Source organism: Larus michahellis, chromosome 1, assembly GCF_964199755.1.
Source record: "Larus michahellis chromosome 1, bLarMic1.1, whole genome shotgun sequence".
Lineage (NCBI taxonomy): Eukaryota > Metazoa > Chordata > Aves > Charadriiformes > Laridae > Larus > Larus michahellis.
The window spans coordinates 106,558,696-106,702,874 of NC_133896.1; the positions used below are offsets into that span (position 1 = coordinate 106,558,696).

General features: G+C 40.3%; 1 protein-coding gene across 10 annotated transcripts; it reads right to left on the bottom strand.

Annotated features, from left to right (window-relative positions):
• Positions 1-8,906: 8,906 nt before the first annotated feature.
• Positions 8,907-119,192, bottom strand: POU2F1 (POU class 2 homeobox 1). Of its 10 annotated transcripts, none has more exons than XM_074598175.1 (16): positions 119,028-119,192; positions 51,942-52,007; positions 46,383-46,483; positions 43,381-43,434; positions 41,598-41,717; positions 39,685-39,864; positions 33,695-33,812; positions 25,072-25,166; positions 22,764-22,937; positions 18,864-19,005; positions 16,548-16,693; positions 15,493-15,672; positions 12,776-12,881; positions 12,000-12,345; positions 11,068-11,156; positions 8,907-9,857 (listed from the first exon to the last, which is right to left on the bottom strand). In XM_074598175.1, exons 1-16 carry the CDS (start codon positions 119,089-119,091, stop codon positions 9,547-9,549), a joined length of 2,292 nt encoding a protein of 763 aa, XP_074454276.1. In that variant the 5' UTR covers positions 119,092-119,192; the 3' UTR covers positions 8,907-9,546. The 10 variants fall into 10 exon arrangements, with proteins under 10 accessions (XP_074454276.1, XP_074454268.1, XP_074454257.1 ...); XM_074598167.1 differs by having other exon boundaries at positions 33,695-33,821; positions 119,028-119,187; XM_074598156.1 differs by having other exon boundaries at positions 41,508-41,717; positions 119,028-119,184.
• Positions 119,193-144,179: the final 24,987 nt, after the last annotated feature.

The window sequence follows — 144,179 nt, forward strand, 5'->3', positions numbered from 1 at the left end:
TCGCTCGGGTGCAGGGAGCACCAGGGTCACAGAGGCCGACACATGGAGAGTGAATGGGGGAAGAACTAAAGGTTTTGTCTCAACTGCCTTGTTCTCAGGACACTGTCACGGGTGCTCTTGCTCCTAAATTGTTTCTCAAGGGGGTTGTGCGATCTCCACGATTTGCCCCTTTCGCATGCCATTTCCAATGACTTAGGAATCCTCCTGTTTAAGAATTTCAGATTTCTATAGCACCGCGACATGCCAGCCAGCTTCATCCGCACACAACGTTATCGCATTCGGGGAATAGGGCTTAAGTAGCTGCTGCTACAAAATTCAGCAAAGGCAGTGTGAATCCTGAAGTGGGGCCTACAACAGATAAGAGAATTTTAGGAGGAAAGGGGAAGCTACCTTGATAAATTAAGTATCTTACGGTTTTATGTAAAGCTCTGCAGGATAATATTCACCGGCAGACCGACACAGTTTTAAGACAGATCAGCATTTTGGTCTGAGCTACTTGACAATGTCCTGTTTGGTAGAGAGATGAAATAAGGCAGAGGGGGTATGTTCCAGTTCTGGGGCTGAGCCTCAGCAGCACTAAGGAACGCCAAAGGGTATCATCTTCCCTCGCCTCCCACAAGCTGTTTCATTTCCTTCCTCAGATTTGTTTTCCTTAAAGCACACCTTGTTTTCCACTTCTTTTGTTCCAAGTGCTCTTTTCTTTGAGAAGTCATTTCTTCAATATCCCTATTACCTATCTATAAATCTAACTAGCTCTTTGAAAAGTCACACAATATTAATACCACTTTTACATAATGTCAGAACAACAATTCTATTAGTAAAGCTTTCAGTGAAGTTCTGCAACCCGATTGGTGTCCGGAGGAAGAGTAGCTGGACAACCCACCTCTCCCCCTTCCCCCCTCCCTTTCTTCACAAGAGCTCACCAAGTTCACGGATAAAACAACTCAGCCCAATAGCACGATACATGAACATGTACAAGGCTACTTTGGGGAGCAAAGAAGGGAGTCTTCGAGGTCCCTCCCCTAAGAGAAAGACCACACGCAAAAGCTGTTGAACAGACTCTGACCTTGGACTACACTGCTTCCACATTCAAAGGAAAGAAACAGTTTTCCCTGACTGTATCCCAACATCAGCCTAAGACCTGCAGCACTGGGCAAGCCCCACACGCCGTTTGTCTTCACAGAGCCAAAGCAACTCTATGCAGAAAAGGTGGGAGTACCCACAAGAGATGAGGTCCTTTCAGAAAGGGACACTGACCCAAAGCTCAACAAAAGCCCACCCAGCTTTTCCTCTTACCCGCTCTGAGAACAGCAGAGCCGACAACTTATCAGTGCCTTTGGTTCCCTACGAGGCCACTGGGAATTCTCCCGCCCCAGTGGAGTCGAGCTCCTTTAGAAACCCACCTCCCTCCACCACCGCACGCAGCCAGGCGCACACACGCACTCACACACACACCCACGCACAGCCCTCCCCTCCTCCCCGACTCCATCGGCCTTGAAGGGAAATGAGAAGGGAGCCTTGGGGTCCAGATGGAGGGGGCACAACACCCTCCCAAGGCAATAACCACTCGCTCTTCTGCTACTCCCACTGCAACACCAAGACATATGCCAGGAGAACGACCCACTCCCTCGCCAACAACCCCTCGAGGCTCCTCTCCCACGACTGTCTCGCAATATTTCCGCCCTTTCCGGCATACCAGCCAGGTGTTAGGAGTAGGTTAGCTTTCACTTCTCAGTTTGGTTTTTTCTTTCATAGTTTTTGGTCTAGACAGGATTAGCATTGCTATTAGAAAAGGAAGTGTTTAAAAAGTTTTCCACCTATTATCAAGCACTACAAGCCCTACATTCAGTAACAAGACAAGGGGGATAAAAGGAACCTGTTTCACTTTTGCTCTCCCAGATAGATTAAGATGCGACAACCATTCTTCTCCCTCCCCGAAGTTAAAACACAACGGACCCAGTTCAGCTCTGGAGCAGCTCAACTAACCGAAACGGATTTACACCACCTAGGTTGATTCTAACCCAGTACGGCCATCTTCTTTCCCCTAAGCCCCCCAGGTACGCGTTGCCTCATCTTTAGATCCCAGCGAGGGGCAAGGAAAGGCCAAGAGGGAGGGAAGTGTGCGCACACTCGAAAGGACCCTGAACAGCAACCCAATCAGTAACCTGCATGCCACCACGTGCTGTGCTGCAGATTAGACCACAGATAAACCAACCAAACAACAATCCCAAACCCAGGAGCGACAAAATGTTTCCTTTGGCAAGACAGATACAAGGAAAAAAATTCATGAGCAAACATTTTCCTTCTAACACAGTCAACCCCCTTCTCTGCCCCCAACATCCACCCACCCCCACCCGACCCTATAAAGTTGTAACCTATAAACAGGATCTCAAATACATACAGCATAATCATGTTTATCAGTCATAATAAACATCAGTTCAGCTAAACTCTACAGCTAGAATTATCTCCACTATTTATAAAGTTTGCTTTTCTCTTCTGATTTTTTCAGTTTAAAACCAGTTCTGCGACAATGCTAAGCTATGCTGAGGTATTTTATGAAGGTGCCAGAAGCCAGCTGCTACCCACAAGTATTGTTCTCAGAGCTGTATGGTGCTACCTTTCGCTGTGGGAAGATGGGGGAAGGAACAGGGAGGGAGAAGGGAGGAGGGAGGGGGCCCAGATTATTCCAGTTACGGACTGTTCTTAGCAGGGTTATCGCAGGCGAAGCTAAAAGCAGCCCCAAGACAAAGACCAGAAGTTGCTTCGGTCTTAGGAATTTGCTCAGAAAAGAAGTACCTGGTATGTTCTACATCCTGACCTTATTTGTCTACTCAACTAAAAGGTGTCTCTTCTCTTCTCCCACAGTTAAACTACTTGTAATTCCAGTGCAATCTTCCTAACACCCTTCTAACAGCATCCCACGGGGGTAAAAGCTCAGAGCAGGTACTCACTAAGAGCGTCCTGGGAGAAGTGGCAGACAGATCCAATGAAAACAGATAAGCCGAAAAAAGATCAAGTTCATTTTCATGTGTTACTCTGTATGTTTGTCCGTGAAGATATGCAAGTACAGGAATTGCCTCTTTCCATCACCTCAAAAGCACTGAGACTACTTGAGCTGACATAGAGGGAACTAGATACCGTTTAGAACACGGAGCGAAAGATGTGAACTTGTTAAGAAATTGCAAACTTTAAAAAATTGAGTCAATAACTTTATGGCAAAGCCTCCTCTGTCAAAAATCTTTAAAGTATTTTAGGGCTCTCCCCGCTGGAGAGAAGACAAAGACTCACTGACAGCAACAGGAGTGAGATTTAACGACTGCAAAGAGCAGAACCTCTGCAAGGTATGTATCTTGAATTCTGTATTGCTATAGTATTATGGAAAGGGAGGAAGAAGTAAAAAGACGTATTGGTTGCAAAAATATAAAGGAATTTGAGTTGGTTATGTGAGGACTGACAACCATAAACCCAGTGGGGGCAGCGGGTTAGCTGACTCCTTTGGTAACACTCCACCCTAGGCACCAGTCAGGCGTACATCCAACAGGCGTACCCATACCCTGTGGATAAACATCATTTAACTGTTCAGGCAGAACAGGAATAGTGACTTTTAATGAAGTTAACGTGGCAATAAATTGATCTACATTTTGAACTTCTGGTTAAAACAAAGTATCATTGAAAGTTTGGACCAGACACACCATTTCTGTCCCAAAACACTCTAATGACCACGAGAAGCTACTTCTCTCTCTAAGATGATTTTGTAAACTAAATTTTTATCTAAGAAAATATCGATTTGTAAGGTAAATCAGTTGTTGTTTTAGTTTAGTATCTGTGGTATGGTTCCAGCTGTACTGGGTATTCTACTCCATCTGTAACAAAGAAAGAGGGAATTTCTGTTTTAAAGAGCGCTGCTCTGCAGGGATGTGCACGGAGTTAAGAAATTAATACTGCCATCTCCTTCAGTAACTCAACTGCAGAAACGTGTGCTGAGCCAAAGCATACTGCAAGGCTTACAGAGATGACATTTAAACATTAGAACGAACCAAAACATCAGGTTACAGTTCCAAGAGAAGTAAATAAAAAGAAATTTTTTATTACTCTCATAATCAGTGGCATGGATGCACACAGAGAATTTTCTCTAATGTATTTTGGTAACAGCCATGCTCTCACTGCCCCCCGAACAAAACTGGTTATTTCTATGTTTGGTTTTGTTGTTTGTTTTTTGTTTTGTTTTGTTTTTAAAGGAATTAATTATCCTAACAGATTATGGCAAGATACCAAAAGGTCAGAAGTATAAAATTTTTCTCTACATTTAATGCTCCCTGTAAAGTATGTAAAATTAAAATAAGAAAAGGGGTAAAAATAGAGACAGAGCTCTTGCTCAAATGAAACGCTATCATACTGTGAGAGAACATTTGTTGTGTGTTAAGATCAGCAGATAGCTTCTTCGCTCAGTTGTTGGCATCCCCACGATTAACCTAAAAGGTGCAACAAATCATAAGCTGTAACTCCAAACACATCAGCAGCTATACTGTTTTCACCGAAAATCTCTTTGTCAGTGTGTTCATTTAAAGATAAAATTCAAACCTGAAGCTTCTGACGTCCTAAAAGGTCTATAATTCAAGCCATCAGAATATATGTCTTCCTTTTAATGTTCTGGCATTTTAGTTTTCTCTTACAATATAACCTCACTAGCACTCAAACGAAGTTACCGAGCAACAGCAGCAGCACATTCCTACATGAAGATCCAACTAACTTTCAAGCATGTTCTCCTTGCTGGTTCAGCTAAGCACAGATTTCCCATTCATGGTAATATGACTTTTTCAATCCAATTTAACTTGCGCTTTGACAACTATTTATTGGATCAGAGGATCTTAATAAGTAGCAGAACAATGATGTGTCATCAAAAGTTACCCAAAGAAAAACAAAAAACCTGAAGTAACACTAGCGTAATGTCTGGGGTGGGGGGGGAAATCTCTTAAAAATCAGGTGCTTGTGCATGTAACAAGCATGGTGTCTCCCCCAAAATTTTTTGAGTGCATGCACATACACACCATCTCAGAGTAACATGATAAAAGGTACTTAGACTAACATATACTGCACACTATCTCAGAAACAAAATAAATCCTCTTAAGAAGATTTAAACGGACAGATGTGACTCTTGTAAGCAGCCATATCCTCACGTACTTTCTATGAGCTGTTCACAAATCATTCTACAGTGAGTACAGAGAGTGACTTCCGAGGGGATCAGGTGTGCCAAAGCCAAACTGGAATACATTTTCCTAACATCAGAAAAAATTTCATCACTAGCCTACACCACCTCATCCTGAAGCCATTTTCTAAATTGTTCTTCTAGACCTTCAGGGCATACCTGTATTTGTGTCTCTGTAAATCTCTTGCTTTTTGAGCTAACTGTCCTTGGCTATAATGAGAGAGTTTTTCACCTTCTCTTCTCCTGCATATGTCCTTTGGCATGCTTGCAACTATGAAAAGCAACCCACACATCTTTAAATACAGAGACATGGAGCTCTGAAAAAGAGATGCTATTATCCTTTTCTAACACGCTACGAAATTCCTTCTGGTCCTGGCTGACAAATCAATGCAGGAGCAAATGTACCCGCATACAGCTAGAAGACTGTCTAGAAATGAACAGAAAATCTTCTCCTAGCAAGGACTTAAGACTGTGAGTGCGTAACAGAAGATCACCTCTGTTCAACATATGAACCCACTGATGCTGGAATCAGAGATGTAATTATGTGTCGTTGGAGGAAAAAATCAAATTTGTTTGCTAAATAAATGTCCTGGGTCCATCAGCAAGTTTGTGACAATGCAAGTCCCGGTGTCTATGGGGACAATAATTCTCCATTTTCAACACTCACGAACTCAGACCATGATCGTATTTACTAGGTCTGTATACAAATCTTACTGTCTCTTTTCAGATGCATCAATTTCTGCTGTCAGTATGATTATGATTTAAAAAAGAAACTCCTGCTAAATTGTAGTACGTGATCTCATGTTCCTTTCATGCTCTGAAGGAGCCTATGCACTCTAACTAGGCAGATGTATACCCGCTGCCAGTCTGATTTCTGTCTTTCACCTAAACACTGGAGGTAGCCAGCATCCATGAGACAAAACACTTCTTGGGATGAAAAGCAGGCTCCAGGAGTGACGATCAGTCATTGGGATGATCCTAAAAGGACAATGAATCAGTCCACACTGGTGATGGATGCCATGGGATATGTGCTGTTTGGGTATTATGTCAGCTTCTGCAAGGAAAACCAAGCCCTTTCTGGATATGTGGCTACTCTGAGTTTCCAGTTTCTCAGAAAAAGACTTGCTAAGAAATTCCCTGGAATCTGGGCCCCAGAGAGGGTGATGGGGTAGAGAGGAGGAGGGTAAGGGGGTATAAGGTGCTCACACCAAAGCCATGTGACCAATGCAAAGGTAGTCAGGAAAAAAAGCAGATTTTTATAATAAATAAACCATCCAAGCTGCATTAGTGTTCCAGATATGTACTCAACAAGACCCTCTCCCAACCACAAACCAGCAAGAATGGGACATGAAAACTCATTCAGACAGCTAATGGCACAGTCTCTTTGAACTGTGGAGAGAGGATTTTCCGCTGATTTAAGGCCCACCTTTCTTTGTGTTTCCTAGATATATGCAAGGACCATGCCACCCCACCCTGCCACAAAACCCTTAGGGAGTAGAGGATACACCGGAGAAAAGACCGGTAGTATCCCCCCTTTAACAAAAAAGCTTCCTGATAAATCGTATTTTTGCACAGGCATGAAATTAAGCGGCAACTTTCAGAGTCAGGAATGAATGTTACAGCTGCAGTTTTCCCCATCCTCTTACTTCACTGAACGCAAGTCCCAGGGACTTGCATTCCTTTGGTAGAAACTGTAGTCTGTGCTATGGCCTCCAGACCAACATAGCGGGTACCAGCATCTTCTCCTCCTCTTCTTCCCTACCTCCCTGAAGCTCACCCAGCTATACCTTTTACTGCTCTGAAGCTACTACTGTGGGCCATTTCCATTTCTACAGTATTATTCATAGCCCTAAAAGTCTCCTGCACAGCCTGAAGTCATAGAGACACATCAAAAATACTTAGATTTATCCATTCTGGTGGGATGAGGGTGGGACCTGGTGGATTAACAATCCCCTGACATTGCCATTCTATTTACACATCAAACAAAAGAAAACAAATTAAAATCAAGTTAAGAGTCTGCCCCAAGGATAACACAAATTACCAACCAAAAAAAAAAAAAAGATTAAAAACAAGCAGCAACTTTTATATAAAATTAATAAAAACAAAAGACAAATGAAAAAGAAATTGTCAGTAGCATCTATCGCCTCTCTGCATCTGAACTGCACTTATACAAACTAGTCCATTAGTACAGCAGCTTGCTAGAAATTGACTTTGGTTCAAGCTTAGTTTTAAAAAAATAAAACATAAAAAAATCAAAACACATTAGAAACGGTGGACGGACATTTGTTAGTTTCCCTGCTTGCAGTTCACTAGTTTTGAAGTTTTAGGGATAATTGGTTTAAATATTCAGTAAAACAGGAAGGTGGAGAGTTAGAGATGAACAGAGCAAAAACACGGCGGTGGGGGGAAGATAAGGGGTTCTGCCACTTGAGTGCAAACACAAATCCCACATGCTTAGGTCACAAACCAAAGCATATGTAGAGTTTAAAGTTGCTGCCTTCTGGATCTTGGATGAGAAGCTCCAGGATCCCCCTGAATCATCAACAAAATGAACATAGCTGCATCAGCTCATTATTTTAGGACACTCTAATGACAAAAGAAAAGGGGGTGGGGGGAAAGGGACTCTTCTAATACCCTTGCTAGCTACAAGTAATTTAGTTTTATACACATGGCAGAAACCTTTAAATCCATCAGGAATGGAAAGTTCAAAGTGAACTGCATTGCAGTGATCCAGTCTTCTCTTTTTAAAAATCTTTTTTTTTTTGGTTCAGATACTAGATTGTATATTTAAGAATATACAGATCTAACTTCTGTACAGTTCGTTACTCTTCCTCATCCACGTAAATATCCTCTGCTACATGGATCAGAATCAACCTTGAAAAGATCGTTCCAGTGGCAGGCAAGCCCTGACACTCTGGTCAGAGATGCTTATTGCCATTTTTCCATAGCTAGCAGCATCACAGCTCAGAGACTACATGAGATCACCCAGGTATGTGCAAAGCCCCAGCGTCAGCTCTACTGTGTTGGCATAAACGATGGGAACTTCTGTTCTCATATTGTTGACTCCTGTGATTTGCAGTCAGAAGCACTTTTTTACTAGAAGGTTCTTCTAAATACAATGTTGGAAGCATTAGAATTAACAGAAAAGAATACTGCTATGAACAGGGAGAATCTGATCTTTTGAAACCCTGTCCCAATTCACCTGGCAAGAATCTAGGACTGCAAATGCTGCTTTACTTACTGCCAATTAACTTGGATAACAACATTTTTTAAATATTTGTGTATGCTCTTAACAGCAAAATCAAATCAATAGAACAGAAGAGCCATCGGTATGTCACGCAATCTAGACTCAGGAGGTCAAATCCCACTCTCTGAAGTAAAAAGGAACCAAGCACACAAAGTTAAGAGCAGAATTTGGCTGTTTTGTCTAAATAATTGATACAAGGAGAACTGCAGTTTGGAACTATTTCCTACCTCTGCTTAAAAAGCATAGACCAGCCTGGAAGTTTGCACACAATGATCTCTGCTGCTACACTGAGCTTCCTGCGCAAATGATGAACATAAATTCTTCTGACCCCTACGAGTAACCATTAGACAAATTCAAGGATGAGGAAACTGTTCAGAACATTCCCAGAAGATTAGGACAGAAAGTCTATTTGTGCTCCATTCTTCCTCTCCACCCTCCCGCCCTCCCCCCGTGGTGTGGGAGCTCGCTGAAAATAATCCAGGAGCAAAGGACAAACGCGTCCAAACTATATATATAAAAATAATAATAATAATAATCATAATAATAATAATAGAGATACACCAGTAATACAGGCCTGCCTAAATTGTACCAGTTAAGAAAGGAACCCCCAACACGATTGATACGATTATAAACACCTTGTATGACATAATGGCCTGTACAACAGACCTATAAAATGATAATTAAAAAAGAAAGATATTTAGACCAAAAGAAAGAAGAAATCCCCTTCCTGTGTTTGAGTTGATAACCCACCTTAACTTGTCATTGTGACTGCTGGAAATGATAAGTAGTCCTTTCACTTTTTTTGTGGTTTTTTGTTTTTTTGTTTTTTGTTTTTTTTACATTTTTGGTTAGAAAGTTCTCCGATCCATGAAGCGATCCTGAAAAGACAGTGTTTATTATAAAATTAGGCAAATGTCTGTCCCAGCTTTAAATCCTTCCTGTTTTGCTTTTGTTTTTTATATTTTTCCTTCTCTCCCTTGTCCCCAGCAACACGGCGAGAGGATGCCCATCACATTTTCAGTTTATAAACCCCGCTGGCAGCCAATCCCACCGCACAGTGAAACAGGCTGCTGGCAGCACAGCTCAGCCCGGCTCACTGTGCCTTGGAGGCAGTAGTGGTGGTGGACGTGGCCCCGCTCGCAGAGGCCACCGTGAGGAGAGAGTTCTGGATGGACTCGGCTGAGGTGGAGGTGGCGTGAAGGCTGGCGACTGGTCCGGAGGCCCCTGCGGAGGCTGCAGCTGCAGAGACCAAGCTAACCGGGTTGCTGGTGAGCAGAGAAAGGTTCTGAGGGTTCAGGAACAGAGGGGCAGTTACGATGTTAGGAGTACCTCCGGCATTGGCAAACACCAAGTTTCCAGTTGCATCCAGTGATGTTATTGGAAGAGAGCCACCAGATGCAAGAGCTAAAAAAGGGAAGATTGCGCAGGGAGGAGATAACATTAGCAGTAAGCAATAGTGCAAGTTGTGCCTAAAAGCAACTGGTCGCTGCATCGTCCTTTCTCTGATATGTGTGCTCTCTACACCACTAACGACAGTCGTCTCATCATAGGTTGTTTTTTGAAAGAACGACTGTTTATGAAGAGTGGACAAGCCTTGCGGATATTAAAATGCTCCTGAGTCCTCTGCTCCCGAACTAATTCCATCATGCCTTTCTTCAGATCTTTAAGTGCAATATTGGTCTGTGTCTCCTGCCACAGAAAACCTGTACATTCAGGCAATCTGTACTGGAAACGGTTGAGATGAGTGTTCATATGAAATGACAGCTATCACAAGATAAAGAAGGTCATGTAACCTTGAGCGTAACATTTTAGATGTTGACATACAACTAGTGCTACAACTTATTCTCACCGGTCTACAGGGTTCAGTCTGCCTTAGATTATGATCTCCTAAATTTATCTGCGATGCTTTACAAAATGGTTCTTTCTTTTACCCTGGAAGTAAGATTTGTTAAGCTAGTTTAGAGGATATTTGAATATATAGGTTAGCTAGCTCTTTAGACACTTGCACTATCTAGTTTTTACACATGACAAACTATGAACTGAGAACAACTATTGCTAAAGTCAACAGAAACTTCTGGCTGCTTCACACTTCCAAAATATATCTTTACTCCTCTGGATAAGGATTTATGGATTTAAAGTTCTACATAAGGACCTTAGGATGTAGGTTGTTGTAGGTTCTTTTTAAATACATATGAGGACAAGAATTCAGGATCATGTTTTGCTCGGAACTCCCCTCCTAACAAACCTCAAAACAGCGCAACTCTGCTCAAGCTTATGCTGGAAGAGCTATAAAAAGCAAACCTCTAACCTGCTGGAGATACATGCTGATGGGGGGAGGATAACAAAATAAATTCCAGATCACATTCAATATCTTAAATACCTCCTGTAAATCACTACAAGATCACACACAGTTCTAATCCCCTTTCTGAAGTTGTACCTGCTCTTATCTCTGTGATACATAAAATGCATTCGCGCATTTACCTTTTGTAAAACCTTTACTTGTATAACATTTATGTCCAGGGCTGAGGAGCCACTGTTCCTTTTTGGTAGAGAAAAACAAAGCACGTAAACTGAAGTGATATGACAGAGACGCATTAAAAGGAACACTACTGACCTTGTATAGTTGCCAGTGTACTGTTGCTCATCAGGGCCGGGCTGAGAGCACCACCTAATGTCCCTGGATTGAGACTGAGTAAGGCACCTCTGCAGGAAGCAAAATTGTGGAAGAACAAAGACAAAGGGAAGGAGTGTTACTTTTAAGAAAAGGTTGTCACTGTTCAGAAGTACACCATCATATTTTTAAAAAGGGGAGGGGTGTGGGGAGGGAGGAAAGACCAGAGATTAAGGGCTAATTTTAGTTTATTTTAGTTTTTCCTTCATGATGCCTTGAGTAAACATTGCCTTTCAGTTGTGTGGTTAGTGACATGCCTGATGTACAGGCACTGTAAATATATGACTTGTATTGACTGTTGCTGTAAAATATTCTTGTAAAGTATTTTGGGGAAATTGCCACTCGTTAAGAGAGCTATCATCATCTCCCAAATTCAGATAAGAAAGAAGTAAATCAAGAGGAACTGAAGGAACAGAGTCATCTCTCAGAGCAACATTTTTTAAAACTAAAACTTCAACAATACATCATCATGTATCTTTTACAGCTTCTTGCTCATGATAGAGAAACGAATAGAGAGGTGTGAAGTGGGTCTAGGCTAGCTCTCTGTTTTACAACTAGAAGAACAGATTCTATGAGTTACTGGTAAGTTGCAGCTCTTAAGTCAAGCTCTGCAGTGGGATGTACGACTTAGCAAATAACAACATTGCCACAACACTTTTTGCCATTTTATCCGTAAAATGAAAACAACATTTGTGTACATTGATGGGAATGGCCAATTACCATCTGTAAGTAAACCTTCAGAATTTGAGATAGATGACACCAGAATCACTAAGTGAGCTACCAGAAAACAGCAATACATAAAAGCAATTTATCCAAGAATTCTCCTTCCCTCTTCTGTCATCTGACCTAAAAGCATGTGAAAAATTCATCCTTACCCAGCTGCAAACTGCGAGGATGCCATCAAGCCTGGGTTTAGTCCTGCTGCGGCAGCCATGGCAGCAAGACTTGCATTTGCAGGCAACTGTGCAGCTCCTTGTAACGCGGCTGCTGCCGCTGTTTGCAACCCTGATGCCGTTACCATCACCTGGCTGGTCCCGAGAGGGGAGGACAAGGGAGTGGAGGTTGTCTGTGTTGTGCTGGTCTCACTGGCACTGGATGCCTCTGAATTGGAGGCTGAGGCAGAAGGGGAAGGACTCAGGGAGGGTGATGTCACTGCTGAAGAAGCTGGAGGTGCTGTTGAAATCACTGTTGCCGTGTTGTTGGAGGTGGTTTCTGTTGTGCCTAGAAGAGTGATTCTGGTGAGGTCAGTACGAAACACAGATAGGACTGCACAGAATCCCACTGCCCACCTGAACTGAACTACACATCCAACTGAAAGGGAGACAAACACACACTTCTGTAGGACCAAGAAGCACCAAGAGTCCAAATAAGCAGCTCAGACTACAATGAAATGACACTCCCCAACAGGAGGCTGAGGAGCTCTAGAAGCTAGCAGTGGAATATAGCATATTTCATTTCAGCATCACCTGTGATTTTACCCCCAGAAAAGTCAACTGAATGGTCACAAAGGGTGAAGTTTCCTAGCGGAGTAACAAGGAACAATGACAAGAATGTCCTGGGACACCAGTGACCAATACTGAACGACCTTTTGAAGAGTTTAAAAGGCAAAAATGGTGGAGGTTAATGTGGGGGCAAAAGAAATCAGCCTTACCTGTGACTGACAGACTAGTTACAGCAGGACTGGTCAGAGGGAGCACAGGATTGACAGTCAGGGTTGTAGCTGCGCTGCTAGTCACAAGGCTTGGTGTGGTTGCCACCTGGAGGTCAAAAAAAGAATACAACTGCTCAACTGTTAAAAGACAAAAAAAGAGTTAGCTACTGGACTTCCGACTTCTTTCTTCCCATCCTCAGCTGAGGAAGTTAGCAGGGAAAACACTGCATATAAACTAACTTTTTTGTAATTCCATTACTTTAGTATTCAGTGGAGCAACCACAGTACCTTCTCTAATTACAAGCAATACCTTTATTCTTAATCATTCAGTATTTGAAGGGAGATATATCCATTATACCCACACTGTCCCGGGACTCCAAGTTAGCCCTCCCTCTCTGCCTCCCCCCAAAGATAGCACCTTGTTTTAATAGAATCAGTCTTATAGAAAGAGTTATGAAATATATCATTTCTGCATTGGTTTTTTCTTGTTTAAACATCTTTTGAGCTCCAAATTTCTTTGTCTGATAGAATTATTTGAATGCCCCAGAATTACCAAAGGTATTTAGGGTAATGTGTTTACATGGATAAACAGAATAACATTTCACTTTTACTCAACCAAACTATAAGCTCTACTTTGATAAGTTTCCTCGTGCCAGAGGAAGGACCTCTGAATTTTAAAATGTTCAAATGATATTAGCTAATTTTACTTGTGGACAGCTTATTACAAGAAAGCTACAATAAACTGAAGACATTACAGATAAAAATCACCAAAGATTTAAGGCTGAAGGAACTAGCTTATGAGGAAAAATGACATATAAGGAGAAAAAGGACTTTTTATGGACAAGAAATGGTGTCCAACAGTAATATTTGAAGGCTGTTATACATCAATGAGAGAAATGAATCCTTTAGAATTGCCCAAGAGAACATAGCCAAGGATACAGGCTAAAACATTCCTCCTTTCCTGTCTCTTACCTTAAGTTCATTATCAGAGAAATGTCTCTCATGCTGCATATCCTCTTATATGAAGTTAAATGCTTCACGCATTTTAAAACAAGACTGGGGCAACTGGGACAGATCTAAAAGCTTTCTGCCCATCTCAAATAGCGTATGAAATAAAGAAGAGCTAGATACACAGTACACTTCCCACTAACGCAGCCCAGACATTGTATCTATATCTGTTAAGGCCAAGGTCATAATCCACGTTTCAGAGCAGTGAATGACCTAGAATTAATACAGCTGACCCCGCAGTTATAATGGCTGACTTCAGCCAATGCAAAAGTAGGCTGCCATCAAAAGGAGCATTTCCCTCCAATCCTGCTTCAGAGCCCTAGCACTCGTGCAGCCGGGCTACAAGTCAGATTGGTTACCTAGCCAGACTGAAAATTCACCGTTGTTCTTCACATGGTTAATCTGCAGTCAAAATAGTAAACTAAGCCCGATCATCCTATGGACACATAATCTCCAGAACTGACACAAGGAATGAACAAAGCACATGGCGGGGGCAGCAGGGCTGGACCATCCGTTTGAGTGGTAGCACAGTCAGTCTTAGGTTAAGCTTACAATGAGTGAAAATGCTCAGTGAAACATCACTGAAAAAATGGAGACTGTGGTTAACACCTCAATTTCTTACATATAATGGCAGTTTATAATAAAAGGGAAATTTATGTAGGAAAATTCTCTTAAGTTGCAGTCTGAGTAAACTTGCATCGTGACTAAAACACACCATCATAAATCTCACTACGTTCTGCTTTGGTAGCAAGGCATGCAACCTTGCTTTCCAACTGGGGGAAAAAAAAAAAAAAGACTAAATACATTTAACACATCTCTTCCCTGAAACAAAAGGCTGCATGCACACATCCTGAGACACAGATAAGGGGGTAGAATGACACATCACCAAAATTAATGGTTTAATGAAGTACTGGAAAATATTAGCTACTACAGTGATGAGGGTGGAATAAATACTACAAAAGGACAGCTACAGGCTACATAAATTCCACCACATTCCTATTAGCATAGCTACTATGAAATCTAATAGCTACTGTTTCTATTTATGAAAACAGACCTCCATGGACATTGGTAGCAAAGGAGCTGAAGGAACCTTGATGCATGTGTTTTGTTACTCTTATTTTCATGAAGTTTGTGTTTACCTGAGGCAAATACAAGTGTGGGAAATTAATGACATGAGTATTAGCTAAATTGTTTCTTTGTTCCACGTCTTTTTTTATATAAATTATTCCTAACTAGAAGTGACAACAGTATCATTGGATTTGTGTGACTTAAGTCTCCAAATGATACGTTTTACTGCTGCTCATCTACTTATCAGAGCAGCCAAAATAGGAGGGGAGGAGTAAAGCTGTTAAGCATTTTTTTATTACTATTATTTTTACAAAAAGAGTTTGGGCAAGAGAGAAAGTCCAGTAGAGTTACTGTCTGGAATACGTTCAAAGCAGTAACTCCAACTGCAAATTTGCTAGTCAGAATATCTACTCATGAACTGACCAAATAAAACACCCAAACCGAAGGCCCAACTAGTGCCTGATTTGTAAACATTACCTCTCTTAGATAGCATGCAAGTAGGATATTTAAAATGCCAGTAAAATATAAATTTGTGAGAACAAGTCTGCTGTACAAAGAAGGTGTAGCATGTGCTACTTCAACAGTGAGTACAGAACTATCTCTTCCAGTGATTTCTGTGAACACAGTTTCTTGATTCTTACCAGTGAGGTTGGGCAAGGGAAAATTGCTTTGATGGGCGAGCTGCTGGTTCCACCACTGCTGGGTGGGTTGATCCTTTTCTCCTTCTGGCGCCGGTTACAGAACCAAACGCGGATCACCTCCTTCTCCATGTTTAGCTGGTCAGCTATCATGGTGATCTCATCCGAGGTAGGCTTTTGGTTCTGAGAAGAGGAAACGGCACTTGAAAAGCTGTGAAATTACCTTCTGAAGTTTTACATTAAAGCTTCTTCTTCACTAGGCAGGAATCCGGATAGGCCATTTATAGCCAGAATCTGGTCAGTGGTACAGTAGAGAGAGCCCTCCATCTTCCTAGTTACAGGAACATTTCTACCAACAGCAAGCTGTGCTCCTCAGAGACAGGTGATGAAGACTAAGCTCACACACTTCTTTTTTAGAGAAGGGATCTGAGTTGTGAGTTAATCCTTCAAGAAATTCTAGACTTTGATAAGGAAATCTTTCTTTCAGCATCTCTCAAAAAGGAACAGGAGAGATTAGGAGAGATTAACTACAGCAACAGCCAAATGAACCCCAAGTTGTCTAGACCTATAATGAAAGACAGGCAGATTGAACAGGCTACTTACAGAGGCTATCTGCCCATACAGCTGCACAAAGTACCTAATGGGAGTAACATAAGGCCAGCTAAAAACCTCACATTGTGTATGTTTAGACTGTCACCCCATTTATCCATCCTCAGAAAGGATAATCTTTTTTTCTTCTCTTTGATGTGCAGAATATCAAGCTTAGATCCATGGCTCAGTATCTTGGAACGCAAAATCACAAAATCAGTGAACCGCAAGAACCAATGAGGTTTTTTAAGGGGTTTTGTGAGTTTATTTGTTTGTTTGTTTGTTTGTTGTTGTTTTTTAAAGTGAAGTAGACATTGATGCGTGCTTCTTTGCACAGCCTTTGTATTCACCTTGTTTGGTACAAGCACGTTCCTAAATAGCACAGTAATGGGTTCACTCTAACAGATATGATTGTAAGGCTAAGTTTCTTCATTTCTTTATAGGCTGAGCAGAGCAACAGGATCACTGACCTCCAGGAAACTCTTCTCTAAGGCCACACGTATGTTGGTCTCTATGCTGGTGCGTTTCTTCCTCCTACGGTTCAAGCCTTCAATCCCTTGCCCTTGAGAATTCAGGGCACTTGGGCTGGAGAGAGTTGAATCAGATGAGAGGTTTTCTGAAAAAATAAGGTAACATAAATCAGGAGATTTTATTTGAATGCATTGCAGTCTAATGCAAGTGTTCTTTACCTGTGCGAGGTATGTCAAAACCCACTCTGTATCTATTCCAGATACATACAGATTTCTGAAGATCATGTGCATTAATCCTTGTACTTGTAAATTACAACATATATTTGAAACTTAAAAGCTACAAGTAAATCCAGAGGGCGCGCTCTGCTCCTGTATGCTACCACAGTATCCCTTTTATAATACCTATACAAAGTTGGTCTCCCCTTACCTCATTCCACCCCACACTCATTCACTGCAAGTCACAATTTAAAGAAAAAAAAGCAGTAACTGCAATCCATGAGCCACTGCTGTAAATCACAGGCAATTATGAAAAAATATGAGCAGCCTGAAATTTCTTTTACCCACTCTGCAATACACTAGAGGAAGAGGAAGTTCATAGTCAGTCTCACAGCATTCAACCTCTTCTCTGGAGATCTCGGCAGATACTCAGTGCTATGCAGTTCTACCTAACAGCCTACACAGTTAGCAGCTCCCCTTCCTCAGCTTCGCTAGGTCACTAGCTATCAACCCCTAATCCTGAGCAAAGAGAGAACACACTTGACCCCACTTTGTAGCAGAAAGTGCAAAATAACCAACTGGCAAGGAATTTCAACAAAACAATTAATTATGGCTGGAGGTCCCTCACTGCACAGAAGTTTGTGGGTAATAAGCTAGTGTCAAAGTTCACAATGCCTAAAATCATTCTGGTAGACTCACATGGGCAAGTACATTCAGTTCATGATTTTCTAGATATTTTAATATTTTTTTTTTTCAGTAATGGCACCCATAAATGTGATGAAACCCCTCTCCATCCTGAAAACCCCACAGAACAAGCTGAGTTCTGCAACAATAAATTCTCTAACACTCCAATGTACCATAATGGAAGGGATCATTGGTATGCTTCTCCTGCCCGCTTTTACCTAAAATTAGCCTTTAAAGTCATCTGAATCTTTCTTCCAAAGATTTTCATGAAAGTGAATCAGAGCCGAAGACAATTGCTCCCAAGTTCCAGGCTGTGAAGGATCCTGACACTGTTTACAGTCCTTAACTTAACTTTACAGATCCAAGTATTTCTTCAGGCTAGCAGGAAAAGCAAATTATGACGTTCCTTGCAGCACTGGACCAATTCAGTGTTGCTGGAAGGTTTGGGAACCGCTGGCCTGAGGACTAGAGCACTGTGAAGATCCTTATGTTTTCTATCACAGATCTAAATTACCTAAAGATAACCCCTGTCAGCACAACAGAATGACACTTCCTTGTTTCAATGCAGGACAAATTTTCAACACGGCATCCAATTTCTTTCAAAATTTCAGAGAATACTGCAGGCACCAGCATAAAGCTCTCTTCATTTTGGTAAAAATAGGAAGGCACACACCATCCCTGCCATCTGTTTAGCAGATCCATCAGTTTTATACTATGTATAATTGTATACTTGGAAGAAAAAACTGGCTGACAGCACTCTTAAACACTTTCTATCCTAACACCTAGCACCACCATCCAAGCTCCTTTTGCTGGTGGGGGAAAAAAAATAAAAAAAAATTAAAAAGAAAAACAAAAAAGAACACTACCAACATTGGCATCATGAATAACTTCCATCCAGGAAAAACGAATTCTGGAAGGAAAAAGCAAAGCCTAACCCACAAAAAACTCTTCCTATGGGGAGAAAGAGAGTGTTTATACAGACCCTTGGAGAGCGATGAAAAGAACACACATAGGGGTGTGGGAGAAGATGAATGCAATGAGCTCTGCCTACTGAAACAACAAACCATGCAACCCTCCCTCTACTACACATCTGAAAAAGAAAGCTAGAAGAGGATTAGAAGTTATATGCATTAACATACATGAAGAAGGAAAACCATGACACATATTATACCCCACCCCATGCAATTATTCATCTGTCTGCAGAACACAATTCTGAAAGTTCATATCGAAACAATTTCAGATGTATATAGGTACACGAAGAGGGAAGTATGGACGCTTATTCCTACACCCTTATTTTTCCCACGGACAGTTACAAAGATTGGTGGCTTCATAAAACCGTAAGGGCACAAATGAAGCAGTTTTTCAGAATCCTACTGATTTTGGTAGGCTGGTGAAGAAATACACAGACTCATTCACCTGCATCATTGAGCCACTTTTCCAGAAGTGGCTTTAACTTGCACATGTTCTTAAAGCTGAGGTTCAAGGCTTCAAAGCGAGAGATGGTAGTTTGGCTGAAGTCATTTCCATAGAGTTTGCCCATAGCGAGCCCAACATCACCCTGGACAAAGAAAGAGAAAAAAGGGATTCACTAACATAGGCACTTCCAAAGCAAGGAATCCTGTCACGTTCTTGTGTTCTCTTAGTGACTCCACTGCTGCATGGGATTTCATTTTCACAGAAACTTGCTCAGCACTACCAAGATTCGTGCTAAAGCAAATAATCATAAAGAAATGTCAAACCTCAGTCAGCTTAACCATGTAACTCTTTACAGGAAATCCCTGAATGCTTTGTCGTCTTAGCATTATCACTGAGCAGAACATTTCACTGAATATTGACTTGTAATTTTTTTCTTAGTTCTTTAAAATAAGTAAAGGTCAAGCTCTCTTTATGAGCAGATTTAAGTATCTGCATATTTCATGCCAAAGAAGAAAAGTTCAAACAAGCAGAAATGGAGTAAATTCATATTCTCAACACTCTTGAAAAAACTCTCTTGAAGTCCCTTGAAAACACTCTTGAAAAGATGTCTGCAAACACACATCACATTTCAATAGATGCAAAAATATTCTTGTCTGAATTTTCAGTATCTTTTGAGGTTCAAACCAAGCTTCTCCCCACAAATACACATTTCAAAGCAGACAAGAAGTTGAACCATTTCAAATAGTGATTAACTGCAGTCTTCGCTGTCATTACCCATCTGCCAAAAAGCCATCCAGGAGATTTACAGACAGATGATCATTTCTTTACATCTGCTATTGCCTTTCAAAACAGTTTTAGCTAGCTCTCAGACATTTTGCTTATTCTAATATATATATATACACACGCACATATATACATCTATGTTGTTTATACTTGAAAAGTCTTGTTAAAAAAAACAACACACCAATCCACTCTTGATTATGGCCATTAAAAAAATCATAATGCTTTCTTGTTTTGCTTTAAAGCTGGAAGATCCTCCCCTTTGAAAAAGTTTAATTATTTTTTAAGTATACTATTTGGTCTAAAGTAGTTTAATTTAGATTTTTATTTTTTAACACAAAAAAGTATGAGAAGTCTAGAAGAAGAAACTGAAAAGCTTGAGCATAGTTAGTGGAGTTTAATTGCAAGTGGGTTAGTTGGATTGCGCATAAAGCTTGCTTGCTTTCCTTTTAGGTCAGATCCACAACCACAGCTTGATACAAGTATATTAATAGCATGCAGAGTGGCCACATCTAAGCAAGGAAGAAAACAACCTTTGGTAAGCATAGTAAATTGTGCAGGTTGCGTAAAGAAAACAATTTCCTTCCTAGAAGGGGACCAGAACAATTGGTTTGTACGCCCTTCAATCAGAGGAAACACGGGGGAACTCACATTTATACCTCTACCCATATGCCAGGATTCTGCGCATTTTAAAACTCATAAATCATTCCAAAAGAAGTAACATGGATGCTCTACTGGGTTTATGAAGAAGAAAACCTGGCTATGTAAACCATTTTGGATATAAGTTGATTTATGTCTTGGCAGGAAAGAGTTATGAAATTTGCTCCAGTACTCCAGCTAAATTTAATTCTGGTATTTATGCTGTTCTTACTAACATTTGCCATCTGATTTAAAATGAATAGTTAACCATTTCTTTGTCAATAGTTTTCAATGCCAAAAGGTGGCAGCATTTCAGCTGTAGGCAGAGGAACTTACATACTGGGATGAGAATTTCATATACTGGAACGGGCCACCAAAAGGATGGATGGAACAGAGATAAAGGCACTGTATACACATCTGATCTACCCTGTAGCTCTGGTACTGAACTGAAACTGATTATAAGGTACATCATTGTTGTGTTTACTGGTCTGTTCAGAAACACAGACAGACTAGCAGAGGTAATACCTTTTATAGAATAAAAATAACATTGTCTGAAATGTCCGCTCACATAGCTTACATCTGTACCAACCAATTGGCCACATACCTGCAATAATGCTAAGATGCAGTATGCTCATTGTGTCTCTGTATGTCAAACACAGAGATATTTTTAAGGAAAACAATTAAACAAAGGATTTTAATCCATCACCCACTTTTCAGGGTGGCAGAAGAGACACAACTGCTGAAATTCAAAACCTGTTATATTGTTCACAAGACAGAATGTAGTAAGAGATTAGTTTGCAATGCAAACTAAATCTTACAATTATTTTTGAAAGGCGGAGGTGGCGTGAGTCTGAAAAAGCTTACAGTACCACTGGAAATAAATTTCTTTTCTCCTCTGAAAGGCTATTTATCCAACTATAGGAAACCAAAGTAATAGGGGTTTCTAATTATCATCCATTTATGCAATTAGGTAGAAGTTATTAGAACTGTGTAATTATACACATACAAACTTAAAGTAGGATGGGAATGATCAAATTCAATTTTATCACTTTCTCAAGATTCCGTTTTTTTAAGGTCAGAAGCAAATACTGAAATCTAAGCCTGAGCAGTTGTGTTCATTTTTCCTTACCACAAAAATTCCCAACAGGGTCAATAAAGAAGGGTTAACCCATAACTTAAAAAGTCTAGTTGAGCCTTTATAATCATCTCACAGCAGGGCAGATTAAACATAATAACTAAAGATCTACATGAACCTCCTCAGTCAGGCTATGGGGAAGCTATTGTATTTTACTCTATTTTGTTCTGCTCTGTTCTAGCTTTTGTGTGTGTCCATCGCTTGTATTTCTGTGCCTCCCTCTAGTGGAAAGAAGGGAGGGAAGGAGGCACACATGCCAGCAAAACGCACTTGATTTTACTAAGAACATTCTGTTCTTGAGTTATAATTAAGATGCTGCCAGGAACTTTCATTATGAACCCTGATTTTTCAAACATTTAGGACTTTGCCAGAAAAATAAATCTGACTTCAGCACATACTTTCAGCTAGATAGATTTACTTAGTCAGGGGCGGGGGGGGGGACAAATCACATATGTTGGATTGACTGCTCTGAGCTCAGACTTTTAAATACCTACTTTGATTTTTGCATGCTATTTCTTCTAGAAAAAACACACCTATGCTTACCACAAACTCCTGACAAAATTAATTGTTTACCTGGACACATATTTTAATTTTTCAGGGGAAAAAAAAAAACATTTTGATATTAATAAGAAAGGACTCTTGGATCCAAGCAGCCTTTCCCTTCAACAGAACAACAGAACATATAAATGCACTTTGTACTTTTAAATGTACTCCTCATTCAACCATTTTCACTATGTTCAAGATTACTTTTCTTCTGCGCTATGGGTGTTTCTGAGCTTTTAAGCAAACCAAAACAAACCACAACTCCAGTTCACCTCTGTAAGGAGAGAACTTCAAAGGTGACAGTCCTTTCAGGTTTTGTTTAGGAACCTTAGCAAAAGCATTAAATACAGAAATCATTGATGTTTAATAGGAAAATATACTTGAGATATAAAAACCCTTTGACATCCAAAGCAATTCCGCAGTTGCGATATACTTTTTAAAAACACCAAGCAGTTAATTGTGCTGTGTGATTTTTGGAACTTTGTACTTCTGAAGGCAGCTTTAAAGTGCTTTGTCCCATTCATTTGACATCCTACAGCATGAATAGTGCACACGCAATGACATCTGGAGCCGGTAAATGCACGTACCTGCTGGGAAAATGGCTACGCTTTAAAACCAACAGGGAAGTAAGATGGATGTACGGCTTTTTCTGTTATTTCTTAGAAATCCCCTACATAAAGGCCAGAGCATAACCCTATTTAAGAAGGTTCTCCTAGGAAAAGGTGGAATTGTAGTCTCCCTCCAGACTTGAAAGATGAGACCTCAGATTCCACACTGGCAGGCACTAAGGTACGCAGTCTCACCTGAGTGAATCCAAGTTTGATCCGTCTTTGTTTGAAAGTCTTGGCAAACTGCTCAAGCTCCTCAAGGTCACTGGGCTCCTCCAAGCTGGGAGTGTCGATTCGCTTTGGTGTTGACTGGCTCTGTGGAAGTGGCTGAATGGGGGTCGCTGCTATTGTGCGTGTTGGGGTTGCTGGCTATTAAGATAGCAAGGAAAAGATGAAAATCAGACTTAAAAGAATAATCAGCAAAAATTAAATTCAAAAAAAGGTATGTGGGGTTTCTGTGAGAAAGATCAATGAATTTGACATCTCCAGCAATCTGAAAGTTCCTCCGATTTATTTACATTCCTCTCAAGAATGAGCAATCACAATTCGGAAAACTGTATTAGTATGACAGCCTTTTAAAGGTTCTGTCAGAACCAATTAAAGAAAAGTAAGAGATGTTCAATGCAGCAGATAACCAACAACTTTCGCTTGCTACAGAAGCTGCTCAAAGAAAGGCTGAACGCTCTTACTTGATATAGTTCTATCATTTATAGACAGCTTGGCATTCATCCCCTTTTAATCATTTTAAAATTGAATTTACTGCTTGTGTGAGGTGGCAGATTGTCATCAGCCCAGAAGATTCAAGTCTCCTATTTAATCTTGGAACAGTGAGCACATACAGGTGCAGCAAACATGGCACGTTTCCTCTAATACCATCTCTTGTGACTGACTCAACTCTTCCAGTAAGAAAAAAATAGATCTACATCTACTGGCATACTAGACTATTTTGCTGAAAAACCTGAGCATCATGGAAAATATTCCCAGGTGAACAAAATATACTAAGATCTGGTACTGCACAGTTCAAGCTTTATGTGCAACAGGAACATTGGAAACATGTTTTGAGTGCCTAACTCTACTTTCTTACATGCCATAGATTAACTGAGATGCAGAGACAAATCATGTTAAATTCTATTTAGCTCAGCTGAGGCAGTTAAGTAAAGGTGACTTCATGCTTTTATGTCCTATGCCCAGTTCTGAAACTACAGACTCCTTCAGGGCAAATACGAACAGCCTCAAGTCTATGCAAAACTACAGTACTATGCAAAATCTATGCAAAGGTCCAGAAACGGCTGTTCTAAAAGAAATGGCCTACATATAGCTGAGTCTTTACGTAGCTCCTTATGTTGTTTTTCTCCTGGGTTAGTGCAGGATTTTGCAGTGCACAGCAGATGGTAGAGGGAGGTCAGGATCTATAATTCCATTATTTGAGAAATAATGTGATCATATATGGTCTTTCTAGGATTGCAGATAGGCGTGTCATACTATAAAGGTTTTTAATATTTTTTAATTTACATTAAACATAGTGGGTAATTACTGCAGTATGTCTTTACCGACTTCACCCCCTTTATATAATTTATCTTCTCTTTGCAGTTTTGGTACTTTTTTTAATCCAAGTATAATCTTTAGCAGGGAGTCCTGCTGCTAACTGAGGTATGAACTACAGAGGTGAGACAAATTCCATTTTCCACATGGTGCATGAAAAATACTATAGGTGGTATAATACAAAATGTAGTTTTCTAAGACTCTGATAGACTCAGGGATCTTATTACAGACTAAAAAATTCTTGTATGTAACCAAGTTGGCAGGAAGATACCATATATTACATGGTATTTGAGAAACAGCAGGCAGTCATGTAACTAAACTGCACAGTAAAACCCAGAGTGAAGCAGAATTAAATTTGCAGGCACGCACAACCTTAAAATTGCATTTCTTACTGTCTGAAAGCTTAATCATAGAGCTTTAATATTTTAACATATATCTAACAGAATATTTTAATGCATTTCTAACAACCTCTTCACTTTCACAGAAGGTAACTAAGAAGACTGGCAATGACTTAGCAATAACAGCAAAACAACTAGGCTACAATAAAGATAGATTACCACTGCAATCTTTAGAAAAAAAAGACACTTGTAAGTAATCCTCTTTCTGAGCTTTTTAGGTAGCTCACACCTTGCTCCTCTGAATTTCAAAAATTTGGACATTGTCCAAGAAAGCCTTACAAGAAATCAAATTATGCTCTATCATCATTAACTCAAGATATCAGTCATGAAAATTTTCAGCTAAAAATAAAAATTTAGAAAGTTAAATGCATGAAAAGACACACATTAGGGTAAAAACTGCAAAACTTAAGTTACTGATACTTCATCTTTACACTGCATCTATCTAGAAAGACAAACTATTATAGCTACAATATCTACTCCGGTAACTAATACAAAGGGTCCATTCACTTGCAATTGTTTAAATCCCCTCAAAACAACTCATGAATTGTTGAAAGAAGCCTGACCTGCGAGGCAAGGGTGATGCTTGGCTGAGACTGCAGGAGGTTGGCTTGGCTTTGCTGAGGTAGTTGCGTTAAGAGATTCTGCGCTTGCAGGAGACCTGGAGAGAGAAAAGGTTTGTCATTTAAAAAGACTAAAACATGAAGTGAGGTGAACAAGGCTCTTGACAAATAATGAAAGTTACAAAAAATCTGAGATGCAGGCCTTCATTTCATCCCTGCATAGATATCTTCAGACTTCGGACTTTTCAGTCCAAAATCCCCCTATCATTTTCCTGAAGTATATCTGGTGACATACCTATAGGTATATGGGTAAAAGACAGGAGTCTGTACTAGTCTCCTCTGCAGAGTTTGTAAAGATCTAGTTATCCCGGTTATGTATGCAGAAATCATTTATTGCCCTTTTTAGCCTGCAGATTTTGCGTAAACCTCTTCCTGTAACCAACAGCTGACCAAGAATTAGGGAGTCATATAAAAATAAACAACTGAAGACTAATCAGATCAAATACAACTGAATACTAATCAAAACCACAAATTTGGCTCCTTGATCACCCTTCTTCCTCTCTGTACCACCCCATGACAGCTGCGTAACAAGGAAGCAACTTTCTCTGGCAAACTTAGGCAGACCACACCAGAAGACAAAGCAAGCTCAGATAACCTCTTCCTGGCTGAAATAAAGGAGGAACATTTTGGAAAAGTAATCAGAACTTAAAGCTTAGGTAAGATACTGAACACTGCTTAAACTGCACAAATAGAATAAACATTACACTGTACATATGAAAATCCTTGCTATTATTAAAGGGTGACAACACTAAAGAACAGTTGGGACTGATGCAACCAATATACACAATACACTGTCATTCTAAACTTAAATTCTCTTACAGTCCACTATTTGTATGGTTTATTATATGTCTCAGGAAAATAAGACATACGCTTGCATCTACAGATTTTAAAGAGAAGCTATCTGATTAGTAATATTTTTTCGCACTTCTCATATTAAAATGTTATGTATTTTTAAGGGGTAGGAATCTTAACAAAAACATAGCTACAGTTAGTCAAGCCCCTCAATTTTATTGTGAAAAATATTGGTGTTATTCTTTAGGTAACTCCTGGCTACCACTACCAATTTCCCCTATAATAATTTAAAAACCTGGCTAATTGAACCTATACTTAATAGGCATCTTCAATACACCAAGTTCCTAGAACCAGGGGGGAGACGATGGCACGACAACAACAGATGGACTCTACGGCCACTCAGAGGACAGAACACCCATAAGTACCACTTAAATTCTGTAATTTGAGTTCGATGTGGTCTGTTCTGGCTCATCAGCTGGCTGATCAATCATAGCGCACCACTCATGAGCAGCTACCTCTTAACAGAATACAGGTACAGGACACAGGAATTTAGGACTTGATAAATACTGAGTGAGAAACTGAATGGTTTATGCAAGGTTAAGGCCATAGGAGACATGAAAAGAGGGACTACCATGGGTAGGAAGGAAAAAATGTATCCTCAATGAGGGGTACCAACTACAGGAGAATTTTTCTTCTGACTGTAATATTATTCTTACTTTTTCTTTTTTAACAAAGTGTTGAATATGTATTTTGAATAGAATGTGCCGCTATCAAAATGCTCGAGACCTACAGAATAAAGCCAGCTGCTTATGCAACATAATAGCACAGCATAGACAACTATGTAAATTTGCTTTGCACCACATAATCAACATGTTCCAGCTGTGTTTTTAAAAAGCCACAGCAAGGGAATGGATCAGCTTAAGGAACTTCCAAGACAGCTACCCACTACAGTTACACAGCGCATTTTACAATGCAAATATTTGTTCACTTGAAAGATGATTTCAGCTGCCCAAATTTAAATATTAATTAGCAAACAGTCACCTCTAAGTGAAGAGGTTTTGACCTTCATTTAGTGACAGTGAATTTTAACTGACAACCTGAAATAGAAAGGGACAAAACATCGCACTGACACTATAGAGCGGCTGACTAACAATGAAACAAAAAATAGGCAGCTGACAGTGACCACATTCGACCTCCAGTTCACTGGTAACACCATCAATCACAAGTTACTGACTCATCTTATGACTGTAATCAGAGTAATTAGGACTGTCCTTTTGTGATTTTTTTTGTCCTCAAGGAAATCCCAGAGGATGTTTTTCTGGCAATAAAACTTTTGCTGAAGAGCACAAGATGACCACACTCTTCCTCATTTTATTCTCACTTGCATGTTCTGAAGTAATTATCACTGAAGGACAGTAGAAAGTATTGTGAACATGTTTAATCTAGTCATTTTTTACATCATTTTATCCTATTTAAGAAATACTGATACAAGGCTTCTCAGGCAGAAACTAGAGAAAGAACAAGTTAGTTAAACCTGACGCTGACTGAAGTAATGATCAGGGTATGGGGAAAGCAGCTGAACTGTTTTGGCAAAGTACGCATCTCTTCCACTGACTTAGTCTTTTCAGACAATTGCTGTGCACACACTTTGGACTCTTGTTGGCTTCCATGGGTGTGCAACTGTAGTTTTGCTCTTTTCAGACATGACTTGTACTAGTCTAAGCTTCACCTTCACTCTTTTTCTGAGAAGAAACTACCGGTCCCCACTCAGGTCCAAGATAACTTCAATGACTTAACTTACAGGACACATAGCACAGCCTGTTAAATACAGTTTAAGTTCAAAGCTGCACCTTTTAGGCAACTGCTGAAATGTTGGTGTTTCAAACTCTGCTGTTTTCTTAGGGACTCGTACTGGCATCAATACTGTTTAACATCTTTATTACCAATAAGGTTGATGGGACGAAACCTATTCTCAGCAAGTTTGTGGACAATACCAGATACAGGGAGAGTGGTCAATAGGCCAGAAGTCAAGGCCTAGACAGGCTGGACAAAGCGAACTTCATGAAGATCAATGCAGGAAAATGCACCATCCTGTGTGGGGACTGGAATAACCCTGTGCAGCAATACAGGGTGGGCACTGGCTGGCTAGAAAGCAGTTTTGCAGAAAAGACCTGGGGGGTCTTGGGGGACAATAAGATGAACATGAGCCAGCAGCGCGCCCTTACAATAGATAGCCAGCCACATCCTGGGCTGTATTCACAAGAGTGCAGCCAGCAGGTCAAAAGCTGTGATTCTTCCCCTCCATTTGGCACTTGTGAGATCACATCTAGAGTACTGTGTTCAGTCTTGGGTTTCCCAGTACAAGACACAATGACATCCTGGATTTTATACACTCAAGGCCCACCAGGGTGGCTAATAGGCTAGAACACCCATATGAGGAATGGGTAAATGAGCTGGTTTTTTCAGCCCTATAAGAAGACTAAGGTGAGGTACTATTGCTGTCTTCAAAGCAGAAACAGTGTCTTCTTGAGGGTGCACATTAATGAGATGCAACAGGCCTAAGCTGGAACATGGAAAACTCCAACTAGATATAAGGAAACAATTATTTATTTATTTTTTTACCATGAGAGTGGTCAACTATTGGGGCAGTTATTCAAAGAGGTTGCAGAATCTCCATCCTTGGAGATGTTCAAACTCAACCGCCAGAGATGCTGATCACCCTGCTGTAATTGGACCTGCTTTGAGTGATATTACATGGCCTCTAGAGGTCCCTTTCAACCTATATGCTTTTTTCAACCTATAAAAACTTAACTTCATATACTTAACTTTACAGCGGTAGTATTTCTAAGCATCTGCTTTGAGTTCCAAGAGCCCAGTGGTATTATTGCCTTAAATATGGCATACAAATCACCTATGTGCCACTCCAGAAGTATGACTGCATGGAGGTAGATAAGGATTTTTGCAGAAGTATGATGCTTTAGAGGTATTTAATTTTTTTTTAATAAAGTAAATGCATCTACCATCATCCAGGACTTTTCCTGTAATGTCTATGAGTAGCATGAATAATGGCCCAAGACAAAAAACTTTTCCCACCAGCCATCAGTCACCAAGGACTGATCTGTGGTTCAGTTCTTACTGTCTAAAAAGAAACAAAAGATAAAACAAACATTCAAGTGCAGATTTTTTCAGAGTAATTTTTAAAAGTTGGCTCAGAAGCAAAACACATAATTCAACCCTAAATGATCTCCCAAAAGTGTGAATTTTTTCATCTAAGAAGAACTTGACTGCTTTCTCTCTGCCAAACCTGTTCATCTTCTGACAGACATATCCTGGAAGTTAGCTTGCAAGACAAAGCCATTACAATGTCATAATTTGATTAACGGGAAACAACTGAAAGGGAATAAGGAAGGGTGTCATACCACATATTACATACAGTGCTATTTGATCAACTTTGTTGATCACTGTTGATGAGAAGAAACTTTTGGGCACTTTGGTGTACCTCATTTTATCAAATACAGATCTTCCACAATGGGGACTCATAGTTGGGAGTTATATTGGGATCCAACACAGGAGAGAAAGTACTAAGCTATGCATTCCTACAAATCTGTTCCACTAAGATTTTAAGCTGCTGCATGCTGCTGCACCTTTTGCAGTATCCAGGTACCCTTTAAGATCAGTTCAAGACCATGACGCTAATGCGCTGAAGTTGGTGAACTGCGGTTTTGAAGAGTACCGATTCAACAATCCATGCAAAGGTGCTGCCACGCTACTTCAATGAAATTCAGCATTTTTCCTCATTGATGCTGTTCGGATGGTTAGAAGCAAAGACTTGATTTCAAAGAGGACAGTAAATATCAAGCATTTAATTCATATCTTAGTAATGGGTATTTGCAGAACAGGGGAAGAAAGCCACCATTTAAATAACTTCTTCCAAGTTCTTCCTCATTCCACTTCAATCTTTCCCCTCCTATTTGGGGAATGAGTTTGAGTCAGCTACACTTTATTCAACTGACGTCTCAGCAAATATGCTGTCATATGCTGTCAAATATGCTGTCATTGTCTCTTGATGATGAAGAGTTGGGTCTCCTCATCTGCATATTTTAGGGACTGAAGCACTTTCACCTAGTTCACATAGCGTATTATTAACAAAATGGAGTCCTGAAAGGGCAGTGCAGGTGCACCATCTCAGATGAGATGAACACTTGTACGTTACAAATTTGATGTATCTGAGAAGAAACACAGGCAACTTCAGGCATCTTCCTCCATCCTCACACTGGGTGAAGGAGCTGCACTGATTCATGGTACCAGAGGCTAGCAGGGTAGATACCAAGGTTTAACATTCAATATCCCATTTTTAAAATATGCAGTGTTTTGGGTTGGGGTGGGGGTTTTTTTGTTTGGTTTTTTTTTTTGTTAAGTGATACAAGTAAAGACTCAAAGTCTGTAGGCCAAGTGTACAAGAAGAGAACAGGACTGGATTTGGTGTTTTTACAATTAAAAAATGAAATCATAAACAACGTCTTTAATAATAAACAGCAATAACTTGAGAACAGGTAGACCCAGTTTCAATATTTAAAGCTAATTAGTAGCTCGTCTTCCACACTTGCCTTTCTGGATACTTTCTTTGTAAGTACTGTTTCTAAACCTTGACAACCTTGACAAACCTTGACAGTCTTTTCTCAGATTTTAACAACCTCTGTTTGTAAGATTAATTTAGAAGAAATGCAGCACCATTTCCCCTCTCCATTCAGATTTTTACTGATATGATTTTTATTGGCCATATCTTCTGAGTAGAAAGGCGAATGGTTATCTGATGAGGGTAATATTTTTAAGAAGCAGCTATAATTGCAGTAAAGGATGTTGAATTGATTATTCTAGAGACAGATCTATTAGACACAAGAACAGATACAAGAGGTATAAAGACTGTACAAGGTGCTACTTTCCTGCCTGGGACTTCAACAATAATATGGGGACAATAATTGCTCCAAAAAAGAAATCACTATAAATTTATATTTCCATTCAATCTTCTGTATATCTGCTGAGGCCTGAAACAATTCCTTCAGTTCTGATGTTACCTATTACAAGCCATGAAAAACAGGAACTTTACAATTTGTTTCACACAAGCCACTGAATAATCAGAAATCATGTGGAAAAGGAAGATGACTACATTAGACACATGGCAGTGGATTTACAGGGAGAATTTCACATCTGCTGCTGTGATCTATAATGTGTGTTGAAGAAAGATAGAAGAAAAACATCATGATTGTTGATTAATATTTTAGGTATCGAATTTTCTAAAATTTTTCAGAAGTTGGATCAAAGCCATGACTTTCAACCCCTTCCAAGAATCTAAATATGATTGCGCTACTCTGCATCTCATCACCTCTTCTTCTACGATCTTGCTTAGAGATGCTATTCTTCACTTATTTCCCTCAAAACTATTCTCTTATATTAAAAACAATGTTTCTCATTTACATGACTACATGGCATGTACAAAATATGTAGTGTAGTCTGTAAAGCAATAGATTTCTTCCAGAATAGATAATCTATAAATAAATACGAATTTTCATTTTAGTTATTGAATGCATACATATATATATACACACACACACATAAAGCTGCGTGCAATACCAATGAGGCATCCAAAAAAATTTGAACGTCGTTGGTTTCAAAGAAAGCTCTATGCTAGTTTCTTCAGAATATTTATTATTTTATGAAGTTGACTAATGGAGCAATAGGACAAGAACAACATGGAAGTCAGCTGCAACAGCAAATAACAAAATGAAAATACACATTTTCTCAATCTTTCTCATAAATAATAACATACCATTTGAGATCTTCTAACAATAACCATGAAATACTGCAAAAAGCCATACCAAAAAGCGAGATAAGGGGTATTATAACATGCATGTTGCTTTATCATTGAATGCTCATAAAGACGACTAAATCTACTCAAGCATTTCAGTTGGAAGGTTGTCACACACTAATGGCCTATGGTCAGAACACTGAATATAAATCTTCTTACATTTTTGAGCTATTCAATTGTCCACGTTGTACATTAACAGTAAAACATGGTGTTTCTATACACACTGCGTCACTGATGACAGCAATATGCAGGTCTTAAATTGCAGTGAAGAAATCATTTTCAGAGATGGCTCCCAGTAAAGGTACCATGAAAACCTCTTCTGGTAGTTATTCTACTTCAGAGGATTTTAAACAAACAAACAAAAAGCCTTCCTTCCTTTCTATAATGCAAACAATTCATTTTGAGAGAGGAATATAATTTGCTTTTGTTAGTTTCCTTTTTTGTGAAGCATCTTCAGAGATATTTTAGAAAACCAGCAGAAGTCAGCTGAAAAATGTAGGCAGACATTAATGCTAGGGAGTTTTTCAAAACAATGCTTTTGTGCTTGCTGTTTCTTTAAAAGAATTTATTATTAAAAAAAACCCCACAACCTATTTTAAAAGAATCCTTGAACTAAATTTTGGTAACATTTGATTTCTTCTAGAAGAATATAAGCTTATAGAAGAATTTAAGAAGAATTTAAGCTTATAAATTCAGCTTCTTTTTAAGAAACTAATACATCACTAAATGTCTCCATGAATAGCCTTTTAGCCATTTTCTACCAGTGCTGGTATAAAAGCTCTCCTAAATCAAGTCCTATTAAAAGAAAGTTAATTTTGACTAACCCTTTATTCAAATGTGAGAGCATTCAAACAGTGAGAGAGCTTCAGCATAATGGAAAGGCAGTTCCATCCAAGTCACAGTATATAAGAAGGAATGATGCATGAAAAAATTGAAAGGAACAGAGGAAAATAAGGTGCAAAGAACTGCTTTATAGGACAGCCAGGCTCTGGAGGCCTCTTCAAGCATAACAGGATTTGCCTTCTGAGCAAGAATCTTTGGATTACCAGACCTGAACAACTGAGAAGAGTTCATGTAGAACAGAAAGAGGGAAAAAGACCATTGGAGTATATCAGCATAAGAGGCCATGGCTAAATGCAGTTTTCTGTGGGCATCAACAAATGGGCTACAATCAGTACTGTGAAGTATTTCAACTTGAATGCATTAGTTCTCAGAGCAAAGTTCCTGTACAACATCTTCACTGGTCTGGCACACTACCACCTACCACTTGGTTTGCCTTTAGCACATAAGCCATACCCAGTGTATCGCCAAAACATTATTTCCAAGAGTTGTTATACAAAATCAAACATTCTAGCTCTTCTCCCAAAGTGTAAGTATTATTCCAGTTTATGACAAAATTCACTGTACCCTCTTTAGGCTTAAGGACTTTTCTAGTCTCCCATAAGGACTCTTAATTTTGTAATCTTTTTCCAGTCTCAGAATTTTGTAGCCCTTTTAGCACTGACCTAATCCAGACAGCCCACACACCCTCCAGGCCTCCTCCTAGGACTCTGCCTTTGAGTTCTGGTAAGTTGTTTTCACCAAGTTCTCTTCCCAGTAGGCTTTCTTCCTGAGAGCCTGACCCAGAAATTCAGATGCTGCAGCATTTCCCAAGAGGACTTGCTGTTAAAAATGTTCCCATGACACGATCTCTGGATTGATCCTCCTTGAGAAGCGAGCTACACACACTTTGACAAGGCTGAGGTCTAACAACCGGAAAGGGACAACCTGTTAAGAGCCTCCTAATTGCAATACTGTTATTTCTCCTAGGGAATATCAACAGTTAGTGAAGGTGTATGAACCACCTCAGTTTCACCTTCTCCTCTAAAAAGCTATGTATGATTTTCTTTTCTGGCAAGGAGCACTTACCCTGCTGCCCCTGCGGTGTTTGTGAGATGATGAACTGTGCTGGCTGCAAGTTGGTTGTTGGATGCACCAACACAAACTGTTGCAGGTTGAGATTCTGCTGCTGAAGCTGCTGCAAGTGCTGCAAATCCTTAAGGAAACAGGGGAAGGGGAAAAAAAAATAAAGAAAGAAAAAAAAAAGAAAAAAGGGGAAAAAAACGAAAAAAGAAATAAGGGGGGAAAAAAAAAAGAAAAAAGATAAAGGAAAAGAAAGAGCTGTGTGTTAGACATTTAAGTCAGCCATGACTCCCAATGCAACCAGATTTCCTATCAACCAGTTATCTTTTTGACATTTAGAGATAAAAGTGGATATTAAACAGTACCAGTCCTGCTACTGAATATCCTTTAGGCTGGCAACTTGAATTTAACTGTCCTTCATAAAACCAAACAAAAATTGTTTACCAAAATAACCCAGCAAAATATTTCCAGCACTGTTCTGCTTTTTAGGAGAAAGAAAAAAAAAAAAAAAAAAATCTATCTCCCTCCCCTCAAATGCAGTTTTCAAATACACCCTAGACTTATCAGCACCTGGATTTCTCAGACTTATTTTTTGAGGATGCAACTCTGCTACAAAATTAATTTTTGACAAATCAAGCGCATTAGCTAGGAGCTATTTTTGTTTATAACAACAACAATCTGCAATTACCATTCTAATCAGCAACACAAAAGCAAAAATTTACAGATTCCTAGTTTCCACTCTGGTTGTTCAGGTCAAATTTCAGTAAATAGCTAACTCAAATAGTAAATAAATGTATTTGATTAGTTCTGAAACAAATTACAATAAGCTTAATAAACATGGCTATAATTAAGGTTAAAAGGAATAACCCAAAACACTGCACTATTGTAGAACCCTATTTTTATGTATTTAAACCATTCATAACTATTAATTTTCTATAATTAAATGATTGGTCTCAATGTAGATGCTAATTTCTGAGAAACTGAATCATCAGGAAAAACGCTTCAAGTTGCTGTTTAGCTGGAGACTGAAAACATAGAGAACTGCTTAAAAATATTCACCCAAAACTAGCCTTTTTCTTTTCATCTTCTCCAAACAGGACAATAATAAGAGTAACTGAAATCTGAAAATTGAAGCACAATGTGAAGCCAGTCAACATAACAGAGGTAATCTATGAAAACTATCTACGCACGTGTAGAAACTTTCCATCTTCCTTGAGAAGAAGCTTTTTCAAAATACCCGCCAAGCAGATGGACAAAAGCCTGAAATATTTCCCACACTTAACAACCTCCTATTAAACAAACCAAACCAACCAACCAAAAAAACCTTCCAAAACTCTATTTCAGATAAGTTCCTCAGACACTGGGGTACTCGTTTGCAGACTTTTGGGTCCAGCTGTGTCAGAAGGCGTTAACAATGCCAGTTCACTCCTAAACAGTGCTCAATCTGGCTGCTTGAATGGAGCTGCTCATTTTAATGTACTTCCTAACACACTTGAGTTAAAGTGAGCCAGACTAACAAAGACCTGCTTCTTAAGGACAGTAAAGTAGCCCCCACGCATTTTGACTGATGCAGGTTACTGAGCACTCACACCAGCTGCTCAGCAACAGATATGAAAGGCCATTAACTGCCAGCAATGGAGATGGCGATGGAAAGTCAAGACAGACTGACAAGGCTAACTTTATTTACACAATACAACCATTTGCAGAATATAGTTATCTGCATATGAACTTACATTGTTTTAAAACTGTTAAACTAAGACTTAAAAGTTGGAACAATCTCCTTCTGGGGAATAGGGGTGGTGAGTGTTAGTGGGTGGAAAGCAAGGGTAGAGAGAAAAAAAAAATAGAGTCTCCGTTGATTTATGGGACCATAGACATGCATTATAAGAGAATGACTACTTAACCTGCATTACAAAGACAGCGGCCATCAATCACTTAGGCAACTTGGCCATGTTAAGTCAAAAGCATGCAGTGTAATAACATGGTAGACAGACACCAGATGGATTGACCAAGCAATGCTCTTTATGAAATGGAAACTTACATAAGAGAATGGTAAAATTTTAAAAAGTGCCCCCCAGCGCAACAGAGTTTTTTTAAAGTTAATAGTATTGTTTGCTTTCAGAAAATTTGAGAAGTACTGCAACCATTCCTACGAAATTGAGGCCAATTTCCGTCCTAAAGAAGAGAGATATAACTGCCCCAGTTTTCCAAGGAACTCCATGTTTCTTCTGACTTTGTATCTTAAAGTTACATTGGTCAGAACTGCTACTAAAAACTCTCACTTCTTGAGCCCAATGTGACATGGACCTCCCCTCATTTATTCATTGATTTTCAGTGGTTACCTTTGCAGATCAAGCAGACCCTCCAGCACAGAGGGGCTCATACAGAATTGGATGTGAGGACTAGATGCACAGGAAGAAACAGAAATAGAAAGAGTAGGGCAAGCTGACTAAGGCTGTGAATGCTGGGTGGAAGAAAAAGAAATGAAGAGAGGCTGAAGGATGAAAATAGAGGGGGATAAGAGAAAGAGTAGAAACACAAAAGGAAGAGTTGAGAAGAAATCTCTGAAGGAAGAAGTATGGACAAAAAAACAGATAGGTTGAGGACCTGCCCCATCAAAAGCAAATGAATAAAACCTCCCCAAATGACCAAGTAGATCTCAGATGATTTGAAGAAGCATCACAGGAGATAGGAGTTGCATACAAGAAAGAATACAAAGAAACAGTGGCAGTGTATTTGCAAGATCAAAAGAGGAGACCTTTTTGTTTAAGACTATAGTCTTCATAACACAGGGTACCCAGCTAAGACATGACAGCTCTTATCATCAGGCTCTTACACTTTAATATGAGAAAACTGTTTTTAAATTAAGGCCTCAGGGATAACTGGTATAAGCAATCTTATTCTGTGCATCTGCCTTGGTAAATGGTATCTTGGCTGAGTCTTGTTTAAATACAGAAATATAATTCTGTAACACAGAATGGAAACGATACCTCCAAGGCTAATCACTCTTAAATAGCCCTACCAGCCCCTCAAATTCATTTGAAATCCAACGTTATTTCTATCTTGGGAAAGTTTTATTATTTAGTTAATTGTAGCATTACAATAAATCTCCCAACAGCAACCATGCGAACAACCCTAACACTGTTTTCCTATACTGATTTTCTTTTTTTCCTCAATGGCAAAATCTGTATACTAGCACAAGCACATACAAAGAGATAGAAAGATTTTTGCGGAAACATGCATGTCTTCTGGAGCTGCCTAACAATTTAAAAAGATCACAACAATCCAACTCCTATCTTGGCTACATCTTGACATGAGGAAGCTTTTTTTGTTTTTAAAAAAAGGCATCTAAAGTTCCAAATTTGATGCCATTATCTCTAGTCACAAACTTAAGCATCTCTGTCATTTTGAGGTCTACATCATATAAACACTGATCATGGATCCTGAAAACAAGTAAAGTTTACAAAGAACTCCAAAACTGTTTAGTGACAATTTAGCATCAACCCAGCAGCAGTACTAACATCTTAACAGACTCCTGCAGCAGATACCTTACATTAACTCCAGTGCACATTAAAGAAGTCATGCTTGTGCAATTAGTTAATTAAAATAAATACGGTAATCCCCCTGCTGCAGAGACCTGCCAGTTAATCAATTATTCAAAAATCATCAATTAAAACAAACATTTAGCTATTTGTGTAATCAGCTATATGTTTACAATAGCAATGCAAACAAAGCTGAGCACTGTTTATAAATCATCAAGATGGATCAAAAAAACAGTGTCATCCACCTACAAACCTAGATGGTAGAAATTTTCCATAAAGCATCTCAAATTATATCCAACGCCTGCACAAATGATGCCCTCCACTTTCATCATAAGAAGCCACTACCAAGATTCAACCAAGCTGCATTTATATATCAAAATAGCCTGTCCTAAAAGAAATTAATTGTAATGTCAAACATTTAAGTAATTAGGAATGCCAGAAAACAAGTGAAACATTATTTCCCCTTGTGCTACAAATACACATTTTATGGTGGCAACTATATGATCAGATGCTATTTTCCATAGAGCCTTTAGCTCATTCACGCACACAAACCAGACAATGGTTGCTTCAGAAGCTCCTATTTGACGGCACATGCCTGATCTTTTCAACTCTGCTCAAACACTTCTCTGAAGATTTTGTAAATTCCAGAGAAAAATCCGGTACTAAATTAATAATCATAAATGCATCACAGATTTTCATAGCTTTCTACTGAGGTGGAAGAGCGGGATAGGCAGCATCTTGCACACGCACAATGCCTACAAAAGTATCCACTAATTTGGTAGCATATTTGACAAAAGTAAAGCCAGAAAGTTCAAGGTACAAATGTTTACAGACCTCGCTATCTTGAGCTGCACACCTGGAAGACAAGAGGCATACACCTGTGGATCACTTATATTTAGGTTAAAAGACATGCATAATATCATATGGCAACTCTGTGACAGATGCATGGAGAGATATTAGAAGGTAACCATCAACTTCCTTGACAAGGACACTTCCCATTCTTTTCTTGAAACCTGTCTGTGTTATTGGCTACAGACAAAGGCCTAACAAAATTGAGAGATAGTCTTGGGAGTTATGAGTTTCCTTGAATGCTACATCCTTGAGTCATCTCTGAATAATGACAGTGAAGTGGGATCCTTTGCTAAAATAAGTATTAATATCTGGTCACATGACTTGTCACCGCGCACCAAGATGCCCAGTGTGAGGGGTCTGTGGGCACCATCAGTACTGGCCTTTTAAATGTGGGATGGCATCAGTCTGGCTTCTGTAAGGACAGACAGAGAGGTCAGAACTTTTAGACCAACACCACAGAAGTTTGCCACTTCAGTTAATAAAAAACTGATAGCACAACCAGGCTGTTACTCAGCTAGTGGACTAGGCTAGCACAATAAAGGAATAGCACATTTCACCAATAGACTTCACAGATAACTGCGACACTTCTATTCTCTTACTTAATCATCCCTCATCTTCACTTTTTAGACACTTCATCCCAGTTGAATGCAAGCGAAAACAGTCTGAACAGAAAGAGTCAGACCGTCTTAAAGAACCTGCTCACTGTAAGAAGCAGCAACTTTGGAGATTACATACCCAACACACTTTGCACAGCTAGACTAATCAAACTGAAATATTACATACTGAGAACCTTAATCTATGGAAAGATGGACCTCAGTGTCAGCAACAAAATCACCTACTAGTAGTATCTGAGATGCCTACGCTGTACATTAAGAAGTCTCAGGAGTTTCCACACTACATATGCTAAGCATAGAGGCAGTGGTGCTGCATTCTCCATGCTGAATTAAGCCAACGCTGAAATACCCAGGAGGATCTTTGCTGCTCCTAGTAAGCAGAACTTCTTGGCAAGCAGTTCTTCAGAATTAAGAATTAATGGGTCTTTACCAGCAGACCATAAAACTGTACAGATTCTGACACCAGACTCATTCTGGCAAGTTTTTCTCTAGACAGACAGGAGTGCCCATTCTTTGTCACTGAACTCCGAGCATTAAGCACCAAGCCAAAATAGCACACAAATGTGTCAAGTCAAACTGCCTTTCTCCAGCTCTATCATTTTGCTGTTTGGATCTAGCAAGCATCCTTTGTGATACATAGGTATCCCTTCCCATCCATACAGGTCTCAACAAGTGTGATTTCTATGGGCATCTTTCTATACCTCTTTTTCTCCTTTCTCAAGCTAACTACAAGGAGGAAAATTCAGAAAATACAGCATCTGGTCAGATTCTGGAATAAACTCAGAAGCCTAATGGAACTGATGAGCGGCTGGTACACCCTCTTTGCTAAAACTATCAACTTCAACCTCATCAGCTAAGGATGCACGAGGAAAGACTAACAGTATTCAAGGACTCTAGAAACTCACTGAATAAGGAATAAAAATATTATTTGAATGATGCAATTAGTCAAACCTCTTTATTTTCCACCCTCTCAAGCCTCAAGGCTCACCTGTGCAATCTGTATTGGCTGAGATAGAGGGATCTGCGTCATCGGCGTTGCAGCAGAGGCCGAGATGGTGGCACCAGCAGCGCTGTGCTGCTGACTGGCTGAATGCTGCACTGCAGCCGCCAGCAACTGTGCCTGCGCCTGTTGTAGCAATAACTGTTGCTGGGCTGGCGTCAACGTGAGCTATAAATAATTAGAAAACACAGCCATTAATAATGGAAAGAGCCACTTCAGCTACAAAGTCATTAGCTAGCTCATTACTAGTTATATTAACCAAACATTCCTCGAACTATCACCACAGTTCAGCCACTAACTAGCCCGCAACTCTGGCCTTAAGTAAGGACAGCTGGCTACTCAATACAGCATAGGAACCAACCTACCACAGACCTGACATAAACCAAACCGCACAAACACAAACATTTGCACTTACTGGAACCTACAGAACCTAACTTTCCTCCTAAGTTTTCCTCACAACTCTACCAGGAGGTTCAGGAAAAAGGTAATTAAGTAGCAAGCAGAAGAAAAGAATCAGTATTGCCAGGATTTGAAAGGAAATTTACACCCAGCAGAACGGCAAGTGATTAGCCAGATGAATGAGAAGCAGGAATGCTGGCTATGGCTACTGAACAAACTGATAACACCCCAGCTGCTTCACATTAGCATGAAGCCCTGCCATATTCCATCATTTCCATTATGCCCTAAGATATAAGTAAAGAACATGAGCTCCGTTTGTTTCTCTCCAAGTCTCCCCATCTGCCTTTTTTTTTTTTAAATAGAATAGAGTTGGCAAGTTTACATCCCTTCCCTTTCCCAAACACGCATTATCTCTGTGAAACAGGTGGCAGCAGTCTCTCCTTTACATGTAAATGAATCTTGATGCCCATATTTACTACAATCCATATCTGCTTAGGCCTGGAGTTTTGAATGGTTCACTACTGCAGACAATCATAAATTAAAACAAACCAATGTTTTTTGAGAATGAGAAAAATAATAAAATATGCTGGGTTTCAACAACGTATTAAAACAGTCTCACTTTTAAAACTTTCAAATATAATGAATCAAAAAATAAATAGGATGTTTATGTACACACTAGTATACGAGAAGATTTAACAATTGAACATGAAATTAAGACATCGTTTCATTCAAGTGAATGACATAACCTAATACTTCAAATCATAAATACATTGTTGGAGCAACTGCCCTAAATTCCTTATTAACAGGCGAACTCTTAAAACTGCAAAGCTGATTATGTGGAAGAAAACTCTTTAACCAAACCAGCCCATTCACAAAACTTGCTCTTTTTAAAAAATGACTGAAAGCATTTACAACAATTCAGAAACACCAGTAATCCTAAACAACAAATTACTCCCAGAGCCTCACCATTAAAAAAAACAAAATTGGTGGGTTAAAACAGAAGGGTTTGAATATGCTTAAGGCAAGCACTTATATAGTTACTTAAAAAGAAATATGTTTAAGAGGAAGAATTAGTGTCAGCAGTTTCCATCGGTTTTGTTCTTCACCCACCTATCTGATAAGATTTAGTCTCATGCTCCCATGCCTCATTTTAATCTTGCAAAAACCCAAAAATTCCTGTTTATGACATCAGTGGCTTTTTTATTTGTACACACACCAAGTTTTAATTTTATTGCAGAGTCAAGATGGATACTGAGAACAGAGAGAACGAATTTTATTTTTTTTAAATTTTTTTAGGAAGCAAATACTTTGCCACAAAAAATAAAGATTAAACTCCACTTTTTTATAGGAAGATATTTTCTATCCCCTCTTTCACTCAAGTTTCTTCCTATGTTAAAGGAAATGACAATAACCTTCGCTGACAGTTCTATGGGGACTGCCGTAGATACTGCCATCATTTGCTGGACAGGAGGCTTACTGCAGCGTACTTGGGTAAATCTTACCCCAGTGATCTGTCCTCCGGCCAGCATGAGCTGGGTCTGGGGTATGGCCGCCTGCACTGAAGGCTGCTGGGAAGGCTGGCTTGGCTGCTGAGAGTCCCCAGATTCTTCATTAGATTTAGACTAGTTGAAAAAAAAAACGAAACAACCAACTCTTTATAGTGTAAAACAGATGTTAATATATAACACTGCTATCTCAACACCGCACAATAAAAATCTTTCATCTGCATACAAAAAGCCCTTGGGTTTATTTTAAGAGTGTGTTTAAGCAATGGCTCTATATGCCCACCATCTCAGCTACAGTTACTCAAACATGTCTGTAGGTAACACAGTTTAAACAAAACAAAGAGACTCTCAGGTCTTTTGTAACTCTTTGACATAATTTCAGGTCTCATTTCACTTTATGCAATGCAACTGAAGCTGACACTACCTTTCACCATGAAGAAAGAAAAGGTTGTTAAAATTGTTTATTGCCTAAAATCCTGAACAATGGAACAAGGGAAAGGAGATTGTGTTTCCATTTTCTATATCTGCATCTTGCACCTCTAAGTCATCATACTGTTGGCTTATATGGAACCAGTTTGAGAAATCCTCAGAGGTTTACCTACCTACAGCAAAATACATAATATATACAGTGCTTTTAAATAATCAAAGTTTAGCATTTATTTATTTGAATCCTGCTTTATTTTAAAAGATTTGGGGCGTTGGGGTTTTTTTGTGGTTTTGGTTTTTGTTGGTTCTTTTTTTCCACAGAAGAAATTGTGAAGACATGAGGGAGGAAATGCAAGTGCATGAAGAGGGGGAGAGAGTTTTATGATAATTAAAACTGGTTATGCAGAACATTAAAATTCTGCATAGATTTGCATATTTTCCACCACCTGTTTTGGGGACTGCAGAGCAGGCTAATTAACATAAAGGCTCTGATTAATTCTGCCAGTCATTGAGCGATAATTACAGCGCAGGACTGTAAACATTCTGCACTGGAGATACAGCCTGTTTGCCAACATCTCTCTCAGGGATGGAAGTTTACCATGGCAACCAAGGCAATTTTCTGCCTCCTTCCTCTTAGAAAGGAAGGTCACTATACCTCCTCTTCTTTCCAAATTGTTATTATGTATAAGTGGGTCCACATTTTATTGCATTTCATGTAATGCACTACCTACATTCTTTAATAACAAGCAATACTGAAACCAGTTTTCAATAAAACTGCATCCCATGCCCCTTAATATAGTACTGAGAGGAAGTGGCACGTTAACCGATACACTGAAGTGTTCAGCATCATTAAAAAGTTTCAAAGCTCTGTTGTCTCATGTACATTATTAAATAACAATTACTCTGACTTCTACTTAAAATCACTACGTGTTACTTACACAAGCAATCTACACTAGCCACATTAAACAGTTAATGGTATGTTATACTCCTATATTCAGCTACCAGAAGTAAGGACAAATTGCAAAGTAATACTTGCTATGTTTAAAATAAGTGAATAAATAGAAGAACTTGAATATTACTGGAGTTTTATAGTTTTCATGATACAAAACCTGACTGAAATTCAGTATAAAATTATGATCCCTACATGTTTTAAACGACTCCAGTTTCTGAATGCTTACAATTCTGAACCTGATTTACAGTTGTAAAACTATTATTTGTTCATACCTATCACTTGCAAGACCAGTCAGAATGAAAAAATAGAGTAACATATCATAGGTTAAAAACTCTCTCTAATAGGACCATAATGCTGTTTGGAATGAGAGAGGGACAAACAGCAGAAGGAAACTGTCTTTACCTGTACATTTAAGGACTGAGCAGCAGCCTGTAAACTTGTTCCAGCGAGCTGGACCTACAATACAGTGTAAAAATGGAAATGAAATAATGTAGAATCCACAGAAAACTTTAACGATGTAAACAAAGAACCACCACCCCACCCGCACCCCAACAAAAACTGCCCCAAGAACAATGCATGCCCCTCTAAGACCTGAATCAGTGAAATAGGGGTTGTGCTCCAGGATGAAAAAAAAACAAAAATAAAAAACATCTGTAAGACTCTTCCACAGTGTTATTTGTCTACCTCTTGCTGAAAGTATTCCTGCCTAGGGATCTAGATACTATCATGAAATGGAGTTGAAACAGAGCATTTTCAGGTGGATAGGCCAACTATTCCTCTTCCTGTTAAAAAAATCCAGGCTTCAGGGGAGGACGCTGAGTTGTACTCATCGTCATCCTTCTAATATTTCACAATGGGTCTTACCCCAAATATGTACACTGCATTCACCTGCTTCCTTAAACGACAGAGGAGCAATCACCTGCATAGCACAAAACCCACAGCATAAACACTCTTCCTCAAATCAACCCGTTCAAGTATTTGCAGTCCTCAGCCACTGAAAAGAAGATCTCAATATAGAGGACTGGAGACACTTTACAAAGGCTGTATTGATTCAGGTATACTCAAAACTTGAATTCAATGTTTGCGATTAACAGGTCTAAAGAAGTTCTTGTGGGTTGGCAATAATGAAAAACCGATGCATCAGAAAGTGGGAATTTTTAAGAGTTTTATTTTATCTCTAATAAGGATTTTCTCTGTACAACAAATGCTAAATTTTCATTTACTGAAGACCATTTAAATCAGTCTCGCCTTGTTTCTACGACCACTCCTACTACAAAGAAGGAATGCTATGCAATTAATTACCAACGCTTTCAAAGGTCAGAGTTACAGCCTGTACTGAATTCCATCTCTGGCCACGTTTGAAAACCACTGCTCATTTGAAAACCAAGCAACACATAAGGATACAATAAAGCAAAACAAAATGTAGCACTCCTGCCTCTATAAAAAGATGTCCCCACATAATATAAAAGAGAGTCCATATATCTGCAAGCATAGGAAAGAGAGTTTAAATTTAAATTGCAGTACATGAAATTAATAACTGAATATTCAAGCAGGCAACCCTTAAGAGTCACCTTGGAAACATTTCCTACCACTCTAGATAAGGTACTAAACTTACTAAGCATGTTCTACATCTAAGCAAACACTCCCAGAAAAGGTCCTTCTCATCACAAGCAAAATACAGTTTGACACAGCTAATGTAATCTGAGCTTTTAACATGAATTAACAGCAGAGAATAATCTAAATAATAACAGCCTGCCATCCAAAAAACATACTCAGAAATAATACTTTAAAAATTACATAATAATAAAAAAACCACATAAAAGACTACAAATGTATCTCACTCAGGTATAGCCAGCGTACTCCTGAAAATCTCTTTGAATGCAATTTGGACACCGCTTCCACCACACAACAAACATTTTCTAATTAGAAATTAAACTGTTCCTGAATGTTGCCTACAAGCTAATATTTTGTATTAGTCTGGAGGAAACCACTGTGTGTTAAGGTTGAATAACACCCCACTAACAGCAGCCACACTAAAAGAGGACAGTTTGACAATACATTCCCACACACCTGCAGGTGCATAAAAGAATAGCTGAGATTTTCCTTTGAACTAGAGTCTCAAGAAATGAATCACACTTTATCAAACATGAAGTTATAAAGATCCTGACAACTGCTTAAATAAATACATTTCCAAAGCAAGATAAAGCACTGCGCTAAATACAATTACTGTCCTGGATCAATCTATATAACAAAACGAAGACTAAAACAAACACACAAAATTCCGCGAACAGCTGTATCTGTCTCTGTGTTAAACACATACTGACAACCCATGAAAACTAGTCAGCAGCTTCTCTCCATAAAGGCAGCCTATAACATCCTATTGGTTCAGCGAATTCAAACACTGGCACTCCCTAGGTCCTATATAACCAATCTACTAGGAAAATTGTAATTACGTGACAAGATGTGTGGAATGTTCCATACAATAAAATGGCAGTTCAGAGCTCTTAAAAGAGGGCATAAAAGCTTCAGTACATCAATTATACCACAATAACTGTGCAACCTCAGACCTCAAACATTCAAGGTCAGCCAATTAGGTACAGTATTTTAAAGTTTAAACTTGGTGCTGAGGAAGGAAAAGAAATTAGGACATTTGTTTTCATATATCAAGTGTGAACAGATTAAAAAAACTACAAAAAAATGCCGCTTATACTTCCCTTCACCTAGGGATGCCCCATTTTGCTTCATTCTACATCTGAAGTTCAGCTTTGATACCCTAAACACTGCAGCAGCAGAACAGAGCGACAGTAGTAGAAGCCTGAACATCATCCGACAAACATGTCCTTGAAATAACTTTAAAAAAAATAATTAAAAAACTCACAAACCATATATGCTTAGTAAGTACGATCACTTTATATTTCTAGTTCATGTGTAAGAGTTTGAAAGACTGAAGCATAATGCTGATGCCACTTCTGGTTTCTTAACTAGGTAGTGACAGTTTCAGAACTTTGGCAGCTGTTGGGCCAATACAATCCTTTACCAAAAAGATTAAATTTTACCTTGCCTTTCAATTTGGTATCTCCCTGAAGGTGTTTTTTTTTAAAAACAAACAAAACCAAAAAAATAAAAACCAAAAGCTTCAGGTATTCTCAAGTCCCCAAAACGGGTTTTCTAGTTGCCTCAAATAGGTCTCACCCTATCTTGATGTATTCTGCAGCCTAATGCAATGGAGTGAGAGCCACAATAAGAACTTTTTCCCATCCAAACTATTTAAGCATGTGGTCTACCCATATGTTTCTTTATATGACTACCCATCACTCACAGGAAGAGAGAACAGAGAACACACAAGAGCAGCTGCGTTTGTACTTGCCCAAGTCTCCCCTACTTTGAAATGGATCTTCTCTTACCTGATGAAGGTGCCCAAGGAAGGCCTGGGCCTGGGCTGTAGAGATCGCTCCTCCGACAGGCACAGGCTGCTTTTGAAAGTCCAGGCCATTTGTTTGCGTGCCTGGAGAAAGAGAGATATTAAGAACTATGAGTTATTACTTTTATGAATTGGAATAGGAATTAGTATTCCTAAATCTCCTGCTATTCTCTCAATTCTATGTAGTAGAAAAATACTCTGAGAATAACAAGAATTTAAGTTTTTTAGTGAAAGGGGGGGAAGCAGTATCTCTTCCAGATTTTGGTAATACAGCATTTGTCAGCTGAACAAAATCAACACCCTATTTTCTTTAGCTTCTATTATCTTATCTACTCTATGTACACTATTAGCCCATCATTCTCTACCACGGTTTGAGAACCAAATGGGCGCATGCTGCTAAGGTTAAACTGTGTTTCCATTCTCCATGCACTGTCTATCCAGCAGCTGAAGACTATTCTTCAAGTCAGAAAGTGGCAAGAACAAGGTTCATATAAAGCTACCTTTCATTAAAGACAGGTAAAAAAATTCTTGACGAAAACAGAAGTACCGTATATACACAGCAGTTACAGGCCACAGTTTTAAGATACCTCCACATTTCCATGAATATTTGTGCTCTCATTACATAATCTAAACTCCCCGGGCTTGCTTTTGCTCTTACCCACTTTCATATAACTAAAAACTGATTATTTCCCTACATTTTTGTTGTCTTCTTCCTAAGCAGCTCGGAAAACATGAAAACCCCAAATAATCTGGTTGTGAGAAGGGGCGGGGGGACACAACATTTTTTCTATAAGAAACTACCACAGAATTACAGAATTTTCTTCTGCCAAGAGGAGCTATAATTACAAACTTTTAAGAATCATTCTGTGGGAAGGTGATAAAATCAACATTAGGGATTATCAATAACTGTTTTTGTATGTTGGGTATTACTGCCTACAGTGGCTAACAACAAGAAGGGAGACTCTGAGTGTATCAGGCTGCGTGGAATATCTAGAACGGATGATGCAATCTTAAAAATTGTGTGACTGAAATGAAGTAAAACCAGCTTTAGACTTGCATGTTTACTCTTCATGACAATCAGATTTTATTCAGTGCCTACGGACATGTTTTCAACTAACTCCTACTTCAGAATTCTTTCCATCATCTACATTTTCTGTCATAAAAATCTAGGTTATCTAAAAAAGACAGTTGTTAATCAACAACAGGGGCTTGCTTTTCCTTAGAAACACCTGCAAAAGCAAGTAGACGTAAAATTTTATTAGTAAAATACACTATCCAATATTTCACATTGCTACTTTGACCTACAAACAGCTTACACTGGTAAAATTTCCAAAGATGGAATCACTGTTCAATTAAATATAGATACAATGTAGATAGTCAAGCTTTCTAGCACTCACATAAGGTACACCTAAGGTGGCCCTTTGATGTATCTTTGGTGAAGGTGCTGTGGAGAAGAGTTGGTCTGCTCTCAAGTTTTTAGTTCTGTGCTTTGGGCCAGGGTTTACAGACTTAGGAGACATACGTGCAGCCAAAGAGCCACATACACGTTAAAAATATTAAATTTTAAACTACATAAAATAATTTTGCTTAATGAGTCTAAAATTCCAATCCAAAGTGAATGGAAGGACTACCACTCGTCTGAATTGATCTTGAATAAATGACACTTGGTTGCATTTCTCCAAACAAAGGTAGATAAGAAGGTCTGCTGGAAAGAGCTAGAAGAATCTCACCTATTTTCATTCTTTCCAGTAAACTGCAGAATTCTCTCAATGCAGAAGGCCAAAGGGAGTGGGAAGATGATTGGGTAAATACATAAAAATAATTCCTGACAAACAGCTACTGTAATTCAATGGAAAAAAATCTACCACCTCCTTATTTAAGCAGATGCTTTGAATCAGTTTTCAACCTATGGTCAGGGACCTCCATGTAGGAAAAAAAATACAGATAAGAAAACCTACTGTAAGGCAGATATTCCTCATTCCAATTGGAAAATTGCAGGGGTCAAAAGAATTACCAATTTCTGAAAGGACTAGCTGGAAGCCTCACCTTAAATAAATAGGTGAAGCTGTTCTAGTTAACTATCTTCCAAAAAGAGCCTCAAATCATGATAACATATTAAAAGAGCACTGCTGTGCATGCGTGCAGAAGAAATGTTCCAGTTAGCGCTTCTACTGAATCTCAATACGGAAATTTGAAACTAGCCTCCTAGGGTTGATAGTTTTGAACAAAGCAAGTTCCAAGACTGAGCTTAAAATCTCCATGGGTCCCAAAAAACAGTTTAGACAGGTACTGAGAGAAAACAACATTTTCTTTAAATTCAACCTTGAAGGACTCCAACTCCCTCTTCCCACACCTCCCAAAACCAAACTCAGAGCAAAAAAACCCAAACCACACCTGTTCACTCTCTGTTCTACTTGCATCTTAAGCTTTCTTTGGTATTTGGAAGTACAGTGTCCCTTCCCCTTCGGATGCAGCCTTAGTTTTGGAAGGAATGCTACCCAGGTTGCTTGCATTTATCACAGGATGCCTAGGTCTTTTGAAGAACAGCAGGGAAAATGAACTTTGAGTCCAGTATATGAGAGGCCTTGCTCTTAAGGTGCTCATAAGGATGTGACACCACTCCTGTGGAATCCAAGAAATCTGATCAGGAGACCGGAAAATGGAGCTGTCAGAAGCAGAAGGTCAGGACATTGTAAGGATATGAAAGGACCAGAACGTCACTTCTGCTCAAGGTAAGAGTTAAATGCAAAAACCCGTGGTGATTAATAGACATGGCAGATGCAATCACAAGTACTGTGATTTTAACAATCCCAAAGTATTTGTCTTTTCCATCTCCATCCCAGCTCCCATAACTGCTAGAGCTGATCTAACAACTCACCAACATCAAAAAAACAGTAGTGGGAACCCTCCATCTCCCATCTCCCCTTTCTTCTTGGTTCCAACTACATTGTCCCTGTCCTGCCCCTTCTGGTAGTTCCATGGACACAGCAGCAAGCCAATTCACCTTTTTAACTGAGTAAAAAATTATTCACGTGAACTGTTCCCTTTTTCTTTTGGCCAAGTTAGTTTTCTGCCAGTTATGTGAGATGAATTAACTTACCTTAGGGCCCACCAAGCAGCAGATAATGCAAAGCAGGGGAGGTCAGAGATGTGGTAGTAGAGAAATGAGCTTCCCCTGCCCCCAGGAGGTTGTTACGACTGAATCAAGCTGTAGGATGAAATTTCACCCTTACATACCAAGTCCAATGCAACTCAAGCACATTTAAAATCTGGCATAAATTCAGTCATGTGGTTAGCTACTTCACAGAGTTCGTCTGGATGAAGACTAATACTGACTGCAAGTAATTTTCAGCCAGATCCAATCTTTGAACTATCTCACTCAGTGCCACTCCAGGGAAAGGAACCAAACACTAAGTGCCAGGATACCCTGAATGTGGATTGGTTTATGTTGTCTTGGAATTGTACCTGCAGAGAGTAAAGGCATGACAAAATGGAGCAGGCAAGGTAACACTGCACCTGCAGTCAAGGAAAAGAACATACTCTCAAAATCCGAGATCATAATTGTCAGACTTTAGTCTGAGTTTACAAACTGCCTACGAAAGGAAGAGGAGTGAGGAACTACAGGTCTGGGTAGATCTGGAGTAAGGTGCAAGAAAGGGCTCAGGAAGGGAAGACAAACAAGGAGAAGGAAGGTTTCAAAACTAACTTAAGTGGGTATCTGCACTGTGCTCTGGGAGACATCTTCCAGCACCCGCAGTACATTTCCCCATCTCTCTCTCTGCATGAATGCATTGAGAGAGAGAGATCCCCAACACTCAGAAATTGTTGATTTCTTGTCCACATTAAGAGTCAAGCTTTTGTGATAACTAACCTTAGTATTAGAGTATAAAAACCACAGAAGTTATATCCTCTTTTGTGATGAAAGCACCTACATGCAGCATCACAATCTATCAATTTCTTTATACCATGACCACCACCTTCACGCTGATGAAGTATTCGCCTAGGAAAGCCGGGCCAGGGTTCTGCTGAAGTAGATGCAATAGTTCTGTGATAATGGACTACCTTTGAATAAGTTCTCCTCTTTAACAGCTCAGTTTAGGTGAAACTGCTAGTTAAAGCTGCAGTTAAGGAAGCGCGTTGGGAATGCTCTCTTTGGAGAAAGCATACACAGGGAACTGTGGTCATACAGAGCAGGAAGTCTGAATCTTCTCAGAAGTTTAAAAATACCCTCCAACTACAAGGATTCTACAGGGAATATTTAAAACCATTGTTCTCTTGATGCTGTTTATGATTATGAAATATTTACAGCCCACATATTTTTAGAAATAATGTTTTATATCATCCTAAACCAGCATTAAATACTTAAGAAATTATTTTTGTACATAAAAAGAATTGATACCTGTCCTTTTACAAATAGAATGGAAATTATAAAAACTGAGATGCCAGTAGCAAAACACACATTAATAAGCGAGCAGAATTCCTTTTGACTGACCCCATGCATTGGCAGAAAACATCCACCCTCTCGGATCAGTATCAGGAACATTCAGTCACTCTTAGCTGAATTAAAGCCTTGCACAAAGAATGAGGAGACAGCAGCACAAAATGAAATAAATTGTTAATTTCAGCACAACTCCAGAGCTTAAAATAGAACTCTTATTATTGAACCAAGAGGAGGAAAAATAATTTTCCTCATACAAGGTAACTAGACTTCTCTCAAAGCAACAAGTCCTTTCTCATTAAAATTTTTTCTTCCCAAATGCTATTCTGAGCTCAGAGAGGATTCTGACTCAGGTTGAACTATTTACTTTCCATTCAGAATTTTCATTTCTCTTGCTTCCAAAATGAACATTAAATTACCTCCACAAAGGAATTAAAGCATGAGATAGCATGATTGAGTTATAGCGGCTTAACAAGCTTCTTCAATGGCTTAGAACTTGGCCACATTTTAAGGATGCGCCACATTGGCCCTGACACAAAGGGTCTTCCCTAGCCAAATTTCAAGGTTCTGTTCTAACACACGAAGAAATCACAGAAAAGCTTGCTAACTTTTTTTTTTTTTTTAATGTTGAGAAATGATGCTTTCTCCCTTTGCCTTGTTCTTGAGAACTGTTGTGAGAACTTGAAGGAAATCCAAGATGAAAACAAGATCACCCGGTGGCCCACATCTGCCAGCAGAAATTTCAACCCAAAAATAAATGATGAAGTTAGAGGTGCCAAAGGTATGTTCTGCCAGAAAAAATGAGACTACTTATGGAGAGCTAGTGCCACCAGACCTTCCGTAATATCAGAAACATTACAGATAGAGGAAGTGGGGAAGGGGAATCTTATATACAGTAGGTGTGAATAATGCCCTGCATACAGTAGGGCAACGTGTGCCCTACTTGCCCAATGACAAGACAAAAGTGTTCCCAAGTCTCTAAAAACAGTAGGGGGTGGAGGGTATTTTGTTTTCTTAATCCTGTAAACTGGTAAAGAAATTTTGCTTTTAATATCCATTCAATTCCACCAGAAAATATCTGTGCACTGATTCATCATTTCTTACCTGTGTTCCCGTCCCCACTATCCATTGATGGTTTACTGGTTTCTGACGGATTGTTCATTCTTGAGTCTGCATTAAAACAGAAATAAAGATAAAATAATACAGCAATAAACCCCAAAATCTATTCATGCTTTCTTGTCCAAGGGAAGTACAGAACATCTGGAATTTGATATGTACTTCACCTTAATTCAGATTATAACACAAAAAGAATGATCAGAAGCAGAACACAATACTGAATCTTCCAGATAAATACTGTTTCAAAATTTTGTATGCAATTATTCCCATACATGAAAACATTATGTTAAGGGAATAAAAGACAGCATGCTGGAAGGCAAAGATAGGTAGGAACTTAATTTTCAGTACAATGAAAGTCATAGAAGCAAAAAGGGGTGGGGGGGAGGAACAATGACTACATAAAGATTCAAAAACATTAAGTCTGACCACCATGGCCTACATTATTCTTGTGTTGTTCCCCCCCACCAAGAGAAAGGAAATTCAGTCATCATAATTAAATAGATGCCATTTTTCTAACACTGCATTTTTATTTTACAGGAACATCACTGATATTAAGTTATATTTCCTATATATTCATGCAAAACCATATAAATATAAAATAATTCCTCTTCCTTTTCCCTCTGGAAGAATCTATTGAAAAGTCTGCTCTTGGTTTCAAAGCTTGTCAGCTGAACGCAGTGCAACATAGAGGGCCTCTCCAGATGGCAGACAGAGAATATAGTTTCCTCATATAGGAATCTATACAGATGTTCTGTGTACAGCATCAGTTCTCCAACTTATTACCTCCTCATTCCTTGCTACCGACCTCAGTGTGCCACATTATCACAAACCAAAATTACAAAAAGAATCTCAAGACAGACCAGTTCATAAAATGAAGCACAAACAAATCCTTAAGCACACTCTTCCATTCCCACACCCAGTTAAATGCAAGTTCAATGAGCTCAAAATGAACCCTTTACTCCAGGATATTCTCTTGCTAGGTGCTTAAAAGGTTATCTCTGTCATGCACTTTCATCAAAGCAGTGATTTCCAAAATACCAACGGGCTGAAGAACACCACAGTAACAGCACTGACTGCTGCATCTTTCCCCCAGATACGTCCCAGAATGCCCAAACACTTCACTGCTTGGCAGCCTATAAGCGTTGGAAATGAGAAGCCAGACTTTTGCTGTGTATTATCACCGATTACTGCCCAGAGAGACAAGTGCCACCCTCAGGCTACAAGAACCAGGGGCGACAGCAGCAGAGGAACACAAGCACAAGCCAGGAGGAACAAGGCACATGGACAGGGCCTGAATGAAAACAGGAGTCATGATGAAGCCAGGCTGGGAGCGCAGGGTGGGAAGAGGAGGGAACTAGTTAGAAATGCAGCATGTGTGAGAGAAAAGATGAGAGACATCAACCTTGGAAAAACTCCAATAAGCAGTTAGGAAAAACAATTTAAGATGCATAAATATTTTTAAAACAAATGTAAATTTCCACGTAAACAACTGCTGCAGTTGAACCCAGTAGGGCCTAGAAAACCTAAAGGACTGTAACAAACAGGAATCTTCCCCCAACAAGTTAACTCAACCTCTCCAGAGCCCCAACTCTTCTCAGAAAGTTCCTATGCCTATGATTAAATCTTTCAAATGTCAGCCACATGTAAGAAAGATCTGAAATACCAATATTACTCTTAGTATACAGGCAGACGTGTTAAACCATTTTTTTGAAAGGGGGAGTGAGTGAGGAGAAACCTTCCAGCTAAGCGCTGCTGGCCTACACTTCAGCAAAAGGCTGCAAATTTTGCCCCATTTTTCACAACCTCTGCATAGCAGATTCAAGCTACAAATTCATAGTCTTGAAAGACAGAGCTCTGTTAAGGTTGCATATACAGAACCTACTGCTTCCCGGCTCCTTATTTTGTCATTTTCCGCATTTGGATAGTATGATCCACAGTCTGGAAACAGAACACAGGTTCCACTGACTGCACAGAAATGTCTGTTGTTGAGGTACCCTTCCCTGATGATAGATTGGTGTGTAAAACAAATACAAAGTATGTTTCCACCCAGAAGTTACATGTACCTTGAGTTTACTGTTGTGGCAACAGCACATGTATTTAAAGTAGTTATAGGCAACATTTATTTGATAAAGAGCATTAATTCGTTCCTTGACACACAGATGGCTACTGAAATTAATTTAGGTTCAGAGAACACTGAAAGGGAGACTTCGCTTTGGACACAAACATGAAGAGTCCTCAAGCAACAGGAAATGAGCAAAGAGGGTTTAGAAGTCCAATACATTTGTTGTGGAAACTAGGCTAATTCATGGGGCTATTGGACATAGGATGTATTTTTTAAGCCCAGAGCACAAGAATAGCCTGAATTCATGATAGCACTGACCACAGGCTGAGAAGATAGTCTCTCAATAACATGGGATCCATTCACCGAACCACTTCAGAAACCTCTTGCGAGAAAAGCGTCACAGAACCTCCTGTGCTAATTTGTTGCAGAAACTGAAGTATTAGAGCCACCAGGCAGGATACTAATGCTGGAATAAACAAACTAAACCCGGAGTGGGGGACATAACTGTCCTGTGCACAGAACTCCAAGCAACTTAGCAACTGTTCCCTCTGTACGAGGAGGCTCATGAAACAAACCTTCCTGCATGACCAGCAAGTTTGCTCAGAACAAAGTTATAACCATACAGACCTCTTTTTCATAAAGCTACCAAGATGTGTTTTTCTTTCAGGCTGTGCTGCAAAATAAATCCTTTTAAAAAAGGTTTTCAGTGTTTCCTAGTACTAGACATACACACAAAGTTTAGACATGCTTTTGGTAGTTGAGTAAATGAAGACTATTTTATTGTAAAGATTCATCCCTAACAAAGACCTCAAACATTGCAATTGCAAAAAACCAGCAATTGGATGAAGAACAATCTTTCTGGTACTGCTCAGGTTCAAACGAAGGATAGCATCCATTATTTCACCAGCTGACTATTTCTTGTTCAATCTGTGGGCCTTCTGCATGTAAAGCATCAAGAACAATGCCGCTATTTCCATTGCAAATGGTATGACATACATCTGAAGCACAAAACTGCTACCAGCCAAACAGACGTATATCCGCGGGATACTAAACCTTTGGATTCATTATACGTCAAATAAAAAGATTATTTTGTTTATACACACTCATACAATTTCTGCTTTAAAGTTAAAAGAATAAACAAATGAAGTGGGCTAAAAAAACCCCAAACCATAATGCCCTCACCTTTTCTTTTTCCTTTAGATCTTGCTCAGGTTTTAAATAAAGGCCCTGGGCTACAACTTCTGCCAACATTATCTGAAAACAAACTCCACAGAAGGAGGGATCGAAAGCAGCAGGTGTATGATTGAAATCAAACTCTCAGGAGCGAATACATTCAGTACTGCTACGCTGCTAGCAGAGCTGAGGGTGTCGCAAGGCAGTGCTGTGCCAGGCTTTCGCACACCCTTGGTAACATTTCAAAAGGTATTCCGCAGAAAGAAGCGGCGGACGCTGGACCAACCTGGAGTATTAGGGATTGTACATAGCTAGTAAAACACAAGAAATCTTAACACGGAATATATCATTAACCATTTCCTTTCGCCCATTAAAGTGAAACTGCCTAATACTCCCATCACCAAAAATGATTCATTGATGCATATGGGAAAACCAAAGTTCAATGTGAGTAAAAACATGCTGAGAATTCTCTAGAAATTATTTTTTTGAAGCCACTTGATATTCAGAAACAAATATTCAGATGTCTGCTTTAAAATTTACCATCCAAAAATATATTCTCATACTTTGACATATAAGTTCATGTAAGAACTTACATATAACGGAATCAAAAGAACAACAACAACAAAAAAATCTATATGTTGAGCTTTTGGGGAAAGAGCCTTGAAAATAAATAAAACCTATTGTAAAATTGGTATGATCCATTATTGCAAATAACTTTAAAAGACATGAAGAAGAAATTATGGCATGTCTGTTCTGCAGTCCTGATGGAATCTCAGCGCAGGAAATACATTACTCCAGTAACCTTAGGCACAGCTTGCAACGGTATCAATGGCAACCACTGTGCACTCCACCTTATTTTCTATTACGCATGAAGAACCTTGCTATTTCATTAAAAACACACAGACATAATATACATTCTGTTGGGGAATGGCTCAATACGGCTACTAAATTCTTTGAGACTGGGACTGTCTCTCATTTATTTTAATGCTTTAAAATTCATAACACACATATACGCAAGTCAAATCCAGTGTTTTTTAGAAGACAAATGCTTCTCAGATTGGAATCCTAAAAGCAAAAGGTCTGTATTAATATCATCCAAGCCTAGCAGCAAATCTCTCCAGTGCAGAGAAAACGAATTCTCCTGGAGCAAGGGAAAGAAGAAAAAGAAAAAAAACAAACCATGTATTTCCCTGGTACAGATCTCTCTATCTATCTATCTACCAGGCACCTACTTGCTGCCGAGTCACTGGTGAGCTTCAGCCTTACAAATACCTTCTCTAGCCTCTGCATATGTGATTAAGCCTCTATGCATAGTCAACCCCACAGCCTCTATTTCCATATTAAACGCTCATAAGAAAGAGCTGAGCTGGTACCCACCTAGAACGTAGTCGCTGCAGTCCAGCATTGCTGTGGTATCCTCTACAGGTTCAGATAGTCCAAGGAAAGGGAGAATGGCAATTTCTATCGAATCTACACTACTGCTCTCAACCGAACACGAAAGGGAGCGGGGAGGTGGGGGAAGAATACAACTTGAGTTACACCATAGCAATCTTCAACTGAACAGGGAAACTTCAGTTGCTCTGTGGAGTTTTAGTCTCTCCTACTAGCTGTGTCTGACATTGTCAAGGCGACTGAAGCGTGAAAAGTTCCCCTTTTTGTAATAAAATAGAAACAAAGATTGCAGCTGGCAGTTTCCATAATGAAGCTTAATCAGTATGCGCCTGATTAGGGCCTTATGCAAATCTCCCCTCGTTAGCACAGCAGCCAGCACTTTGAAGTCCATGAACAATTCATTTGCAGAGTACACTGAAAGCGCTCCCTGCATAATTTAAATCACGGTATAAATATTTATCAGCTCATTTGCATATTAATTGGCAGTGCATGAAGGGAAAAATTATCTCCCGAGTGCCAGCATAATAATTAGGGAACAAAATGAATTTTCTTCCAATAGCTTGGCTTCTCAGCCCTAACTCAAGCACAGTACCACAGGGGAGCAGGGAGGGGAAGAGACAGAGTTCTGTTCAAATGCCACTGAAATGACACGTACAAATTAGAAACAACTCTACAGACTTAAGCACCTTTAATCTTATTCCTGCTGGCAACAATAACTTCAGTAATAAAGGGGATTTGGAAAAAGCTTTCTACACAATCCAAATAATCCCACGAAAACAATTAGCAAGGTAGAAGCTGAACACAAAGCTGTCAAACCAGTGCTTGCACATCTGCGTGGAGTTTTCCACATCCGAACATGAACTGTCACAAGAAGGTCCTGGGATAGAAAGAGACTACCACCAGTGCAAGGAAGAGGCACCATTTCCTTTAAAAGGCTAAAGAGCTTGGTGATTCATTATCGGGTAATCCCTTTGCCACGGCAAACTTAACAGCAGTGGATATGTCAAGTATTGTGTAACATTTGACACCCACTAATCTATCCCAAGTGAAATCAAAACAGATTTAGTCTTTTGCTTCCCAATGACTTCCAAGAAAAAACAAAAAATCTATTACTAATCCCTTCCACAAACGTACACAATATAGCTAAACAAAGCTTACTGCAGAGCTATGGTTTTCGAAAGGGGCACTTTACTCGCAGGTTGCACCCTTTGAGCCACCCAATGACAACCAGAACACACTTGCCGCTATGACCACAAAGTACACTGAAGACTGGACACCTGGGAAAAGGCTTTGGTCTGTAGAGGAATCAATCTTCTTTTCCAGAAGTAGTCCACAGAACTAAGTGTACTGACGAACTATGAAGCTAGATTAAACCATTTAAAACAGTTTGTTTACCACTCAAATACTAATGTCCTAAACAGCACGAACATTTAGATAAAAATTCAAGTGTAATGTGGACATCACAACACTTAATGTTCAATATCCTGGTCAGGAAAAGATAATGGGATGATGCAGGTGGCAACGGGGTTGAGCCACCCACTTCCAGATGTTAATGCGAATTTAAAGAGTTGTCTTTTTCTTTCTTTTTTTCTTTAAAAAAAGCTAGCTGTACTTTTCTTCTCATTTCTGAAGTGAATTCAAGCACTGCCTCTCCAAGCAAGAGGGAGGAAGAGAAAAGGGATTTCTCAATCATGCAGTACTGACTGGAATTTATTTCCATGCTTGACCTCTTTTTCTGTTCAGGTTCATATCTCTACTTAACACAAGATGTTGCCTGCTATATATTTAACATGAGTGATCTACACTTGAAAAAGATTGCAAGAAGGGAAGGTGTTCCCAAATGCAGGGAAACAACTGCGTGTACTGAACAGGTTTTCCTAAAGCCTTGTTTCCAACTTGGTTTTCTACTCATTCACATGTCCCATTGAGACCTCTGAGGCACGTCTCTATGGATCGCAGACCTTCAGTAAACTTCACTCTTCCACACATGCTTTTGGAGTGCACTGGGAGATAATTCGTCTGTTTCATCAGAAAAGTCTGGACACAAATGGTATAATAAGCCAAGCACTTCACAAAGCAAGTGCCGGTTTAAGTAGGGGCTGAGCTGAGTCAGCCAGTAGCATAGTAAGAGGACAGCAGTGTTATCTCTGGGATCCTTTTCAAATTAGAATCTGTGTTGAGCTGGTTGAACACAGGTGCAGCATCAATAGCACACGACCGCAGGAAGTGACCGTTAAAAGCAGGCACGTGTGTAGTGATGGATGACTTGTATCAAACAATAGAACTAGCAAACACCAAATAAAGGCCAGGGAAGGATGTACCTGAAGCAGTGTTAGCAAGTGTTCTGGTGGTACCACAGTGCTACTCAGCTGCCAATGCGATGTTGATAGTATGGACAATAACAAGGACAAGGCAGAAGTTTTCTTCTTCATTCCCAACTGTGCCAACCAACCTGCCTTACAAACACCAACGCTCACATAAATGTTCATTTGAACTGTAACTTCCACTAACCTGGTGAATGAAATAAAACCTTATACATTGACTTTTCAAACTAACAATTGGGAGGGGGGAAGAAAAAAAACAATAAAGAAACAAACCCCGTTGTTCCAGTGACTACTTCATTCTTTGACAATTTTATTATCTTCCCTTTTATGTAAATTCTTAATTTTGGAGGTGGGGGGAGGGGAACAAACAAATAAAAAACCAAAACCAACAAACTATTGTTTCATTTAGGCCATGCTACTGTAACTATTTATCTGGTAGGCTTTTGAAGGAGGCCTGAAGACACAAGTAGGAAAAGGTTTGGGGAGGAACAGTGCATGCCACCCTGCCTCAAAAACAATGGCAGAATATGCTAGTTTAACTTTCTGTTTAGGTTCTGTCACATCATTGGCCATTCTTTTCTTTCTTGATTCTTAGGTTAAAAGTTACTTAACACCCCGAACCAAAGTCATACTTCTGGTACTCACATTTTAGCAAAATATCACTCTGGGCTTTGCACACAAAGTTTCATTTTTCCTCCAAAGGCACCTCTAAGAATAGAAAGTGGTGCACCTTGTAATCGTCAGTGCAAAAAATTCTCCACATCCCGCACAACTACGGACATCTCAGAAATTGTTTCTCTCCTCTTCATCCAATTCTACAATTCTTACATTGATGATTTTTCCCCACATAATTCTATTCATACTTTTCCTTAAAACCAAAGGAACCAAGGTACTAACACGGAGCCAGGTATGACAAAAGAAGATGTTCTTCTGTCAAACACTTCAGAGTCTGCAGATAAGGCTTCAGGAGACTCTTTCCACCCCATCTCTTCTTCTCTCCACTCTTTACATATCTTCCATAATTTCCCCTTTCAAATGAATGCTTTTGTTTTGCTGTTTGTCACACCAATAGGTCACTTTATTTATTCAGTTCTGATGATTATACTGATACTTCAATACCTTACTTTTTGCAAAGGGAACCTCATTTTCCCCTGCAGGTTATGCAGCTCTTGGTAAGACTTCCTCTTGCATCTTCTCTTTTATTTCTCCTCCTGTTTCTTTCCCATTTATTATCCCCAATTGATTGACTTTAAACTCCACAAAATTATTCCCCAGTGTATCATCCATTGTAAGTAAGCGTTGTAGGTAGTGAAAGTTGTTACAAACTAAGGGAAGAGGATGTTATGTTTAAACCTTTATCTTGAGATGGTTGGTTGGACTCTTTTCTTTTTTTAAATACAAATGAGGTAGAATTCAAGGGCCAAAGGGTAAAGTTAGCAACATTATTCTATTCAACACCTTTGGGCTGGGGGAAGAATCTTTATTTTTATATAGATATGTTTCCATATATTAGTAAAATGTCATTTACTACATGGTCTCAGTGACAGCTAGGAAATTTCTACCACTAGGCAGCTCTATGACAAGCATGACCTTTGTAAACTTCGCAGGCATGCTTTCTGATACAACACAGCAAGATTACCCAATAAGCCAACAGCTCATTATTTCCCATTTGAATGGTGTACTTAGAATGACACAAGGAAAAGAAATATGGTATTAATTGTAACATATTAGCATATTGCCTTCATTAGTGTATCAGTGTCTAGTATATTGCACTTTAAAGAACCACTGAAGAAGACTCGTCATCAAAGCTTTGAATATAGTGCGTGACTAAGCACAACATCAATGAACACTGGCAACACTCAGAGTAAGGCTGCTTTCTACACACCATGCCAGCCAAGACCATAGTAGATACAGCTAGCCCTAAACTGACATTACACAGAGCTACTACATTTTCATTCAAGACATTTCCAAGTCTCCGTTCCACAAGGTAACTGAAACCTAATAAAAATTTCATCAAACAGAACTCCAATGTGCTATAAAAAAAATTATAAAAATCACGCACTTCAACAAAATAAACTGTTATTAAAGTTGGCACAATCCTCTTAGAGTAATTACAGACAGACAGACAGCAGCCTGTTCATAGTTAGGGCTGCAAACTAAGCTCTAATTTTAGCCACCACCTTTGACTTTGGCTTACAAAACTGATTTTATCTGAAAATTGCTAAGTTTGCTCTGAAAGCCAAAGAGCAGTTGTTTGGAAAAGTCAAATAAAATTGGTCTGGTTTAGAATTACTGGTCATTACGCAATTGCTATGAATTGGAATTTCAGTCTACATCTAATTTTACTTCTTTCTCACAAACTCAAATCATAACTATCCTTTCAAACTTTCCACCGCACAAAACATCTTTCCAGTTTTTTCCCTCTACCTTTTTTGAAGAAAATTAAGTATGCAGACAGCTAAGCAGGAATGCTAATTCATCTTATCAGAGCAGGACAGCAGATACTCATAGGCACCTGACACATTAATATAGAGGGGTTTGTTTGTGGGTTTGTTTTTTTAAGTCTCACTTATTTTTGTCCAGAGAAGGTATCAACAATCATGGGTTAAGTCATTTTTTTATAGTAAGAAAACTGTGGTCATGACAAACTCACAGTACAGTACCACCATATGAGGAGGGGAAAAAAAAAGCAGGGGGGCGGGGGGGGGGGGGTAGAGGTGGGGGAGGACAGAAAGGAAAATAAATACCCTTATTAAAAAATTACAGCATTATAGCTTTCACAAGCAAACTGAGCCTTATTTGAAACTCATTGTTAATTCTATCATTCTGGCACATCATCTGAACAGTTCTGCCCTCCCCTTACTGCCTACAAGCCATAGCACATAAGAAAGGATCCATATTATGTTTACATCAAAGCTTTTCTTTCATTCTGTTGAGTGTTTTCTGTTCAAAAGCAAAGGATATAAATTCAGTGCAGTCAACCCTTGCTGTTCAAAACCACAACTTTGATCCATTAAACCATCATAACATTTACTCAGAAATCATGGAATATTTTGAAGAATAGCAAACATTAGGTCTTTATATCTCCCGATTTCAGCACTCATGTTTCACTCATCTTATGTTTTCAAGGTTTACATCACTATTTTATAATGGCTTGAGACCTTTATTTATTTATTTATTTACATGCACCAAACACTACATTATAAGCACTGACTCCAGGAACTTCATTCAAAAAAATAACCCAAAGTGTCAGACTTCTGAAAACAAATCTGTGGTTTTTAACTAGCATGTTGCACCTGACACAGAGCTGTTGCACAGTAGAAGTTTTTAGTATTTGCAGGAGGGCACTTGCCTCCTTTCAATTTAACTAGAAGTTAGCACAGAAAATGAGCAAATAATGCTTCGATTTCACCACACTTGAGGTATGATTCTATAACATTACATATTCGTTGCTCTAGTAAACTTGCCCATGAGAAGTAGTATCCAAAGTTAAGCAGAATTTTTTTAAAAACACACACACACACACAGAATTTTAAAATGTAAATATTTTAAGGACACACCTGTTTGAGTTGTTATCCACATATATGTGGGTCTCATCTTGCTTTAAAGTTATCGGTTTGTCAAATCTGAAATACTTCACACTGACAAGTATTGAACACCTGAAGCAGATGTATACTGTTTCATTAGTAAACACCTCTTATATTTCGTTACTTTCACAAGATTTGCATGTCTCACATTGCTTTTCAAAAAAGTACTGCAGGACACAAAACAGAGACTGAAATGAAGACTGATGTGAAGTTACATGAACAAAACACAAGGGAGGGCTGAAGAACATGATCGGTAAATCTTAAAACTTATCAGAATAAGAAAAAAAAGAAGCAATCTAACAGCACAGGTCTACGTAACAGCAGCTACTGAAACAAACAAACAAACAAAAAGCCACAAAAAAAAAAACCCCACCACTTCAAAATCTTGAAAGCTTTTATGGGATGCTGCAGCTCGGGGCGGTTGGAGAACCTGGAGCACTGCCAGGTGCCAGCCACCTTGAGTGGGGTGACCCCAAACTTCCCCTGACTAGGAATGCCAGCCCATGCTCATCCCCTGGACCTGAAGTGTGCTGGGACAACATTTATGGGAACACACATGCAGTGGCTTCTGAAATTGTGCACACATTTGAATGGAAAAGGTAAAGGCAGTTCATCCTATCAAAACTCCAAGCCATGAAGATGGCATAAATATTGCTAGTTTCAAATTGTTATTGCAACACACATCAAAAATACCAAGTATTTGAGTAAAATTTCTGTAATATATAAATCATAACACAATTGATCTGACAACATATGAAGGCTACTTATGTCAATCTCAAATATTGAATGGCAGTATTTGTTGTAGCAGTTATATGACCTATTACATTTTGGAAACATGACCGTATGTGCAACCCAAAAGTGTTATATTTCCCTCCCCATGTCCACCCACATAAGCGAGACAGGCCCTCAGAGCTTAAAAACATTATTTTTAAACTCACCTGTAAATCAAAACATAATGCCTTATGCAAACACACTGTTTCTGTGTTCTCCACTTGACCAAAGTAGTAATTACTAGTCTAGCCTGATGAATAGGGGCTCTACAAAGACTAAACTAATTCAGTACATGACTAAACCATACGATTCTGTTCAATTCAAATCCCAGATCTTCCACGCCGTTTGTCATTACATATACTACAGGTCATTCTAAGAATACATAAACCAAAGTCACAGGTTTAAGTTTGTTATGGTTTCCGCTGGAGCCAACTGGATACATCAAGACCAACAGCAGAGACAGTATTCAGCTCTAGTTAGCATTAGAGTGTTTGACAAACAAATCAATAGAAAAAAAGCACATGCAAAAACCTCTGAAGTTCATGGTATGAATTGAACTGCTGTTATCACCATCCTTTGCAGAAAGTGCTTTTGCTCTCTCTTCCTTAATAACTATCTCAAATCTGAAGGAGGATATTGCTTTAATGCCCTCAGCACACTGATCCAGACACTATTAACACCTGTAGAAACCACAAGACATGTCATGAGAATGCTTCTTTCTGAAGCTTAAATTATTTGATCTCAAAGAGGAAGAGGCCAAATTCCAGACAAGTTGCTTTGTATGTTACAAATTGAACAAAAAATTGCCAGATGCAAGATCTGAAGGAAGAAATGGCGTTATTCACACTGCAGATACCGATTCTGTCCATCAGCACACCTCTCCAAGTATCTATCATTTTGAATGGTCAGAGCTAACATAAGACTGCATTTGCTAACAGTGAGGAAAAAAAATGAAAATACAAAGTTCTTGGGCACCTGGGTCTTTAATTTATGATAATTTAGGAACAGTAAAAAGTGAAAATCACAGCGTAACTGCACATATAAAGTATTACCTACATGAGCTTTTCCAGGAAATGTTCACAAGCAGAGTTTTCCTGTTTTAGCAGCTATGCTGTGCTAAAGCAGAAGAGGCACTGATTAGCTTTTCCAGGAAATACCCACAAGAACAGGTTTACTAGCAGCAATGCCTGCCACCCATGGCTGTGTTTGCATAGGATTTGCTGCGAAGACATGCATATTTTATTTGGAAGCCCATGGACACACACCTCTGAAAACAGGAATGTCTTGTTTATTTCTCCTGCAAACCTGAGCAGAGGTAAACTTCTCCACACTGCCCCACTTTCTGAAACTTATTTTGATTGGCAGTGTTAGGCTGACAGATACAGAATCCTCTCAAAAGAAATTCATGATCTAGTTGCAAATTACAGGGTAAAAGAAGTCAACTGAAAAAATTAGGTCAAAAGGCCTAGCAAAAAAATTTAAAAAGTGATACCCAGAATACTTTTAATTCTTAGTTGCTAATCCCTCAATAAAACACAAGTTTCGTATATGCATATGTCACTGTTTTCGCAGAGAAACCAAAAATTAAAAATAGGATGCTTAATTTAGGACCCTAAATAAATGCCTGTCAGTACTATGGCCTTGAGTCACGAACACTGAGTCAGCAAAAAGCCAGCATGGTACAGTACCAGTAGCTGCAGCCCCACTCATCCCCAACTGCTGTGCTGCCTCCCCTCTGGCGCTGTCACAGACAGAACTACACAAGAAAATTGATCTGTGATACAACTACTTCAACCGCGAGGAGAAAATACTAACCCAAATCTGTTTCTTAATCCAAGGGGAGAAATGTTTACCCTGTTGAAGCACAAAGGCAGCAAGGAGGCAGGAACAAACAACTGGGCAAACTGCTTCAGCAGCTGTATTACCTTAAAACTTTTATTGTCTACTGCTTAAACCCGCTTGTATGTTACATATTCATCTTATGAACTCTACCACGCAACTTAGGTGACAAATAGGAGAAATTAAAAACTCACAACAACTATTTATTTCGGAACACTGTCAGCCCTAATGTTGACAACTTGTATCAATTAGTACACTTACATATGCCCATACTCTTCCAATTCCACTCTTGAGAATACTCTTTTCGATTTCTGGTCTTCTCACACCCACCATTCCCATGCTCAAAAAATGGAAATGGGATTCCTACACTGTAAGACTTAACTACATAATAACTTATTTTCATCAGATGTGTTGAAGAAGGCATTAGAACTACAAGGTTTTGAAAGTAAAGAAAATGGGAAGTTTTGACGAGAAACTGACAGAAGCATCAGGAGAGTAACAGTTACAATTATACCAGTAAGTGGTTTAGAGTAGACCTGGCTTAGAGTGCTGAACCCCAAATTCAAGGAATTGTTCATAGAATAATTTTAAAATAACTGCTGATAACCCTATAATATCATAGTAGACCAAACTATAACAAATAAACAAAAAGTACACCTTATAAATGTCTGACACATGTATGTAAAAAGCCCGTATGTTGGTCTATAGCATCACTTCAGGTTGAAAACCTGAATCTTCAAGGGGGACCAAGGCTCTGTTGACGTTACAATAGATCAGAACAGAAAATGTTTACAGGAAGAGAATCACTCATTAACCCTCAGAATTATTTTTTTATATATATAATAGTTACATATATATACAAACTTTATCTATGAATATATATACTTTATATATATTTACACACACTTCATGTGCTTTATATAAAAACATATATACTGTATTATATAATGTGTATACATAGTATATTATATATACTCTCTCTATATATAAATACATATAAAAAGTACAGGGGTAATCTCAGATTTCTCAAAGCTTCTAAGCCTCCTGTTCTGAAAACAGTTTACATGTTCCTGTAAGACATTCCTGCAGAAAGATACCAAGGCAGTTTGTCAACCCAGTGGAGGAAACAGCACAAAGAGCAAATCAGCATACAGTGCTGTTTTAATCACTTTTGTCCAGTCTTGGTCAAAAGGCAAGTTGATGTAGCGAGAATGAACAAGCAAAAAAGGAGCACAGCGCTTAGGTGCCAGGACACCATCATCCACAAAAATCCAGCCACAAACAGCCTGAGAACTGCCAGCTGACCACTGCTGCTGACTTGAATAAAAATTATTCCACAGCCTTCTTAGGAAGTTAGACTCATCACTGAAAAAACAGCAGCGATTTGGTACTCAGGAAAAAAAAAAAAAAAATCAACTTAAGCTCTCCAGCAATGCTCATTGACATTTTAATATTTCACTGAGTTCAACTACCATGCCACTTTAAAAGAATGACCCGTATTCCATGCTGCCTTCACAATCCCTCACCATCACAGAGAGATTACTCGTTAAAAATGCAGAGCAAGTGAACAAATTCTCTGGGATTTAACTAAGAGGCAATAATACCAAAAAAAAATCCCTTGTGACAACACATTTTCAACAAGCCTCACAGCACTGGCAAAAGGCATGAAAAAGGCCACAAAATTCAGAACCCTGCATGAGTCCGCAAGAACCATGAATACGAGCAGCTTTTCCATCCAATGTGACAGTCTCAAAATGACAAGCCCTTTTTTGCCTGCCTACCGGCTAGTCTACACTCCTCTTTTCTTCTTTTGAATTTTCCCCAACTTAAATTGAATGCAAATAAGCCAGGTGTGGTCCCCAGAGCAGTAATCTGCAGATAGTCCCCACCGAGTTCCCATAGCAACTTGCACAGCTGGCCATGAGAAAGAGGTTGTATCTGCTTCATATTGGCTACAGAGTTTAAACACTCAGCGAGTGAAACACCAATTATGGCATCTTGTAACGGAAACATCTACTAAAAAGCACATCCATTTTTCCTTGATTAATACAGGAGAACAAAATTCTGGATATGCTCCTAGTTCAGCAACTGCTCAACGCGTAAAGTGAGTATCTGTTATTTGCAGGAGGCGATGTCTGCGAAGGAAATGGCTTCTCTCTTTTGCTGCAAGGTACTGAAGTTTAAGAAACGCTACACTGTTTAGGAAATGCCTGTCGTTCTGTAAATTGCAATCGAGAATGCACGGCTGAAAGAGACAAGTCATAAACCCAAATACAAATCCTTCTGGTCAACTTATAAGTCTTCCACAAGACAGTACCTCTCTGATAAGTGCTTTGTAGTATTTCCAGTTTTAATTGTACTCTTTCTATATCTGCTTTCTAAGTCTCATTCTAAAAATCTTAAGTTACCCTGCAACTGACAAACAAAAGATAGTTCATCACATACATATCCTATCCTTTGTTCCTTACCTACAGACAGGTATCCCACCTCCTATTCATTCCACTCCTTCCTGCATCCTGCACAAGTAGCTCATGGCTTTTGCCTACATCCAAGCCCACAACTCTTCTCCTTTACGATTCACCCCAGCCTGCTCACTGTGTCCCCTTCCATAGCTGCTGGCTAAACAACAGGGAGAAGGCGCTGGGACTACGCTGGTGTACAGACTGGACATAGGCATGTACCTGTTGGTCAACTGACCAGATAAGCAATACAGATAATAAGGACTATGCTTTCTCCGCTCTTCCTTTAGCATGGCCACAAACTCCTCTTCTAAGACTGTGATTTCAAGTAGGAACAGTGCTACAGGCTTAGGGAAAAGGGTCTGTGTATCTCAGCGAATATCCTATGGCCAGCAGGGATGCAGGAACCAAAAGCTGATGCTTAGGTAAGAGTGCAGGAACACATAAGGTACATGTAAGACACTTCCCCCACAAATTGTTTTTCTCCTACAAATTACAACACAAAGACTTTTTTGGGTAGGGGATATTTAAAAGCTCTAAGCAACCCTCAATGGATTTTTCTCTCCCACACACCCATGTCAACATCCCTTTGAGCCCTGCAGCAAGGAGTCCCACAGCTTAAGCACACATTGAAGAACATTCCTTTTTTAGTTTGTTTTGAATCTATCTTCTTCTGTAGCATTATTTAATTTCCCCTAGTTCTTGCACAAAAAAGAGACCATGAACTGTGAGCCTCTATTCACCCCACCATGACACTTCACTGACTTCTGCCATATCCCCCCATAGCTCTACCTTTTCAAGGATGATAATCTCTAGCCTACACAGTTGTTCATAAAAAGTATGAATGGCTTCTGTTCAATGATTCCTAATGCTGCTTTTCTACATCTTTTTTGTGTAAGGAGAGAAGAGCTGCACAGTACAGTCCTCAGGAGAAAGAAGCACTGATGTATTGTGGCACAATGCTATTTTTTCTCACATGGCTTTGCACTCTGTTCTTTTCCTGGTATGTCCTAACATTTGATTTGCTTTTTGACTACTTGTTGAGCATGAAAATATAGTCAATATTTTCATTAAAAATCGTAACATAAAAGATCTCATATCTGGAGTGTTAAGAGTGCCTATAATACTGCACACAAAGTCAGGATCCTATCTTTAACTTGTTCACCACTTCCAGGAAAACTACAGGAGCTTAGTATCATTGAAATATCATCATTGGTTCCATTTGGTTAAAATTGGCCAGCTGTTTATGAGGGAGAGGGGAAAGGAAAAGTCAGACAGAAACAACACAAACTTCTCATCTGGCTAAACAAAAATAACAACACGATGCTTATCTATTTCAAAAGACCAGGGGGCTGATAGGAAATAGACTCAGTACCACTCAGTTACGTTTGTGCTGACTTTACAAAATGCCTGTCTTTGTATCTGGCTTAACTTTGTAAGCGATACCCATGTTTCAAGGAGGGCAAGGCAAGGAACATTCAGTTTACCCAGGAACATTCAGCTTCTAACTATGCGGGAGGCCACCATTATGCTAGCTGTCTCATATAAGACTATACATTTCTGTATGAAAGGGGAAATATAAGGAAATAGGGGTTTAATGTGCATATTGGAAGTTAGCTATAAATTTTATTCATCCCTCAACATATATAAGACATTGTACATCTGTGAGCTTTATCCATTACCCCACCTATGGTAACTATCCGTAATCCATCACTAACTTGAAAGCTGCTCATTTGCTTAAGTAGTTTTAGTTCTACTTTTCTTCTCTACCCTTTCTGCATTCCCTTCCAAATTTCTTTTCAGACTAATCAGCAGCACTTCAAAGAAACAGCTGAGCTGGTGGCATTAAAATGACCAGGGAAACACACAAAGCTTTAACAGGGTACAACCACCGAGCAAGTGAAACATGCCATTTCGTGTTAAAAATGATGACTGTAAGCCCACTCAATTGAAAAAAAATCACAATTCATTAGATGAAGGGGGGAAAAAAACGGTATCCTCCTATAGGCTTGACATAATATGCACTTTAAGAACAACACCATATTAACATTAACAGTCCATCATATGTTAACAAAAGCCAAAGCATTAAAACCCGAATGCTCCTGGTCCGTGTTACAAGCAATAGGCTTACACAATTTACAGAAAGAAATGAAATGGACATACAGATGGCAGTGTCTGGAATTTGAGAAGCTGAAAATGAAGAGATATTACATTGGAAGTGAACACGTCATTTTGAAAAAAATTCAAATGTAGTACCAGCTAATACTGCTAGAACAAAGTAATATTTAATGTCAGGCATTAAGGAGGAGACACTCCAAATGCAAATATGCATGTGCATGCACAAACACACACTCTCACTCCTATGTATCTTTTATATCAACAAGGAGGCAGGTTTTGTACATCTCAAAAATACAGAAGATTTAAGCATGTATTGATTCTGTCCCCCACAGCTCTCATCTCTGTTGTGGTTTCTATTCGTGACAGTTGATGCATGCTGAGGACAAACTTACAATGAAATTGCCCATATGTAATTAGAATGTAATTTGTCCAGATCAGCACCTACCCTACATGTGGTACTTGCTTATAAACAACTTCACTGGGGGGCGGAGGAGAAGGGAGGAGGTAACAGGGGGGACTGAAGGTTTTGACTTCTCAAGAGACTTGGAGATGAGCATAGTGTTTTTGCGACAACGGGAGAGCATTAAGCTCTCTTGTGTAACTTAGGCATCAACTTCCAGGTGATGGATTAGATTAAAAACACTGCATTCTGATTAACACACTCCAAGAGATGGAGCTCTACTATTTTCTTAGCTTTAGCTGTTAACTTGAAGTCCCTTTTTTGTAAGTATAAGGCATGGTTTAAGACTGAAATCACCTAGGATCAGTTTCCAGTAACTCGAAACTGGATCTTGTTATACACCTTCAGCTGGTTAAAGAGACGTCTTTAAACAGAAATCCCCTGATGTGCCATGAGCAAGTCACTGTTCACTCAGTCGAACTTGGTTTAACCAAAGATTCTGAATTTTAAACTCAGTTTGACAAGCTTTTCACACTCTGAATCCATCACAACTCTTCTTAGAAACATCTTTGGCTTTGTAAGCAACTCTTCTGAGGTTACAAATTTATAAGTAGCACCTAAGGTTAGTCTCAACTGTATTTATAATTCAAGTATTGTAACTGTAATCATAGGTACAGTCTAACTCCAAAAGCCATTTCCAGATTGTAATTCATCACAATTCAATTCATTTTTAGAGTCCATGTGTTTCAGAGCACAGGCTCCTCTTCGACTGTATTTGGCTAAACTAAAATACATGGTTCATTTCCCAGAAAAATTGGCAAATCTTAGGTCCCTTTGTAGTAACTGATCTGATAGTTGCAACTCCACAAATCTTTGCATCCCCTGAAAACTTTACCAATGAAGTTTCCGTATTTCTTCTTGATCACTGGCAGATAGAGTTCTTGCTGAAGAAAAAGACACAGCTAGTAGATTTTGACTTTCCATTAACAACTATACTGAGATTTTTCAGTTATCCTGCCCTTAATCCTTTTAGTATGTGTTACTATTGATTTTGTATCACTTTAATTTGGTAATCAATGAAGTAAGCCATTCTAAATCAGATACATTATAAAAGAGTGCATTTTATCAATACAATTACAAAACAAAGCTTTAATCTTAACAAGAACTGAAAAAGCTTACAGCAAATTCATTGGAAAATACTTTCTCTCCTAGTCCAGAAAATCGTATAAATTGACATTAAATTATTTTTGCTGACCAAAAATCATCTATCAGCAAATAAAATTATCTAGTCACTCAAGTAAGTGCAACCAGCCTCTAGCTTTTGAAATAAACCTGCCCCGTTTTTTCACATTATTGGCTTGCATATTTTTTCACCCCCTCTCTGCAGCTTCCTCGGTCCTGGTTCTGGCGGGGACAGGGTTAATTCTCCCCAGGCTCCGGCAGAGACACAAGTATTCCATGCCATGTAAGCCATGCCCACCCTGAGCTGCCGGGGGAGGGGGCAGGAAGTCACTGCTTGGAGGAGACTGGGGCATCCTGGGTGCAGTTGGTGAGCGGCGGTTCCACAATCGTGTTTGTATAGTCTTCTATCTGTGTTATTGTTGTTGTTTTCTTATTCCCCTTGCTGTTCCGTTAAACTGCCTTTGTCTCAACCCAAGACTTTTGCCTTTTTCTTCCGATTCTTCTTGTATCAGGAAGGCCCGAGAGAGCGGCACGTGGTTCTTCGTTGCCGTCTGAGGCCAAACCATGACCCTCGGCCACATAAAATTTACAGACATCACCAAATACATAACATCAACAAATTAGAGAGATTCCTTTCCAGTCATTGTAAATTACTAAATACAAGCTGCCTCATCCTGCAGATTTTAGAAATCCAACTTATAAAATCTCAAGCATTCCTCTCCCTCCCTGTTCCCATTTACATTGAGAATGGCACTTTCTCTCCATTTTTAGGAAACACTCAAGGCCACTCAAAAGCACGTAAGTATCCAACCAAGTTCAAAGATCACATTCTCACTTGTGACCCTGATGTTACAGAGTTAAGAACATGTATGATGACCCTCTCCTGATGAGCAAACAAGGTAGTTTTCAGTCATACCAGCTCGAGTCAGTAAGCTTGTGGTGGGCGGGGGGGCAGAAGATCTCTTAAAACAGGTTAAGAAGTGTGAAAACTTGCTAGTGATCCATGTCAGGACGTAGGCTTTCACCTGTGCATGTTTCAAAAAGTGCCTGTGGACAACAGCTCCATGGGCCGGTCAGTCAACCTGACAGCTAGCTCCCATCAAAGCACAGGGAGGTAAATCTCACCGTTTCCTCTTTCTGGGGGTTGGTGGGATTCTTCTTGACACTGCTTTATTAGGCCACAGAGGTATTTAACTAGCACAAGAACTTGCTAAGAGAGAGGCAGGGGGTGGCTGGGGAGAAGGGGGAGAGGTGCTGCTTCTTTCGACAGCAAGCTACTATGGTGATTCACTTTGCCTCGAAATCCTATCTGCATAAATAGTCATCCTTTATCATAAAATCATAATCATAGACTAAGCGTTATATGTGTTTTGCAGTGGAGGCATTTATTGACATTGCTTGAGTTTTATCAGCTTACTAAGTACCAGCAGGAAAAATAGATCGGGGCACTGTTCCAAACAATCCCTTGTGTACTTGTATTCCAATAGCTTGAGAAAGGTAGCTATTGTAAATTTCACATGACTACATCAGACAATGCTTCCCAAACCACACTACTGCCTGTACTCCTTATTTGCTAACCAGGACATTACCATCTTGAAGAGAAAATAGAGACTGCTATTTCAGAAGGAGATTACAGTGAGCAAACTGATGAAGCTGTAGCTGGGACTCCTAGTCTCCCAAGCCAGCAGAAAGCTACTGAAGACCAGACCCCCAGTTGGTGTCCTCTTTGCCACATCTGGGCAGGGAGGGGGAAACCAAGTAAAGAATTTATTGTTTATTTTTCAATAAACTTTATTTATTTATTTATTTATAGCGTCGTTTTAAATAGCAGAGTATGGGAAGTTACTTGTCTGTCAAGAAGCTTTTCTTGATGGAAAGCAGGTAGCAGAAGTATAATTTAAATAAGTCATCATGATTGAGTTTATTTATTTGCTCATTTTTACATTATTTTAAAAACATCAGCCGTCAATACATGTGCATTTTTCTGAGAGCTGTTCTCAGAGGTTACTTGGCTGCAATAGTCAACAGGTAAACTCCGAGATCAGGAAGCCCCTTCAAGCAGCGTTCCTTGCCATTCCTCTTTCAAATTTTCCTGCACTATCCAAGTTGGGAATCTTACAGCATTACTTCAGCTTACAGCTAATCTATCCTACCTGTGCAATGAATCATTAGTTTGACTACTAAATTAACAGTCAAATTAATAATTAATTTCTTCATTTTTTGTCTGCCTATTACAGAAACATACATATCATAATAAGGGCCCCTTTTATTGCTGCTGAGCTCACCTTATTTGTTTTTAATACCCATTTTTACTAATAGATTTTTATTGTATTATCACACTTGAAATCAGAGATATATTCAGTTCTAAATCATGCACCCACTATTTTAGCTCTTAAAATTCTCTAATTGGCAATGTTAATACCACTGACCTCCCTAGCACAGATTTCATGTCCCAAAAGCTCCTCCTCACTTACAATTTTCATTATACACCCCTACTGTAAATAATCGTCCTTGCTATTTCTTTGTCCAGTTTCTGGTTCCACTTTGATTGCAGTAGACCCATCCTTTCACCAAAGGCGCTCTCTGCTGGAAAGAGATCTCGTGCATAACTGAATTTAAGCTTTGATTCCCTAAAGAGCCTTTCCATCTACACATTTCTATTCAAATCAACATACAGCATCTCTTTAAGTGGTCATAAGAATTGTTGTGAAGAGATGAATCACCTAACCTAAAACTTGCCTGACTATGATTAATACTAGATACAAGAAACCTCACAGCGGACACCCATGGAATAGCCTACTTATCAGAGAAGTTTCTTCCTAATCCCTTTTGGTTAGCACTTTATTTGTTCCCTGTTATATAATGGTTTTTCAATTCTTTACAAAGGCTTTACAAAGCTTTCATTTAACCTAACATAATGTACTGTAAATGAATAATCCCTTTTCTTTCCTGATCCTGTTAATCTTTTGGCCTCAGTTACATCTTACAGCAGTGAGATGCAAATGGTAATTATGCAAGAAGTATAAGATCTGTATTTTGATTTCCATCTGTCCAATACAAGTCCAGCATAAGAGGCAGATAACTGAGTGCTTTCCTATCACCATGGGAACGTGATTGCCAGGAACATACCAAGAACAACATCCCATATTGACTCCCAGAAGCCCTAGTCAAGTACCTTCAACTCATTAGAGCCTCCTTTATCTCTTTTGTTGATTCATATTTTTCACAAACTCATGATTATTCTCGCTGTAACTCAGTCTTCCTCAGGACTGAAGAAACATTGTCTAACTCGTAACATCTCCTTGTTAGCATTATGTACATCAATTATCTCATCTACATTATTTACACGGATGTAGAAGTAGCTGAAATGTTTTATTAATGTGACAGTGACAACAACCAAAGTTGACAAAGTTGTAGGCTGACTCTCTTTTTCCCTGGCCATGCCTCCCATGCGGTGATGCCAGCATAAAACTGACCCCACAGCTGGTGAGTTTAGCGAGTTCAGAGAATTGGGCGGTAGAAAATTAACCCTTCTGGAAAACAATTTCTGCAGCTCAGCTCCCCAACTGCGATGACTATGGAGTTAGACAAGTGCAACGGAGCAAATACCACTGAAGGTGGGACTGAATAGAATCAATCTACTTTGGTTTAAATTGTTTAAACCACAGCCTCACAATACATCTCGATTTTATAACCAAACCCATCTAATCACTGTCTGCTGCTGAAATAGAAAGGTCTTATTTTATTTCCTTCCCCCAGATACAAGATGGCTCTACCTCTTCCCTCACATTGGCCCTGGTGGTCACCTAACCAGAGGGAGAAACAAGCTGACTTGGCAATCCAGAAGAAAATTAACTTGATAAAAAGCTAATAGAAAACTATTTTTCTTTCAAGTTAAATCATCTATGTGTGGAAGTCAAAGACTGAAAATAGACACAAGGACAGAGGCTGAATCATGAAGGAGTGGGAGAGAGAGGAGAAATGGTCTGTCCTTCTGGTGGCATGAAGCTTAAAAAGGTTGGTGTTATAACTTCAGCATGAGGGGGAAAGACGGGGTACAGCAACGTGATGGCTTACCACTGTTAAAAGGAGGCCACACTCCCCACTTGGATTTCCCACCTTTACTGACTGTATTGTGCTGCCTTTGTCACTAGTGAGCCCTTTTCCAGAACAGCATATAACTTGCCAGAATGGTAGAAGACTTTCCAAGGGAAGAGGAGTAAAGGCAAGATGATGGGGCTGAAGATAAGGAGTAAGGGTAGTCCCATTTCAGCTTCAGAGAGCTGTTATGTCAGCTTAGCTATGCTTGGAATTATAACGTCAAACAGCAGTGCATCGTTATACTGTTAAAGTGCCTAAAAAATAATGTTGTAATCAGATATACAAACACAGGAGTCACTTGAGTTACCATCACAGCTATTGGCAGCCGACTACTACCTTCTCCACTACACTAGACAGGTTTAGCTTGGAGAAGAGGAGGCTGAGGGGAGACCTCATTGCCCTCTACAACTACCTGAAAGGAGGTTGTAGAGAGGTGGGTGTTGGCCTCTCCTCCCAGGTGAATAATGACAGGACCAGAGGAAACGGTCTGAAGTTGCGGCAGGGAAGGTTTAGATTAGATATTAGGAAGAATTACTTTACTGAAAGAGTGGTCGAGCACTGGAACAGCCTGCCCGGGGAGGTGGCTGAGTCACCATCCCTAGAGGTATGTATTTGGCACTTCAGGGTATGCTCTGAAGGGCAGAGATTGTAGGTTGTTTTTTAGGGGTGTGTGGGTGGGTGTGTGTGTAGGTTATCCAAAATTTTTTCCGCTTGAAAGAGTGCAAGATAGGTGTGTTATTAAAACACAGGCAGTGGCAATGTAATTCAATGGGCAATGAAACTAGCAAAGGTTCTTTTCTGAAATATTTGTATCTTGCAGTTGTTGTATTTTGGGGTTTTTTAACCAGATTATGATTAAAGCAAGAGTTTGCTCCTTTTGATACACCAGAGACTCCACCTACAAAACCCTGTTCTGCATGTCCTAATTTCCAGGAAAGCTTAAAATCTGCATCACCTCAGAACAAGAATCCATGCAGCAGAGAAGCCATTTTTTGGCAAGCCTTTCTTTTGGCAACCATCTCTTCTGAATCAAATTCCATGCCCTGCATTTGTTTCCACCCCTGCTCTACTCCCTCAGTTCTACCAGTATGAGCATTTGTACAGTCTCCCAGGAACAGGATTAAAAATTGATTGAGGTTAAAAGTAACTGCACCATTCACCATACAAAACACTCGTCTACCCTAAGGGCATATTATATGTACACACACTATAGATCAAGGATGAGATTCTCTGATTTATTGAACTTCTCCTGCAATTAGTGTGTTTATAAAGGTTTTGTCTCTGCATTAATTTTCCAATAAGTGACGAGTCTTATATTCTTACTGAACTCCTTCCTTTTATGAGAACAGTAGCAGAGTTTCTTCTACTTGACCATTTACTAGGGAATATGTAGAACCTAATCCCCTTGAGACTTCCATGCCCCTGACAAACATGACCAATGGGACAGCAGATGGAAAAAGTTACAAGGGATAGGATTAACGGTTATCATAATAAAATAATCTCAACTTTCATCAGAAACCAGGCTTAAACATCCCCTTAGCCAAATAATCCTGCCAACCTATGAGGTTTAATAAAGCTCATAGGCTTTTAGTATAAAATCTAAATTAGAGCCTGTAAACAGGTTAACAAACAACAAAAAGATATCCCCAAAGAGAGAAAATAGGACCTTTTGTCAGTACATCATCTTTTTCCCTGCCACCTAGAAACTATGTAAAGGCATATTTACCCCCCTCTTAAATATTTCTTTCTGTTCTCTCTCATTCTATAATACGCTGTGTGTTTATTTCATAGCCTCTCACCCTCAACTTGAGGGACAGGTCACTCTCTTAAGTCTATCTTATTAGCTTCACTAATGCACGGTACACCAAGGTCAAGGTATAAGGCAAAAATTCCTAGTGCTCAAAGCAAGTAAAAAGCACGGAAATGCTTGAAATAAAGGCTGGAACAGTACGTGCTCTAGGAGGGCATGCCTCAAAGAACCAGATTCACACAAAGGGGAAAAGAAAATGTTGCACTCCAATTTAATCAAAATCCACTGGACACAACAGCTGACTCTGCAGCCCGCATGATCTGAAGAGTAGTTTTATTAGCTATATGGAAATACCCATTTTCAAGTCGCAACTTCCATTTCTCCCTACTTCCCCACCTTGCCCATGAAGTGGAGGAAATTTACACAAGCACCATTTTTATAGGTTCCTCGTCAAGAAGTTCTCTCAAATGGAATAAGAGAGTTTCCTTTATTCGGAGCAACACACCTTTGTAAATAGCACATGTTGAAATGCAAAATAATTCCTTTTTATTTTAATGCAGCACTGACACTTGGAACTTCTACACATATCAGACAAGCTCAAAACACATCTGAAGAAATATTAGAAACTGCAGCACATGCATTTCCACTAAACCTAAATTTCAGTAGTTTACATAATCTAGCAGGAGCAGGCAAAGCTGTCCCAGTAATGCTTGAAGCGTCTGCTGCACAACAGTTCAGTTGTGTTCATTTTCAGTGAAAAAATACAGTTGTTACGTGTGAAGGCAGACTACAATACATTACACTGTATATTTTATGCACCAGTGAACAGTAAGAAATGTTCCTGTTATTTTAATAGCATTGCTAATTTGTTTACAGCATACTTTTAACTTGTGTCTTTAGTCATGGTTTCCCTATGACCAAAAAGGGAGAACAAGAGTGATGCTACCTTTTTGTTTAATACCTAAATAGGCTCTGACTACCTGCAAGTCCTATTAACTTTAGTCTGGCACTGACTAGTAAAGCTCTTGAGCAGCAGAGGCATCTCAGTACCATACTGTAGGCAAAGCAATACAAACACTGTATGATACAGATTTGTTTTGTATTTGCAAGATTGATTGCCATTACATGAGTTGATTTTTATATTATGAAGAACATCAGCTTTACAGGTATGAATGGCATTAATCACTACCCCAGCCCAGAAAACCGTAATTTTTTTAAAATGAAACAAAACAAAAAAGCAAACATTTAAAGCTCTCCCATTATTAATATCAGAATATTTCAACAGAAAACAGTAAGTTAACTCAGCTATCACAGAATACAACCACATATGCACATTTTCCTCCATGAAACACAAGATAACTGAGTTCTGCAGTCTTCACTGGATTAATTATTTCTCTACCCTTGCCCCATGCAAACTCCAGCTTGCTTTGAACCAAAAACCTTTATGGTTCAAGTCTCAGGAGATGCTGAGGTGTTCTCAGCGGAGCAAACTCTTCCAGAGAAATCACACTCTGATTTGAGAGAATTCATTTCTTTTGTCCTTTAGGGGAACACTGCAAGTCCCATGTATTTGTTCAAGTCTTTACCTAGTGAGAGCACAATCCCTTCTAGGCTCTGTCAGGCTCATGCTGATCTTGCAACATCTGGCCATGTACAGCCATATTGCTCACATATTTTTAATTTTGTACATCAAGTAATTTTAACCCAATCTTTTAAAGAACACTTGCTTTTTCAGTCCTTTAAAAGACAAATCTTAAGTAATACTTAAGTAATAATTAGTCTATTACACAGTGCTAAAATATAACATTTTGAGCAACAAAGAAACAATTGATTAGTATTAAACAAAAATATACAACTAGAAAGTCAAGGTGGGGTAAACCTTGAGAGACTGGAGTGAAATGTTGTGTAGGTACGTAAACCATTTCTAATATTGACAATCACAAACTACATTAACAAGCAGGAAACGCATCCCAAGTGGCACAAAGCCAATTTTTAGACGTTTGAAATATGAAATCTTACTATTCAGGCAAAAGTAAAAAAGAGTAAAGTAAAAACAAATAAAAAAAGGCTGCAGAGGAAAAAAAATTAATTTGAGAGCAGCCTTTCCATTTTGAGCAGCCACAAACATTTCAAGCACCTACATCATAACTGCTCACATAATTAATTCAGTATAGCAGTCAGAAACAGCAATACTGAGACAGCCACAGTTCAGCAGTCTACACTTTGCTGTAAGGAAATTTCTCCTGAAGACAGATGCCACCCGGAGGAACAAAACCAGAAAAACAATCAGCTGCCTGACCAGAGGCAAGGCAAGGAGAGATTACAACTGCAAGTCTCTCTCTCCTCCCGAGACTCCCAGCCTGTGTTAGCAGAACAAACCCACACAGCAAATAGTGGCAACAATTTTCTGAAGGAAGACTGTCCTGGTTTCAGCTGGTAGAGAGTTAATTTTCTTCCTAGTGCTGCTGTGTTTTGGATTTAGTATGAGAACAATGTTGATAATACATAGTGTTTTAGTTGTTGCTAAGTGATGTTTATATTAGTCAAGGACTTCTTCAGCTTCCCATAAAAGCTGAGAGGGAGCACAATCCATACCATAGACGTCATGCTCAGTATATAAATGGGGGTTGGCCAGAGGGCAGGAACCTGTGACCGCTGCTCGGGATGGGCTGAGGAATTGATCATCGGGTGGTAAGCAATGGCATTGCATCACTCATTTTGTACATTATTTTACCATTACTGTTATTATTATTATTATTATTTTATTTTCCATTACTGTTGTGTTAAATTGTCTTTATCACAACCCATGAGGTTTTCTTCCTTTTTCTCCCTCTTTTCCGTAGGCCACCAGGGGGGGAGCGTGGCGGGGGTGGGCGCGGGGAGCAGTGAGTGAACTGCTGTGTGGTCCTAGTTGCTGGCTAGGGTTAAACCACAACACAGACAGTAAAAGCTGCACTCTGGCTAAGGAAAAGCAGACTGGCCTCTCAGAAAGGGACACAAGAAGAAAGCATATATGTTTCTCGTAATGGCAAGAACAACCGTGAACGCTACTTTTCAGTTGCCTAGGTTCACACGAGTGTCCAGTGTGTACTGGTAAGCCAGAAGACAGGGGTTTTTGTTCACTAACTAATGCTTTTAAGTGGATTGTCGGCAGTCATTCTCTGTTTAGGAAACCTGTGTTTCTCTCAGCTGAGAAGATTATGCCTTCTGGGGAAAAGAACTGTTTGGGCCATGACTATAACTCCCATGGAGAGCTGCGTGTTTAGACATGACAGCTTAATTTCCTTTCTACTTTCTTAAACTGTGTGTTAATACACATCGGCCAATGTAGATCTATCTGGAATAGTAATTAGTTCTGTTAATTAAGTATGGATATGGAAGATATCCACAAGACTTTAATGTAATATTGCATACTGCAGGAATACTCTCTTCCAATGTGGGTATTATGCCCAGAAACAGAACTCGGGATCACAGTGCTTAATCCTAGACAGTGAATTTCATGCAGCAGCTCCAAAGTGCAGAAGTAATTTATACAACTCTCCAGACTTCACCAAGAATACTGGCAGTTACTTCAACACAAAGTTACAATATAGCTCATACAAACACGTAACTCAGAAGAAAACTGGGGGGAACATTCCCTAAATGTAAACCATGGAGAACAGATGAGCATAGACACCTCACATCTCTAGGTAACAGGTTAGGGCTACATTTTAAGAAGTGCTCCACATGTAAAACCTTCTCCTGAGAATGGATCTTCCCAAATTTGAACACTACACACATGTAAAAATCAACACAATAGATTCCTGATCTGAAAATGAAGTATAGGCAGGAAGACACATACAGAAGGAAGGATCCAATTTAAAGGGGTTTAGAAGATGGCAGCAGTCCCATCCTATCTGGAAAGACTATTGCGTCATGCTAAGCAGAAAAAGGAAGAAATCTGATCAGAATACAGGTTTCATGGCTTTCTTTGCTACTACCATTACTTGTAGCAAGAAACTTCAATGGAAGGGTAAATAAATGTTCCTAGAAACTGAAAATCCTGATCTATCAAGAAAGAAAAAACAACAACAAAAAACCCAACTATAATGCTCACTGTTTATAATGTTAACAAACTTTGGGCACAGGAGACCCGGTTTCAGACTTCTCCATTTCTACCACATGGGCAAGTCATGAGAAAATCCACAAAAGATAATCAGGCACCCATTTGACCCTGATGGCACCTTTAAGAAGGTAATTCCACAAGAGAGAAGTACCACATCTAAATATCTTTATAGACTTGCCCTTAGTGCCTCAGTTTATTATCTGTAAAAATTCTTCCTGCCTGACAGGATATTGTGTGGAAAGATCATGAGGCTCTCAGATACTGCAGCTGCAGTGACAATGATTTAAACCAGACATTCCAGTCCCAGAACAGAGAGGACCTCATAGAAATAGTTCTAAATGCAAGGTAAGTTTGTTAAAAGTCTCTACATTCAGAATATGCAGCACCAAAAAACTGGAAGGGTGGTGAAACCAAATAGGTTGTAATGAGTAAGAATAACCTAGACTGTGTGAGTGAGAATTGACAAGGAAAATAAACGTCGAAGTTGAAGAATTAGAGTTGGCAGAGTTTTTTTGGTATAAAAGGGGGTTTTGTTTCTGTTGTTTGAGGATATTTTTGTTTTGGTTTGTGGATTAGGCTGGGGTGGGTTTTTTTTGGAAGAAACAACAACTATGTTTCACTTTAAAATAAAGTATGCAATCTTGAGAACAACTCACTGGATTTGATACCAGTAATCTTAATTGGGATGGCTGATTGTGCATTGCTGTAATTTTCAGGCCACTCAGACCTGAAAAACATGGCCAAGCACTGTTGAGATCAGACAGTCAAGTGACTAGAGACAAAAGACACAAGATGAAATCAAGACTAATTTTATCAACTACGTCCAAAAGCTCCAGAACTGGTTGACACTGTCTTGATCTCAAACAATACAAGCGTGTTGGGCACGAAAAGAAGGAATGGATGCTATACTGAAACAACCTGACCAAGGTCACACAGGGGGTGGGGGTGGGGATGGGGGTGTGTGAACAACCAAACCCAAGCAAACAAACAGAGTTAAGGGCAGAAGCCAGAACTCCCATGCCCAGTCAAGGTGATGAACCTGTCTTCACATTCCTGATGACTCTAGAAACAAAAACATACGAAAAACACAATGATTCCTTTGTTCTAATCCAGTGGATGGTATGAAAAAAAAAAAAAGCCAAGTCTCCAGCATTACAAGTCACAGTGTGTCACAGTGTGTTGATAACCTGTGTTAAATAGCTCTGTGCTTGCAGCGGTACAAAATAATTCAGATTAGCTTTGTCCTTAATAAAAGTTTACAGTCAAAAAAGGTGTGGACAGTTACTGTATACCCTTCAGCCCTTCAGAGTAAGTGGTTACTATCAGTTAATATGTTTGTATGCGAAGTCCTGTCTTCTCTTTTCTAATGCCCAGCCAGGACAGAGGAGCAAACGAGGAGAGACACTATGCTGGACCCTGTTCTCACCAAGGAGGGGCCAGTGGGGAATGTGAAGCTCAAGAGCAGCCTTGGCTGTAGTGACCATGAGATGGCAGAGTTCAAAGTCCTTAGGGCAGCAAGGAAGGTGCACAGCAAGCTCACTACCCCGGACTTTAGGAGAGCAGACATTGGCCTCTTCAGGGATCTGCCTGGTAGAGTACCATGGCATAAAGCCCTGGAGGGAAGAGGGGCCCAAGAAAGCTGGCTAATATTCAAGGATCACCTCCCCCAAGCTCAGGAGCAATGCATCCCAACAAAGAAGAAGTCAGGCAATAACACCAGGAGGCACAGATGAACAAGGAGCTCCTGGACAATTGCAAATAGAAAAAGGAAGCCTACAGAGGGTGGAAGTAAGGACGGGTAGCCTGGGAGGAATACAGAGAAATTGTCCGAGCAGCCAGGGATCAGGTTAGAAAAGCTAAAGCCCAGATAGAGTTAAATCTGGCCAGGGATGTCAAGAGCAACAACAAAAGCTTCTATAGGTATGTCAGTAACAAAAGGAAGACTAGGGAAAACACGGGCTCTCACCAGTAGGAAATGGGAGACCTGGTTACCCAGGACATGGATAAGGCTGAGGTACCGAATGACTTTTTTGCCTTGGTCTTCACTGGCAAGGGCTCTAGCCAGACCGTCCAAGTCACAGAAGGCAAAGGCAGGGACTGGAAGAACGAGGAACTGTCCCCCAGAGGAGAAGATCAGGTTCGAAACCATCTAAGGAACCTGAAGGTACACAAGTCCGTTGGACCTGATGAGATGCATCTATGAGTCCTGACGATGAAGTTGCTAAGCCACTATCCATCATATTTGAGACGTGGTAGCAGTCCAGTGAAATACCCACTGACTGGAAAAGGGGAAACATAACCCCCATTTTTAAGAAGGAAGACCCAGGGGACTATATGCCAGTCAGTCTAACCTCTGTGCCTGGCAAGATCATGGTTTAGATCCTCCTGGAAACTCTGCTAAGGCATATGGAAAATGAGGAGGTGATCGGTGACAGCCATCGTGGCTTCCCTGAGGGCAAATCATGTCTGACAAATTTGTTGGCCTTCTACAATGGGATTACAGCATTGTTGGACAAGGAAAGAGCAACTGACATCACCTACCTGGACTTGTGTTGTGCAAAGCATTTGACACTGTCCCACATGATATCCTTGTCTCTAAATTGGAGAGAAACAGATTTGATGCAAGGACTATCTGGTGGGTAAGGGTGGATGGCTACACTCAAAGAGTTGTGGTCAAGGGCTCAATGTCCAAGTGGAGACCAATGATGAGTGGTGTTCCTCAGGGGCCAGAATTGGGACCAGTGCTGTTTGGCATCTTTGTTGGCAATGTAGACAGTGGGATTGAGCGCACCTTCAGCAAGTTTGCTGCCAACACCAAGCTGTGTGGAGCGGTAAACACGCTGGAGGTAAGGGATACCACAGAGAAGGACCTGGACAGGCTTGAGAGGTGGGCCCATGTGAACCTCATGAAGTTCAACAAGGCCAAGTGCAAGGTCCTGCACCTGGGTCAGGGCAATCCCAAGCACAAATACAGGTTGGGCAGAGAATGGATTGAGAGCAGCCCTGAGGAGAAGGACTTGGGGGTGTTTCTGGATGAGAAGCTCAATATGAGCCAGCAATGTGAGCTCGCAGCCCAGAAAGCCAACCATATCCTGGGCTGCATCAAAAGAAGCATGGCCAGCAGGTTGAGGAGAGGTGATTCTACCCCTCTACTCCACTCTTATGAGACCCCACCTGGAGTACTGCATGCAGCTCTGGGGGCCCCAACACAAGAAGGACACAGACCTGTTGGAATGCGTCCATGAAGATGATCCGAGGGCTGGACCACCTCTCCCTTGAAGTCAGGCTGAGAGCTGGGGTTGTTCAGCCTGGAGAAGAGAAGGCTCCAAGCAGACCTTATAGCAGCCTTCCAGTACCTAAAAGGGGCCTACGGTTAAACATAAAAAGAATAATCTCCATATTATATCCTAAAGCAAGCTAGTGAAAAAGAGCCCGTTCCAGTGGCAGAGAACTCAGAATGCTAGCTATGGTTCAAAGTACATGGAGCCTTGCTTATTGTTGTCTGCAAAGCAAAGTATGAAAAGGCAGAAAATTGTATTTGTTTTAACTCAATAAATTTTACATTTTGTGTGATGAGGATGAGAGTAGTTATACAGCTTCAAAGCTCTACTAGGAATCTAATAAGAAATATTAGCCCTTTGGGAAGGAATAGATGATGCAATGGACCACTTATCCTGGACCGCCCCTGTGAGAATCTCAATGACTACAACAACCAACCTAGCATTTCAGAACTCTGATAAAGAAGCCATTCCTGAATGACTAAGAGTTCAAAATGAAGACAAACTTGAGAAACTTCTGGCAGCATCAGTGCAAAAGAAATAAATTCCATTTTCACACTAAAGGAGAAAGTTTTGGATATAGAAAACCCTTTTAATCAAAGTAGCAAATATTCAATCTGTAGGGCTCAGTCACATATGGTAGCTTGGCACTCATACTAAAGAGCATTCAGGATATCACAGACATACAAGAATGCTGAGATCTTGAAAATATAGTGGCAAAGTGACAACCTTCACAAGAGCTGTGCTCAAATTAAAATACTCGAAAACCAAAAACCTCTTTTAAAAGTCTCTTCCAGGGAGTCAGAAGGAGCTTAGGTAAAAAAAAAACGGCATGCAGGCTAGAGAGGCATTTGGTGACAGCATAACCACCTGCTGATGGCACCTGGTGACATCACCATTGGCTCAGGAATGGGGGCTGTCATTTGAACAGTTGAGCCTTTCCCTCCTCCTTCTCTACAGTTCTCAATCAACTTGAGGGCCTGTGTTGCCATGAGGAGGGCAAGATCATCTTGCTGCTCTAGCTGAATAGGATTCTTTTCTTGTAGGATACGTTTCAGCCATACCAGCTCAGAGGCGAATGACAAAAAAGCTGGCAGAAGTACACACCTGAAGGCAAAAAGAATAGAATCTCTCATGCACCACAGTCTTGGAGTGTAGTGTTAAGTAAGACTCAAAGCCATCTAAATTTTTACCTGGAAACCCGCTGTTCCACTAGTCACGTGCCCACAACCATTCACAAGAGCAGATCTAGCTGTACTTTAGCTGGCTTAAAGATTCATATCTCTGCATGTCACATTCAGTGCTTTTTGAAGCTATGGCATGGATCTCCACTGAAATTTGTTTTTCCAAATGCCAACATGGTGGTATAAAATCATTCTGAAGATGTCACCACTTCTTAAAAATGTTCAGCTTATTTCAAGAGTAGCAATATAAGTGTTTTCCATTGTGGGGCTCTGCCTCAAGGCACTAGATACTATTGTTGAAAAGCTGCAGTTCCTATGTAAGGAAGGAACACAGTTTTGAGTAATTAAAACTAAGCCTCTTGCTAATATATTCTTTCATTACTTTTTTAAGAAGCCTTCAATTGAAGACACCAAGTCTTCTACTATGTCACTGGACTTTGTACAGAAATTACCAAATAAAACTCAAAATTCAGGCCCCAAGTCTGTTTTGGGCAGACATATGATTGAAAATTCACAGTGGTCCCTTCTGGGTGTACGTTACATGTTCTTAAAAGAAAAAAGGTGAGGAAGAATATAATCTGATGGAATTTAAAAACACAAGTTATCAACAAGATGTTCCTTGGAAAATCATTCTCCTATTAGTGTTGGAAGGAATACTCAGAAGCTACCACCCACTGTTTATTGTGTTGGTGAGATGTATTTATATAAGTTCCTTTTCATCTTGATAGAAATTCCAAGAAGTATTAACATCATATTTCTAAATTGCGTGATACAGCTCCATCTACCTCAGAAACTCTTCCTCTTATTCTGTCCAACACAGAGCCTTTTAGTCCAGTGGTTCACAGATTTATCAGTGGTGGTATGTCCATTACATTAAATACACAGCACAATTCCCAACAAAAGCCTCTCTATGCTAGTGATTGGTAGTTAACACTAACCAACAGTTGCTGTATCTAAACCATGGATGTGGCAGCTGCACCTCCCTCCTCACCCTACTTCCAGCAGCTGCTGCGACCATCCTGACAGAGTCAAGACCTGCATTTGCTGCTCAGGGCCAGGGTGCAGATCTGCTTCCAGTGCCAACCGAAGATCACTCTGATCAGCGAACAGAACATCCCCCGCAGGTAGATAGGGATGGAGGCTTTGGCTCGGATTTGTAAGGCTGGGGAAGATGACTACAGGTACAGCTCCATGATGGAGTAAGAGGACATAGGTTAAATGACAATAGGAGAGGCTACATGACAAATGGTGCCTGGTAAGGGGGAGGGGGGAAGACAGAACAAAGGTTCATCTTCCATACTCAGGCAGCTTTAGCCACTGCCATTAATCACAGCATCCACATCTACCATAGCAGATGTACTACTGCTATCTACACAGTATTCTACCAGAACACCTGAAGTTACAGATTCCATTTTAGACAATCCATTGTTGCATAAAATATGGATCAAAATAAGCCAATTATATACTGAAAGATCATTAAATGCCAGCATCACCTCCCTCCCCACACAGCAGGATGCTAAGTAGGCCAATTATAAGTGGAGAGGGAAGCGAGTTTAATTCCTTTGCAGGGAAAGGGGTGTGTAAAACCATGCTCACATACAGAGTGAAGAAAAATCTGACTGATTACAAATCAATAGCATTTATTGTAAAATTTCTTATGCAACATGAACAACAGGGAAAAAAAGAAAAAAAAGAAAAAATACAACTTGCCATGCAAAGTCAGATTTCAAGGTGGATTTTCCTTGCCTTGTAATCTACAAAATAGACTGATAAGAGTCATTGTTATTTCTTTAAGTAGCCTTGTTGACATTTTCTCTGGAATTACTACGTTCATAACAGTACATGCTCATAAAAGCACATACTCCAGGAGGTAAGATGGTAGCATTAAGAAGCAGTGCCAAAAATAAAAATAGTGGGGCATGTTCTGTTAATGATTACATGTTTAACTGTTTTACAAAAGCTAATAAAAATACTTCATGTCAGTGAAAATGCAGAACTAGAACATGAAAGCAAGCACAAATACCAAATCAAATAGATACCCTTGGAAATCATTTATTTGGAGAGAAGTTGGAAGAACATAAATTCCAAATTCCAAGAAATACTTGCATGCTTTACAGTAAATTTCCAGACCATTTTGGCATGAATTATGCTATCCCACATCAATTACTTTCATCTTTCAAGACTCTGCCATAAAGGTCAACTCCCCAAAAGACATCTTTTAAACTATTAGCAAATTTTGTCATTTAAGTACTAAAAAGCTTAGCTGCAATTTTAGGTTTAAGACAGAGCATTTTACACTGGTTGAAGTTTTTGTATATGCGTGCATACATTCCAGTGCAGTATTTAAACTTCTCTTCAGTAAGAAGGGCCCGACTGATTTATTTTTAAAAGGTGCGCACTACAAAGTTCACATTTAAAACCTATCTAGGTCTGAATCTTAGCTGGTACTTTTTACCAGAACTCTGGAACAGATAGCTGTCCAAAACAAAGAAAAATAAATAATCAAGAAGGCTGAAGAGAAGATTTCTATAGCTTTAAAATCTTGTGGCATACATTACCTCATAATTCTGATTTAGCCCCATTTCCTTGCTTGTTTTGGAAACAAACAGGAAAAAATTATGAACTTCCCTGAGATATGTAAGTGTAGCTGGGGCACAGAGGCAACATGTTGAGAAGAAAAGAAAACATCTGTATTTCCTTCCCATTCTCTTCCACCTGAAATAAATTCTTTGGCTGCAGTTTGTCTTCTTTTCTGGAAGCATTTACACAGTATCTAACGCTATCCACCACCATGACTACCCCTGGGGCTTTTATGAGGGTGGGAACAATCAGTATAAGAATTACTAGGGACATCAAAGAGACAAAACATTTATTGAAGAGGGAAGAGGAAGAGAGAGTGTGAGGTAACGAGGGTCCTACTGTATTTACCTTATGTGCCAAGCATGTGGACAGCAATAAAAACCATGTAGGGAGCAATTTTGGTCAGAGAAAGAACACGGCAGCCTAATGGGAGGCCTTTGTTCTTCAAAAGGGTCTCCTTTTCCCCTTTTGTGCTTCACTTAATTCATGGCATCTGAGCTGCTCTTGAACTTGACAGACAGAGAGAAGGAGGGGGGAGAGATGGAGAAAGGGGGAGACAGACACAAAGAAAGAAGAAAGAAAAAAGGACTTCAAAGAGTTTTCCTTTGAAAATTCAGTTGTGCTGTATGCATTGCTGAAGGTTTTGGATTCAAAAAAAGGGCAGAAAACATTTCATATAATTTCATCAGGGGGATAAATTGTCCAATGCTCTTATTAAGAAAGCTAGAAGAAAGGAACAGAACAAAAATTTTTAAAAAATAAGTCTATCTGAGCTAAGGAATATAAATAAAACAGAATTACTCCCCTGGGTGCTTTTTATTTATTTTCATGTTAAATCTTATTCTCAATGGATCCCAATACATTTATCAAAATCCTATCAAAAACATCTGGTTTGCAGTAGTCACCTGAAAGGCATACATTTTCTATACAGCCCCATCAGAATTCCCAGCACAACGATTCCCGCTCGGAGAGCGGCAGGAGAGTGCCAGCACAGCCAGCGCCATCTGGGGGGCGAGCTCACAGATGGACACCGACCGCATCTCCCAAGCGCAGCGTAAGGCTGCTCTACGCAAACTGTTAAAAATCACAAGTTTTCTAAAAATTCTTTATCATTCCTTACAATAAGAATCAACACATATTAATTCTTCAAAAGACAAAGTGGCTTGAGCCTGGTTAGCTAAGGAAAAACCATTATCTGAGACAGGCTTCCAAGTTCGGTTCCCTCCTCTTTGAATTGCTTGAGCATGCTCCGATAGCTCGCTAACGGCAGTTAATATTAGCTCTCGTAATATATTCGGCTTTTCACCCTCTTTAAATATCCACGCCATAGGCAATATTTATATGAAATAATTCATAACTGCAGACTGCACTTTTCTCAGGCATCTTTTTTTGTCCACTAGACCACCTCCTTCCCTCAATACCGTGCATCAACTACTTACACATAATTTATATAATCCTTTGTGGATTTTTATCTACGATGTATATAGTGAAAGTGTTTGCCAATAGTACTTGTCATAAAACATGAGATTACAAAATGTAGAGACATTTATGTGTCAATATCACAATAAATTATTAACAGTTGGTTTAAATTAATTCCATAAAAGATTTTTAATGCATAAGGATCTTAAGTTGTCCCTTACTAACAATTAACCTGTCTCCTTCCTAATTTACATATTCTGACAACATAAGCATCTACCTATCACACACTATTTCCAGAGTGCAGAAAGTAACAGTAAATCTATAATGTAACTTTCCTACTTGATAATGCTCTTTTGTTAATTGACTATTCTGAGAACAGATCTTTTCTTCATCTAAACAAAAAAGGTACCCAAAAAAATTTGTAAATTTATTCCATAGCTTAAAGCACTTTTCTTCCATTTTCAAATAGGACTATAAAGTACAGCCATTTTTAAGAATATGTATTTTAATGAGTCTGCACAAGGTTAATTTTATTTGAAAGTCCAAAGGCATAATTAGACTATGCAAATTATACAAAAATACATGCTTATAAAATGACAAGCAAATAAGCCTCCAGCAGATTGCCAGTGCAGCCACTGACATAGCAGAGTTTAGTTGTCATCGTGCTCTATAGAGGTTTCTGTCTCACATGGGCAGCGTATTTATAACCAATTATTTATATTTATATACATTTATGCTATCTGTAAGATAACCTGGGAAACACCATGAAATAAAATTGGTAGAAGTGTTTATCACAAGCTTGTTTTCTATTTTTCTATGATTAAGAACTGTATTTTGTGAAGCAATTGGGGGGAGAGGGGGCGACACCAAGGGACGTTTTTGGGGTTTGGTTTGTTTTAAATGAGGGCGTTCCACTGGAGAGTTACAGAACCTGTACCTATCACACGAACTTTACAAGCCAGACTGAATGTATTTCAGATTATAGATACCAAGTGGAATCAAAAAAGATGGAAGATCTTACAGAGCAATTTAAGTAATTGAAAATAAAAATTCAATCTGTTTTGTGCACCAGGAGTGCCTGAGTATTAATTAAATTTATAAAACACTTTGAATACCGAGGATGTTACAGACATATAAAGCAGACAGCACTGGAATGCTTCTGATGTACTAATTATAGAAATAAAAAATATTTGAGACCACTACTAATGTAACTTTGGGTTAGAGTAGAAGAGTTGATATTCTGCTGCCTTCTCTTGGAACTTGTTTGCCCCCACACTTGTTTCTTTGCAAGAGGAAGTCCACCTTTGCCACCCAAAAGTCCCACCCATACCTGAAGAGAACTGCAGTCACAAGTATCTGGTGATGCTGGACAGCATTTAAGCTCCTAGAGTTGGCAAAGCAAATATATTAATGACTACAAAGACTTCTGGCTGTTTCTGAGAATTCTCATATATTTTTAAAAAGCCACACACAAACATGTTAAAATTACCCAGAGTTTTGACCATCTTAAACATGCCATTCTGTGAACACTGGCTTGTCTGTTAAGTTTTCATATATTATGTTTGACTGAAGCTTTTCTTATGTTTAGGACATTTTTAAGAATGGATTTATTTCTGTTAACTCTTCTATGCCTGTAACACAAGTTCATCTTAATGTTGTCTTCTCAGAGCATTCCTAACGTTACCAAAGACAGGTCTCTGCTTTGTTTATAACCATATGCTAACTAAAATGTTGTTTCCTACTAACCTTCTTACTGTGTGAGAAAATAGCTAATTACTGACTTTCTTACTGTGTGAGAAAATAGTTAGTCACTGAGCTGATGTTACAGATAGTGATAATGAGGAGACTGCCAGAAGTAGCTAATCACAAAAAATGGGATAACAAGAAGTAATTAATCACTTCAAGGTCCTTTTATGTATCAAGTATGTACTCCTATACCAATTAGGACAGAGCTGTGGCTACTTCAAGGAACATCCTTATCATCCTCAAGAAGTTGGCAAACTTACAGTAAACTTTCACTGTCCTGAGATGACTCAATACCTTAAGAGCATAATGTGAGGAAGGGTCTCCTTAACCAAATGATCACCGAGACAGTCACACTTGCGCAGAAGTGTTTTGCCAAGGCAGCAAAATTTGATATGCATATGCAAAAAGACTATTCAGTCATCCTAATGAATATGTAAGTATAGGTGGAGTTATGTATTAGGTAGGCAGAATTATGAGACTATTTTGTGTATAAATAATGGGTGAATATCTACAGCAAGGTGTGCTAGATTTGTGGATTTTCCCCCCAGCACCTGATGTCAAATAAAGTAATATCTCCTCTCTAAACTACTTTTGGTTTCGAGAGCTTTTATTTCAGGTAATACTAGGATCCATCTCCTCCCCTGGCTCAGTTTCATGGAACTTGCAGAAAAATTTCTAAATACATCTGCCTTTCTGTCAAATTGGTCAAAATCAACCACAAGATTAGAAAGTTAATGAGGGAACTGGAAACAAAGACACACCACTACTTAAGAAACAAAATTAAAAATAAATTCTTTCCTGCAATAAGACATTTAATTTGTATAAAACCTTCCTTCTGGCTTAAGCCTCATAGTTCCAACAACTAACTTCTGACAATTCTCAGCCATAAGGAAGATGAAAAACTAGCTTTCTGCAGCAGAACATTCAAGTATATGAATAGAAAATACCAAGTACTAGACAACCAAGACCTATCATGATGGTATTGACTGATAGATTAGTCAAACCCCTTCTTCAACAGACTGGTCCTGAATCATTTTATCACATGCGCACTGAAGAACAAGGTGTTAAGCACAGCTTCTGAAGAAAAGACACTTCTAGAGTGCACCTATCACTTAATATTTGGAGAAATAAGCAAAGTATAGTCATATACCACACCTGAACGAGTCATCAAGAAATAGTTTACAAAGCAACACAAATAAAACATACTGCATTAGTCCAGCATACAGATCACACAAGAGAAGTCATTCATCATGACACTGACTGGAGGCAGTAGTTGTATTATTTTAAAGTTAAAAAGAAATACCATCTGCTTATTTTGTTAGTGCAGCTTCCAGGCATATGCTCACTTAGCTTTCAGACAGGGAATATGTATATTGTATAAATAGCTTTCATACAGTCTTCTTTCTCCTGTGATACGCACAGCAATCACCTGCTTACTTAGAGGCTTTCTATTCTAGAAGTCACTAGGTAGATTATGTATTCCATCTTAAACTACTTACTTCCCTTAATTGTGCATGTCCACTGGGAATACTTCAGAGAGTGTCTCCAGAAATGTTGCCATGCTACCAAAAACAGGTAATTGCTCAGATTTTATTTTACTTTAAGATACATCAGATTTCAGGGCTATACTAGATCCACACTAACAAGTAAAACACAAAACAAAAAAACCCACCACCTAATAAGGATAATCATAATAACCATCATCATCCCCCCACATTCTCATCCTCTTTTTACTTTTCTGATATTCTTTCCTAATCAAACAACAGCCCCAAAAAAGATGCATGAGTATGAACTCCAGGCTTCCTACTGGTGTCTGTAGAAAACACACAACTACAAAATCAAACTAGAACTGAAAACAATCAGGCAAAACATTTCTTCATTCCAAAGACACTTTACTAATATCAGATTGCTTCTTTAGAGAGAACCTCAAGCAGACCAGAAACAGCACTGTTATAAACTGAAGTAAGTATGAATTATTATGCAAAGTTCTTGACTTTCCATCCTCTCCCGATGTCTGTACACTTCACCTTACCACTGCACTTGCCTAGCAAGTGGCAGCAAGAATCAATCTAGCAGCAGACTGGTGGTGGGCAGGTGGCAGCACAAATAAAAGGAATACTGGATGGGCATGGAAACACGAGATCCTTCTTGTTCAGCAGCAACCCACACTTCAGTTTTTTAAAAAAAAAAAAAAAAAATCACCACAGAAGTAAGGGGATCATACTGGTGCTACAGTTCCCCAAAACAAATAAGCCAGGCTATGAGTTAGCTGCATAAAGATCATGTGAAGGGACAAGATTTCCCCAAGAGCAAACGCTCCCACTGCTTCCCTCTGACAGATAGTTACTATGGGGCATCAGGAGAATTGGTTTCCCTAGCTGATACAGAGGAAAATCAACCCTGAAAATAATAGATTTCCACTCAATCAGCAAATTCAACCAGCTATATTTCAATTGTTCAACTACAAAACAAAACTCTTGGGGAGGAAAGGTATAAAAACTAACAGCCAAAGCCAAGGGGTTCCCCTTCAGCAGGGGCCAGACAGCAAATAAACTGTATCATGAATCTGCACTAGAAGTAACATTTCTGCAGGATGTAAGAGCCAATGTGCTTAGAGGAGCCATAGTATAGGTAAAACCCATGCTCACAAAAGACCACCAAGTGAGGGAGGGGGGCAAAAAAAAAAAAAAGAAAAAAAAATCACTGCTTACCTTTAGTACCCTACATATTTATATACATGCCTGTATCAAACTGAGTTTAACTGATAGATGACATACGTGCATGTCTTTTTATCCACTCTCACTATACTTTTATACAACAATATGTTTATGAAGGCAGATTTGGGGGATATAATCTGCCCTTTTTTTGCAGTTGAAGAGAAGCATACTCACTCTACCTGCTTCCATTTTCTGGCACTTTGTTAATAAGCAAGTCCTGAATGATCATGAGATTCTCTAGCAACATCAAGCTGGTTTGGTTATTTCTTCTTCCAAGATTTGTCAGTTCAAAAGGCAATATAAAAACACGTGGTCAATGGCTATTCCCATCTTTGCAACTTTTTATGTAGTGTAAGAATGTCTCTTAAAGAAGGAAATGCTGCCTAGGCAGCTTAGCTTTTCTTATATGCATATACTTATCCAGGTAGAGATTTGCTACTGACACTAAGAAAGTAGAAGTACATAGGGCAGTTGCTGTATCAGTTCTCCCTAAGCCAACAGTGCCACCCACCTCCAGCTTTGTGAGCTGTAAGCTGTCCTTTTTTTTTTTTTTGGCCTCCCCATCCTTCTCTCATAGCAGCTGCTGCTGTTGGAAAAAGAGAAGCTATTGTCTGAATGATAGACATACACTACTGCTTACACAAACGTAGGATTAGATAGCACTTCTGTACCCCAAATAAGGCAAGGTTTGGTCCATATACAGTACCACTTATCAAGCAGTCTCAAACTCTGCTGAGGAGTTTACGTAAGCTTCCCAAATCTCATAAGGCAGAAAACAAGGAACCATGTCCTTATCCCAGGATAAGTCAGACGAAGCTTACAAAAACAGTAGCCTTGAGACCTACGGCTTCAGTGTAATCCAAAAGCTTCAGTTAAATGGTGCTACAAAAATTACATATTGTTTTACCATGTCTTGATAACAACACATCCTATTTTTTGTACTAGGAGAACACTATCTCCCTGACACCTCCTTTAAAATTACTCTACCAGAAGAGTCTACCTCTTGTCTTGGCACAACACAACTTCCATGGCAACTAAAAACACCCTTCATGCTGATTTTAGAGACTCATAAAGGATACTAGAGTAAAGGGAACAACTTCCCTCACGACAAGGATTTGTGCACAACCCATCGTGCACTAATGGGTATTTAAACAAAGACTGACTCATTTCCTCTCAATTTATTCAATCTTATTTTACCATACTGAAGTGGTAATAGCGAACATTTGACATCACCTTCGTTTTAATGGTAATTGATTAAGATATCACAGCTCCATGATTATTGCTTCACAAAGCAGCAGCTCATACCAGGCAGTTTACAAATGCCACCTATGAAGCGCATTCCTCAAATCCTTCTGACAATTGCTTACTTTTTGCAATGCACTGTTGGTGACTCCTCACTTAGCTGTCCCCATGTATTAATAACTGATTTGGATTAATAATGAAGGATGCTTTTAAGAGCATTCACTATTAATTCAGTCAGAAAAGTATTCTGTTACAATAGCTTTTCTATCTGTATGCCATTTCTTTTTCAGGAAGCTGATGTAACAGAGCCAAAGCTTTCTTGGTAGCCATACTATTCTATTCTTATTAATTCTTATTTTTGAGAATTCAAAACAAAAAGATTCCTGTCATCAGTGCTGGATTGCTACATATGTGATCTTTAAGTGTTAGTGAGCTCCAAAACAGACAAGAGAACTATCCAAAGTTAACCAAATAGCACAACGCAGATATTTGACAGCAATCAGAAGACCGAAGCCTGAACAGACAGTGCAATAAAAGCCAATGGCTGCAAAGGGTTATTGTAGCTTGAATAACAGTCTGTGAAAACTACAAATTGAATATTGAATAATATAAAGCAGACTGGGGATTCAGGAAAAAAAAAAATCTGAATCTAAAAATTAAATTCAAGACACTTGCTTGAGCAAGGAAAGTAAAGGAACATACCTTTGTGTATTGAGCAATACCTGGTCAGAAGTATCTTTTACGAGTGGGACAAGACTAGGAACTACTTATGGAAGCAATACTTGATTGAAATATTAGGGGAAGAAGGGAAAAATTAATTATCTGTTACCATACACTTATTCGGTACATTTTATCTAATGATCACAAAACACATCCCAAACATTAAAACCTCAAGCACCCAACAAGGCAGGGAACTTTCTGATTATTTGGGGTGGGGGTGTTGGTTTTTTTGCTTGAAAGAAGCAAAGGCAAATCAAAACCCAACATCTTGAGAAAATGAGGAACATGTAAGCTAGAAAACTTGGTTAAAATACCATTTGGAGGCAGCATAAGCCAGTGAAAATCTCTGAAGTTCTAACCTCAGGTCTCTGAATTTACTCACATTAATATATTTAAAAGCAGTACATTTTTTAATTTAATATTAATTAAAATTAAATTTTATTTTTAATATTTTACTTGGTAATAAACCCTTATTTTAAGAATTTTATTTCATTTTCTGCTTTGCTATGGAACCTAGTATCTCAAAGTTTCCCTTGCTCTGTCAACACACAAATTACAAACTATTTCTTTTAATACCTATTCTGTATCTTATTTCTTTGCTCCCCAGTTAACAGTGTGGTATTTATTCCGCCAAATTGTTTTTATTTCCTGTCTCACTTACAATATCCAAAACCTTAAATAGCAAGTATATTATGTATATGCAATACCTTTAGCTGAATACACACAAAGTAACCACATGCAACCTTAATGTAGGGAAGAAACAGCAACACCTCGGGGTGGAATTTTGTTCAAGGGAAGAGGAGAAAAATCTGCTTATACTTACGAAACAAACCCCCTCAAGGAATTTCAGTTGAGACAAAAGAATCCCTATCCCAATAATAAAATTAAAATTTGGTGAAGATGGATAGATGCCAAGAGTTGCAATACTCCTGCAATAGGCAGTACCTCTCCGTTGCTGCCTCCAAGATCAAAGCTCAGAGACCTGGAAGCCTCTGACTTGGAAAGCAGAACGACAATACCACCACTGTAGGTTCATTATGCCGCTTTGAAAGACTGAATTTTTCGGCTTTCAGCAAACTTCCACAAGCACACCAAACGTCTGATTTGGAAAGCCTAACATCCAGTCTCCTAGTACTGTTGTACAGTGCTACAAAGGAATCTTTAACTATCCCTATTCATCCCCATACCAGCTTTCTTCTTTCGTTCATACAGATCCCCAAGACTACTACTAAGAATGAGTTATAATAGCATTCCTAGTCCCTCTGTTACTGTCACAATGTCATTAAATTATTACAGCTAAAAATACATTCTCATTTCAGGTAAAAAACAACTGTGTACTCAGCACTGTCACTCGATTAGACCCCTTCATTTCACAGTGCTGAAGGAAGCCAAAGCTGTCTTTAGGTTTTATGATGAGAAGATCCTCATTCTGAAATAAAACAAAGTAATTAGAACCATGGCTACTTCATAAAAGGACAATTCTTTACCTTGTGATATAATTTCCCCTCAGTTGCTGTTAAATAGTACACTAAAGAAGATATTTGTTGTACAAGGACAAGCAGTCTTTCCACAGAACAGGTGACACTCCATCAAATGGAACGGGAGTTCAGAAAGAGTACTCATTTCTTCTCCTTTGCACACGAGGATTATTGATTATGGTAGCCTTGAGACAGAACTGCAGGCACCAAGAGCTGGGTTCTCAAGAAGAAAGCTAGGAAGTGCCGTATCATTTCTCAGTATTTGTCCAATCAGTTTTACCTTGAATTAAAGCATGTCATACTGCTAAGACTCCTCTAACAAGCAGAGTGCATTCTTCCAGTGTTAGCTCCACGATTGATACTTCAGGAAAGTAGAGTACCTTTGAATTGCTACTCAACTGAAAGGTGATCTAACTGCCATCATCTGAAAACCCAGGAAAGGGCATTTTGAAATTAGCGTTTTAAATATCAGAATTCCCCATTTTGCAGCAGAGGCATTCAAAAATCTGTTTCTACTACAAATGTAAATTCTGGCACTCAACTGCAGCTTTGCACTGTGCTGCCAGTTTACAATCCCAACTTGTAATGCATTTACAGACTCTCTGCTCCTACAGAGACTTTTTAAGGACAAAAGCACTTCCTTGTTAGAACACTATAAATACAAAATAGGCTTTTACTACTGCAAACTTGGACTAACTTTTCAAGTCAAACAGTCATAAGACTTTGTATGCCAAATATTTGTTTCCGCTCACTGGAAGCATAAATGCTATAAGCAGTCTGGCTAGCATGGGTTTTTTCCTGTGCTTTGAGTCTCTGTAACAATACCATCTATCCTTACCTGACGAACCTGTGTCTGGAGAACTTTTGTGCGTCTAGAAGTGACATCAGGTATTATGCAGCTTCCTGTCCCACTTCCCATTTTAAAACACTTTTTAGGCAGTAAAAAGCAGCCATCATCTGCTTTAACCACTCAATGACTTGCTACATAAAAATCAGCGTTGCCTAGCAGAACTGCTATATCCCAGTGTTGTCCAAGAGGACCCCATTAAAGCCTACCAAGTCAAGTCACTCCAAACGGGATACAAGTATCCTGTAGCTGGAAACAAGCTCTCCTAGTACCTTTCAGAGAAAACAATGTATTTCAAGCAAAAAATTTATCCAGGTATTCTGATCTAATACTGCTCCACTCTCTTCAAGATCATAGGTGAGAGTCAATGGCTCTTATGACCAATAAGCAAGGTCAGGAGCCAGTCACTTCAGATACAAAGTTTTTCAGCTATGATCCTGCAAGGCTGGATGGTTAAGGACTTTCTCATTTCTGTCTTGTGGGTTTGGGGAAGGAGAAAGCAGGGAAAGAAAAAAAATAATTTACTGTCACTCCTGGTAGAAATATTTTCACAGGAAAAAACAAGGAGCCCACACAAAAATACTCAAATGATTGTTTAAATGTGAGCCCAACCCCACAACTGCCAAAAGAAAACAATAATTGAAGCCTAGTAATACATATCTCACTTTTTATTCACAAGGTGGGCTGGAATGACCATTTGCAGGCAATACTCTGTCCTAAGTACCCTGCAATGATTTGGCATGGCTTTATTTTTGCATTCAATTTACTTGGGCTTCAAGGGTGGGGTGGGGTGGGGGAAGAAGAAGGAGGAAAAAAAAAAAAGGAAAGAAAGAATCTCTCTAAAAAGATCATTAAAATTAACCAAAAATAAGGTGAGACATGGGGGGAAAAAGCGCAAAATGGAACAGAATCAGAGATCCTGTCAAACAACTAAGTTTGCGTCACAGAGGACAAGCCTCAGAGGAGAGTCATCAGAAAAGGAATTACATTTCTATGATAAAGATGAGGGCTGAACATGAGAGAAAAATGGGAGAAAAGCTGTATAAGGCTTCACTCATAGAAGCCAAAAAAATAAAAAAGTCCGTCTCTATTCTTTCCTTTCTGAAAGGCCATAAAGAATAAAATACTCCAGCTGTTAATTTTAAGATGGCTTTGCTTTCTTTCTTCTTTTTGGAACTTGAAAAGTGATTTCAAAGCAGTACTTACAGTTTCCTCCCCTCATTAGAAAATTCTGATCACACAACTAAAAGCACTGACACCTGGACGAACTGAACTGCTTGACAGTGTTACAGCAGGAAAAAAAGAAGAGGAGAATTCATCAATTGCACTACTGAATATGAGTTCATTTATACAGAAAAATGCGCATCTTATTGAATGAAAGCAATATGAAAGGAAAATGTCTCTGCAGTGGCACATCATACTAGTATTTAAACACTCAAGTGTTCAGGATATCTTTTTTAAATATAAAAAGGAAATAAATCCAATATGGCTTCTCAAGCAAAGGTTCTGGAACAGAAAATATCAGACATCCATGTTCTTCCTAACAAGCCTGTATGTCTTCTCCCTGTTGTAGACACTGCACAAATTAAAATATAAACCCTCCAACTGAGCTCAACCAGTTGGGTTGTATAGTCTCTAGATTTTAATTTCATTCTGGATCAAAGAATAAAACTACTATAATGCATATGCATTTAGTAAAACATGATGGTAAATTCCTTTATCTCAAAAGAGATCTGTCACACACACAATGCTCGCTCCACGTGCTCTCATGAGCTACATGAAATCATCCCTAGAAACCACACATGGAACATTGCGATCCTATCATAGCCCAATAAATGCTGTTATCTCTGTCATAAGGGCTATGGACAACTGTCTTAAAGAGAGCATTTCAAGGATACTTCTCTTCAGTCTGACTAGATATCAACCTTCTATGTTTATTATCCTCATCCTATAATTAATTGTTGCTGTCTACATATGAAAGATAGTGTTCATTGCAAACAACATAATTTTTTTCTACTCAATCAATGCTACCTGAGAAGCAGAAGCCAATGCAAACACCACAGATTTGGGGAGCCAGATGAAATGCCAATCTCTGCCTAAAATCTTCGGGTCGCATTACTTGAACACTGCACTTACTCCAATTGCTCCTTTTTAATTACATGCATTAATAGATAACTGTATGACAAAAGAGTAAGTCCACTGATCCTAAGATTTCTCCTTCATAGTTTGTGACACTTCTTTCAAAAAGCATTTACTCCAAAAATACTTTGCAATTACAACAGGGCAAGTATCTCTCTGTATCTACTACACCACAGACATAGATGTGAAGTTCACTGACGTGACGCACTGTTTATAAAGAATGAAGAATATGTGGAGTATTCTTTTCCTACAGAGATGTTCTTTTGCTGCTGTACCTTTCTCCAAACACTTTCTGATGGCTTATTTCCCTGCCTTCATGCTTCCTCTCCCTTTCCCCCAAATCTCTTCCGCACCATAGCGCTGTGTGTATGTGTGTAAGCATGTGTGTGTTTGGAAAGCAAGGAGAGAATCTTAAGCAAGACACCAAAAAGAAAAGGGTGTAAAAAAATCTCCCTTTCCAAGCCACCAAACCCCAAAATTTTCTAGAGGAAGCAAAACCAGAAACCAACAATTTTAATCATAAAAGCTGCTGTTAGGTTACTGAAATTAACCTTCTCCTCTACATTTACTACAGAGGCAGCCTGCATTTTGCTGCAAATGCAGTGTGTTAAAAAATTGGATTGACTAAGTCATTAAATAGAGCCACCTTATGCAAAGCTATGACCAGTGGTTTTCATTTACAATAATACAGAATATAGACTAATCTTTGAAAGTTCATGAAGATGTGCTAGTTATGTATGGTAATCTGTATACACCAGGAGCACTGCTTCATGCTTACTATTTGGAACAAAAGTCAAACTTGACCACCTGAGTCATCACTTAAACGGACTGCAGAAGGAACCTCAGTCAGTAAGTCTCAGTAGGTTCAAATTAATTACGGACACATTCATAAAGCTCTTTGGAGAAAGAAAAAAAAAAGAGGCAGTTAATCTGCTTTTGTTTTTTTTTATTTATACAATTTTATCAAACTTTTCCTTGTTAACCATGTATATGTTTTACTTTCCAAATATAATTTGTGTGCGTTAATGGGAAAGTTACTTCCCGAAATTTACATTTGCTTTTAAAGAGAAATTCAGGACTCAAAAGTATTTATCCTAATACCATTTACATAACAGCCTTGAAAATTCCAAAAGGGTTATAGCAAACCTACACCTTTTCTTTCTATTCAAGTGGGATAGTAGGACAGTTTGTTTTTCTTCAAGTTTGTGTCAAGTACCATACCTTCTACTGTGCTTTGGGACAAAATAATACGCATGGTTCAACCACTAATGGTATGTTTCTGATTCAGTAAAATCAGAACTTAGTGCCAAAAGGAGGACAGGGAAGTTCGTTATCATGGAAATGCTGAGAAAGAATCCCCATTTTTTAAAGAAAATATACTGTATTTCTAGATTTCTGTGTGTAAGGTCATGTTTCACTATTAAAGCAGGCACAGTAATTTCCCAAACTGATGATTCAATGTCTGTAATTTAATGATTACTGTTGAAACATGATTCATTTTATTATCAATTCATTTTATTATCAATTCATTTTATTATCAATTCATTTTATTATCAATTCATTTTATTATCAATTCATTTTATTATCAATTCATTTTATGCCAATATAGCAAGCAGGAAGAAAAATAGTCAAGAACACCGTGAAAAAACCCTCATGTAGCACGGATGCTGGCAGTTTAATAGTGAGTTGAAAAGTTATGCGTTTAAGTACAATCAGGGTATCGCATCCAATGATTAAACTCAAAGCATGTCAGAGAACACTGTGGCAGTAATACATGAAACGAGGAAGTGTAGATTTTTTTGCTTTCCCAACAAGAGGGAAAAAAAAAGGCATTTTCATTGTCGTAGCACTTCCAACAAGTTGATATTAAAAAGGAGATTTCATGCCAAAGTCGGCTGTTTAATCAGATAAAGAAGGCTTTCCTATTTCCCATTGTATAGATCAAGTTGGCTACGGGAGCCACACAGAGCTTTGAGTAGCACATTTTTCCGCGAGGGCTGTATCGTTTGATCATAGCAAAGCACAAGGACTGCTGGGTAATCTGAATCAGAGCTGCAGAAAAAGGGAGCCAGGCAGCCTGCTGAGGCCAAGATAACCACGTCACCCCAGCATCCCATAGCACTCCCAATTGTGGACCTAGGTGTTAGGGGCGGAATTACCTATCTCCGTTTACAAATTTGTCATGGAGGTTTTCACGTGGCTTCCAATTAATGCAGTATGTTTTCTCCAAAGCTGATCTATAATGATTTTAATATATGCTTGTTAAGGCCAGCCCCCCTGTACTAATGAAGATTCTGCTGATTGCTTTAAAAATATTAAGTTTCAAACACTTACTTCTTTGAAAGGTGGTATGTAGAATTTTCTATATAGGTCTTAGCAAGAAACATAGCAATTTATGAAGCCAATAAAACCCTGCCCTCTAAAGGCAGAGTTTTTATTAGAGGACAGGACACATCTAAAGAGGTGTCTCTCTTCCTGTGATGCTGTTCATAGCCTTCCTCAGCAGACTGGAAGCAGCAAAGGACTGGTGGGTTGGGTCACCTAATATTCAGAATGATGACAGATGAACCCGTTGATAGGTTAATAGGTCAGAAGGGACCCCTGAGCAGGAGCAAGTTTAAAGTTTAGAAGCTCAGCTTTTCACCAGATACTGTCCCTGAAATACCTCCTTGGCATTTCCAGCCTCATAACTTTTCTACAGCAGTAAGCAGCCCTTCAAGCCTCTGCTTTCTTCACCACACTCCAATTCTGAACTAAATTCTGTTTCACACACTCCAATTCTGAACCAATTTCTCTTTCACACGCTCCAATTCTGAACCAAATTTGGTTCTGGGCTGTTAAGTACGCACTGCAAAGTGACCCATCCAAGCATTTTAACTCTTTTCACTGAGAAATTTAACTCTTTTTCACTGTTGAAGCTGCTGACCTGGAGAAAAAGTCTTCAAAGCTGCAGACAAAAACGTACAAAAAGACTACTGTTAGTCCTAAGCCCCTAACAAACACAAACTCAAGCCACTATCTGCCACTGTATCCTGAAATGCAAGCTAATTAATTTGCCATACTTCCACCAATATTGCCATTCTTTCATGCACTACCAGTATTGGTAATAACTTACAAGATAGGTTCTAGTCTGTGTATAAGCAAAGCATGTAAAAGCCTGTAATGTGAACGAGGCACTAATGTACTACCTTGTTTTTATGCTGTATTTTTAAGCAGAAGCAACAGCACTAACTGAGGCAATTCCAATTAGTTTATTTATTTTCCGAGTCCCAGTGGGCAAGAACATAACTAGTTCTCACAGAAGAATTTGGAGTAGAATAAAAGAGAGCACTGAAAGTTTAGGGTGTTTCATTTAATAATTCTAAAAGAAAAGGGTTGGAAGTGGGTGGTGGTGGTAATGTTTTTTTGTTGTTGCTTCACCCCACACCATCATCCCATTCTCTTAAATGTTAAGTTTGAAGAAAGTGCAGCAGGTTCCTTTCATATCTATACACTGCAGATAAGCCATATACCCATCCATTCATAAAAGAGAACAAGGGACTCATGCCATAAAACTTATTTTTGCTTTTTCCATTCCAAGTTTCCTTTCATTTTTACATACTGGAGTTTTGCAGAGGTGATCACTTTCCCTAAGCATTCAAAAAAACTTCTACACTCCCCTTTCACTTCTTCAGAAGAATTTGCACTGCCAAGACACTTGCAGTCCAGAGCTTTAAATTCCATATATATTCAGTCTGGTATTAACTGCCACAATACTATTTCTAAATGCAACACTCATTCATACAAACACTGATGGGAACTGACTAGAAGTTAGAGTTTTGAGCTAGCAATTTTTCATGCACAGTTATGTCAGTTTGCCATTAAGAATGCAGTTATTCCCTCCAATAGCTTAATCCTAGAATTCTGGACTAGCCCAGACTAGAAGAGACCTCAAAAGATCACCTGGTCCAACCTTTTGTGGGAAAGGGAGCCTAGATGAGAATCTCTAGCACCCCATCCGACCGCATCTTGAAAACCTCTAAGTTTAGAAAAATCCTAATGTTTAGAAATGAACAAAAATATAAAACCCCACCTAAATTACAAAAGGCTACTCTGAGGATCACATAAAACTAGTCTAAAAACCAAAAGCTTTAGCAATCAAATAATACCAGTACTCTTAAATGAGTAAAACCCTCCATGTGCACAGACATTATAGTAAGATAAAAATGTCTACGGTTTTGAAAGAGCATTTAGAGAATTTAACATGGACTACCCCATCAATAGCACATTTATGCTGATTAAAGAAAAAAGCTAATTCTAAGCACAGCCATTACCAACATAAACTAGCAAATCTTCAAGCACAGGACCTCTGCACTTAGATAATGGTAACAGTACCTGCATCAGTATTTTGCAGTTTGCTCCCTATTAGTAGCTCATTAACAAAAACATCTATCACATATTCTTAACTCCAGTTGCAGCATGTCAGAATTTAACTTCCATGATACGCTTATCATAAATGACAGGCTACACAGGATATTTTTTCTTTTCCGCAGAAATACAACTGCAACTTCAATTTTCCTGTTATGTTTTTCATCTTCCTTACACACTGTCCATGATAACCTCCCACTTGCTAGTGGGTGCTTTTCAAGTCTCCATCTTTCTTCAGAGGAAGAAAAATGTGAAGAGGTCATTTAATTCTAACCTCACCTAAATGGATATATGCTCAATACAATTTAATGCAAATGATCACTACAGCTGTAAGCTACAGGAAGAAATCAGCACATCCTACATTTTCTCCTGTTATCAGAAAGGCTTTCAGCACACTTACAACAACATACTTAGGCCCTACCTATACACAGAAACTACCTTTGTCAAACTAAGCCAAAGGTGAAGAACATTTTACTTGCCGAGACCAAAAAAAGCCATACAAAAAATACCTGGCATACCATTTTAACACACTTTGCGCTATTCACTGATAATGTAAAGTCAGATGGCCCAGAAGTCTCAGACAACCTTTGAGTTAAGCCAATAAGCCAGCTCTAAACAGACACACAGTTATATCAACAAAAGAAAGGCAGGCTAGTTAAACTCAGTGTTTTTATTGGCATTTTTACTGGGGCTATATTTGGAAGTCATATCACTTTAAAAATGTAGGAAAAATGCTAAATAATTCTTTATGACTATGGCAATGGAGGACTATGGCAAAAGAGTATGCACTGAACAGTCAGCTCTGACACCTGTGAAATGGAGGTGCACAACCCAGTGATAAATGGAAGTGTTCGGAGAACAGAAAACAGCTGACCACTTCCAAAGGCTGATGGGCAGGAAGTTTCCCAGTACAATTTGCAGGTCAACAAACCCTTGAAAGAGACTAAGAAAACATTTTACCTGCTTCAGAAATAGAACAGCACTAAGAAAGGCAAGCCAGAATTGAACAAATTATTCTGGGAGAAAAAACATAACAGGACACTGCTACTCTCACATTTTCAGTTTTAAATGAGCACACATTTCTCTCAGCTGCAAAGAATCACAACTGAGTGGTGGAAAAAAAATAAATATTTTCCTGTTCATTCGTATCGGCAAACTTTTTGGGCTAGTATAGCTGAAATGGGTCCAAATAAATGAAAATGCAAGGTCTGATTTCCCAGACTCCAGGAGTGAATTTAAAGGTAAGCAGGAATTAGGTTTATTTTGAGAAAGAGATATGGATCATATTAGTCATTGTTATCACAAAATAAACAAGTCACAGTATCACACATTGATGCTTTTTGGTTTGCTAGCAAGATCTGAAGAAAACTGAGAATAAAGATAAAATACACTGCAGTGAAGTCACTGTACTGAATTCATGACATCATAATTGTTGCCATGGCAACTAGCTAGTATCAAGCACAGAATACTGCCTTCGCTGCAGAATCAAGGAGCACCTGTGCTGCCACAAAAGAAATGGTCTTATTCAAACACAAATCTAGTCAACAACACAGGAAATAAGATATTACTGTAAGTAAATTGCCTTTTCAATACCTCTTATTTTGTTCACCTGGTGTGAGACTTTTTAAACACTCGGGCACACATAAAGAGGTCTGATAAAGCATACATGTGATAAAGAGACTCTAATTGAAAAAATGATGTTTTTCTTCCACAGTGTTCCTCAATTTTTCCAGTACAGAGTAATTCTTCTCTTTGTGCCTTCCTCTCCTATGCATATGACTGCAGTCATATACAACAAACCTCTGTTCAGACACTAAACAGAGGGCAAAAAACTCAAAAAAAAAAATTTTCCAGTTTTTATTTCAAGAAGCTATACAAATAGTCAAATTGGAACTATCACACAGAAGTAGGACTTATTGATAAAGAACATATTCCCCATTTAGAGCCCACAACTCCTTTTGTTTAAGGACTGCCCCAGCAGGGCCTTGAACACTAGTCATGTGTTTTTCAATGCACTCACTAAATGCAATGCTTCAAACCTGCAGGGCTCTGAGAACAGCACGAGAGCAGCTTTCTTATAAATAAAAACCTCATCCCTTTTCCTCTAAACAGTCCTATTTTACATGAGGAACATCTGCTATTCCCAGCTCCTCATCATTCACAAATGTAAAAGCTTCAGAAATTAAATCTTTCAAAAAAAAAAAAAGCTAAGCAGTTGACAATTTATCAGGTCACAATTAGATTTTGACTAACAGTTAAGTATTAAATGCACAAATGCCACACGATGTTGCAATCTCAAATATTTGTTGAAATAAATCACTCAGTATTACAAAGGCACATGAGGGAAAACACACCGGAAAATTGACTACTTCATATTAACTTGCTGAATAAAAAAAAGTCAGGGCTCTAGGTCAGTAATACCAGATAGGGTTTCACAGTTCAACCTTAGAGTTGATTAGCAACAAATAAATTGTTTCAAAACAAAATTTAACAAACAGACCACACTATATAGTAAAGTATGAAGTATACTTATTTGCTACCTCAATGGTTCTTAAAGAGCAATCCATAAATTATTGCTGTAGCAGAGAACACTTCCACACAATCATATGTAATTAGTCAATGTGTCTAAACAGTTTCAGGATGCATTGATGGGTTTTTTCAGCTTCTAAGAAAACAAAATTGTCCTAGTTACTAATTAAACAACAGCACCACATTTCTACATTGGCTTCGTACCTTTGTTGGACGCTTTCGCTATTGCTATCAAGTACAGCAATTACACCAAAACCAAAGGACAGAAGTAGTGAAGTAACTTGTCTCTCCAGTCCCCGCTCTCTTTATAAAGACTGTCTGAACAAATGAGTATTAGACAAATTAGAGAATACAAACAGTAAAATGAGGAGTTTCAGATACAGGTGATTAGTAGACAGCTGTATCCCATATGTTTCTGTTTTAAATGTTCTGCTAATATTATTTCACACAACCAACAATGATGATCACTGCTTGAATGATGATGCCATGAAAATCCCCAGTTTAACTAACCTTCCGTAATATGAAGCGTAGTCGGGAAATGACTATAGTTGACAAAATATTCTAAGGAAATTGCTGAGTGTGTCAATCTACTCCCGGCCACTGAAAGGTAAAGAAATGAACAATCTTCCACATGTTTTAAAAAAAACCTTAGGAACAGACACCGCCTTTAGTGATAACAAGCATATATCCTAATACATCAAATACAGTTAATACAACTGCCACAAACTCAGAGAAGAACTCAAAGAAGCAAGTTGATAAGACCTCAAGCAGGTTATGTCAGTAATGCAGAGTTCTCAACTTCTCTCCAATTCTGAGTATAAATTTCTTGAAGTGTCCGTATTATACAATTCACAGACCTATTTGTGATGTAAATACAGGACAAATGGCAATGACCTTCCCTTCCTTATTAGTAAACAGAGCATTTCTAGCTCTAACCCACACAATTATAAATCACTACTTAATAAGTCATGAAAAAAATACCACTGTGCCTGCAGTTAATTTTGTTTTTTGAAAGATTGACAGATTAACTGATCCCTTAAGCAACTAATGTGTCTTCTCCAAGTGCATACATAAAATTATGGATTGCATCAAGAATTTGGAGAGCTTTTGATATAACTTTAAAATGAACTTGTGAATTAGGTTTTCCCCAACAGTCCTTCTGTTACGTTTAACTTTTGCTTATGTTAACATTAAGTAGGGAAATGAGAAGATGTTAAGTGCTGGCCCTTTGTACATGGTATTTTTTCTTGTATCATTCATTTATCAATAACAGAAGTAACAACTAAAAATATTCTGCTATGATCTTTAGAGGTGCCCACAACACTTGCAAACCCTACTAGAGACACCTCACACCTCAACACAAAGAAACACTACTTGTCCCTCCTCTCTCGCCCACCAAACCAAAAGGCTAGGAGATTTAGGATGCCAAACACCTATTCTAACTCTTATGCCTTTATTCAAACTTCAATATAGCAAAGCCTTTACACTGTTGCAGAGTTCATTATCCACAATTACAGAAAACATAAGCATATAAGCGCTTAAATACAATACTATATCCTTTATTTTTAGCTGTTTAAAAAATAATTATGTTTACTATAGATATTATTAAAACATGTTACAAGATGTGCCTGGATACATTTTTAATTTTAACTATATTGAGAATGATATTAATGAAGTAGATTTTCACAACACAGGCATGGCTGAAGTGCATTCTCGGGAAGTTTTAGGGAACTGGGCTTTAGGAAGTCCTTAGTATATTTGGAACAAGTCCCTTCTGCACCACTGAACTGAACAATATAAGATGGAACCATGTTGCAACTAGGTTCCAAACCAAATTAAACCATATCACAATAAAACACAGCATTTTTATCTCTCAGAACTGAGAGAAGATATTCTTTACAATGCCATTGTCTCCCACTGTAATAAGAAAAGGAACAGCCTTGAAATAAAATAAGCTGAAAATTTATACAGATTTCTGCAGTCCCTGTCTGTAGGATAATTCTCAAACACGCTCAAGACCCTCAGTGGGTCTTAAGGAGTTAAGAATCCACTCAGTTGTGGATCTTTCCCGTGAAGTAGTAACAGAGGCTGAATTTTTAATACCCACTCTCTTATCTTCCCCTTATCTTCATACAGTAAGATAGCAAAAGGAGCTTTTAGTTCTCTAGTTCCCTGATAGGGAACGAGAAGTTAGTAAGAAAGCCTTGGAGCAATCCCTTGGTTGTTTTACAGAGCTAGGAATGTGCAGAGAAAACTAGGAACATCACCTTTCCTGAACTCTTTTATGGTGCGCCTGAGCACTTTAGGATACAAAAAGAACAAGTGCAAAACTTAAGATGGACTGAGAAATAAGTGGGAAGTTTTTGTTTCAAAGAAAGTACTAAAATCACCATACTGGCTCTGACCAAGGATCTACCTGACCCTCCTCCAACAGCAGTCACCAGCAGACACCTAGGAAAGAGAGTAAAAGCAGGGCATGCAGAAGGATAGTATTGTTGATTACATTCCCAAATGTCAAAAATTTGCAGCTCAGCACCTGCCTGAGCCAGAGGTGAAAACCAACATGCAACAGACTGCTTAGCCCTTCTTTGTACAACCTTGCAGAGACTGAAAAAAGAAAAAGGGTAAGCAGCAAAGGTTAGTTTAAAACCAGATAACATTAAAAATGTCTGCAACTTCAGAAGATTCAAACTGAGTAAAATAAATTTTGGAAAATTGTCAGGTTTCTAGTTTACGCTTTTCTGCCCAATGTGTCCTCTTTTGAGAGCTTTGACTAAAAGTTTGCTCTACAACTGCTGCTACTGCGTTTTCCTAGAGCAGTGGCCGGCAAAATTTGATAGGCAACAGTGCAGCCTGGCAGCTGATGGCTTCTTTCTTACTTTGGTACACACCTCCTAACCAAAGGGAAGCTATGCTGGCAGTAAAATAGTAGATGGATAAAGGTTAGCAACGGTGCGATTCAAACAACTTGCCATGTGAGACAGTGTGACTCATTTGAAGTCAGACGCTAGTAGACCTCGGACTAAATAAATATACAGAAGTGTACGTTCTCAATTGCTCTGAAACATACTCCTAAGTTCCCAAGTTTAGCTAGCTTTGTTGCCATAAGCTCTCTAAATAACTATATCCTGACCGAAATGAACAGCAAGTAAAGATAACCTTATGATAAAGTCCGTTTAAGGGAATGCATGCTTCACTTGAGATACTGGAAATACTCATATAACAACTTACACTGTGCCGTTCGGATCAACATAAATTCGATAAAAACAGAAAAGTACCACTGGAAAGTCCAATACAGCCTGAAAAGTACCGGGTCTTTCTAACAGTGAGAACAGACACCCTCATTCAGAAACAAATGTTACATGTGGAAAGTTACTGCTCCCTTTGCCCTCCTACCTCCAGCTCTTCCACACAATCCCAACCCATTTCTGCCAGAAGCTAGGACACAGTTTTCCACAGGCTTTGTCAAAACAGACAATAGCCCAGAAAGTGATGGCCCAATACTCTTCATACTTATGTTCCCACTTCTTTTTGGCAGCAACCCACCCTTAAATTGGATTAAGTGTAACATGAACTGCACCCTCAGGTATGATGACAAAGCAACTCAGAGGATCCCTCACTCATAGATTTCAATCAGAATTATCTGGGCTCCTTTAGGCAGCTTAGATCAGTCTTTATTAACCCAGCTAATTTTAACTGAAAGGGCTTACTCAGTACCCAAAGTGGCAGACCCAGCTATAGATGCAGGGAACAGGAAACTCCGACAGTCAGAAGCAGTAATGTCTTCTACTACTACGACACCTAGAAGAAACTGTCCCCAGCCCACGCTTTCTGGTACTTTTTCCAAAGCATGTGTGCACACAGATGTGTGTGCATGCATTGGAGGACGTGGTGGGAAAGACTCCTAGAGGAATTGGTAGGGAGGGGAGGTAGCATTTCCTGGCATACCTATATCTCTGCAGCTTTAGAAATAAGCAAATGCAAATATCTATTTAAATCTACATTTGAAAAGTCAAATAAAAGTGATAACCTACTAAAGATCAGCAGGTAAGAAACAAAATTATGAATAATTAGAAAGGCATCTTTGCAACAGCATGCCTGGAAGAACCCCAAATCTCATTTCTCATTCAGTAGACTGTATTAAATAATAATAATTTAGAAATGAGTGATTCATCAAACATCTGAGTCATTTCTACCTGTATTCACTGTATAGTCCTCCCCCTCAGCTATATCCAAGTAGTATAAAGCTACAACTTCACACTGGTGTGGTCAAGCACAAATTACTAAGTCACATGGTATTTTTCAAATAAAACTGAATCATCAAAAGGACAAAGAGAACAAATAGCAAAGGAGCTCACTGCAAAAAGAATGGTGGCTTCCTAACAACTCTTAAAGAAAAGGAGGGGAAAAAAGAAGCAAGCTACATCTCCAGCCTGATTCAACAGGTTTTTCTACACTTATTTTTAAGTCTTCAACTGTATTTACTATTTTAGTAACTTAGCTGTTCATATCTGCCTTTCCTAAAACTTCATGCCCTGTCATACAATGTCAAACATGCTATATATGCTACTTCATTTCTATACAGCCAAATCTGATTTCTGGGAAGAAAAAAAATATAAAAGGAATTATGAGCAAAAGACTCCTTGTCACAATATCACGGTTTATAGAAAAGATAAATCTGTCTCAGAGTGATCACGTTAAATGGCTGAAGCAGTTATGCTTGGGGTTTTTGTGGTTTCTTTTTTTAAAGGTTGCTTTACAGGGCTATCAGTCCAAAATTTAGCAGAAGTAACAGCATCTGTAATTTCCCAAGTACTTTTGCCAATATGTCTTTTTAAGCCACAGTCCTTTTTAGAGAGGTGTCTCATTGTAAGCCGCACTAAAATAATGGGAGCCACTTAAAGGTCTCATCCACAATTTTTATTTAAGAGTTTCTGCCATGGCTACCATTAATGCAATCATACCTATGACAGCACAAACCACGCCAAATTTTCAGCATCTATTGGTTTCTAAGCTACTCTTTTACTTAGATGCAGTTTCACCACTTCAGTGTCTACGTATAGCCTGCTGCTAGAACAGGAGGTCCAGCATAGTGCCCACGGCTATACATTCTCATCGTTTCCCTTGGGCTAGTACCATTTTAGATGAACTGAGTTCATCAACTCAATCAACTGTGGTTTCACAGTGGTTTATGTCAATCTAAAAGTAAAGCTATATAATACAACTAAGCTAACCAGAATGCTTGCTGCTGCTTTTGAAAAGAGGAAGCTTCATTTCTCTTCCTTCTTTCCCCTTCCTCCACTTTCACTCACATGGTTCTACCCTCTCTCTTGCACTTGAAGGCCTTTGTTGAGCCAATTTCAACTCAAAAACCAAAGATCTAAAATTATCTGCGGCTAGTTTTCCACCAGGTTAGCAAGTTAAGCTAGAGCATCCTGGAAACCAGTAAGGGCCAGGACAGGTGCCAAGTAAGTGGTAGAATCACATGGCCAAGAGCATGACTCCCCATTTATGCCGACAGGAAAGCCATCAGAGAGAATGAAATTATGAGAAGACTTGGGTCAACATGTATGCTTCTTGTTCCCTTCCTTGATTGGTACTGCTATTTGTCTAATCTCATTGTAAGCCAGTTCAGAGAGCTAAACCAACAAAAAACCTATTCATTATTTTTGGCAAGGCTTGTTTTCTGCCAATTTAATTCCCTGAACTAGCTCAGCAAAGGAATCAGGCAAGCATCTGCACCAGTGCAGAGAAGGGGGCAGGAACACACAGGGAGATGAGGACAGGCTTGGGCTGATTTAAACTGTCATTGAACTGCATACCCTACAGCAGATCTACATCACATTCTAGTTAGAACTGACAGTAATCTGCCTTTACAACAGGAGGCCTTCATCACTGATGAGAGTACATGAACAGTACCAGCACTGAAACATTGTAAGCAAAGTTTAACCTGAACACAAGCTTGGATGATTACACGTAAAAGCAGAAGAATCACAGTATTCTTACCTTCAGAAACACTACAAAACATTAGCTAATTATTCCCCTAGCAACACCTCTGTGAAAATGTGCTCTGCAATTCCCATTACACAGATTTAGCCCAGAATAGCAAAGCGAGCAAAACTGGTGACCAACTCAGAACTGGAACCCAGTAAATCCTCGATACCAAACCAACACTTCATCACTCAACTATGTTGTTTATTAATCCTTAAATAATTCAATTAGCCAGTAGCAGTCTACAAAAAAAACCCAAACAACCAACTCCTTTGGCAATGACTTTGTAATGCACCATAGAGCTCATAATTTATAATACAGTTATGTTAACAAATGTGGATATTTCCTAGCCAGTTGTGAAATAAGAAATTAGGGAAAGGAATAATACTGAGATCTTAAGTAATTATTTCCTTTTCTACAGAGAAAAATAAGTGCACACGAAGCAGCATGAGGACCTATTCACACAATTCAAGAAGTTTACTGCAAAGAACTATGGAAAGGAAAGTACATCTATGTACATGTTCTTTCTCAGATCAGCAATTGTCAAACAATTTCAAGTGAAATACAAGCAATTACTTAATACTCACTAACCAAGACCAGTATCGTTCCTTAAATTTATCTCCCGCACTCAGTCCAACAAATCCCAGGCTTAACTTGCCCTGTATAACAATGTAACACAACAGGAAAAGGGGTGGGAAAATTTGTCAACACAGAAGCAAATCTCTGCAGTAGTAAACAGCCAGCACTGTAAATCTATTCAGCAACATGAGATGGTCTCTCATTCACATACTAGCTTAAGCACCCAAACCAAGCATATCACATTTGGGACACTCAAGTCATACTTAATTTTGTTCAACACCTCCTTTTGACAACACCTTTGTCACAGAGACTGAAACTACATATGTCATAAAAGACAGTCATTTGCCAGGACCACCACTAATTCTCTCAAGATAAAAATAATAAAGCTGTAAGTGCAAGTACCAGAGGCTGCCTAATTGTCAGCTGTATAAAATATCAGTATCGAGATTATTGCCCTATGGGCAACAACAGTTTGAGGAGAATAGAAAAATAATGCTGGAAAAAAGGTAAGAAAATTAACTGACTAGATCTGCATATTAAAAATGCTGTATTCTGTTTTGAAGTCTTGAACTCCACAGGAGCCAAAATTAGAGAACAGTAAATGAAAATTTATTGCATGCTACAAAAAAATATTGCAAATTTACCAGAGAACCAGCAGAGAAACCCAACTTGTCTATGGAAGAGATGAATACTATTTAACAGAAAGAAGCTGAATGACAGAACAATCAAACAAAAACATTCTGGACAGCATGGACAAAAAATATTTACCCCAAAATTCTTTGCATTCTCACTCATTTGAACATACAGAAAACAGCAAAAGTGAGAGACTCTAAACGGAGAATTTACCACTTGAAATCTGAGAAACATTATTTGGCAACAGTGATCAAAAACTCATTTTTCTGGGGCATGCATTATTACGATTGAGAAGAAGTAGGAAAAACACTTCTTCACACCGCCTAAGAGACTCATAACACAGAATATGTTGTTGCTTCCCAAGTTTAAAGACAGCCCAAGTTGAAGGCTACCTCACCGATTCCATCAAGTGAGGCAACTCCAGACATCATCACCATTACTTGCTAAGACAAGCATTCAGAAGCTATCCACATTCAGCATCAGAAAGCCGGTATTAACACTTATTTGCTTGAATTATTACTGCAGGCTAATCTTTGAGAGAAACTGTTAGCGACAACAAACCTGCGATATTTTTTTTTCCTCTTAAAATGACAGGCTGGGAAGCTCAGATTCTTCCCCCTTCCTTCTAGGAAATGAGGAGTAAGCTCTAGCTTCTCTAGTTGTGCAATCACCATACTGACACCTTCCCAATTCTGCTCCACATGCAGCAGCATGGCTACTGACACAGCTTAGCCTGTTTTCCAACCAGATGTTCAACTGGTAAGTTTTGGTCAGTTTTGAAAAAGAAAAAAAAAAAAAAACACACAGGAAAAAGGCATAGCCACCTTGATAAATGAGCAGAGGTAATCAGGCAGTGGAACTATTTCATGGGGAGGATAAGACTTCTTCCTTCTGTCCCTAATAAAGTAAAAGCTGAAAGGACAGCCAAAATGGGAGACCCTATTCATGTGGTAAGGATTAGGAAGCACAACCCTCCATCCTCACCACAGGCAGGTAGTTGAGAGGGAAGAAAAAAAGTTTCTTTTACTCTCCTACCCATCACTGGCAGAGAAGGTCCAAGAAACAGCTTAAAATATGACACTCATCAGTGACAAACTAACATAAAAGTCCTTACTCAAGACTGAGGAATAATACCCACACACCAGTCTCGGGACCTTCCAACAAGTGAAGATGATGCCAGGGTTTGGGAAAAGGGGGTTCCCACAAATGTGTTGCCCATGGGCTTCACTGGTGAAGGCACATTTCTATCCACATCATGTTCTAGTAAAATTTTAAGCTATAACACAGGCACACAAATATATGTTTTAGAGAAATACATCTGTATTTTGGCATGCAAATACCTGACTTCAGAGTTATAAACCCCAGCGCGGCCATAAAACTGCACAAGACCACTGTCCAGTATTCCATTCTATAAAAATTACCGAAACGTCAGTGACAAAGAAATTTTGTTTGCAAGATGCAATGTACATTTTTACCGTGCTGGATAAAATATCTACAGTCTCAGCAGTGGTTAAATTGCTGCTATAAAGGAAATTGTCCTCAGATAAATGGTTTCCCTATGAGAAGGTTTCAGTGCTACACCTCACCCCAGGTCAATAAATCAAATTAACGGCACCTTGTCCTCTGGCCAATGACATCATCGGCTTGACCACATCTTGTGAAGCGAGTGCAAAAACATATGCTATTTAAGGCATGAAATCATATTACTGCTTTTTGTCCAGCCAGCCTTGTGCTGTTGGTCTGTGAAACAGTCAGTCACCTGAACAGTCTCATTACCGCTTCTACAGATTTTCTTCTTCTAGTATTCAAGGCCTGTCTTCACCAAGGGTGAAGAAAAAGGATAAATAATCCGAGTCATTATTTTTTAAATCAAAATGCTTTTCATTAGCTGCAGCATAGTATTTTGTGACAAATTAAATTTAGAACCAACCTACAAAATACGCCCTCTGCATTTGTATGTGAACTCTCTTCCTAGACATGTTTACATGCTAATCTGGCACTGCTACTTTGAAGTACCCTGCTGTTAGGTCCTTTTTCTCCACAGGGTGAAAACAATGGTCACTAATTAAAACCTACAGTTTTATCTGAAACCCATCCCTGCATAATTTTTTTTTTTACTTACTGCTTCTTCCTAATAAAGTAGTAGATTTATTTTCTTTCTAAATAGACTAATACTTGGTTTAAAACTTAATTACTCCAGACAATTTAAGAGGATTAATTTCAATTTTCACTTGGTGTTCTTATGACACAATCACAGAAAACTTATCTTCCTTTTTAGACCCTGTACTGCCTAGTAGTATCTTCTGTCTTGAAAGCCAAACATAAATGAAAGGAAAAAAAAACAAAAAACAAAAAACAACCCAGAACAGCCAAAGATACAAGCAGCAACAAAAGCATCTGACACACTGCACTGTTAAACTGCACCCACACTAAGCAAAAAGAAGGTGAATAAGATTATCTTCAATGTATTCAATTCTGTTTGTGTTCAGAGGGAGGAGGAAAGCTGTTCAGATTTTGAGTGTGTCTTCTATAGCTCTCTCAGTGCCAGGAAACGTAAATTAGAAGCAACTCTCCTTTAAGGAAAAGAATCAAGGACAAAGGGACCAAAAATGCCCAAGCCTCTGAAAAGCAGATATGAAAGGAACAGCTTTACAGTCTTGAGTTGCTATAAATTAAAAATAAGCTCCTTATTTAAGAGACATGAGTGTTTGAGAATCTATGAGTAGATCTGATGCTGCTCAAGCCCCAGGAGGGTTTTGTTTTTGCTGGCAGGGGTGGAGTGGAGATGGGGGGGTCATTTTGGTTATTAGTAAATAAATCAAGCAGCAGAGAGTGAGGCCTAGGCGCCTGCCAGAGGAGCCAAGGCCTAGCTCTCCCCCCTCCTCTCCTCACACAGCCTGGGTTTGATCTCGGGGCCCTGTGGGTTGCCAAGAAAATTTAAAAAAAGCGAGAGAGCAAGAAAGAAGAATCATATTGAACCACAAAAGCACATGGGGCGAATGTAAAATATAAACACGGCGTTGGGCTCTGAGTGGCTGTTATTAAAGGTCTGAATTACTAAACATGAGAGGCGGGGAAAGCCAGGCGGCCATTTCAATAATATAAACCTCCCCGAATTAGACATTATTCAAATGAGAAGGAGAGATAGAGAGAGAGAGCGCGCAAGCAAGCGAGGGAGAGGGACGGGACCCACACCCCCAGTGCCAGCCCACCGGGGCTGCCGGCACCACCGCCCGCCCCTGCCCCGCCACCCCGGGCCAAGGGAACGCGGGGCCGTTGGCCAGTGCCCAGGGGCCTGACCCGGGGGCCGCAGCACCCCGCTCCCCCTGGGAGCAGGAGGCCAAATACCACCGGCGCAAATCCAGCCTTCGCGGGTGCACACAGGCGGCCTCGCCAGTCGGAGGGGAGCACGGAGAAACTGCCCGCACACCCCACAACTCACCCCCCATTGAACCTGCCCTTTACGGTGGGGTGGGGGGGCGGAGAAGAGGGGGGAGCTTTAAATAAAGGGCCAAACCACGCTCTCGTCCTACCCCTCCCCGCGGCCATCCGCACCCATCCACCCCACGCCTGCAGGCCCCAGACTCTGGGGAAATAACCCTGGCTGGGGGAGATGCGGGCGGGGGCCGGGGGGGCAATGAGAGGCGAAATGAGGAAACCGAATCTTTCTACCTTCACCCGGCCCCACTGCGGGGTCCCCCTCCGTCCTACCGCCGCCGCGCCGGCGGGGGGACCCTGCTCCACTCGGGGGGCCGCTCACCTCCCCCCCTCCCGCGGCCCCCGCCGGGACGGCTCCAGCAGCATCCCCCGTTCCCCCCCCCCCCCGTCATGAATATGTAAAGCGGCTTTTACTGTGGGCGTGCGGGCCGGGTGGCGGCTAGCCACCTCCGACCGCTTTTGGGTGCGGGGATGCCCTCCCCCCACCACCACCCCGGCTTCCCCCCGCCACAGACACTTCGCCGACTCCCCACCCCAACCCCACCGCCTCGCCGTTGCGCCGCCGCCGCCGCCCGCGCCGCCGCCCCCCATCGCCCCGCTGCCTGCCCCAGGCGCCGGTGCCCCGGCGTGCAGGCGGGTGCGAGTGCGGCTCCGTGTGAGGGAGCGGGCGAGGGAGGGAGCGTGTGTGTGTGTGTGCGTGTGTATGTGTGTGTGTCTCCCCGCACGGGGAGGCTGCTTTCCTTCTTTCCCCCCCCGCTCCCTCCTGTGCCGTTAATTATAATAATCCTGAGTACTAATAAATTATGCTAAGCGGGGCGGGCGGGCGGCGGGGGGGCCGCGTGTGCGAGTATGAATATGAATATGTAAAATGCAGTAATGATTACCTGCCGCTGCCGCCACCGCCGCCGCCGAACTCTCATCTTGACTCGCTGCTCCTCCGTCCGCCATTTTGAATATTTTAACCAAAATCGGCCGCCCGATAAACCCTCCCTCGCTCTCGGCCCCCCCCGCCTTCCCTCCTCCTCCTCCTCCTCCTCCTCCTCCCCCTCCTCCTCCTCCTCCCCTCCCCCCGCCGCGGCACCACCTCCCCCCCCCACGGCCGCCGCCGCCCTACTGCGCAGCCGCCAACCCACTGCGCCGCGGCCCCCGCTCTGCGCATGCGCAAACTCTCCCCCGCCGCCCGCGTTGCCGGCTAGCGCGAGGTGCGCCGCTGCGCATGCGCAGAGCGAACGGACTCCCTCGCTCGGCTTCCCCCCACCCCCCACCCTCGGGCAGGTTTCGCGCGGCACAGCGCAGGCGCGCGCCTGCCGTCCCTTCACCTCCGGCCGGGGGCTCGTTAACGTGTAAACCGCCACGCCGCGCGCACCCAACGGTTCAGTTGTCCCCCCCGCCTCAACCCCGCGGTGCTGGGGGGTGGGCGCCTGCGCACTGGGGCCGTTGGGGGGGGAACGGAGCGCCCCCCCCCCCCCCCCCACCTTGCTCCGGGCCGTGGCACAGGGCGGGGGGGAATGGGGTGTCTTGGGCCTCCCCCCATCCCCGTCGTGCTGGGGCTGCCCGCCGCTGGCTGACCCCCCCCCGCCCTCCCTGCGGCGGCAGCGGCGGCGGCTTCGTGGAGCGAAGGCCGCGGCGGGTTAACGGCGGCGGGGCAGGCACAAGCAGCGGGGGGGGGCCGCTGCTGGCGGAGGGGCTTATTTACCACGACCACCACCCTCACCACCACCCCCCCCAGAGGCCTGCGTTAACTGTTCGGCCGCCTGAGCCGGCGGGGAGCGGCGCAAATAGTTAACCGCGGTAGTACAAGAGAGGCAGCCAGGCGACGGCGTCTTCAAATGCGAGCGTTAGGCTGAAAGGGCGTTTTGGGAAAGAGCCGTGTCTGCAAGCGGCGATGTGAAAATCGCGGTTCGTAACTGCGCTTGCACGGCAGGTACTCCCCGAGCTCCCTGCGAAATTAATCCCCTATGAATTAAAAAAAAAAAAAAAAAAAAAAAAGGAATTGCATACAGAGGAAATGAAATAACAGAACCTGCGGTTGTGCGGGGAGGAGGGCGCGTAAGTGGTGGTCTGGTTTTCCTTCAGAAAAGAGCAATTACAGGGGAGTCGTTCTCCTCTTTTAAGATGCCCACTGTAACGTGCCCCTCGTTCTGGGCAGTACGATGCTCCTGGGCCATCTTTCTCAAATATTTGTATCCTGTCCCCACATCAAATTTGACTAACCTGAAAGGGAGTCGGGCTTGATGCCCCCCTCATTAAAAGCAAGCAGAGTAAATAAAGAGACTTAGAGGGACCGACAAAGCTAGCTTTAGATTAAAAGCTTCCAAATCAGGACAAGCAATCAGCTAACCAGGCAGAGTGGCAGTGGCAAAACTTTGCTGTTTCCTGATAGATTTGGCAGAGTGAAAATAAAACTTGCTTACGTTGTTAACCTTAATATTGCATAAATATACATTTTCCCTGAACTTTGTAATATACGTCTATAAAAAGAAGAAGAAACACAAGGTGGTATAGATACGGAATGGCATTCCTTAAGGACTGAGCCTTAACATTTTCCAGGAGTCATTAACTTCAATGGTTCAGAGTCCACGACGGATTTTCTTCTGGGGCTCAAAACCTTGTGGAATAAGAGAAACTAAGAAATAAGAAAAGAGGATCTGTTCTTACATGCTGTTGCTGAAGAAATTATGAGCCGTATTGGAGGCCGTCACTGGATTTTTTTCATTGGTAGGGAAGAGCCAGGTTTCTCTCCAAGGGCTGAATCAAAAAGGTAATTTTGACATTTCTATTTAAAAATAAGTTCCTCTGGTAATGTGATTTTTTTTTTCCATACTATAAAATAACCTCTTGATGCTGCAGTAAACATTAGTGGAAATGGACTGTGCTATGAAAGAGCAAAAACCTTCCCCTAATGCTTATTCTACTCTTGCATATTCTTTTGATGATATTCCATAACAGTAATTAAGCACTTTGTCTCATGAAGATCTGCGTATCACTCACAGAAGTGAACATGTAAACAAAGGCATATTGTCGTGCTCCTCTTCTGTTCAGCCATGATCCTCGCAGGCCAGTTAATCCAGTTTTATGGCCAGGTTATACCAGTGCTGCAGCACACAGTGGCTGCACCATGACAGATAAAGGTGTAGAGAAAGGGCTGCCTAGATTAAGACTCTGCACAGCTCTAATCCTGCCTACGCTGAATATTCTCTCCCATATCTTCCCATCTCACCCGTAGACTCTTCTCAGTCCTGCATGTTACTTCCCAGTAACCTCCTCCCTGATAGTAGCAGCTTCTCGCTGGGGAAAATTTGCTCCCATTACCACACCTGATTTAGCCTTCGCTCTTGCTTAGCTTCTGCACAGTTAGGTGGAGCCCACAGCTGCCGAAGAAAAGCTGTCTGAAAACAAATAGTTACTATATTTTTTTCTGGTAGTTACTAACCTGCTCTGTGTTTTCTCATTGACTGGCTATAAAAACAACTTAATTCTGTTTGGCCACATTGCTGCTCTCCCTCTCTCCTTAAAGATTGCTCTGGACCTATGTCTGCATCCTCTTCTCTAGTTTACTTTGAATGCATCTCTATCTAGTGCCTTCCCCAAAGTGTCATACATCCCTGTGGCTATATATCCAGGAAAGCTGGCCAAATCATTAGTGATGAATAATTTATTAGATAAATTTTACCTCTATTTCAGTTGTGAGTAGTCCGCAAACAGCTTGTGATTTCTGCAAACTTATTATTTGATGTTACTTGCCACATAGTGCCTGACTGGTGTCTTACTCGTGAGCAACTTGCTGGAAATACTTGAAATTTGAGATAATTGGACACAAAGATGATATGAAACTTAGTCCTACAAGAAGCTGAAGATTCATTTCACAAAAAAGGCTTAAGTGGGAAACTGAGTTGTTTGGCTGCAGTCAGCAAGGCTGGGCTCACGCTGGTGGTGAAGAACACGCTTACATCCTCTGCTGAAACAGAGCCCAGAGCAGCGAGCGCCTTGCAGGACTCCGTGTTTCTCGTTTCTGACTGGACTTGTCAGCCTCATAGAATCACCTCTCACAGGGGTTTTGCTTTAAAAATGTTTTCTGTCAGTGAAAAAAAAAAATTCAGGGTTCAAAATCAACACACCTGTAAAGGGAAGAAATAGTATTTCAGGATCTTTTAAAGCTCTGCAGTATATCTGCAGAGTCCTGTATGTCTGTTGTTTTGATTTTGATACAGATACCTCCCAATTCCTAGACCTCCTTGGCCTGCTCTACTTGTGCCTGTAAGCCCAAATTTCCTATGATGGCTATATTACCTTCTGAATTTTCTGTCTCCTGCTAGAATTAATTCAGTAGTGTTTCCGAGACTAATTTATTTTCTTTTAAGGTGGGGAGGCAGGGGGCAAAAGAAACACAAATTGCAGTATTTAAGCAAAAAACACATTGGGAAGGAAATTCTCCTTTTCCCCATGCAGCTCTGGTGTATAGAGAAATTAAGAGCAAACTTATCTGCTCTGCTCCAATTCCACTGTGCCACTCAGATGTGAATCCCAGATGCTGCTTTTCTCACACAATGTCCCTTCCCTCTATCATGTTTTCTTCCCATCAGATTTCTCTCCTCAAGGAGGCCCTGTTTCTAGAGTTATGTTTGCTTCAGCTTTCCCTTTTGTTCTCCAGGTACTGCAACAGAGGCTTCTGCCTCAAAACAGTCATTCTTTGACCCTTAACACTTTCATGCACAGATCCCCAAAACCTCTCTATTCCTTTCACTTCAAACGGCTCAGATTGTCTCACCTTTAATTAAACTTAACCTTTATGTCTCTCTCTGTTTACCATTTTTCATGTGTAATACACGCCCTTACAGAGAGAGCGTCAGTTTCTCTGTTACAGTCTCTGTAATAGTTACAGAGGTTACAGTCTTATTTTTTTAACATGCTCCAGATATGAACAGCAAAAGACAGTCCATGTCTTGAAGCTTCCAACTTAGAGAGATGGCAGGCAAAGAACGAGGGAAAAATAGGATTAGTACCTCCTTCATCGAGGAGGAAAAGTGAAGAAAAGCAATATAAAGACCATGCATAGCTCCTCCAGTTTCACAGCAGAGATATTAGTGATACTCGGACCTGGGCCTAGGTGCTCTGAAGCTGTACGGTTCAGTACTTTAACCACAAAGCTGTTTTTCCTTTCTCTCCTGGGTTGCTCCCCACCCTCCTTCTGTTCTCAAGCATGGAGGAGACAGACCACCCTTGCCACCGAGGCTTGGGACCCACCAGTAACTTCTCTTTCCAGTATTATGCTCTGCCCCCCCTGCAGAGCTCCTTCCTATGCACCTTGTGAGTGCTGAGCACGAACAGCAGACGAGGAATGGAGACTGCCCATTGCATGTATAGGCTCTTATTTTCCCCTGCACACTCCCCTGGCTGCTTTGACCAGATTGCTTTCTAGCTCTGTTTCTGTCCTTTTGTTGTCTCTGGATTGGAGAAAGGATGACCCCAAATCTTATTTCTGAGAGTTGTCGCCGATAAGAAATGGAGCACAGACAAAAAGAAACATGGTTTTCATTTTCATATTTTAAAAAAACCCTGTAATTCAGAACCTTCACACATCCTCAGGAAAGGGAGAGGTAATCATTAAGAGGACACTTATCTTTTCAGGTGGGTTTTTCAATCTATTTCTCACTCTCTGCTGCTTTGGGTGCACTTACTTTTTCTATGCATTTCAATGGTTGTCATCAATACAGCATCTGAGAGCCTTCCAATTTTAATCAATTACACCTTACAAATCACCAGCTTAGAAGAGTCAGGAAATTATCACTGTGGTTTTTTAGCAATAGTAAACTAAGGCAGAGAAATTAAGTAACTTGTCTTCAGTTGCATGTGTGTCTGGGCAGCCCAAGAAGAGCAGCCCCTGATTCTCTCCATTGTGCCTTGATTGAAAGACCCTGTTCAACTTGTTGTCGTTCCCCTCACGGAGATCCACAAGGCTGGCTGTGTCTTTACCTGTCTCTCTATTCCGAGAGGGACAACAACGAGGTCCTACAACTTGATTCATATCTCTTGGGGAGTGGGATTTGCAATAGCCTGATTCAAGTTGCCACTCAAAACTGCCACAGATCTGCTTTCAGTGGTTTTCTCTGCCTCCCCTTGCTACCAGGGAACCCTTAAAAATACATAATATTTTTTCTTCTGAGGATTATTAACTAAGACTTGGGAAATGCTCAGATATTACAGCAAGAGTGGCTGCAGTCTGGCAGACCCCATATAGAAGGACAAATTCAGTTTTGCACCTATATGAAAAAGAGGGCTGAACTCCTTTTTTCAACCAGATGTACAGCATGCTTTCTGCTGTAGACCTTGGGAATGCATTGGTGCTGCTTACATGAAGAACCAAATTGTTTTTGACCTCAGTGAAGAGGGGGCCAAGAGGGACACATCTGACACCTTTTAGCAACCGCAAGGTTTTCTGTAGAATAGACATAGCCTGTGAAACAAACACACAGCTGGAGTTAGGGTGCTTTTGAAAACATTGTCTTTATTCTTTACCTCCCTTTCTTCGAGGACAGGCTTTTTGCTTATTCCCTCTTCAGAAAGGGACTTTTCTGGCACACAGCCTAGCCTGGCTGGAGATTAGGGATTCTCTCTGCCCCTTCATCCTTGAATATTTCCTTTTAATTTCACAGTTTAAATTCCAATTGTGTAATTACGTTCTGCCTACTCCAAATTCCTCTGTAATTTCAATTGGACACGGTGTCCTTCACTCTCTAGGCTGAACTCTTGCAGTGCTGTGGGGCACTGTTAAAAGGCTGCCACGCTCCACTCTAGTCCCATTTCATGTAAATGGGGAAAGAGAATGGTCCTAGATCCCTTTGAACTAAAACTGCTGCTCCATATAGGCGAGACAGGGGTTGCTATAGAGTGACAAGGCAGTCTTACCCCATGGCAATACACTGGGCATTTTTTACAATGCCTCAGTCTGAACAGATTTTTGGAGTAAAAGTCTAAATCTGTCTGGAGGTATTTCTCCCCCACAACACCATACCCTTTGATCTCAAATAAAGCTGTACAGGGACCCCCAAACCACTACTTTGCTGAATTTATGTGGCCTGAGAGTACCTGCTTGCACCGTTTAACATGGCAGAAATGCCATAGTGATTTAATTTAGGCTCAGGGAGTTGTATAGCAATGGGAGGGTACGCAGCACAGATGCCTAGTTCAGTAAAACACCTTACAAAAACTGGCAAGTCCCATGCTTTTCGTGACCCAACCCCAATACTTCTTGCAGAATTTGCCATGCCAGCATTTTCCCTCAATCCCTACCCTGGTGGCAATCACTCGGGTCCCACCTCCCAGTTTGTTGTATCCCAACATTCCTTTTTTAAGTGTTGGTATCTACTTTACATCGATGTGAGAATATTTCTGCTTCTCCTGCCTCCTCTTGCTTCCCATTTCCTTCCTTACTGTGGCACAGCTGCTTACTTGGTCAGTGTCCCTGTGTGCGGCCCTTCAGGTATTGGAGACAGTCGCCTTTCACATTTCTATCACCTTCTGCTGTGGTCTTCTGTGGAAACTCAGGGCGGAGAACGGGAGGGAGCAAGTGTTGATGGGAGAATGCTCCTTTTGTCATCACTTTGTCTTGTCTTTTAAAACAAAACTTCCTCTCTTTGTACAAGTTCTGTGGCAGGCTCATGGAAAGGAGTTGTTCACCTGGTTTAAAGCGATATTCTACACAGCTCAGCAAAAGGGAATTGGTTTATTACAGAAACTGAAATTATTTGATGTTTGCGCATCTTCAACCACAAGACATATTCTTTACACCATGTTACACCATTTTCAGAGGAACAGTGGGCTGATACTATAATTAGCAACAGAGTCCTTTACCAAAGTTCATTTCCCTTCACTGCAAAAATACCGCGGGTAGTCCTCCTACCACACAATGATAAATCTTTACCTGAAATAAACATCCAGCTCCTTGCTGGCAGTGCTGTATCTACATGGAGCCTCGGTCACTTTGAATTTTGATGGGGCTTCTGCTTTATATATTCTGCAGATTTGGTCTGTCTCCCAAGGGACATCTTTATGACTGCTCCTGTGGTAGCAGACCTGAGGCTGCTGTTTGCGTCTCTGGCAAACAGCAGATAGATCAGGTGAGATCAAGTAGACCATATTTCCATGTTTCCTTGGTTAGCTCATACTGTTAAAAGTGAGTTGTTGTTAGGAGGAAACAGAGCATGTAATAACTAGAGTTGGGTTTTGTTTGGCTTTGAGTCATAAATCTTAAAGGAAAGGAAAGAGCCATCATGTTCATCCCCAAGTTTGTCATACAATCAGCAAGGGGCAAGGCAGTAGTATGGGCAAGAAAATGAAACATGTGAAGGTACAAGTGCCAGCGGGGGGAAGTCACTGTTGCTTATTGTCAGTTTTGGTGTGACACAGAAAGTTCAGCTAATCCTCTTAGTTACAGAGACACTCGGGTGGGGGGAGATTGTTATCTCAAGCAATTTGCTGGCTCTACTCCTTTTTTCCTTCGAGTTTCTTTTCGCCTAATTGAGCAGCATTTCTTCCTGGGACTGGTTTGCAATAATCCTGGGGCCTCATCTGGGAAAACACTGAAAAATATAGGAAGCAGAAACAGCCCTAGTGAGGCAGCTATCACCATGAGTTTCTCTCTTCAGAAAGGCATCAGGTTTGGCTCCAAGTGCTGAGGATTAAAAATAAGATAAAGATTCAAAGCGATACAGAACAGTCTGTTGATGAGAGTGAGTGATCACTTGGAAAGGTGTATCTCAAACATGAGCTAGAAGGACGAGTAATTAACAGCCATTCAGAAAACAGGAGCTTGACAGTCTGAGGTGGAGCAGGGGTGAGAATTCCACTGGAGTGCATCAGAAATGTGTTGATTCCACTTTCATTGCCAAAGGGATGTATCTGCGGTAAATCTAATCAAGAGTCAAAAGGTGAACAAGAACAATAATAACTGGGGAGGTTTGTTTTTATTTATCCAGGAGATAAGGATTCAACTACAGGAATAGAATCAGAAAAAGGCGCCTCTTTCTGAGCAGACAATTATTCCACCCACGCTCACTCATCATCAAGGTTTTAATATTCTGTTGCTGAGGCTATTTAAGAGTTTCTCAGCCTCAAGGCTGGTAATGTCTGTGCAGGTACTCTGCCAGTTGCCACAGGTGTCTTTTTACAAAAGACCTGAATAATTACATGGGATAGTCCTGAAGATGGTGGTAGCCAGGAGCCATTCTTCACTAGACTCCTCCCAGCGCTGTTCCTGGCGCTGGAGCAGGGCTGGGGTTACCAGTAGGAGGACACATTTGAAAACCTTATTTCCATATGCAGACGGAGTCTCAGTCCCTGAAGGCACGAGTCTGTTTCCAGCACCGTGATCTCACATCCCAGGGAAGTAAGGGCTCTGGTTCCCAACCTCTAGTGATTCACCCTGGAGAAGTTTGAGATATTACTGTCTTCAGCTGCCTGCATTACTAAGGTGCTGGCGGTGGTTGACCCAAAGAAGAGGTGGCTGAATGAATGGTGTGTCCACTGGTAACTGTTTGAGCTCATAGCCTGATGCACTAATGTAAATCTGAATTTAACTGATACCTGTTTACTCTGATATCCTGGACTGAGGACTGCAGAAATGAGTGATTAAAATCAAGATCATATCAATGTATTTTGCTGTGGTGGCTAAAGAATTTATTACCTCTGCCTGTAGAGATGGGTTACCTTTTCAGTTAGGGCAGCTAGATCCAACAGAGACTGTGAGTCAGAGCTGTCAGATGAGAGAGAAAGGGCCAGAGCACACATCAGTCAGAAAGCAGTTGTAAAATAACTAGTATAGTGCTTTTAAGAGAAAAGATGTTCTGCTGATGTCCTACTAGCAGGACATCAGCAGGACAAGGAAATGTCAAGTTTGATACGTACGTCACACCTAGACATCCTTTTTGATTTGGCATGAGCTCTTCAAGTCTCTCTCTAGTGTTGGCTAATCTGGGGCCTTGGAAAACCTCCGAGCTCATAGCTCCAGAGGGGTGCCCTGGGTTTTTCCCTGCCTGGATTTGGCGTGTGACACACACATGGTGCCTATCACTGGTTTCCAAACAAAGGAAACCCCAAGAGTGGATCAGACAAGAGTCATGGTGTGTTCCACCAGGTTTTTGACTCGGGTACTTGGAGAATGAGGGCCCCAGTATGTGCCGTGTCTTGTACCTTCAGGTCACTTTTTGGTGTGTCTCTAACGCATGCCTGCTTCGTAGATAATAACTGCATTTCCTTATTTCACCTCCGTATTGTGAGAATAAATGCATTAAAAAGTGTAATTACCAGACGCTATAGAGGTGAGGGCATCTTTAGTTGATCTCTTTCAGTTCTGTTACTTCTTTAAAGATACTGGTAAAATTTGATCAAAGCCAGAATTTGCTTTTCCAAATGGTACTAATTTATGGTTGGATTGTGGGGGGTAGCAGGGGCAGGAAGAAGGGAACTTGTACCTGAGCTACGTGTGACCAGCACAAAGCAGCCTTTGGACCACGAGTTACAAAGGGAATGCTCCATGATGACTCCCCTGAGGGTCTGAGTGCTTCAAACAGCACAAGGAGGAGTAAGGACAGGGCAAGAATTGGTAGATTCACGGGTCTGTCTCTTCCTCATGCAGGTCTGCACAGCTAGCTAGTTGCATGCAGGACTATAGCATGCGTTTTAACCCTTTCAGTGAGCATTTCAGTTTGTAACACTGAAAATATATGGAAAAGTCATATATTTTTTTAGCCACAGATATGCTTCCTGAATGCTACTCCGTAGTATCAGGCTGCAGCTCTCACAGTGAGATAGCATTCACAGTTGCAGACCGTGAAGAAATACGAAATTTATAAAATGCATATATAATTACTTTAAAAATGTGTTTAATAAATATTCTTGTAGTTGTATTTCAAATATGTGAGTGTTAGATTTCTGTTAATCAGGACATGAATGTCTAAAACCACTGGAAGAAAGAGACAGCATTGCAGCTGAATGTCATGAATGAAAAAAACATTCACCACTGTGAATAGGACCATCATATTTCCCAATAGCAGCTCCCCGTCTTCCCCTAATTCCCCCCTCCCTTTCCCCTCCCTCCTCAAACACGTACGCATACACTATGGGAGGAATGACAGCTGTTCTTCATGGAATGACAGCCCAGGGATATTGCATCCTCCCTTAAAAAAAAATAGGCAAGGTACAGAATAAGGTCAGTGAAGGGAGACAAAGGGGTCTCCCAGAGATGGCAAAGGGTAATTTATTGACAGATGAGATAGACGTTACTACAGAAAAATATTAAATGGATTCTTTTCCCCTGTCTTTGGAAGGGAAAAAAAAAAAAGTGGGAAGGGTTAGGAAGGACAGATGCCAGAAATAGAGACAAATTTCCCAGGAGAGGAAGAAGAAATCCTGAAGGAAATTAGGATCACGACACAGCCAAAAAAAAATAATAAATCAAAGCCATCCAAAAAACTACGAAATTCTGTCCTAGAATCCTGTATGGAAACAACAAAAAAGGGCAGCAGAGAAGGAACCCCACCACTATCGGCGGCCTCGCTTCAAAGGCACTCTGCGAGAGAAGGAAGCGCTGGTAAAACAGCGCCTGATTAAAAGCCAGTGTTTGAAAAAGGCTGTTGGGAAATTACAGAGCTGTGCATGCACCCGACGTCAGCAGTGAGGAAGACTCTGGGAGCGCTAATCAAAGTGAGGCTGAGGGAGCATATGGAGCATGGAGATTTTATTAAGGACAGGAGCGAGCCAGCATTCATATAATGGGAGCAGCCGAGCTCAGGAGATGGGAGTAAAGAAAAGGCCAGGTCTTCTGGTGAAATGAACTGGCATAGTGCTGTCACCTTTGACAGTATGTCAGTTCCCGCTGCAGGGAAAGAACCTGAGTGAGAGGCTTAAACAGTGGATGTTATGAATCTAGTTTCTCTGGCCTAGATTCGTAGCTTTCCCCAAAATAATTGCGCAGAAGAGGGCAGGAAAAGCTAATGTACCAGTGCACTCTGGTTGGGGTTCTGTAACTCCACGTTGCCCCCAGCCAAGACAGGAAAAGCCCAAGGACATGTTCCTAGAGCTTGGGACATTAGAACAGTTTATGATTTTCACCTGTCAGGGCCAGACTGATGACAGAGGAGTCACCAAGGAAAATTTCCACAGAGATAAAAACAGCAGAACAGAAGAAATATGAAAGAAAACAGATTTAATTTCCATTCACAAGCAGGAATAGATTTAAGCCAAACTATTTTATTCTGCTCCTTCATGCACAGACCATGGTTTTTAGAGTGTGTAACTTAGTCCGTGTGGTGGAATAAGGGACTAGGAAGACTCTTTGTGTGTCCACTGTTATGTTCCATATCCAGTATCCATCTAATCCTGTCACTGTCTGCATAAAACTCAGTAAGACATTTCCCTCAGAGCAGATTCTTCTGCCAGTTGTCTAACCTCACCTAAAATCATGATGGTCCTCCCATTCCAGCAAGCACCTTGATCTTACAAGCAGGTCAAGGGAGGTCATGAGGGATTTGGGTCTCTTCAGTCTGGAAGAAAGAAGGCTGAGGGGGGATCTTATCAACACTTATAAATACTTAAAGGGTGGGTGTCAGGAGGATGGGGACAGGATCTTCTCAGTGGTGTCCGGGGACAGGACAAGAGGTAATGGGCACAAACTTGAGCATAGGAAGTTCCACCTAAACATGAGGAGGAACTTCTTTCCTTTGAGGGTGGCAGAGCACTGGCACAGGCTGCCCAGAGAGGTGGTGGAGTCTCCAACTCTGGAGACATTCAAAACCCGCCTGGACGCGTTCCTGTGCAGCCTGCTCTAGGTGACCCTGCTCTGGCAGGGGGGTTGGACTAGATGATCTCCAGAGGTCCCTTCCAACCCTATGATTCTATGATCTCTTATCACGTGCAAGTCTGACAGAGGCACATGGCATTGTGTTGCCCTGTGTTGTCAGCCGACTACTTTCCAAACTAAAAGTCAGGTTAAAAAGTGACAGAATTAATACTAAACACAGGTTTTAAATTATCCAGATGGGTAGCACTCATCCCATCTCTGTGACTGCCATGCTCATGGTAAGGGAATAATAGCCAGTCTGCATGGGATTTGAAGCTTTGATGCTCCAGAGGCATTTGCAATCTTTTGAGCCTTGGGAGAGTGAGTAGGACAAAGCAAAAGTAAAAGCTGGGACTTTGCTGAGTTTCACTGTTAAATGCTAAGGAAGTGTTAAATGCTAAAGGCGGCTTGTACTTTCAGTAGGTGATACAGCCTAGCTTTCGGCTAGAAGGCTGCTGCATGCTCAAGTGCAATCTGCCACATGGAGCTGGAACCAATCTGATTGTTTATGAATCATTTCTCAAACAGAAGAACATAGGTAAAGCTGCCAGTTTTGCCAGGAATGTAAGCCCCGTCCATGTGATGGCCTGCATTTATATTTGAAACCACCTGCACCATCGCAGTGTGACCCAGATCCAAAAGATGATCTAGGCTCTGTAAAATTCAGCGCAGCATATCTAGCTTTTATTTAGGGACTTGCCTTCCTACCCATCCTGCAGTTCTCCGTTAGGTACCTGGCTTCCTTATGTAACTGCCCTGACACCACCACAATGGATGGGGAATCTCTTCAAAAAATAAATAAAAAAACACAAGGATCAGGTCTGCTCCAGTCTTAAGGTGGAATTTCTACCCTGCTATATTTGAGGATTCCCACTGAGGTAGAGTCCTGCTGGCTTTTTTATCTTGGAGATAGCAGTCTGAGTGGCCACAGGGTACACTGTGGCTACAGGGTAGTCACTAACACCATGCCCCCACCTCTAAAAAAGGATTAATTTTCTGTCAAATCAACAGGCTGATCTGACAAGCCCTATACTCAGGTCATTGCTCAATCTGACATAAGCAATGTGATGTCAGTGTGCTGCCTGGAGGCTGGGGAAGGCAAGGTGAGGGAGATGGGACCACCACTTCTGGCAGCAGTCTGCAATTACGCTGGATTAGCCATAAACATGAAGTGACAACGAAGCACTTCTTTCTAGCCTGGGCGAAACTTTACCTTCGGTTATTACACCAACCCTTATACACACAGACAAAACGTAGCCCATAAGCAACAGGTGACAAAAAGCAGAGAGCAGCTTTTTTCAATGCAGTAGCTCAGTGTCCAGGCCATCTCAGGAGACGGGAAATAGCGCTTTAACTCACCGCAAGAACCTGAATCTGTGTCTGAGGAAGCGGCAGGCTCTTTCCCTGTGTTGTCGGTTTTTCTGGAGTGAGAGAGTCCCGCATCCTTTGAATCGGTTATTTAATTATTCTTTGGACCAGAAAGATGAAGCACAACTTCGTACATTACCAGTCAGGAACAGTGACTTGGGAGGGGAAAAACCTGCACTGATGAATGCTTAACTCTTTCACATTGCATATTCTCTGGAAAAAGGTCTGAAACATATGTCAGCCCCTCTCAGGCGAACACCTTAATCACCAGTTTAGAGAGTCGTGCTCGTGCTCTCTGGAGGCCAGTGAGTATTTAATTGTGCCAGATAGAGCGGAGTGATCGCTCAGGGAGAATGACTTTGTTACTGAGATGAATCTTTTGAAATTTTCTGCAGACTGCTGCAGCATTCGTGTACAACGCTGGGCTCAGTTTCTGGGTCTCAAATACACTGACAGATGCAATCTCCTTCTCCCAGCCTGGGTCTGTTTCGTTCATTTAATTTGTAAGTGTTTTAGGGTGAGAACATCTTGAATTGTGCTGCGTGCAATACATACTGCAATGGGGTCGTGGTGCTAGTTAAGAGCTCTGGATACTAATGGAGTAACAGTAAATAACTACATCCTTAGCTATTACTAAGCCCAAAAGGATGCGGAGAAATAAAAGGTCATAGAGGGGAAATATTTGGAAGTGTTGAGCGTGGATATCATATGAAAAAGACCCTTTGCACGAAGGGCAGGAAAAGCACAGCGTCTCCCTGCATCAAGGTCAGAAACGGATCTCAGGCAGAGCTCTTTTGTAGCATTACGGTAGGCAGAGGTGGCCATGTTCTCTGTGAAAAAGATTTGTGGTCTTAAAGGTAAACTAAAACACCAGTTTAAAATGCCGGTTCTCTATGTGGCAAAGAAAATGTAACAATTCTTGGGGAAAAAGGGAAAAATGAGCTGAAGGCAAACAAATTTCTGTTCCTGTTTCCCTGTGAATAAAGTGGAGGTTATATTCCCTATTAACTTTGGCAACCAACACTGAAAAAATTCTTTGGCATCTTCATATAGAAAACGCCTATTTTTGAAATCCAACATTTGTACTTTTTCCTTAATTGGGCTAAATTTTTTAAAACACGGGACTGACTTGTCAGAAATATTTTTGATGGTGTCTGCCTTTTTCTAGTGCTTCTGCAGTGAATAGCTATGATTTATTTTTTTGCAAAAGAGAGACTATTTCACTGAAAATTTCTAGGAGAAAAGTAATTTCTACTTAGTGGTAGCATTAAAGCCCTTGAATTGGGCCACATTCTGCTGCCAATGCAGTTCCGGGGACACTTGGAAAATATTTTGAACAGCAGGGAAGAACAGTGATTACCACTACACAGTCTCTCAATGGTGTGAATACTGTGGGTTATTTTCCCTTTGACTGTTTATGGCCTATTTACAGTATAATCACACCAAATCAGGTTATAACATGGCACTTCTTTTTTTTAAGTGAAAATAGAATCTAGCATCATTTTTTTATTTACTGTAGCTCCCCCTAAGAGCTAAGGAATTTCCAGGCACTAAGCAAGGATGATCTCTTCTCCAAGGCATTCATAACTGAAGGAGAGACAAGAAGAAAAATGACTACGAAAAATAGCAGGGAAGTTATTTACAATTTCTATACACTTGCAATAGCTATACTGTTGTCGACATGGCAAAAAATGGAATTAAAAGGGGATTTAATTGTGGACAGAAGAGAGATTTGACGATGAAGTGAGGGATTATTTCACAGTGCGTGACTGTCATCAGACCAAGCAGTGGACACGCATATGAGAACAGTTCAGTGAAATATTCTTATCAGCCCATCCATACCAGGCAGTGGCACTATGTTACGGGATTAGAAGAAAACACTTAGTTGTTTGAAGAAAACGCTTAGTTGTTTGAACTTGTACTGGCAGCTCTGCCGCGTTACAGATCACCTGTTAGATTGTTGGAGCAAAAGTCTCACCCAAGTTACCTGCTCACCAGAGAAAATCTGGCATAAAAATTAGGCAGCACTAAACCCCTGGCTTTCTAGCATCTCTTGTAGCCAGTGGGGACAATATCTGCTAGCCAGCACTGAGAAGGGCTGGGCATCGGTCACCTGAGAAAGCAGAAGATGCAGACTTCTGCCAGAGATCTGCTGCTGGAAAGCAATGTCCCAGCTGCCTCCCCAGTGAGCCTATGGGAAAACCAGTATTGCTCCCCAGTGTTAAGAAGGATGCACACAGACCAAAAGGATGGCTTCCTAAGCTGATCCACGGGAGTTAGCAAAGGAGATGCTTTCAAAGAGACAGCCATGTTTTCCATTCTTTACACTATGATACTATCTCACAATTGTGATTCCTTTTTGTTGTGAAGGAGAAATGAGCTTAAATGAGGAATTACATATTGGTTTACATTGTCTTATTAATAACCCCTTGCTTTTTTTGTTTGTTTGTTTGTTTTCTTGTTTGGGTTTTTTTTTTGTTTGAGACCTTGGCCTTTCTGTGACTGTTCACTCAACTCCTGCTCAGATTTTGGCTAACCCAGCTCATGCTAAGGCCTGATGCATCCTGGGAGCAGCACCATTAGGTCAAAGCCAGAGCACGAGGGAGGCAGGACAAGTGGCCAGAAAGAGCTAAAGGGCCATCATGCAGCCATGTTCACCTCCAAATTGCGGTCTCCTGCAGACAGCATCTTTTGTCTGGGGGTTTCCTCTAAATTTAAATTTAAGAGATCCAAACAGACATTTTATTGGTGTCAGAAGTGGGATCTCTCTTGGATGTGCACTGTTGGCAAGCACAAGCTTCTTTGCCATGCCTGTTGAGGCAATTGGTTTGACGTGAGTGTAAAGATACTGTGTCTGTGTGCCTGTGTTTGTCTGTGCGCTGAAAAACTAGTCACTGAGTGGCAACAGCTGGGAGAAAAATTTGAGAAAAAGGGATGGTGAAATCCCAAGTGGGATTTGTCTTGGGTCGAGAGCTACTGCACAAGTGCTGATTATATCTGGCAGGAGTTTGCCAGATGGAGGGATTCTTGTAAGTTAAAGAAGGGAAAGGGGAAAGATGCTGTGTGCTGGCTACTAGGCAGTTGTCGTAGGGCAGCAACAGATATGATCAATGAGTTGAAAGGGGGGAATGTGCAGTTGAAAAAGGAAAATGAGGAAGAGAAAAATGGAAAGAATACTTGGGAAGATCACTGCACAAGCTGAAGAGCACAGGAGAAAGTTGTTGGAAGCTACTATAGTAGACCTGGTTAAAGTCTATTGTGCTATGTATGATGCTGATTAGGATGGGGCTCTCTGGAAAGAAGCAGACCTGCGAACCTTCCCCTCAGGGCCAGGCTGTAGTGAGGATGATTCCCTGCCTGCTGCCCTCTTGACACCGGTAATCAAGACTGAACAACAGAGCATACCTACCGGGGCACAAACCCCACCTCCCTCCACAACTACTCCTCGAGGGTTTACTGCCGTAGAGTAAGAGGTCTGGGGGAGAGATACCGAGTTACCCCAAGGGACACACCTGGGGACTGACCAGCACGGATCTGGACAGCCAGAGCTCCACCTTGTCCCAGCTAAAGCTCCAGCGTCAGCATTAGGTCTGGGATTATTGTTGGATACTGTGGGGCCAAACATTACCAGTCCCTTATAGATTTGCGCTTTGCACTGGGGAGGCAAGATGCATCCCACTGACCACGGGGGGAAAAGTGTGTGGCCCTGGGCCTTGGTAGCCAGCCTGCAAACCACCCTGCTGAAAACTGTGATTTTAGCTGAATTAGAAGGACCAGCACCCATTGCCTTGGGTGCCAGACAACCTCCTCCCACAGAGACACATCCCTGGGAGGTGATTTGTGAGCCTGTACGCTTCTGACCTGCAATAAGAAAGCTGAGGGGGTGTTGAAATTTTAGCTTTAGCCATTAAGACAGGCTTAAACAGTATTACTTTCCAAGAGGTCCTTCAACAGAGGACCTCTAGCTAGCAGATTTACCACTACAAGCGCCAAGGGATAAAAAACAGGGGAGAGCCTCAGCTAAAGTAAATGTAACAGAAAAGAGCCAGCCTGTCTCCGTGCAAAAAAAAAAAAAAAAAAAAAAAGCAAAAAGGGGAAATTGGGAAACACCCTCAATTAGAAATAAGAGATGATGGAAAATGTATTTTGAGAAGGGTCTCTCTCTGAGTTAGTTCAATGGGCTACCAACTCCCTTTCTGTGGCAACTGGCTGGGTTTCCCTCATCCACTTTTCATGATGGCCCTCGGGGACCTATGTCAGGAGATGGGGGTGACACCGTACAGTTTAAAAGGATAACAACAGAGGAGCCAAAGAATGCAAGGGGTGTGAGCTCGAGGATATACCCAAATCTATCAGCACTAACCTGGGGCGTGAATATGTGGGAAACGAGGGTGGGGGCTTGGTTTAGTGGCAGTACTGGCTGCCGCTACTCCCACTGCTGAGGACCCCAGTCCTGAGACGATGGTCGCTGCTAATGGTCCCTACGTTACAACTTTCCTCATTGACACAGGGGCCTGGATATCGCTGGTAGGTAAGGACAGTTACAAAGGACAGCCTCTGCTTAGCAAGCAGTTAGTTTCTATTGTAGGCGTTAATGGGAAAATCACTAACCACCCACTGGTCAGGGCTAAACTAATTCTGTCTAATGGACAGACAATCTGCCTGACCTTACTTTTAGGTTCCCGTAATGTATTGGGTATGGATGTATTGAAGAGTCAGTCATGGGTGGACTTGTGGGGAAAATGGGAAATAGGGACACCACCCCCTTTGCCCCACAGGTCACCTCCCACAAATGCACCCTTGACTGTTAATGTGTTGCAAACAGCTGTCCCTTTACCCCATAGCAAGCTAGTTAATATTCCACAATACAAATTATGTTCTGCTGCTATTCGTCCTGTTATGGAATTGATAAAGGAGCTAGACGAACAGGGAATCATCGTCACGTCTCATTTCCCCTACAATTCTCCTTTAGGGCCAGTAAAGAAACCTAATGGCAAGTGGCGACTAACAGTAGATTACAGAGCCTTGAACACTGCCACTGAACAGCTCACTGCAGCTGTACCCAGTATAAACCATATAGTCAGTTTTCTTAATGAGCAATGCCCTGTGCTGAACCAACAGCAGCAGGATGCTTTGAACACCTCGGTGTGGCATCCAGGAGATCGGGTGAGATTTCAACGCCCATCACTCGGAAAACACTGGGTCACTTTGCAGCCCTTTTGAAGGAAAGGAATATGGGAAACTGTGGCTACCGTGGGAGTGAAATTAATCATTACTGAGGCTTGTATATGATCCAAGACCTAGGTCTTCTTTCCCTCTCCCTAGGAACTGCTGAACTCCTGGACAAATAAGTGAAAGCTGTCATTCAACCTGCATATTGTGGAAGGTATCCATCTAGAAAGTACACTAAGCATTCCCTGGAACTTTGTTAATACTTTCTATGGTAAAGGGCCATCACCAGAGATAAGGTCAGCAACATCTAAAAAGTCAAGAGCCTACATGTGTCGGACAGTTCTAACTCTTGCATTGGGGCATCTGGCATTCTGTCACATAAATGTCGATGCACTATGTAACGATCAAACAAACCCACAGAAGCTGGTAACCTCTGCAACACTTTCAGATGTGCCCTTTGCTCTAGTTGGGAGTATGAGTAGCCACCTCTGTTTATAAGATAGGGACAAGGACCTAGGCAGGAATATCTGATGTTGGGTTCCTAAATCCTTTTCAGATAGGAGAAAAATAGCCTGATTTTCACCAGCGTTCAATGTCTAGTAGCTCCAGATTACTCCAATACCTTTTCAGAAATCAGTAGTGAACTTCAGTGGAAGAAAAAGCTCCCTCAGAATAGAACAGAATAGTTTTCTCAGGACTACTCTCATACTTCTACAGCTTTAAAAAAAAATAAATATATATATAAGGGGAAGTATTGATGAACACTAGTTTCAACCAAGAGCTGACTTTCATAGTGTGCTCCAGGCTGAAATCTCTGAAAAGCAAAAATGCTCACTTGCAAGCTATCTCCACAGCCCAGGTCAGCAGGCAGCAATTAGTTTCTCAGCCACTCACTACTCTTTCCATCTTCCTGATGGATATTTCATCTGAGTTTATGCTCTCCTCCCTCGCCTTCTCTTCACCTCTCTGCCTCTCTTTCCAATAAGGCTATGATCTGTCACAGACTCTCAATGGACAAGACCTATACATCCCATCACAACACTGTCATAGGCAGCTGCATTAGACAGGCCAGGATGAAAAGCGGTTTGGAAGGGAGAGACGCCGTCATGCTTCAGGGCATAGACTTGAACTCTACCCAAGGAAGAGAGATGAAGGAGGGCTTTGGGCCAGGCGGGGAGAAAATTTTACTCGGGGCAGGTTATTCCATAATTACCCACTTAAACTTTCTTTATACCTTCTGAGATGCATCTGGTTCTGGCCAACATCAGAGACAGAAGGGGTGGATCGCTGGTCTGATCCAGGAGGGGAATGAGTTTCTTCATTCTTTTTGCCAGTGCACTGCGTTTATAACAGTTTCTGAAACCACAATGAAATCCCTTTCCAAGTATGACCCTTGCTCTGCCAGTGATAGCCAAAACTCCTTCCCCTAACCCCGTCCTTCACACTTCCACAAGCAACACAAGAGAGAAGCCAGTACAAAGCCAGGTCAAGATGATAAGAACAAAGCCTTGAAGACTGCTCTTAGATACCAGCTTTACTTCAACAGAGGAGGAAATTTTCAAAGAGGTGAACTCTTTCTGTCTCTCGCTCAGGCAGGAGTCTCCTGGGAGGAGAAGAAAACAGCTTTCATTTTAGCGAGTCATGATATTTATGGCCCTTTTATGGGTTCTGTTTGAAAATATAAAAGTAGATGGACTTAAATCTGTTTCAAAAGAGAGGAGATGGGAAGGGGAGAGACAGAGCATACGAAGGGCAGGTGGGTCTGAATCATCTGCCCATGTTCAAAAGAAAATCAAATACCTTCTTTGTTTTAATATGGACCCCTTCTGCCAGTCATGAGGATAATGTCTGACCTTTTCTTGCATAGACCCTTTTATCCCTAATGACTTACAAATTTTATATGTACACTACCACCAAGAACACTCACCTTGGGATGAAACATGACAACCATTAAATTATGCAGCTGCAGCACCATGCAACAGTTCAGGTGTGATTGCTCCCAGGAAGCAGACTTTCAGATCACGTCTCCTGCAGAACTGAAAGCTTTATACTGTATTCCTGAGGGGCAACTGTCAGCTTCTGCTTGCTCACATGCCAGAGTCTCATGTGGGCTTTTATCCATCCTATTTGTGGTGTCTGTTCAGCAACTGAGGTTGCACCCTTTTGAGGGCCTCCTGCTTTTCATATGTGGAATCTCCTCTGACCCTTTGCCTCTAGGCAATACTTTTGATCCAGTTCACAGACTAAGGAGCACATGCCTTGCAAAATTATTGAGGGAGGGAAGTTTAAGTTGAAGAACTGGCGTTTGCATTTAGTTTTTAATGTAGTTAGGCCTGTGGTCCTTTCATCTGCTCTGGGAATGAACCTTCATGGGTTGTGACAGCTACCAGGAAATCACTATGAGCAAAATGTACAAAGCTCCCCATTAATTGGTAGTTTCATAAAGGCTACTGTGGTTTCATAAAGTTCTCCTCTCAAGCAAGGAGGGAGAGTTCTGCCAAACTAACGGAGGGCTTTTGACTGAATCTGAGTTCAGTACGGAGTCATTGCAAAGATCAAATTGCCGGGATGGTCCATGAAGACGGACCAGTCATGCCATGTTTGATACCAGCTGGTGTGTCCTGCATCTTTCTTTGATACGGTGCCACGCAATAATCAAATGGAGATATCACAAATAGACAAATCTCTAAAATGAGGCATGTTCCTGGCAGGATGCGACCTGATAGGTCACATATAGCTGTCTGGCCAGCTGTAAACAGTTCTTGCCACCATGGTTATTTTCTAGTATCACTCAGAAGTCCAAAGACTCTTAAGGCGTTGAGCTCCAGGCAGATGCTGTTGGTAGCTGGGTGATGCTATAAAAATGATCAGTTCCTTTAAATGTTTCTGTCTTCTATCTAGTATCACCTACGTCTTGGTTCAGTTTTATGCCCGCACACATGCCCTTCTGACTGGAGCCATCCTTCCTTTCATGGTTACTTGTGCAGAGTCCTTGGTAAGCTTGAATCAGGTTTTAAGATTTATTGATCTGGCCTTGTTCATTCTGTGGTGTGTTCTTTGATTTAATTTAATGACCATAAAGCATTCAGGCATGTTGGCATGAAGGGTGCACTAGAAAAAAAATAAGTGATTGATTGATTGATTGATTGATTATGTAGAGACATTGTTCTCTCCATAGTTAACAATGAAGCTAGTTTATATGCATGTACCTGCTTGTGTCTTCCAGGGCATACATATCTTAACTAAAACTAATCCAAATTGCCTGCAAGTATGAATCATATGTGGAAGCAGTTACACTCTCATGTAAGGATTAAATTTGTCTATTTTAAAGATACATGCAAATAAAAATCTTTGAAATGCAGTTCAGAGGGGAAGGTTCAAAGCACAGACAGGATGTACCTTCTCCTGCTCTGTAAGACTGTTTTCGCATCGCCGCACCTGGGTAGCTTGGCATAGACGTCCCAACATTTACTTTAACCTGTTGGTCCTGGGAAGACCTGAATTCATATCGTTTCCTATCGTCACAAGTAATGTTTTCCCTGTATGTGTGTGTGTGCTTATGTGTGTGCACCCTGTGGAAGGCAAGAGCAGTCACAGGAAAACACCACACTCAGAAGCTACTGTATGGTTGTAACGAGGTGACAGATGGAAGCAACATACAGTCAGCTCCTGAATACGTTGAAATGTACCAAAGAACAAAAGGCAGGCTAGGAAGGAAAAAAAAAAAGATAGGATTCTTCCATGTCCAAAAAATTTCTGTTCCTAGGGGTAGCCAAAATGACAGGGTGTTAATTTAAGTAGATTAAGCTAGTATTGACAGTATACAACCTAAATACATGTACTTTGAACCTCTCTCCATTTTTTACATGAAGAAGAATAATGTAAAAAATCTTATTGGCATTTAAATTATTACTCCTGGGCAAATCAATTAGCGCCTTGCTGAGATGACTGGGGCAATTCACCTACCATTTAGAGCTATTGTCCCATCTCTCTAGAGAACTGTTTGTTTGTAACACATAGTTCCAATTTTGGAAGTTTTCTTCACAATTAGAACAGCCAGAGACTTAACCCACTTTCATTTTTCTAAGTGACAAGTGAAATGCCATAGAATAGGCAGGTAGCTTTCAAAGAGACTTTGCTGGAGTACAGGAGCATGTGGTGTCTGTTTCCAAGCCCTCGACTATATTAATCACATGCTTTCTGTATCTCTGTTGGATTGTCTATATTTAGGAACGTCATGCATACTGTGTTTTCATGTTATGATGTCTATATTGAATGTATTCCAGCTAAACCCTTTAAGGAAAGGCAGGCGATGCAACATAACCATCCCCAAGTAAAACTTTTTGTCTCATAATTCACCTATGTCTCCACTACAGCTAATGTGTAAGCATTTCTCAAGGAGCTGTAAAAGAAGGAAATGGTGCTAAACTCCTTTTAAAATTATCCAGTCTAAACTAGTGACACATGCAATAAATCAAATTGCCCTGGAAATCCTGGAGGGAGGGAAATGGGCCATGGCCCCACACCTAAGAGCACTGCCATGCAGAATGCAGCTGTTACACTGGGAATAACTTATTTCTGGCACATTTCCGTTTCCTTCCAAACTTGCTTCTGCCACTTTGAATTCCCAGTCTAGCATAGACGTCATTTTATCATCTATGTTCCACTAATGTCCGTCACCCTTTCCATTTCTCACAAATTTATGTAATTTCTGTAAATCTCCTTCCATCGCACAGATGTTGCCCCTTAACCTTTCCCCAGATTTTTATACATCTAAACAAATTAATATTTAGCATTAGCCTCTTTGGATTATGTAGATATCTTACTGTCTCCATCCAGTGTAGGTCCCCTTCTTAATTTGCCTGTTGTCTCAGATCTCTTTTTGAACACTTCTTATCTCCTAGCTTTCCAGCTTTGTCACTTTCTTACTTCTTACTTCACTCAAATCAACATCAAATGGGTTTCTCTCTCATGTATCCCTCCTTAACGTCTTTGCTTCCCACATGCTCTGAGTTTCTACATTGTTCAAAGGACATGCAGGGAACAGTAGAAATGAGAGGCCGGCTGTGAAAAAATGCAGAAGGACTCAATGAGACTGAGAGTCTGAGCACTAAGATGGCAGACAAAATTCAAGGCTAATAAATGTAAAGCATTACACATAAGAAAACTTAACATATGAAATGAAGATCTTGGATCAGACCATTGCCATTCAGCAAAAAGATTTTGTGGATATAAGAAACAGTTCCATGAAAATGTCCCCGTGGTGCTCAGAAATGGCCAAAAAAGCATGCAAGCTGTTAGGAGTTAATGGTGTAGGAAGAAAGAACAGAATAAGGAAGGTCATTATGCCACCACAGGATAAATCTTTGCTGCACCTGCACCCTGAATTGTGTGTGAGGATTTGGTCCCTCATCTCAAACACAACAAAGCAGAACTGGGAAGGGTACGCAGAAGAACAGCCAGGATAATCAGAGACACGGAGCAGCTCCCATATAGGAATGAGTAACTCGGGCTGAAAAATGGAGAGCTAAGGATGGGGCGTAAACGATAGAGGTGGTTAAAATCTTGTGGGGCATGTAGATACTGACTAGAGATTATCTTGGCATCAAATGAGGCTAGCGGGCAGCGGGTTCAGGACAGACAAAAAGGAGATGGCTTAGCATTCAGTGTAGAGTAAGTTGTGGGAGTTCTTGCCACAAGAGATCACGGAGGCTAGCGGGTACGAGGCTATAATGGCTATAACTCAGAAATGACTAGGCACCTCCACAGAAGGAAAATCCATCCAGGGCTATTAAATACAAAAATATCACATCTGGCTTAGGAAGTCCTTGAGTTGCAAATGATTAGAAGCTGGAAGATCATGCTGGGGAAATATCATTTATATCACTGCTCTTATATTCTTCCCTAGGTATTCACTGTTGTTCTCTGTCAGAGACAGGATATTGAGCCAGACAGACCTTTGGTCTGACCCCATACAGCCTTTCTGATGTTCCTGTGTTTATATTCTTAACTGACTGTATGGATGCTCCTTGCACTTTCACCTTCCACTATAGAATGCCAAAAAAACCTCTCCTGCAGCAACTGAAGCTGAGCAAAAATATCAGTCCCGGCGCATCTTTGCTGAAAAATCCTTCCTAGATAAATATGGATACTTACCTACTCTTTTAATCTAGTGTCAGACCAGTCATTGCTGAAAAACCATTCACTCTGCAGCTCTGGTCACCTGAAACAATCTGTGCAGACCTCTCCCCTTTCACCGATTCCCTATCTCCTTCTAAATTCTCATCTTAAAACCTGACTTTCTAGCCTGCCTTCAACCTCTCCGTTTCTGTCCCTCTTGGTTATTGGTCTTATGACTGAATGCTTTAATATTTTCACCATGCAAGGTCTTTATGTCACTGTTTCATGTAATTTATACCTGTGAGCTGGAGCCTTTCCCATCTCGCTTTCAAGCACTGGCCGTACACTGAATGAAGTCCAAAATGATCCCCACCCCCTTATTGCTTTGGGGGTTTGGCTTTATTAACAAGGATATAAGCAATAAGAAAATAAAGTTCAGCTATTTCTAAGGCTACTCCCTCATGACTGCTCAGCCAGCATCTTAGATGGCCTCTCCCCAGCAAACCATTTTTATCTCCCTTTTACACAAGTGAACTAATAA

Coding starts and splice junctions, on each gene's coding strand:
- POU2F1 (XM_074598146.1), bottom strand. CDS start 119,091: ATGGCGGACGGAGGAGCAGCGAGTCAAGATGAGAGTTCGGCGGCGGCG. Junction 46,484..51,941: donor TAGTGGGGACGGGAACACAG/GTAAGAAATGAT, acceptor CTCTTTCTCCAG/GCACGCAAACAAATGGCCTG. Junction 43,435..46,382: donor TCCTTGGGCACCTTCATCAG/GTAAGAGAAGAT, acceptor ACTGTATTGTAG/GTCCAGCTCGCTGGAACAAG.